General features: G+C 41.9%; 1 protein-coding gene and 2 long non-coding RNA genes across 3 annotated transcripts in view; 2 read left to right on the top strand and 1 right to left on the bottom strand.

The window, feature by feature from the left end:
• Window positions 1-7,874, top strand: part of LOC117511587 — a 21,370-nt gene extending 13,496 nt beyond the window's left edge. The window contains exons 3-4 of the long non-coding RNA XR_004560977.1: window positions 178-181; window positions 7,864-7,874. This is a non-coding gene — a long non-coding RNA (uncharacterized LOC117511587). The remainder of the gene's footprint in view (window positions 1-177; window positions 182-7,863) is intronic.
• An 18,126-nt stretch (window positions 7,875-26,000) lies between these two features.
• On the top strand, window positions 26,001-138,835 carry LOC117511972 (guanine nucleotide-binding protein G(I)/G(S)/G(T) subunit beta-1). Its single transcript, XM_034171906.1, has 11 exons — window positions 26,001-26,361; window positions 59,439-59,542; window positions 77,213-77,251; window positions 77,621-77,727; window positions 99,762-99,825; window positions 101,496-101,658; window positions 110,363-110,429; window positions 117,398-117,599; window positions 122,943-123,159; window positions 131,415-131,530; window positions 136,922-138,835. The coding sequence occupies exons 2-10, from the start codon at window positions 59,486-59,488 to the stop codon at window positions 131,519-131,521; spliced, it is 1,023 nt and encodes a 340-aa protein (XP_034027797.1). The 5' UTR covers window positions 26,001-26,361; window positions 59,439-59,485; the 3' UTR covers window positions 131,522-131,530; window positions 136,922-138,835.
• LOC117511973 lies at window positions 83,774-104,973 on the bottom strand. Its single transcript, XR_004561166.1, has 3 exons — window positions 104,888-104,973; window positions 95,527-95,531; window positions 83,774-83,786 (listed from the first exon to the last, which is right to left on the bottom strand). It is a non-coding gene; the product is annotated as an uncharacterized LOC117511973 (long non-coding RNA).
• Window positions 138,836-144,179: the final 5,344 nt, after the last annotated feature.

The raw sequence follows: 144,179 nt of genomic DNA, 5'->3' as shown, positions 1-144,179 counted from the left end.
GTCCGCACGTCTTTCATTAAAAAAATCTCCTTTAACAGTGGAATATCTGGAAGAAATGCTGAAACCGACTTCTTCTGAAACTTCTCTGTTCTCTCACGACGTCCTGGATCAATAGACCCTGAAATGTGGAGGTTTTCAGCTTGAAACAGGCTGACGACGGCAGCTGAGAGCGCTGAGCGACGTCTCGCACCGTGGGAAGTCCTTAAAGCGACAGAATCACCTCAAAATCTCTCATCAGCCGTTAAAATTTTCACTGAAAACCAGCTTAATTTTTTGAACCGTGTCCACTTCGATGTGTCTCACAGGTTTAGAAAAAATTTTGATCAAACAGTGCACCAGTCTCTCAGCAACTTCTCAGACAAAGGAATTCCGACGAGGGGCTGGACGACTCCTCCCACAAGGAGTGCTCACAGGTGAATGACGTCACCGACAGGCGTGGAAAAACTCACGCATGCGCACGAGGGTTCAAGCATGTCTGACGTAAAAACATATGAATGAAATCCATATAGTTTTTGAAAAAAATAAAAAGGACCGTTACTTTATTGACAGCCCTCGTATATCTCATCTCATCTCATCTCATCTCATGGCGACTGAAGAAACAGCCTCAGTGGTTTCTTTGGCTGAGGAGAGTTTAGGCAGAAAAATAAAATGGAGAAATTTTGGAAACATTATTGACAAATGTTAAAATCACTGATTGACCATGAGACACATGCAAGTTGGTGACAAAATCTAGGGATGGTGATGAACCATGATTGGCTGAAGAAACCAACTGTCTGTTGTCTGGAAGGTTTGCACTGGGAACAAATGGAACATATCGTGATGAATTTTCGGGCATCCTTGGCTAGAATGGGTCACCAAAATCTTTGTTGGACCACATTAATGATGCAGCCAATTTTGAAGAGTGCCCCCAGTAAAGGACCTATGGCCGTATTATGTCGAGTATACACAGCCTGCGACACAGACGGTCCTTGGATATTTTCTAAGGACTTCCTCTCAAGATGCTTGACTTCTCAGGAACCGTGAAAGTGGGAGGCAAATTAGATGAGTCATCTTTCACTGAACTGGTAGATGAAAATTGACAGACAAGGCATCTGATTTATCATTAGGAGATCCAGGCCAATACAACAATGTGAAGTTGCAGCAAGTGAATAAAATATATTGTAGTGGCATCCTGTAATAGTTCAAGTGCAGAGGACAAGAGAGGCAGAGGGTACCAATTAGTACTCAGCCAAGCTGTCGTATAAACAGTACTGAGCATCTGAAAATTTTATTACAGGAAGAGCCAGTTTACATGGAACAGATAGACCTGGTAAAGTTAGTAATGGTATAGCTATAATTTACAGGTGCTATGCTTAAATTTGTTCATTATTAGTATCAGTGTAAAGCAGGTGAGTGGATAAGGAGCTGGCCTCCCAATATGTACAGTGGGGCCAAAAAGTATTTAGTCAGTCCCTGATTGTTCAAGTTCTCCTACTTAGAAAGATGAGAGAGGTCTGTAATTTTCATCATAGGTACACTTCAACTATGAGAGACAAAATGAGAAAAAAAGAATCCAGAAAATCACATTGTAGGATTTTTAAAGAATTTATTTGTAAATTATGGTGGAAAATAAATATTTGGTCACCCACAAACAAGCAAGATTTATGGCTCTCACAGACCTGTAACATCTTCTTTAAGAAGCTATTCTGTCCTCCACCTGTTACTTGAATTCATGGCACCTGTTGGAACTCGTTATCTGTATAAAAGACACCTGTCCACAGCCTCAAACAGTCAGACTCCAAAGTCAACCATGGCCAAGACCAAAGAGCTGTTGAAGGACACCAGGAAGAAAATTGTAGATGTCCACCAGGCTGGGAAGAGTGAATCTACAATAGTCAAGCAGGTTGGTGTGAATAAATCAACTGTGGGAGCAACTGTAAGAAAATGGAACACATACAAGACCATTGATAATCTCCCTCGATCTGGGGCTCCATGCAAGATGTCATCCCGTGGAGTCAAAATGATCATGAGAACAGTGAACAAAAATCACAGAACTACACGGAGGGACCTGATGAATGACCTGCAGAGAGCTGGAACCAAAGTATCAAAGGCTACACACTACGCAGAGAGGAACTCAAATCCAGCAGTGCCAGGCATGGCCCCCCAACTTAAGCCAGTACGTGTCCAGGCCCATCTGAAGTTTGCCAGAGAGCATATGGATGATCCAGAAGAGGACTGGGAGAATATCATGTGGTCAGATGAAACCAAAATAGAACATTTTAGTAAAAACTCAACTCATCGTGTTTGGAGGAAGAAGAAAGCTGAGTTGCATCCCAAGAACACCATATCTACTGTGAAGCATGGGGGTGGTAACATCATGCTTTGGAGCTGTTTTTCTGCAAAGGGGACAGGATGACTGATCTGTGTTAAGGGAAGAATTAACAGGGCCATGTATCGTTACATTTTAAGCCAAAACCTCCTTCCATCAGTGAGAGCATTGAAGATGCAATGTGGCTGGGTCTTCCAGCATGACAATGATCCCAAACACACCGCTCGGGCAACAAAGGAGTGGCTCCGTAAAAATAATTTCAAGGTCCTGGAGTGGCCGAGCCAGTCTCCAGACCTCAACCCCATAGAGAATTTGGTGAGGGAGTTGAAAATCCATGTTGCCCAGCGACAGCCCCAAAACATCACTGCTCTAGAGGAGATCTGCATGGAGGAATGGGCCAAAATACCAGCTACAGTGTGTGCAAACCTGGTGAAGACTTACAGGGTGTTGTGTGGGCCGCTGAAGAGGAGGTACTGCTGGCCCACCACCACCAGAGGGCGCCCTGCCTGGAGTGCGGGCTCCAGGCACCAGAGGGTGCTGCCGCCTCACAGGAGCAGCCAAGGTGACAGCCGTCACCTATCAACTGAGACAGCTGACATCCATCAGCGGAGGGGTATATCAGCTGGATGGCATCTCCACCTCATTGCCGAGATATCGCTCTACCAAGGAGGTAACGAACTCAGCCAGCCATACGGATTAATACCTTGTTGCTTGTGTGTAAAACAACTGAAGACTGAGAAGGACGTATTTGGATAAGTACTCTTATTCCTACATTACAGTGTTGTGTCTGATTAGAGGTGGAGGTGGTGTTTTCCACCCCACGTGTTGTTGGGTGCAGCCGCACCCACATCTGACTGTTTCTGTTCCTCGCCAGCAGCGGAGGCAGTGACCACCTGGGAGTTCGGGACTTGGCGGCTCCAGTATTCCCGGGGTTCGGTGACGGAGGAAATCGGGTGGTTCCGATTCGACTTGGACGGACATCTCCTATCGTCGAGCCTGCCCACACGACACCGTTGGAATTCGACTTGTGACCGAAATTGTAATTTGTTGTGTTTGTTGTGCGTGTTCACAACAGTAAAGCTTTGTTATTTGACTTTCTTCATTGTCCGTTCATTTGCGCCCCCTGTTGTGGGTCCGTGTACTTACACTTTCCCAACAGGATATCTCGGCCCACGTCATGGATCCCGAGGGGCGTCAACCGGCTGTTGAACAGCCAATGGAAGAACAGGGCGCACAGGCGCCCGCAGGAGGAGTGATCGGGGAGTTGCAGCGGATCCTCACTACTTTCACAGCTCGGTTGGATCTTATGACTGAGCAGAACGTCCTCCTTAACCGCAGGGTGGAGGCTCTCGCCGCGCAGGTGGAGGCGTTTTTTGTAACTCCTGCTACCTCCCGAGTGATTTTAGGGTTTCCCTGGATGTTGAAACACAATCCCCGGATCGATTGGCCGTCCGGGGTAGTGGTTCAGTGGAGCGAGACCTGCCATCGGGTGTGTTAAGTTCCTCGGTTCCTCCCGGCTCCCAGGCTAAGGAGGAGGTCAGAGTCCCGCCCAATCTGGGGACGGTGCCGGTGGAGTACCATGACCTTGTCGACGTGTTCAGCAAGGATCTGGCGCTCACCCTACCCCCCCACCGTCCTTATGATTGTGCCATTGATTTGGTTCCGGGCAGTGAGTTCCCGTCCAGCAGGCTGTACAACCTCTCACGGCCTGAGCGCGAATCAATGGAGACCTACATCCGGGACTTGTTAGCCGCCGGGTTGATCCGGAATTCCACCTCCCCGATGGGTGCAGGTTTCTTTTTTGTGGGTAAAAAAGACGGCGGACTTCGTCCATGCATTGATTACAGGGGACTGAACGAAATCACGGTTCGCAATCGATACCCGTTGCCCCTGTTGGATTCTGTGTTCACACCCCTGCATGGAGCCCGAATTTTCACCAAGCTCGATCTTAGAAATGCGTATCACCTGGTTCGGATCCAGAAGGGAGACGAGTGGAAGACGGCATTTAACACCCCCTTAGGTCACTTTGAGTACCTGGTCATGCTGTTCGGTCTCACAAACGCTCCTGCGACTTTCCAAGCGTTGGTTAACGATGTCTTGCGGGATTTCCTGCACCGGTTCGTCTTCGTATACCTAGACGATATACTCATCTTTTCTCCGGACCCTGAGACCCATGTTAAGCATGTATGTCAGGTCCTACAGCGGTTGTTGGAGAACCGGCTGTTTGTGAAGGGTGAGAAGTGTGAGTTCCACCGCACGTCTTTGTCCTTCCTGGGGTTCATCATCTCCTCCAACTCCGTCGCTCCTGATCCGGCCAAGGTTGCGGCGGTGAGAGACTGGCCCCAACCCACAAGCCGCAGGAAGCTGCAACAGTTCCTCGGCTTCGCTAATTTCTATAGGAGGTTCATTAAGGGCTACAGTCAGGTAGTTAGCCCCCTGACAGCCCTGACCTCGCCAAAAGTTCCCTTCACCTGGTCGGATCGTTGCGATGCCGCGTTCAAGGAGTTGAAACGGCGCTTCTCGTCTGCACCCGTTCTGGTGCAGCCCGATCCTAGTCGCCAGTTAGTGGTTGAAGTGGACGCCTCGGACTCAGGGATAGGAGCCGTGCTGTCCCAGAGCGGGAAGACCGATAAGGTCCTTCACCCGTGTGCCTATTTTTCCCGCAGGTTGACCCCGGCCGAACGGAACTATGACGTCGGCAATCGAGAACTCCTTGCGGTGAAAGAGGCTCTTGAGGAGTGGAGACATCTGTTGGAGGGAACGTCCGTGCCATTCACGGTTTTCACTGACCACCGGAACCTGGAGTATATCAGGACCGCCAAGCGGCTGAATCCCAGGCAAGCCCGCTGGTCACTGTTCTTCGGCCGTTTTGACTTCCGGATCACCTACCGTCCCGGGACCAAAAATCAAACATCGGATGCTTTGTCCCGGGTACATGAAGATGAAGTCAGAACGGAGTCGTCGGATCCCCCGGATCCCATCATCCCGGAGTCCACTATCGTGGCCACCCTCACCTGGGACGTGGAGAAGACCATCCGGGAGGCCCTGGCACGAAACCCGGACCCCGGAACCGGGCCGAAGAATAGGCTCTACGTCCCACCAGAGGCAAGGGCTGTGGTCCTGGACTTCTGTCACGGTTCTAAGCTCTCCTGTCATCCTGGGGTGCAAAGAACCGTGGCAGTCGTCCGGCAGCGCTTCTGGTGGGCATCCCTGGAGACCGACATCCGGGATTATATCCAGGCCTGTACCACCTGCGCCAGGGGCAAAGCCGACCACCGCAAGTCCTCGGGATTGCTACAGCCACTGCCCGTACCTCATCGCCCCTGGTCCCACATCGGCCTGGATTTTGTCACGGGCCTCCCGCCGTCCCAGGGAAACACCGTCATCCTCACGATAGTGGACCGATTCTCCAAGGCGGCCCACTTCGTGGCCCTCCCGAAGCTCCCAACGGCCCAGGAGACAGCGGACCTCCTGGTCCACCACGTCGTCCGGCTGCATGGGATACCATCAGACATCGTCTCCGATCGCGGTCCCCAGTTCTCCTCGCAGGTCTGGAGGAGCTTTTGCCGGGAACTGGGGGCCATGGTCAGTCTCTCGTCCGGGTATCACCCCCAAACCAACGGGCAAGCAGAACGGGCCAATCAAGAGATGGAGCAGACACTACGTTGTGTGACAGCCGCGCACCCGGCGGCCTGGAGTACTCATCTGGCCTGGATCGAGTACGCCCACAACAGTCAAGTGTCGTCAGCCACCGGCCTCTCCCCTTTTGAGTTGTGTTTGGGGTATCAGCCCCCATTGTTTCCGGTGGTTGAGGGAGAGGTCGGTGTGCCCTCGGTCCAGGCCCACCTGCGGAAATGCCGTCGGGTGTGGCGTGCCGCCCGTTCTGCTTTGTTGAGGGCCCGGACGAGGGCAAAGACCCATGCAGACCGGCGGCGGACCCCGGCCCCTACGTATCGCCCCGGGCAGGAAGTGTGGTTGTCCACCAAGGACATTCCACTGCAAGTGGCCTCCCCGAAATTGAATTGTTGCTTGTGTGTAAAACAACTGAAGACTGAGAAGGACGTATTTGGATAAGTACTCTTATTCCTACATTACAGTGTTGTGTCTGATTAGAGGTGGAGGTGGTGTTTTCCACCCCACGTGTTGTTGGGTGCAGCCGCACCCACATCTGACTGTTTCTGTTCCTCGCCAGCAGTACCGGATCCGACGAGCGGAGGCAGTGACCACCTGGGAGTTCGGGACTTGGCGGCTCCAGTATTCCCGGGGTTCGGTGGCGGAGGAAATCGGGTGGTTCCGGTTCGACTTGGACGGACGTCTCCTATCGTCGAGCCTGCCCACACGACACCGTTGGAATTCGACTTGTGACCGAAATTGTAATTTGTTGTGTTTGTTGTGCGTGTTCACAACAGTAAAGCTTTGTTATTTGACTTTCTTCATTGTCCGTTCATTTGCGCCCCCTGTTGTGGGTCCGTGTACTTACACTTTCCCAACACAGGGAAGGTTTGACCTCTGTCATTCCCAACAAAGGTTATGTTAAAAAGTATTGAGTTGAATTTTTGTTACTGACCAAATACTTATTTTCCACCATAATTTACAAATAAATTATTTAAAAATCCTACAATGTGATTTCCTGGATTTTTTTTCTCATTTTGTCTCTCACAATTGAAGTGTACCTATGATGAAAATTACAGACCTCTCTCATCTTTCTAAGTAGAAGAACTTGCACAGTCACGGACTGACTAAATACTTTTTGGCCCCACATAGCTCTGGGTTTGAATTCTGTTTGTGCTACTGTCATGGAGAATTTAGGACAAAAAGCCTTTACTCACCAGTCTAAGTATTTTAGCTGCTCAGTCTGCCACAAACAGGTACTTTTATTTTTACACCCAAAAACAGGGACTGTGGAGACATCAAAGACATCAAACACACAACACTATTCACTCATGGTAACACCAATATGACAATTATCTAAACTGACTAAACCAATTGAACTACAAAAACATAATGAATCAATGACACTAACAACACTGTTAAACTATCATGAACCACAATAACAGCATTTAAAATCTGACCTCCCATGGTGTTTTGCAGCACAACTTCCATTGTTCACTGTTGTTAGCTCACACACACACACACACACACGCATGCACACACACACACACACACACACCTTCAACCACTTAGTCCAATTAAGGGTCGTGGGAGGCTGGAGCCTATCCTAGCAGTCATAGAGCGTGAGGCAGGGTACACCCTAGACAGGATGCCAGTCTGTCGCAGGGCCACATATAGACAAAGAAACACATTCACACTCCCACGCACACCTACGGACAATTTAAAATGTCCAATTCACCTAATCTGCATGTCTTTGGATGTGGGAGGAAGCCGGAGCACCCGGAGACAACCCACACTAACACGGGGAGAACACGCAAACTCCACACAGAAAGGCCACAGGTGGGAATCGAATCCATGACCTTCTCACTGTGAGGCAACAGTGCTAACTACTAAACCACTGTGCTGCCCTGTTGTTACCTAATACTGCTAATTTCTCCAAACAGTCATCCTGTGAACGTTCCATTTTCGCAGCGTTCATCCTTGACCCAAAATACATAAACATACCAAATGGCAAATGTCAGTTCTCCCGCGTTTTTCCGTGATCACAGCCAAACACATGTGGACAGAGGCCACTTGGCTATTATAATATAGATGATAATGATAGCATCCTTAGTTTTGAAAAGCATTTCTGCAACAGTGCTGTCTCAGGGGCCACTTCAGCATAACTAGTGCCTGGCAATGTTGTCGTCTCTCCTCGTCTGGTCGTGTCCAGCTCCTCCCAGATGACAACAAAGCTTTCCATGTCTCCAAGTTACACCTTGTCCTGCCGAGTATTAAGCCATCCTCTGAGGTCTGTGTCTCCACTCCTGGTGATAATGATGGAGTCAGCACTGTTCTATGGAGACGCTCCAGTCACAAACAACACAGGAGCAAAATCTCTGCTGAATTCTTTGCTTGAAGTGGGTCCAGCCTTCCTTCAGCAGCTTATATTAACTACACTAACTGATCACAACATTGGCACAGATTGTGTCAAATCATCAGCATAGAAAAACTAATAGTGAAAACTAATAATAATAATAGTAATAGTAAACTAATAGTGAAAACTAATAATAATAATAGTAAACTAATAGTGAAAATTGTCCCAGTTTCTCAGAGGGCAACATGATGTCCTGTAGTCACATTTTTGTGTGAGCAGCAGAGCAAAAACCAAAATATTTTCTATTTTGCTGTCATATTTACAAATCGCAGTTTGACATTTTTCCTTGATAGATGATTCATTATCAACACAGCTGACTTTAATTTAGATTAACTGAATGATGAATCAGCAAAAGCAACATAAAGACATAAATTCGAGGAGGTTATTCTGCCCAGATGGTTGTGGTTTCATTAGCAACTGATGGCTTTTCCAAAAAACATTTTCAGCAGCTTCCTTGAAACTTGTGACAAAGGTGTTGACAACGAGGTGCTCATTAATTTTTGGTGATGACTGGATGAATCTGCTCTCATTACTCGCTGTCTCTGCTCATAGCGCCGTGCAGCAGCGGCTTCACAAACACACTGCACAGCAACAACTACAGCACTAGCAATTTATTTCTGCATCACAGAGCTACTGCTGTACTTTATGAATGAATTTAGACTTCAGTGTTTCTTTCTCTCTGAAACTCAAGACGACACTGACCTGACTTTGAAAGCCCATGTCTTTGCCGTGCCGTTTCAACGTATATCAGCTATTCTACCACAATGAAATTGCCACTTGTCAAAATGACATTGTTGATTTCTGTAATAGTAATTCCAGATAGGCCGACATAGATAATAAATGTTAAACTGGATCACCATGCAGGAGTGAGCAGCTTGTTATTCAAACCATACCACCATGTCAAGGCAGCCAGAGGAGAGAGACTTTGGGGCTGTTGAACAGGTCTTTAGCACGGCGGACCGTGCACGACACGAGTGATCGTTGAGAGATGGTTCATTTTCTGCCAAAGACGACTATTTCACCATCAAGTATAACAATGTGTGTGGAGATTAAACATTGCGAATTTGCTTTAAACTTCTACCTGTCTGGCTGTCTTGGTGGTGTTGTGAAAGTGTCGTGACACGGACCCACAACAGGGGGCGTAAATGAACGAACAATGGATAAGCCAAAAGTAACAATTTAATGTTGTGAATCACACAACGACATACAGACAATAACAATATAGTGACTGTCAATCATACACCAGGTGACGTGTGGGCAGGCTCGATGATAGAAGATGCCTGGCGAGAGAAGAGCCGGATCCACACAGCTTCCACTGCCAACGGAGCTGAAGAACACCGGAGCCGCCAAGCCCTGCGCCCCAGGTGGCCGCTGTCTTCAGCAGTCAGACCCGGTACTGCTGGCAGAGAACAGAGACAGTCCTGATGAGTGTGAGGTCGCACACTCAGTAATCCCACAGTCTGTATTCAGTAAGGAGGGAGCACCTCCACCTCCAATCACACACTCGTGCAGCTCCTGTCTAACCACTTATCTGGTTGGAGTGTGAAGCGACGCCATCGCTGATCACACTTTACGCCAATCCCACAGATAAGGAAACGCCACAGGAAAACGGCTGCAAAGAAGTTCAGATTATTACTCAATGTTTTAAGTCAGCAGAGAAAATTACCTGAATGGTAGCTGATTTCTCGGCGGGGAGGTGGAGTTGCAGTCCGGCCTTTAAGGTGGTGGTGATGATGTGGATGAGTGACAGCTGATGCTGATGACGAGTAACAGCTGTCACTCCCGGTTGCTATGACACCCTCTCGTGCTTGAAGCACGCACTTCAAGCAGGGCGCCATCTGGTGGTGGTGGGCCAGCAGTACCTCCTCTTCAGCGGCCCACACAACAGGACCCCCCCCCTCAACGGGCGCCTCCTGGCGCCCGACCAGGCTTGTCCGGGCGCCGCCGGTAGAAGTCGGCCAGGAGGGCCGGGTCCAGGATGAAGTTCCTCTTCACCCAGGAGCGTTCTTCGGGTCCATACCCCTCCCAGTCCACCAAATACTGGAACCCCCGGCCCTTCCGACGGACGTCCAGGAGCCGGCGCACAGTCCAAGCCGGCTCCCCGTCCATGATCCGGGCAGGAGGCGGCGCCGGTCCAGGGGTACAGAGGGGTGAAACGTGGTGTGGTTTGATGCGTGACACATGGAAAACCGGGTGGATCCGCAGTGAAGCTGGCAGCTTCAGCTTCACTGCGGCTGGACTGAGGATCTTGAGTATGGGGAAAGGTCCAATGTATCTGTCCTTCAACTTCTGGGATTCCACTTGCAGGGGAATGTCCTTTGTGGAAAGCCAAACCTCCTGCCCAGGCTGATACGCAGGGGCCGGGGCACGCCGGCGGTCTGCATGGTTCTTGGCCCTCGTCCGGGCTTTGAGCAGGGCAGAGCGGGCAGTACGCCACACCCGATGGCACCTTCTCAGATGGGCCTGGACCGAGGGCACCCCAACCTCTCCCTCCACTAGCGGGAACAATGGGGGCTGGTACCCCAAACATACTTCAAACGGGGAGAGGCCGGTGGCAGACGAGACTTGGCTGTTATGAGCGTACTCGATCCAGGCCAGATGGTCACTCCAGGCCGTCGGGTGCGCGGAGGTCATGCAGCGGAGGGCCTGCTCCAGTTCCTGGTTAGTCCGCTCTGCCTGCCCATTCGTCTGGGGGTGGTACCCAGACGAGAGACTGACGGTGGCCCCCAGTTCCCTGCAGAAACTCCTCCAGACCTGGGAGGAGAACTGAGGACCACGATCTGAGACAATGTCTGCTGGAATCCCATGCAGACGCACGACGTGGTGGACCAGGAGGTCTGCAGTCTCCTGGGCCGTCGGGAGCTTCGGGAGGGTCACAAAGTGGGCCGCCTTGGAGAACCGGTCCACTATCGTTAAGATGGTGGTGTTGCCCTGGGACGGCGGGAGGCCCGTGACAAAGTCCAGGCCGATATGAGACCAGGGGGCGACGAGGCACAGGCAGAGGCTGGAGGAGGCCTTGGGCCTTGTGATGGTTGGCTTTGCCCCTGGCACAGGTGGTGCAGGCCTGGACATACTCCCGGACGTCGGCTTCCATAGACGCCCACCAGAAGCGCTGCCGGACCACTGCCATGGTCCTTCGCACCCCTGGGTGACAGGAGAGCTTGGAACCATGACAGAAGTCAAGGACCGCAGCCCTGGCCTCTGGTGGGACGTACAATTTGTCCTTCGGACCTGTCCCCGGGTCCGGGCTCCATGTCAGGGCCTCCCGGACGGTCTTCTCCACGTCCCAGGTAAGGGTGGCCACGACAGTGGACTCGGGATGATGGTTTCAGGGGGGTCTGACAGCTCGGTCTTGACATCCTCTTCATGCACCCGGGACAGGGCGTCAGATCGTTGGTTCTTTGTCCCGGGGTGGTAGGTGATCTGGAAGTCAAAACGCCCGAAGAACATCGACCAGCAGGCTTGCCTGGGGTTCAGACGCTTCGCGGTCCGGATGTACTCCAGGTTCCGATGGTCCGTGAAAACCGTAAATGGTACAGATGCTCCCTCCAACAGGTGTCTCCACTCCTCAAGAGCCTCCTTCACCGCAAGAAGTTCCCGATTGCCGACGTCATAGTTCCGTTCAGCTGGGGTCAACCTGCGGGAAAAGTAGGCACATGGATGGAGAACCTTGTTGGACTCCCCGCTCTGGGACAGCACGGCTCCTATCCCTGAGTCAGAGGCATCCACTTCAACAACAAACTGGCGCTTGGGATCGGGCTGCACCAGAACCGGTGCAGTCGAGAACCGGCGTTTCAACTCCCTAAACACGGCTTTGCACCGATCCGACCAGGTGAAGGGGACTTTTGTGGAGGTCAGGGCTGTCAGGGGGCTAACTACCTGACTGTAGCCCTTGATGAACCTCCAGTAGAAATGTGCAAAACCGAGGAACTGTTGTAGTTTCCTACGGTTCGTTGGTTGGGGCCAATCTCTCACCGCCGCAACCTTGGCCGGATCAGGGGCGACGGAGTTGGAGGAGATTATGAACCCCAGGAAAGACAAAGAAGTGCGGTGGAACTCACACTTCTCGCCCTTCACAAACAGCCGGTTCTCCAACAACCGCTGTAGGACCTGACGTACATGCTTGACATGGGTCTCAGGATCCGCAGAAAAGATGAGTATATCGTCTAGATATACAAAGACAAACCGATGCAGGAAGTCCCGCAAGACGTCATTAACCAATGCTTGGAACGTCGCGGGCGCATTGGTGAGGCCGAACGGCATGACCAGGTACTCAAAGTGACCTAACGGGGTGTTAAATGCCGTCTTCCACTCGTCTCCCTCCCGGATCCGAACCAGGTGATAAGCATTCCTAAGATCCAATTTCGTGAAAATTTGGGCTCCATGCAGGGGCGTGAACACTGAATCCAACAGAGGTAACGGGTATCGGTTGCGAACCGTGATCTCGTTCAGCCCTCTGTAATCAATGCATGGACGGAGTCCGCCATCCTTCTTACCCACAAAAAAGAAACCAGCACCCATCGGGGAGGTGGAGTTCCGGATCAACCCGGCAGCTAACGAGTCCCGGATGTAGGTCTCCATTGATTCGCGTTCCGGACGTGAGAGGTTGTACAGCCTGCTGGACGGGTACTCAGCGCCCGGTATCAAATCAATGGCACAATCGTACGGATGGTGCGGGGGCAGCGTGAGTGCCAGATCCTTGCTGAAGACGTCAGCAAGGTTGTGGTACTCGGCTGGCACCGCCGCCAGATTGGGGGGGACTAAAACCTCCTCCTTAGCTGTCACACCGGGTGGAACCGAGGATCCTAAACACTCCCGGTGGCAGGTTTCGCTCCACTGAACCACAACCCCAGACGGCCAATCAATCCGGGGATTGTGTTTTAACACCCATGGAAAACCCAAAATTACTCGGGAGGTAGAAGGTGTTACATAAAACACAATCTCCTCCCTGTGATTCCCAGACACCACCAATGTCACTGGCTGTGTCTGGTGTGTGATTAGTGGAAGAAGGGTGCCATCTAGCGCCCGCACGGACAATGGTGACGGTAAGGCCACTAGAGGGAGCCCAACCTCCTTTGCCCATCTGCTATCCAGCAGATTCCCCTCCGACCCCGTGTCCACCAGTGCTGGGGCATGAAGGGTTAGATCCCCACTCAGGATCGTGACTGGGATTCGTGCAGATCGTCGGGGTTTCCCCACGTGGGTGTTGTGACCCACCCTTAGCCCAGTCTCTAAGGACGAGTGCTGCTGTTTTGACCGTTTGGGGCATTCTCTCTGTGTGTGCTCGGTAGAGCTGCAGAGAAAACACTCTCCATGGATCAGCCTCCTTTGTCTCTGATCTGATCGTTTTTTGGCCCTGCTCGTTTCCATAGCAACGTCAGCAGGGGGAGCTGTTGTCACGTGGAGAGCCCTGGCAGTGGAGCGTGGGGAAGTCGGCTTCCTTTCGGACCCGGGAGGAAGAGTAAGTAAGTAAGTAAGTAAGCTTTATTTATATAGCACTTTTCACAGACCAAGGTCACAAAGTGCTTCACACGATATAAATAGACAATAAAAACAACACATACAAATATAGAACAATAAAATAAATTGACACTAAAATGCCAGTTTAAAAAAATGTGTCTTTAGTTGCTGTCTAAAAACATCCACAGAGTCTAGTGAGCGAAGAGAACAGGGAAGCTCATTCCAGAGGCGAGGTGCCACAGCTTTAAAAGATCTGTCCCCTCGAGTTTTAAAACAAGTTCGGGGAACCATCAGCAGGTTCTGATTGGAAGACCTCAAACTCCTGCTGGAAACATAAGGCTGGATCAAGTCCTTAATGTATTCCGGTGCCTGTCCATGTAGAGCTCTAAAGGTCAGCACGAGGATTTTGTAATTTATCCTGTAAAAAACAGGGAGCCAATGTAAAGACTTGAGGACAGGAGTAATATGCATTCTCCTGTGGGCGCGGGTAAGAAGTCGTGCAGCAGAATTTTGCACTACCTGCAGGCGGGCCAGCTCTTTCTTACTGAGGCATGTAAAGAGACTGTTACAATAATCAAGTCGTGAAGAAACAAATGCATGCACAATCATCTCTAGCTCATTAAAAGCCACCATTTTGCGTAATTTGGAAATGTTTCGAATTTGGAAAAAACAGTTCTTAACGAGCTGCCTGGTGTGATGTTCCAAAGACATCCCTCCATCCAAAATGACACCCAGGTTACGCAGGCTGCCTTTAACAGAGCTGCTCAGATTACCAAGGTGATTCTTAATGACAGACATAGCACTATCTGGAGCTACAATCAATGTCTCAGTCTTATTAGAATTCAACTGCAGGCTGTTTTCAGTAAGCCATTCTGTAATTTTAGTGAGACAACTAATGAGAGAACAAATTTTCTGTGCTTCAGTTGTCTTAAAAGAACAGTACAGCTGCAAGTCATCGGCATACAAATGGTAGGACACATCACAGAACTGCTGGATCAGCTTACCAAGAGGAAGGATATACAGCAGGAACAAAATCGGACCCAGGACTGAGCCCTGCGGGACACCCCACAAAAGATCAGCAGATTCAGAGGGACGGCTTGTGCCTGACCACGCCCCTCGTCTCGCTCCCGTCGATGTTCCGTTAATCGGTTGTCTAACCGTATAACCAGGTCGATAAGCCCATCTAAATCCCGCGGCTCGTCCTTCGCCACCAGGTGCTCCTTAAGGACCAGAGACAGTCCGTTTACAAAGGCGGCGCGGAGCGCAACAGCATTCCAGCCGGCTCGCGCTGCCGCGATGCGGAAGTCGACTGCATACTTCGCTGTGCTCCGACGCCCCTGCCGTATCAACAGCAGCACGCTTGAAGCGGTCTCGCCTCTATGAGGGTGGTCGAACACCTGTCGGAACTCCCTCACAAACTCAGTATAAACCGTTAGGAGCCGTGAATTCTGCTCCCAAAGCGCCGTAGCCCAGGCGCGTGCCTCTCCTCGAAGCAAATTTATAACGTAAGCCACCCGGCTGGCGTCTGCTGCATACATGACGGGACGCTGTGAAAAGACGAGCGAGCACGGCATCAAGAAGTCCGCGCACGTCTCCACACAGCCTCCGTACGGCTCCGGAGGGCTTATGTATGCTTCAGGGGAAGGTGGGGGGGTTCGTTGAACGACCAGCGGAATGTCTGTTTCTGGCACACGGGCAGCAGGAGGAGGTGCTGCAGCAGCGCCCTGAGCACGCGCTTCCACCTGGGCGGTGAGAGCCTCCATCCTACGATTGAGAACACTGCTCTGCTCGGTAACTAAGTCCAACCGAGCGGTAAAGGCGGTTAGGATGTGCTGCAGCTCACCCAACACGCCTCCTGCTGGCGCCTGTGCACCTCGCTCTTCCATTGGCTGTTCAAGTGATGGTTGACGCCCCTCAGGATCCATGACGCTGGCCGAGAAATCCTGTTGTGAAAGTGTCGTGACACGCACCCACAACAGGGGACGTAAATGAACGGACAATGGATAAGCCAAAAGTAACAATTTAATGTTGTGAATCACACAACGACGTACAGAGAATAACAATATAGTGACTGTCAATCATACACCAGGTGACGTGTGGGCAGGCTCGACGATAGAAGACGCCTGGCGAGAGAAGAGCCGGATCCACACAGCTTCCACTGCCAACGGAGCTGAAGAACACCAGAGCCACCAAGCCCTGCACCCCAGGTGGCCGCTGTCTTCAGCAGTCAGACCCGGTACTGCTGGCAGAGAACAGAGACAGTCCTGATGAGTGTGAGGTCGCACACTCAGTAATCCCACAGTCTGTATTCAGTAAGGAGGGAGCACCTCCACCTCCAATCATACACTCGTGCAGCTCCTGTCTAACCACTTATCTGGTTGGAGTGTGAAGCGAAGCCGTCGCTGATCACACTTCACGCCAATCCCACAGATAAGGAAACGCCACAGGAAAACGGCTGCAAAGAAGTTCAGATTATTACTCAATGTTTTAAGTCAGCAGAGAAAATTATCTGAATGGTAGCTGATTTCTCGGTGGGGAGGTGGAGTTGCAGTCCGGCCTTTAAGGTGGTGGTGATGATGTGGATGAGTGACAGCTGATGCTGATGACGAGTAACAGCTGTCACTCCCGGTTGCAATGACATCCTCTCGTGCTTGAAGCCCGCACTTCAAGCAGGGCGCCATCTGGTGGTGGTGGGCCAGCAGTACCTCCTCTTCAGCGGCCCACACAACAGGTGGCTTCCCTCACTCATCTCATTCCAGCATGATCAGAGAACTGCTGACTTGATGCAGATTTACCATATAGTATCATACTGTTTCTTTAATTTTAATTTAATTTATCCTTTATTTAACCAGGTTAGTCCCATTGAGACCGAGATCTCTTTTGCAAGGGAGACCTGGGCAAAAGTTTCCAATTCACCTAACCTGCATGTCTTTTTAAATGTGGGAGGAAACCAGAGCACCCGGAGGGAACCCACATAAACACGGGGAGAACATGCAGACTCCACATAGAAAGTCCACAGGTGGGAATCAAACCCATGACTTTCTTGCTGTGAGCCAACAGTGCTAACTACTAAGCCGCCGTGTTGCCTATGAAAATTCAGTAAGGTATATCTTATATATTATATTCCAGTTCTAAGGTGGAACTATGCTAGTATACTAAGGTATATTTAAATATCTAAAAAGGAAGAGTAAAATAGAAGAGTAGAAAAGAGTGGAGTAGAGCCACTTACACTCAACAAAAATATAAACGCAACACTTTTGGTTTTGCTCCCATTTTGTATGAGATCTAATATGTGGGGGCGCAAGTTAAAAGGGTGATCCAAGGCCCGACTGAACCCAGCCTAAAATAACTAGAAGCAGTTCCAAAGAAACAAGTTTATTAATCACCCTGTCGTGCTGTACATAAACGTCAAAATAAAATACATCTGGTGGTGGCTAAACAGGCGGCGCACTCTCTCTCTGCGCCTGGACTGACCGGAGCCCGAACGCTCAGGACTCAGGATCTCCGCCGACACCCCCCCCCCCAGGTGGCCTTTCCTGGACTATACTCTGTGAGGAGGAAACAAAGGTGATATCCTTCAATATAAATATCAGAAACTATTAGAGGCTTACTTATCAGCAACACGTTCAGTTTGATCTCAGCGTTATTTAAAAGAACAGCTGCGAGTGGAGGATTATCACTCCGCACGCCACCGCCGCGAGGAGCAAACAAGACACTGACTTTTAGTATTTAAATTTAGCTAAGCACAATTGCCCTATTATTTTCATAGATAAACATTCAAAGAAAGTCACCTCTGACGTGTGCTGACAGCATTTGCCTCTCACCCTCGTCCTCCTTCACAGACATACGGTCAGGCTCTGGAGCGACCCTCAGCATCCCCAAACGGTCGACACAACGTTGTTTTGAGCTGTGAAAAGTTGAATTCTCCGGCAGCCAGCACTCATCACCGCTGGCTTAAATGCAGCTCCTCATTTCTCTATTGACACCAGCTGAAAGTCCTTACTCTGCACGTGAATGCCACAGGTGCAGCAAATCCTTGTATCAGAGGTGAGAGACTCTTCTGCAGCACAATTTACCCAGAGAACAGTCCCAAACCACCTGGAAAGTAAAACAAACACACAAACACCAACACAATAGCCAACCCCGCCCCCCAACACACAACAGTACCCCCCCGTCAACGGGAAGCCTCCCGGCGACCACACCAACCAAAGGCCACAACAGAAGACAGGGCAGGAAGACGCGTCTGGAAGGCCAGGCGGCAACAAAACAAAAACAACCCCCCCCCCAGGGGACCGTCCCATCAAACCCCGGGGGGAAACAAAAACAGAAAAACACAAAATCCAACAAAACCCCAAAAAAACACATCAAAACACAAGCTATAGGAAAGAAAAAAATAAATAAATAACACTCCCCCCCAAGACATGCAGAGACCAGCCCCACCCTGCGAAACAACTCCACAGATTCCAGGTAGAACCACTGTGGCCGGGGCCATACAGGAACCCCCAGGTGCATATAGGAGCCCAACGCCCCCCAGAGGACCGTCCCATCAAACCCCGGGGGACACCCCCACCACCCAGAACACTCCCACCCCAGCCAAACACGACCGGCCGGCCCCACAGTCAACCGCCTCCCCCAGAGGACCGTCCCATCAAACCCCAGAGGAGGAAGACAGGAGGAAACACAAACAACACAAGAACACCCAGAGCCCCTGGGGTCCAAAAACCACCCCAGGGGCAAACAAAAACAACAAAAAACCCCGTAGACCTCCCCAGCACCCCCAGAGTCCTACGGCAAAAACGCCGCGGCAATCAGCTCAGGACCCCAGAGCCGGGAAGACAACGGGAAAAAACACAACCCAGGCCCACCCCCCAAGGGCAGGGGAAAACCGGCAACACAGCCGGTGTCGTCCCCCCGACTGCACTCCAGCCAACCGGGAGGGGTGGACAGCGGAAAAAGCATACGGCTCTGATTGGCCCCACCGCTCCGACTGAAGTACATTCCCACAGCCCTACACCTCAGTGACGCCCCTGGCTAATGGTCAGCGGCTCACCGAGGCCGGAACGGAACCGGGAATTAACTAAATCCACATAAAAACCCAACAAACCCCCCCTCCAGATGCAGAGGATCCTCGAGGATACCCTGCATAACCAACCTGCACCCCACCCTCCACCTAAGACAAACAGCCAAAAGCGAATGAGGATGGGGTCAGAGGATTGAACAAAAAAAAAAACTAAAAAGAAAAAACAAAACAACATAACCCAAACCTCTAACAAAAGAATAAACAACTACAAACAATAAAACTCATGCTTACCTGAGTCCAAGAACGTACTCCGATCAGCCAGCCATTCATTCCACCAGACCACTTCAAGTGCTACAATCTAAACCTTTCACAAACAACAACCACCTAAAAAATTCCCACACTGTTCTCCAAAAAACACCTGGACAGTGACCAATCATGTCTCCCGTCGCTTACCTGACTGGGGCACTGTGGCCGCTCTAACTCTGCCTAGTTGCATTGGTTTGTCCGCAGGAGGAGCTAGAGGTCCCGTCGGAGGAGATTCAGTGGAATGAAGAAGAGGCGGCCCGGACCCGCATCTGGAAAAGCCCCGAGACACAAAACCCCGCTCAGACCCACACCCTCTCTCACGTCCACGCTCCCTAATCCGATCATCCAGACGAATAACCAAGGATATTAGATCGTCTAACTCCTTGGGTTCGTCACGGACCGCCAGCTCGTCCTTCAAAGATTCATTTAACCCATCTACGAACACCCCTTTTAAAGCAATCGCATTCCATCCGGACTGTGCTGAAAAGATTCGAAAGTCCACGGAATAATCAGCTGCACTTCGTCGCCCCTGTCGGAGATTCAGCAATCGTTGGATCTTGGTTTTCGTTTCAACCGGATGATCAAAAACCAAATGAAACTCATGAGAAAAATCGTCAAAAGACTCCAGCAGTGGTGATTTATTGCTCCACAGTGCGGTTACCCACACCAGGGCATCACCACGCAAGAAATTTGTAACATATGCGACTCGGCTACTCTCAGACGAGAAAACGCCGGTCGCTGAGCAAACACTAAGGAACACTGCATAAAAAATGGAGCACAAGCCTCTACGTTTCCTGAATAGGGCTCCGGATGGCAAATAACCGATTCGAGAGCCGAATCATTGGACGACAATCTTGTCTGCACAGAACGCAATGGAACCGACGCTGCAGCCGTGGGAAGCAGAGCAGCCTGCGCTATGAGCTCCGTTACACGAGCATCAGTTTGCTTAATTTGGATTGAAAGGTGCTGTACCTGCTCCCAGATCATTTCCAGGTGTTTCTGGACCTTTTCTTGAAACGGAACTGCTTCTGTCGCTGGGTCCATACTGGTATGGCTGGAGAATTCTATTATGTGGGGGCGCAAGTTAAAAGGGTGATCCAAGGCCCGACTGAACCCAGCCTAAAATAACTAGAAGCAGTTCCAAAGAAACAAGTTTATTAATCACCCTGTCGTGCTGTACATAAACGTCAAAATGAAATACATCTGGTGGTGGCTAAACAGGCGGCGCGCTCTCTCTCTGCGCCTGGACTGACCGGAGCCCGAACGTTCAGGACTCAGGATCTCCGCCGACACCCCCCCCCCCAGGTGGCCTTTCCCGCACTCTACTCTGTGAGAAGGAAACAAAGGTGATATCCTTCAATATAAATATCAGAAACTATTAGAGGCTTACTTATCAGCAAGATGTTCAGTTTGATCTCAGCATTATTTAAAAGAACAGCTGCGAGTGGAGGATTATCACTCCGCACGCCACCGCCGCGAGGAGCAAACAAGACACTGACTTTTAGTATTTAAATTTAGCTACGCACAATTGCCCTATTATTTTCATAGATAAACATTCAAAGAAAGTCACCTCTGACGTGTGCTGACAGCATTTGCCTCTCACCCTCGTCCTCCTTCACAGACGTACGGTCAGGCTCTGGAGCGACCCTCAGCGTCCCCAAACGGTCGACACAACATTGTTTTGAGCTGTGAAAAGTTGAATTCTCCGGCAGCCAGCACTCATCACCGCTGGCTTAAATGCAGCTCCTCATTTCTCTATTGACACCAGCTGAAAGTCCTTACTCTGCACGTGAATGCCACAGGTGCAGCAGATTGTCCTGAGTAAGCGCTGCACATGAATGCCACAGGTGCAGCAAATCCTTGTATCAGAGGTGAGAGACTCTTCTGCAGCACAATTTACCCAGAGAACAGTCCCAAACCACCTGGAAAGGAAAACAAACACACAAACACCAACACAATATCCAACCCCGCCCCCCAACACACAACAAGATGAACTCAAAGATCTAAAACTTTTTCCACATACACAATATCACCATTTCCCTCAAATATTGTTCACAAACCAGTCTAAATCTGTGATAGTGAGCACTTCTCCTTTGCTGAGATAATCCATCCCACCTCACAGGTGTGCCATATCAAGATGCTGATTAGACACCATGATTAGTGCACAGGTGTGCCTTAGACTTCCCACAATAAAAGGCCACTCTGAAAGGTGCGGTTTTATCACACAGTACAATGCCACAGATGTCGTAAGATTTGAGGGAGTGTGCAATTGGCATGCTGACAGCAGGAATGTCAACCAGAGCTGTTGCTCGTGTATTGAATGTTCATTTCTCTACCATAAGCCGTCTCCAAAGGCGTTTCAGAGAATTTGGCAGTACATCCAACCAGCCTCACAACCGCAGACCACGTGTAACCACACCAGCCCAGGACCTCCACATCCAGCATGTTCACCTTCAAGATCGTCTGAGACCAGCCACTCGGACAGCTGCTGAAACAATCGGTTTGCATAACCAAAGAATTTCTGCACAAACTGTCAGAAACCATCTCAGGGAAGCTCATCTGCATGCTCGTCGTCCTCATCGGGGTCTTGACCTGACTCTAGTTCATCGTCGTAACTGACTTGAGTGGGCAAATGCTCACATTCGCTGGTGTTTGGCACGTTGGAGAGGTGTTCTCTTCATGGATGAATCCTGGTTCACACTGTCCAGGGCAGATGGCAGACAGCGTGTGTGGCGTTGTGCGGGTGAGCGGTTTTCTGATGTCAATGTTGTGGATCGAGTGGCCCATGGTGGCGGTGGGGTTATGGTATGGGCAGGCGTCTGTTATGGACGAAGAACACAGGTGCATTTTATTGATGGCATTTTGAATGCACAGAGATACCGTGACGAGATCCTGAGGCCCATTGTTGTGCCATACATCCAAGAACATCACCTCATGTTGCAGCAGGATAATGCACGGCCCCATGTTGCAAGGATCTGTACACAATTCTTGGAAGCTGAAAATGTCCCAGTTCTTGCATGGCCGGCATACTCACCGGACATGTCACCCATTGAGCATGTTTGGGATGCTCTGGGCCGGCGTATACGACAGCGTGTACCAGTTCCTGCCAATATCCAGCAACTTCGCACAGCCATTGAAGAGGAGTGGACCAACATTCCACAGGCCACAATTGACAACCTGATCAACTCTATGCGAAGGAGATGTGTTGCAATGCATGAGGCAAATGGTGGTCACACCAGATACTGACTGGTATCCCCCCCAATAAAACAAAACTGCACCTTTCAGAGTGGCCTTTTATTGTGGACAGTCTAAGGCACACCTGTGCACTAATCATGGTGTCTAATCAGCATCTTGATATGGCACACCTGTGAGGTGGGATGGATTATCTCAGCAAAGGAGAAGTGCTCACTGTCACAGATTTAGACTGGTTTGTGAACAATATTTGAGGGAAATGGTGATATTGTGTATGTGGAAAAAGTTTTAGATCTTTGAGTTCATCTCATACAAAATGGGAGCAAAACCAAAAGTGTTGCGTTTATATTTTTGTTGAGTGTAGGTGCCTGGTCTTGAGAACCAGGGATGGTAGGTTGAAAAGCATTTTTATCCATGGGAACTCTCCCTACCCACCTAAGCGGCTCAAGAAAAATAAATAAATAAATAAATAATAAGACATAAGAAAGATAAGACATCATATATATTATATTTAAATATTAAGGGTAATAAACAACATATACAATAAATATGGTACTATATAATATACAGGAGTAGGTATTAAAACCTAAATATTAATACAGGAGAAGATTGTAGTATAGGTAATTTAGTACGTAAACTAGTAGTAAAATTAAATAATAGTTAGTAGGCTAAGCTATAAATCTGGTATTTTATTTCCATGTATTTCTAAATGTTTGATGTAACTGAAGTCCAAGACATATTCAGTGACTTGGAAATGTTCATGTATCCATCCCCTGAAAACCAGCTATAAAAGTGTTGACTTAATCCTTACATTTAGAAGAAATTGCCCCATCCTTACTTTTTTGTGTTTCAGGCCTTAAAGGGATGTATATCAACAAATTACGTTGACCACACAAAACATGAAATATCTTGGGTTCATACTGTGTGCAATGAAACAGAAGTCAGGGTAAATGTAAAGATCACTGCAGGTTTTTTTATTTGCAACTTCTTTAACATCACAGCTTTTTCTGCATTGGGATCGTATGGAGTGCATGGCTGGTGATGAGAAAAGTTTTGGTCAGGACTGTAAATTGGGCAGCGCAGTCCCGTTTGAGGGCGGGCGCTAAAGAGGTAAAATATGATGCATATGATGTAATTTCTCTGCTTCCGGGTACAGAAACATGGCACTTTCTCTGAGATTTTGGGAAAACTGCACGCAAACAAAGTGAAAATACAAAGAAAAGTGATGTAGAAAGTGGACATGTGTTGCGATTTGTTTATAACTTGAAGCTCAAATGTGTTGAGGTGAGAAAATGTAGCTACTCTGGTTAGCTGTGTAGGCTAACACTTACTGACATGACGTCTCCCATCTGCCTTGTCTTCCCTTCTCTATTGGGAACCCCCCCCCCCCCCCCAAAAAAACCCCTGCAGTTTTCACGAGTGCTTCTGTGATTGCAGCTGAAAACAAAACAGTACACCGTTTTCCCGTGTGAAGTTATGCTGTGTATATATTGCACAACGGGAGCAGCTGTCCCCATAAGTGGTCAAATCTCGCGATATCGAAGGCAAACTCAAAACACTTTTGAAATGTTTTGAAATATTTGCACCATCTGTGTTTTGTAACATTGTTCTGAATTTCTATAAAAAGGAAGATATCATGCTGAATGGATCGAGTTACCTCACCAGATGTTTCGAAACCTTACTGTTGTTTTTCCCCTGTGTTGTTGAAACAGTTTTTTAAAGTACCATTATATGTGGAAAGGCTGCAGTCAGCACAGGTTGTGTACGTGCACAAACACATGGAGTGCTTGTTTGGTTTTTACCCTTTAATTTGGTCTGGCTGGTGACACAGTTTCTTGTGGGATTTTAATAAAGGCGAATTTGACTTTGACTGTGTTAACAGACAGCTGTAACATTTCCATAGTTAAATTTTGTGGATCTAGTTTGGTTTGCAAATGAGGCAGGTTTGTAAGTTTGATGCAGTGTTGTTGCACACAAACAATACATGTCGCCTTCAAAACGTTCATATAAAACGCAAAACTTACATTTTCACATTGAGTTTTATGATGAATGAAGTCAATCAGTGAGTAGATCTACAATATTTCCATCAGTAAAAACTACTGCATAATCAGCTCTGACATTTTAGGTTCTGATCGATACAGTCCATGACCAACGAACCAAATATTTTTTTAGCTATGTTGACAACTTGGAAAATAATTTGTTTGTATTCTTGCTTTTGGAATGTTGGCATGTCTGGCTTGTTTACACAGGTGCATGTAAAGTATGTGTTTTGTTTGTGTGCGGGGGGGGTGAAGCCTTATTACCAGAGGTGGGCGATACTGGGAATTTTGGTATTGATCCAATACCAAATAAATACAGGCGCAGTATCACCGATATCAATACTGATACCGATATTTTTTCATATTTAAGCTTCATAGATCCAAAAGATCCAAAAGACCTAGGATAGAATTTCACCAAACATTGTACGTGACAACAAAATACTTTATTATCACAATAAACATTTTTGTTTAAAAAATATCAATCAACACAACTTAAAACAAAATCTGCTGAGGTAGAGGGCTGACAAACCACAATACAAGGGTGTGCTGCTCCGTGTTGTGTGACACAGCGCAGCGCTGCTCTTACAGAGAGTAGACTTTGATGAATCTGCGTGTGCAGCAGTCAGCGCATGCGGGAGAGAAAAAAAAGCTTGAGTATCGATCTTTTTACACGAGGATCGTTCAATATCAATACCAGTATTGGTATCGATATTATCAATATTAGCATCGATCCACCCATCTCTACTTGTTACTGATCACAGCGTCCTGGTAGTTACCAAAACTTCTGTTATTTGTTATTATACTAATTTATTGTCACTCAAATAGCAGTATATCCGGGGGGGTTATTCAAGAAATCGAGTGTAGTCACTTACCTGGGTATGTTAACTCAGAGTAAACAGTAAACCTAAGTTTTTGGTAAAAATAAATAAATAAATAAAACAGGAGAGGTCAATAACGATGGAAACATATGCTCTGACATCAACCTGCTATGGGTAGGTTATATTTAGGTTTAGGTTTAGGTTTAGGTAATGTTCAGTGATGGTCTAGTGGTTAAGGTGTTGGGCTTGACTCCAGAAGATCATGGGTTCAAATCCCTGCCTGAATGGAAAATCAGCAAGGCCTTTAATCCCCTATTGCTCCCGGTGTGTAGTGAGTGAGCGCCTTGTATGGCAGCACCCTGACATCGGGGTAAATGTGAGGCATAATTGTAAAGCGCTTTGAGCGTCTGATGCAGATGGAAAAGTGCTATATAAATGCAGTCCATTTACCATTTACTGGTTTACTGGCGACTACTGTTCCTCTGTCTTCTTGTTACTCCTCCTGCTCCAAGTGGGGAGTTGTACAGTCTGATGACCTGAGGGACAAAGGAGTTTTTTCAGCCTGTTGGTTGTCAGTCACTTGAGAAGCAGTCTGTGGCGGAAGACGCTCCTCTTATCTGGTTGCTGATGACGGTGTGCAGAGGGTGACTGTGAAGCTTCACAATAATCTTAATTTTTTCTGCACTACCAGTAAGATGTGAACCATAAATAAGACACGGTGTGATTTGGAAAGTTTTTGCCGGTTCCAGCAGGTTTAAGGTGCTCCTGCTGGTGGTCACTAATCTGAATGACCCTTCGCCGTGCGTAGTGACGTCAGGCGCAGCGTGGGGTTTCCCGGAGCCGAGAGCAGGGTTACCGCGCCCATCTCCGCTGTTTGATGGCCGCAGGAAGACACGATTGAGGTGCGGGCGTCAAGGCACAAAAACCTGGGACCACGACGGTGACGACGATCCGAGAGGATTTTGTTTTCAGACGGAAGTTACACCGAGTGGGAGGAAGGCAGAAACGGGCTTGTGCCGCGTTTAGCTGGTTGAGCTGAGCCCCGCCTGTGCGCCGGCGCTTCTCCCCCCTCTCGGCCAGTCTAAAACCCGGGGTTCGGGGAGTGGCGCTCCTCGCTAGCTGAGAGAGACGAGCCATCGCTGTTTCCTGTCAATGTGATAGAAACGACGGATACCCTCGACTGAAAGCGGGTAGGAATATTAAAAACGGAATATGTGAGATTATTTTAAAAAACGTAAAAGTGGCTAAATGAGGGGAGGTTAGCTGAGGTTAGCCTGCTGCTAGTTAGCCGCTGCTGGGTCAGTGAACAGAAAGTTCTTGCACTTCAACCAGAGTCTCATTTAACCACAGCAGCGAACTTTTAGTGCGTTTTAAACTGTTTAGGTAGTTGGGGGGCGGGTGTTGATGCTGATTATCAGGTGCTGTATTGTGTTCAACTTAAAGTTGTGGGTTTCGGCTGGAATTAGCTTCTGCTTAGCTTCACAGGGGCGACCAGAGTCTGCAGGTCTGCTTTTACACTAATCACAAACCGGATCTCTGCTGCTGACCCGAGGCCAGCTGTTTAACATAATCACTGCTGCATTTGCACATCTTGTGAACCAAACGTCAACAGAGCCCGCCTATTTGAAATGTTTTCAGCATCCTGGAGTGAGAGAATCTAAAAATGGCTCCGAGAACAGAATCGCCACCCCCACTGTTGCAGACTGATTGAACCAGAACCCGGTATGGAGCCGACTGTGTTGAATTGAAGCTTTTTTTGTTGTTGATCTATCAGCTTTGTTTAAAGTGATTTAGTTACTCTAATTGCATTTATCTCAGTGACTCTTTAAGACAAGCGGGGAGCAGTCAGTCTGCAGCTGGCCGCCTGATAGCGCCGTGACAAACAGCACAGATGTGCATCTGTCAGGTGACGTGAAGCGCCGCTGTGTGCTCTCCATCGTCGTATTAGAATAGAGACGCTCTTAATGATGTGAAGCCAGATGATGTAATTGGATTTGCACGCTCAGTTTATCTCGATCGCGGGCGGACTGCGGGTTAAGCCGCTAGAGTGACCGACCCCGCCGGGCCACGGAGCTCCGTGCACGACCATTGCGCCTCTGATTCAGTGGCGACAATACTGTCCTGTGAAGGGGATGCATCTGTCGCCGATATTTCGGTGCATGTATGTGTGCGCGTGCGTGCGGTCAGTAGGTTCCTGTGTTCAGGGCCCAGGCAGCTGCAGCGAACAAGATGGCGTTCAAAGGCTTTTTCAGCAGCAAACGCACACACAGCAACGTGCAAATGTTAAACGCCTGTTTATAATATTTACAGCGTAGAGTGGTGGGTTCTGTGAGCCTGAATTCCACAAAATGTGAAAACTGATTTTAATTTTTGAGTCACATTTATGCAACTTAATGTCTAATTTGACGTGGATGGTGGTATATTTTAGGGAATATTAAGATTTTTAGTTTTTTTCACGCCACAGTTAAATTTAGCTATTATGAAATTGATTGGGGTGAAAATACCAGCGTGGCACAATGAAATAGTGCATAGTTCAGACCGTTGCCCAGTTCCGGCGGGACTTTTTTAAAGTCCCGCTATACAGAGCCATAATGTAACTGAATGTCCTTTAATTGTGTATTGTTGTATTGGGTATTTGGATGTTATTTAGCTGAAAAAGTCTGGGTGGAGTAGCGCTTCTACTTAAAGTGTGCAGCCGCATTATGTGTGGTGCAAACATTTGCCAGAAATGGATCACTTTTGCACCTCCAAATCCGAGGCCATGGTTCTCGACCGGAAAAAGGTGCTTTGCCCTCTTCAGGTCGGTGGAGTGTCCTTCCCTCAAGTGGAGGAGTTTAAGTATCTCGGGGTCTTGTTCACGAGTGAGGGACGGATGGAGCGTGAGATCGATAGACGGGTCGGTGTAGCATCTGCAGTGATGCGGTCGCTGTATCGGACCGTTGTGGTGAAGAGAGAGCTGAGTAGGGGGGCAAAGCTCTCGATTTACCGATTGATCTACGTTCCGATCCTCACCTATGGTCATGAGATTTGGCTCATGACTGAAAGAACGAGATCGCGAGTACAAGCGGCCGAGATGAGTTTCTTCCGCATGGTGGCTGGGCGCTCCCTTAGAGATAGGGTGAGGAGCTCGGTCACTCGGGAGGAGCTCGGAGTCGAGCCGCTGCTCTTCCTCGTCGAAAGGAGTCAGTTGAGGTGGCTCGGGCATCTTTTCCGGATGCCCCCTGGACGCCTGGAGAGGTGTTCCGGGCACATCCCACTGGGAGGAGGCCCCGGGGAAGACCCAGGACACGCTGGAGGGACTACATCTCTTCGGCTGGCTTGGGAACGCCTTGGGGTTCCCCCGGAGGAACTGGGGGAGGTGAGTGTGGATCGGTAGGTCTGGGCGCTTTGCTTGAGCTGCTGTCCCCGCGACCCGACTCTGGATAAAGCGGAAGAAAATGGATGGATGGATGGATGGATCACTTTTTCCGTTTCCGGATCATGACACTCTGCGTCACTTTGGGGTCATTCCTGGCATCTGGCTGGAGCCCTTCTAATGCAGAATGATACACACTGTACCCAAGAATGTGTTTTGAACGCAAAATGATAGAACTACTTATTTAAATGAGAATTTGCTTAGTTTCAAAAGGCGCCGTAATACGTTTTTACGAGCAAAAAATGAAGTGTGAAGGTGAGATTTCTCCCAAATTAAAAAGTAAAAGCCCCCACATTCATGCCCAATTGTGATGTTAGATGACCCCCAAAGTCCACATGACTCACAAGTACTGACATGAGGCTGCTGCTTCAGTGATCCACAACCGGCAAATTTTCGCGTTGGAGGTAAATGCGCGCAGCAATTAAACAGCAAGACATAACACACTGACATTTTCTACCAAAGTAAGTATTTTCCCACTCTAGAACCAAAACCACTGAATGTCTAACTCACCTTTGCTACGTCGTCGAGATCGTTACTTTAAAAGTTGCAGGAATGAGTGAGTGAGAAAAGGCGCGCACACCACAGACACCGGGATGTTTTGATTCCTCTGCTGATCACAAGGATGGCTGGATCCGGTCGAGCTTGTGCTCATTTGTAGACAAAACATCAATCTTTCCATTGGTACCAAGTATTAGCTTATTTGTGCTGATTATGAGAAACGGCGGCGCAAAAACGACAGCAGTGATCTGGAACTGGCAATGATCTGGAACTGGGCAAGTGACTGTACTCTTATGTTACAGCTAAGAGGCCTATGGTTTGATTCCACCAATGCCCAGTTGTTTATGTGGAGTTTGAATGTTCTCTCATGAGTTTTCTCTCACCATGAAAACATATGCATGTGTAGGCATGTGAATCAATGTGGAATGTATGAGGACCCTGCTGGAAATGCACTCTCTCCGTTCCTTGTGTGTGTGTGCTGTGTTGAGTCAGTCTGACAGTATAAGAATCACTCAGGCTGGGTGATGATGGCAAAATATTTTTTATTCCCCCACATTGTGCTATCACTATAAGACCATTTTGGGTTTAAGCGCAGCAAGGACTGCTGGGTAAGTTCAAAAGTCAACTCACATAGACTGCGCATTCCCAGGATCACAAACACATGATAAATAAAAAATAAACCCCAAACTCATTCATCGCCTTTCTCAAAAGCAGTAAATTGCAGGATTAATAGTCAGAAAACAGAATCAGTCGGCCAGAAAAACTACACTTAAGGTATAATTCGTGAGCATTAAACAACAGGAAAGCAGAAGAAATACTGAGGTGATTGCTGGTCACTAGCCATATGTGGCCGGCGGCAGGTTGCCTTAGTGGTTAGCACCGTTGCCTCACAGTAAGAAGGTCATGGGTTTGATTCCCACCTGTGGCCTTTCTGTGTAGAGCGTGCATGTTCTCACCGTGTTTGCATGGGTTTCCTCCGGGTGCTCCAGTTTCCTCCCACATTTAAAGACATGCAAGTTAGGTGAGTTGGAAACTTCATAATTGTCCAGGTTAAAAAAATCTTTGCCCTCTTAATGCTCTTTTTCAGATGTTTGATTCGGGTCACGATGGAGTGTCCACCTCTCTGTACAGCAGCTTTGCAAACATTGCACATTGCTGTTCTGCTTTCTGGTGTTCAGCGAACATGTCAGTGACAATAAGTGGCTGCTAACTGCGGAAGAGATCTCTCGAATGGAGGCCTCTCACATTACAGTACTCCTTCTCAGTGAGAGACCCCCCTGCCCCCCCCTCCCCACACTTTGCAACGAACAGAGCAGCAGCACTTATGGAGACGGTTCACAGATGTTTCACGGTTTTCCTGGACTGGAAAACTGTACAAGTTGCATCGCAAAATTACGATCTGTCAATTACGCTGGTATCGGAAACTGATACCAATATCGGATTGGATCGGCCCCAACATCGGGTGTAGTGTAAACGGTTATTTAGAATGACATGTAGTTCATGAAATCACTTTAATATATACTTATCAATGTTAAATGATGAATATAGTATCAAAGTTAACATATTTTAGCGGTTTTATTGCCACAATTACAAATCTTCTAAATTGCATTGCATATCCTACACTACGATGTACATGATCGTTAAAATATTTAAAACCTGAGGTTTTTCTGTATTTGATGCTTGGTTAACAACTGTGAAGGTTGTATGGTTACATTTTACTGAGTTTTATATTCAAACAAGCAAATTTGACAGTATTATGGAACTTTTGACAGTATTCATCTTATTCAGCCCCGCCCACCTTTACAACAGAGGCATTTCCGTTTTGTCTTAGGACTTCCAGTGAGCGGTGTTTTCAATATCGAACAATGGAAGATATTACACAGGTAGAAACAAAAACCTTTTTTGAAAAGCTAAAAGGGAACGACTCTGGCTCATCCACGGGTCATAACAGAGTGGGAAGATGACATGAAAAAGTTGCCTAAGTTTGTCTATGAGGAACGAAGAGCTGCGTGCCGCACAGCGCCGCTGAGGCTTGTGTAAAAGCACAATCAAGTTAAAATACTACCCGATAATTAGTACCACCATAATGCCAAGATTACCTAACGTTAATATACGTATGGTGTTATTTCATGCAGTGCTTGGTTGTATCAAATGCCAGAAAATGAGTAAATTAGATAGCAGCTAACGCTACAAACACAGCTTCCCCGTTTCTCTCACTACCATCCACCGTGGCTTCTTCAACGGAGCGTTGTAGTCCAACCATTTCTCTGGGTAAAGATCCAGTGTTGTGGGTTTTTTCTCCATAAAATAAAAAGAAGAAACATAGGGACGTTTGGGTGGATTTTTCAAATTCAACGCTTTTAGCCAGCACCGGAGATCCTCGTCTTTGGATGGCGGGGGAACAAGTTAAATGCTGGTCTACAGCACTCAGATCTCTCCTTTGCATGTTCAAAGCATTGTTCTGAAAGCGATAGTTTCCTCTTCTTCCAGTTTTTGTGGCACTCACGAACTGAACAGTGAATGCTGCTCATGTTTGGACACTTCTAGTGTACTGTGTTTCCACATAGCTAATCATCGACGCAGTGGCAAACTGGAAGTTGTTTGACAAAATGGAGCCGCCCACCCTGACTTCCTGAATAAGGTGAATAGTGGTACATAGATTGTCTGCGGCCACTACAAAATGCCTCCACATTAACATACTTTTAGACTTTCCAAACACATCATCATATCATTACAAAGTAATTATACCAGATTTATCCTGTTTACATTGAGACGGCACAAACCATGACAAAACGCAAGTGTTGTACAAAGGCTAACAACAATGCTGTGCCCATTATGACAGGGAACAGGGAGAAAACGGTAGAACGGAAATCGAAATTCTTCAGGTAACGAGACATACTTTCATTCTTTGAGATTCTGGTGCTGAATAGTGGCATGCATTATTTCCATTGTTCTATGTTTTAAAGGACACGTCACACTAAAATCATAACATTTCCGAGTGTTTCCGACAGCGTTTATATAGGTTTGCCTGTCATTTTTTAGATCAGTATTGTTCATCAGTGAAGCAAAGCTGTTTTATTTCACTTTATCTTTTTTTTTTTTTTACCTTTATTTAACCAGGAAAAAAAGCCTCATTGAGATTAAAAATCTCTCTTACAAGAGTGTCCTGGGCAAGACAGGCAGCAAGTTTACATGCCAATTTCAACATTCAGCCACACATACAAAATAATTACCAACCAGTGAAAAGGTTTCAGTATGAAATGTCAGAAACAACACGTTTTTACAATATAATTAAAAATAATCAGTTGAAACAACTACATGTTAATGTGGCAGCATCGCTATCATGTAAAAGTCCTTTAAAAGATTCTAATGCCGCGCTCACACGCCATCGCCCGGTGTGTCGCTCTGCTTTCACTGTGAAAATTCACCCCAGTGCTTCATCAAATAAGAGGAGCTTCCATTCCGCTTGCCGTCAAGTCAACATGGCAGACCTTGATCACACAGAGCGAGCTGCTGTGCTCTATTTGTTGTGGAAAGCTGATAGACGTCACCAGCGGCGCCGTCCCTGGGTTCACAACATCCTCATGAGATGTTCCCAATTCGGAGAGTTTGAGGACCTCCTGTCCTGTTCTCGTGTGCACCTGTGAGCAATTTAAAAAAAAACAAAAACTGGCTGCCGCTGCAGTTCCTCACTCTCCCCTCAAACACTGTCATAATTGTTATAAACCAGTCACCATTTGTTTTATTATACATCTGTGTAGTTAATAAAATTATCTTCACAGATGATTCGTTTGCATGCGCACAAGTTATTTTTTTTGTTCACGTGAACAACAACAAAAAAAAACTGGCTGCTGCTACAGTGCTGCTCCTTGCTCTCCCCTCAAAACTCCGCTCCCTCAGTTTTAGGTCATTCTGTAAAAGGTTCCATGCACAGGGTGCAGCAAACTGAAAACCCTTCTTACCCATCTCCGACCGGACCTTTGGAACTGACAATAAAAAATGGTTGGCAGAATGAAGATGATAGGAACAGTACATTTCTGAGAAATACACATTTGTAAAAAACAAGGAAGCTGACCAAGTAAACATTTATAAATGAGTAAATACTGATGCCGAAGCCTGCGGAACGCCAAGGAGGACCAACCAACATGAGCATAAAGAACACAGTGATGTGTAAGAGCTCTGAGGCCAGTGATGAACCTCAGAGCTCCAGGATAGACAGTATCGAGAGCTGTCAGACTCTGAGCTGATGAGTGCATGTACAATGCATCGCCATAGTCCAACACTGACATAAAAGTGGTGGCAAAAAGCCTCATCCAGGCCTCAAAGCCCAGACAAGTCCGAATTCAAAAAAACAAACCCAACCTGATTCTAAGTCGATTTACAAGCAGATTAATATTGTGTGCAAATGAAAGTGTATTGTCAATCCAAATTCCAAGATATTTGTATTTTTTTATTTTTTTTTTATAAGAATCAGGCAGTTTACATGGGGCTGTGATAGTGACCAACTCAGATTTAGCTCAGAGTTTGGTAACTGGATGCACCCACCACCAAACAAACATACATCAAAAATTTTGGCCAAAGTCCATACGGTGACCTCACCAGGGGTCATCAAAGTTCACACCCAGAATGGCCTTAAACTGAAATTTGGTGAACAGGAAAGATTTGGACATGAAATGCGTTCAATCCCCCAAAGTACTTTTGTGATTTAAGTATTATAGGAGGACAGTTCTTCAAAATAATCACTAATCTGGGTTGGGGGATTGAACGCGTTGACTGTAGGGGTGCTTCAAGTTGACGAATTTTCAGTAATGCTCATATTTGTGAAGGCTATTACTTAATACACGCTTAATCCCCCAGCAGGATTTTTATTGTATTAGAAAGAACAAGACAAAAATCAGTGGGGGATTGTATGCGTTGGCCACCAGGCAGCGCCAAAGTGGTCAAATTTGTATTTTTCATACAACTTTGCCATCCCCTGGTGGCCAAGGCGTTTAGTGAATTATCAAGTTTGCATTTCTGTTGAGAGTAATCCTTATTTTAGACAAATCAGTTGGAAAATCTTTGGGGGCTTGTCAGTTTAAAAAAAAAAAAAAAAAAACAAAAAAAAAAAACAATTTATTGGCACAGGAATTGGCTGTTTTTCCACATGGTGATGTAAGCATTATTGGCCCTACATGAAGAAGATAAAATGGTGAGTAGCAATCTTGAAAGCTTTCTTTGGTGCCTAGGCCTAGCAATATAGCCCAGGTAGTGGTCATCATTGGTCTATATACTGGAAGAATTGCACCCTGTCAAATGCCTAAAACATGTGCTGATTGGGCATTACTCGTGTGGCTGGCTACAAATAGCTGCTTTGCATTGGACAGAGATTCCTGTCACTCGGCTGTGCTTGCGATGATCATCATGCAACATACATCTCATGTTTTCAACTTTCTAATCTGTATTTGTGGAATACACAAGTAAATACCCACATTAGTAGTGTGGCACAGGCATTGTTTTATCATGCACATGCATTGTTCTGGGTCATCATCATTGTTTCGGAACTTCACATGTAAATTAGTGTGTAATCTGGTGCTTCAAGGTGACCAAACCTCAACATTGTAGATGCACATTGTGAGCTTATTGAGATACTCCCCAAAGGGGCAATTCTGGCGTCACTGACGTTACGAATTTTCGGACATTTAGCCCTATAGCTCCCAAGTTCCTCTACTTACATTCTAGAGTTTTACAGTAAGAGACAATTGACCTTTACTTATTCTCACTGTATTACAAATTGGTCTCTGTTCCCACTGTGCTTAGTGCCAGGGCAGAAAAAGAGTGCGTCACTGACATGATGAAAAAAGGACATCATGAAAAATCAAGCAACTTTAGTCAAAATTTCTCCTCAAACTATTGAGTTCAAACCAAGTATGATATTCATTTATAACCAACATATTGACAAAATCATCCACAGTACTTTCATTCAAAATGAATGATTTCTGAACTTGGTACGAATGGAAAATTGCGTCACTGACGTTACACGTCACTGACATTACGGATTCTTGACCTCTAAACATCTAAAGAGTGCATGAAAACTATCAGGTATTATGTGCCATACTTTATACTGTGGCTTGATTGAAGTATAAAGAACTATATGAAGTTGATTTTAGTCACATTTATGATGAGAATATTATGATAATTAAACAAATATGTTTGACTATAGTGATATATATGTCTATTTGTATGTATCAAACTACTAAATCATCAATCATATAAATTGAAGTAGTCTGAAGTCATGCAGCTACTATTTTGATATGTCTGTAAACACTCAAAATTCAAACAGCAGACAGAACAAGAGTTAAAAAACATTGATAGAGTATTTCAACCATTCATTTCTGTCAGAAATGGTCAGTCTGAACATTGTCTCTGTTCATTGCACAATGTTACTCAGGAAAATCTGGAAAATTGTACAATACCCTGGCATTCAGAAGAATGGGTATTTCCAGTTTTTTCTCCAAACCAGAACACGTTACAGAACACGTCATCTAGGTTGAGACTCTTATTCCTCAGTGATATGTCGGCATCTGACATTTCAAGGACCTGGACCTTTGAATCTGGGGAATTTGAGGCCTCCACAAATGAGGCAGCATCATTCACAATTGCCTTTCTAGTCTTTACAGCCATCCAGACCTGGCGCTTTACTGATCCTCCAAGCCCATCCACCGGCCCCTTTCCATGCAGTGTTGCAAAGAATTTCCACACAATATCAACATTGTGCATTTTCTCGAGAACTGGGATGGAGGCTGCTATGAAGCAGTTCTTGAATTGGGACGATGGTCCATCAGACCAAATTGAGACTGTTTGCACAGATGCTGGCATATCTATGAGCAGTCTGCTCAAGTAAGCAATCAAAGTCTCTTTGGTGAGTCAGATTATCGGAAGCGATAACTTTAGCATGAAATTCGCCCGAGTAGTACAGTGCAGCTGTAAACAGGCTAACTTGCTGTTGTTTCCAATGTGCTGCCATTTTGTGTTGATGAAGATAATTATCCATTGTCTCAACAGTTAAGTCAGTCGCTCCTCTTAACCATCCAGGTTTTAGTGTCACTGACGTTATGAACGTCACTGACGTTACGAACTTTACACCCTCATAACTTCCTACATAAAACTCATAGAGCTTGAAACAAGTACTCAACAGGCTTCTCCCAGTGCCTAGTAGGAGAAATTAATAGGTCACATTAATATCTCCAAAGGCATTTTTGCAGCATAAACATAGAACGTTTTTCGTCACTGACGTTACATATTTTACTTCAGTGCCAGGAAATACAGTATCAGAAAAAACAACAAATATCTGGTATTGAATGTTTGTGAAATCATTAGACAAGGCCTTGAACCTTTCAGTAAGCATAAAACACTTAAATTACTGTTGTCTTTAAGTGTTAGGGTCTGAGTAGATTAACACTTTATTTCAATTTAATTTTTTTACTTTTCAATAGCATGATGATCTGCAGAAAAAACCCCACATTGAAATAAATTCATCTCCATGAATAAATGAGGTATATACCTTAGACTTATCATCCCAACTGATGCCAGTCAAATACTGATGACTTTTACATTTTTTCATTTGTCCACTTCGGAGCGGAATTGCCCAAAGATGTTTCAATGGATATTAACACAGTACATGTTAATCTTCTGAAAAATGCAGTTTATGATTATTCATTAAACGCGTTCGCCACCAGAGGGCGCCAAAGTTGTATAAAAAACAAATTTGACCACTTTGGCACTGCCTGGTGGCCAACGCGTACAACCCCCCACTGATTTTTGTGTTTAAAAAAGGGTAAGTCTTGCCCTTTCTAATACATTAAAAATCTTGTTGAGGGATTAAACGTGTATTGAGTAATAGCCTTCACAAATATGAGCATTTCTGGAAATTTGCCAACTTGAAGCGCCACCTATGGTCAAAGCGTTCAATCCCCTAACCCAAATTAGTAATTATTTTGAAGAACTGTCCTCCTATAATATTTAGATCACAAAAGTACTTTAGGGGATTGAACGCATTTCATGTAAGAGCCTCTAAAACTTCCCTGGTCACCAAATTCCAGTTTTAGGCCATACTGGGTGTGAACTTTGATGACCTCTGGCAAGGTCACCGTAGGTAATTTGGCCAAAATTTTTGGTGTAAGTTCGTTTGGTGGAGGGTGCATCCAGTTACCAAAGTTTGAGCAAAATCTGAGGTGGTCACTATCACAGCCTGCCTGACACTTATAAAAATAGGCTCTTAACAGATTGTATTTGAATTCCCTGTAAGGTGGTGATTTGTGGCAGGATTTGAAAGTTGGATTTGGTCTTAATTTTTTTCCGCTAAAACCCTAAAGCTGGGCTCGACAATAGCACTGGTCCGATGGCCCGGCGGCCTTTTTTACATGTTCCGGGCCACCACGGGCCAGTGAAGTTCATATTTCACTGGTCCGTATGGGCCAGTAAGAATTAAAATCGCTTTGGGCAGATTTATTAGTCTAATGCCGCGTTCACACCGGGCGTGATCAGATGCTACAAATTCGCGGGGGTCGCGTGGCAACGGACGCGCCTCCTTCACCCGGTGTGTCGCTCTGCTTTTGCTGCGAAAATTCGCCCCGGTGCGTCATCAAATAGGAGGAGCTTCCATTCAGCTTGCCGGCTCCGGTTGTCAGTCAAGTTAACATGACGGACCTTGATCACACGGAGCGAGTTGTTGTGGAAAGCTGACAAACGTCATGAGACGTTCCCAATTCAGGCAGTATCATTATTTGCTGCAGGAGCTGCGTCTGGATGATGGCTGCTTTCAGCGGTCCTTCTGCCTCTGCAGGACCCAACTTGAGGACCAACTGTCCCGTTCACGCGCGCACATGTAAACAATTAAAAAAGAAAAAGAAACTCCGCTGCTGTGGGGCTGCTGCTCCTCCAAAAACTCTTGTCATAGTTGTGAAATAAAGGACAAAAGAGACATACGTCCTGCTCACAGGCTGCTACCAGAGACAGGACATGTTGCACCACTTCGCAATGTTGGGAACAGGCGCATCTTCTGATGTGGTGCAAATTTCGCTTCAACATCGACGCGTCATTTTCGCTTAAGCAAGATCGAGCGCAGTGAATATTATGAATTTCTTGAAACCTCCTGCCCCTGGGCAGAAACCAGGAAAGCAAAGGAAAGAACAGCTATCACCCTCAAAACAAGCACAGAAGAGGAAGGCTGCTGATGCTGAATATGAGAAGAAAAGGGTGAGGAAAACTTGGCAAACTTCCTGGAAGAAAAGACGACCATAGCTGGAGCGTGATGAGGAGAGTGAGGTTGTCTTCTGTGGAACTTGTAGGGCCATGCCAGAATATGCTAACAAGTAAGTATAAATATACCATGTCCTGGTAGACAATGTGGTATGATTTCATACGCCAGTTTAAAAGTCTAATCAGTATGCCCTTGTGGAAACCCCACGGTGACAACATTAGCAAGGGAACTTGGTTTATGAAATTTAACATATTAATTTTGTAAATGATCAAGAAATAAATTTATTTTTGTATTAATGTCTGAGTGTTGAAAAAATTCCTATCAGTTACCTACCGACATTTTTTTCAAAGTTTACTCACTTTAAGGTTTTTATCATGTAGTATAAGAATTTTGTTTGTTTTCAAGTTTTTTTACATTAAGGAAACCCAATTCTAATGTCTGAGTGTTGATTTAAAAAATTCTTATCAGTTACCCCCCGGTTCGGCACAGGCGTGAAAGTATGGGCCAGTGATATTTTCATCCGGGCCAGTAACTTTCAGATTCTACTGGCCCTGTGGGCCAGTGCATAAATTGCCTTATTGTCAAGCCCTGTAAAGAGTATATGTCTGTGAGTAATATTTACCTTTTTATCTTTTTATGGTTTTCTGAAACATTTGATAGATGTATTTTATAATTTAAAAACCAGGAGTGATGCGAACACGTTAGCATGTCTATGGCATTTTCAATGTTAAAGTTAGCATTAAGCTGTTCACATCTCAGCATGTTTGTGTGCATTTGTTTTCTGTATGATAATTAATGGCTCAGCGTTTGTTGTCAGAGTCAAATGTATTCCAGATTTTAATATTTTTATTTTTTTTATTTATATATTAATAATGGCAACAACTGTGATAGTAATAATAACTAATAATGTTACAATACAGTTTGAGAGACAAAATGAACCTGATAAAACACAACAGAAAAGATTAAACCAACTAACATTGAACATAAATCCCTTGAAAATACATTCTTTATGTTTAGTTTTAAACTGTTCAATGTTTGGACACTGCTTTACTCCTCACCCACACCGTTCCACAGTCGCACCCCACATGGATTGTATGGATTTTACTAATTTTAAAGCTTTTTCCCTCTTAATTGATATCCCTCCTCCCCATCCCTGAACAATTTCTGTATTTTTTGGTAAAAGGTTATTTTTTGCTTTGTACAAGATCTGTGCTGTTTGGAATTTTATTATGTTTATTTTAATTGTTTTGACTTTAAGATGAGTGAGTGGTCTTGATAGTGACATTATGAATGACCCATATTGCCCTTTTTTGAAGAATGGTTAGTGATTTTATCAAACTCATGTAGTTATTGCCCCAGATCTCTACACAATAATTGAATTCCGGTAAGACAGTGGAACAGTATAGGATGCAAAGTGATTTGTGATCAGAACATGTTTTGCTTTTTTTAAACACTGAAATGCTTCTTGATAATTTGGTTTGTATATATTTGATGTGTGGTTTCCAACTGATTTTCTCATTTATTATTGCCCCAAGAAATTTGCTTTCACTAACCCTTTTAATATGCACCCCATGTATCTGTATTTGTACTTGCAGTTCCCAAATAACATTAGTTTATTTTATTTAGCCTAAGTTTAATGAAACGATTAACCAAGTAATTCGATTACAAAAAATGTTGGAGGCAAAGAATTTGCCTCGAAGCTTCGTTTAAAGCTGTAGTACATATGCCAGGCCTGTAGGTGGCACTGTAATGCTCCCACAAAAACCGAGAAGACCATAGAGCATGCCCATAACTAATGTAAGCGCTAATCAATGTAGCAGGCGATGCTACAAGTTTACAAAGCCACATGCTGAGTAAAATAAAGCCTTTTAAAAGAGGGTCTGTGCTGATCGACTGAAACAGACATTATGCATTTAAAGTGAAGCAGTGTGTTTATTTTTATATATATATATATATATATATATATATATATATATATATTATTATTATTATTTTTTTTTACGTGGTTTGCTCCACTGCAGCTCTCCACCTCCACAGATGAAGCAAAAGGAAGCGCACTTTAAATTAATCATGTTTAACTATTCAGAAAAAATGCCTATATGCAGATTTGATTAGAGTTTTTATCAACAAGCTGTAGAGTTAATTTATCAGTTCAGCTGCTGTGGAAATGTTGCACTCCACAGCCGTTTTTTTCAAAGGTTTTGTTATTCGCCAAGTATCCACAGAAAACAAGGGATCTGACTTCGGTTTGAGCTGCTCTGTACGGCATGTAGAAATATACACTAAACACTGAATAAATCACAGTAATAAAAATGCAAATGAAATGTCAATAAGAAAAAAAAGAATGTCCTGTCTGCAAAGCAATTAAATAATTACCTGGGAAAACAGTGAGAGTGAGTGAGTGAGAACATCCTAAACTTAAAAATCTGCATGATGGCACAGCGACATTGTGCTATTGCATAAGGAGAGCCCTGCCACTACTGATATTGTTTAAAAATACAAAAGTACTTTTTTTTTTATCCGATTAGATCGATAGAATACTCAAGTCCAAAAATATTCAATAGGTGCAGCCCTAGTCAAACCATGTTTTCAAATTGTTCATTTCTTCAGTGATTTCCTCCAGAACTATCTGCAAAGCTAAAACAAACTGCTGCATCCTAGTAAGGGCAGAATATTACTAGAGTGATTATGAATAAGGAAAGTTGTTTTTTCCTCACCAAAATGGATCCTGCACTCGCTGCACTTAATTGTCTGGAATAGCCCAGATTGCATTTCAGAGATTCTAGAATTCAAAAATTTTCACATGGGGAGGGTGGGTGTTATATTGGGTTTCACCAAAAAAAATGTTATTTTTTTTATTTTTCACCACTTTCATCCCTGGATGTTAAAGGTCCATAATTAGCTTTGAACATTTCAAACGGATCCCTTGTCAGAATGGTCCCCAAATATTTAATATTCCTTGATTCCCATTTCCATTTGTATTCGTTGTTTTTATCATAGTAGGAGGGTTATAATGTAATTTTAGTACCTGAGTTTTGTTAATATTAATTTTATAGCCTGAAAAAGAACCATTCACTCAACATATTCATTAATTTGGCTGCGGTCCGGCTCAACATCCACACTGTGAATCACTCCTGGGCCGTTGTTGGAAGTGAGATTCATGTTTATTAATGTTGTCACGGTCTGGCACAACAGTTCCATGTCATATCTCCTACAGCAGGGGTGGCCAAGTTCGGTCCTCGAGAGCCACCTTCCTGACACTCTTAGTTGTCTCCCTGCTCCAACACACCTGAATCCAATGAAAGGCTCATTAAAAGTCTGCTAACGAGTCTTTCATTGGATTCAGGTGTGTTGGAGCAGGGAGACAACTAAGTGTCAAGAAGGTAGCTCTCGAGGGCCGAACTTGGCCACCCCTGTCCTACAGAGTTAGGTGATCTTATATTACAGCGGTGACATCCATTCAGCTCCAAGCCTGACGCGTGCAATGACGTGTTACTGTCCACCATGGAGAGGCGCAGCTGCCGTGGTATATAGAGATACGGAGACAATTGTTGGCATTATTTACGTTGCCCATGGGAAGGAATGGACAAATAGCTGTACTGTAAGGTCTATTGTGGATATAACAGCCTGTTCAGATTTGCGGCGGCCTGCACACAGTAGCGCATGGTACTTTCGGTTTGATAGCCGCTGTTCACATTCACTGTTCATATTCACTGTCATAATTATTATCATGTCCTTTGGCCCTTGCCAAAATTTTTTTTTTTCCCCATGGCCCACGTTCATCACTGTCTATGTTTGCAGATAAGATGGCGGCGCCTTCCCTGATAGGGTGAAGGCCATCTGGCAAGAGCAAGCCATGGTGACCCCAAAAAGAAAGCCAATTATCAGTGAAACTAAAACCTTCTTGTCAACAAAATTGCACCAGTGACCTATTAAATGACGTCAGCTTGCTAAACACCTCATCAATACCCCAGGATGCGCGGAGACCAGAGACTATTAATTGATGCTTTGTCACCTGATGGTTAATGATCACATTATTCCCTTTGTTCGCTTTGGGTGTAGAGAGTCAGTCTCAGACGTGCTGCTGTGGTCTGAAATGATGCATGTGCAGGGAACGCAGGGCCAACCAATTTTTAGGGGGGACCGTTTGGTCGGTGACACGACACATCTTTTCTGGTGAAGTCACAAGTCCTCTCTATGTCCAACTAAGCTTTGTGAATATTTGTATAACACCATAAATTAGGTTCCATTTCACGACTAAATTAGATCCTATTTTGTGACTTTTTGCCAAGCAATATCTGGTTGTAGGCTTATTCCCACAAACTATTTGAGGGTTTAGAACAGGGGTGGGCAGTGAGGGCCAAGACAGTGCTGGTTTTCCTTGTAGCCAATCACACGGGCGGGTGTGTTTGCTGATGAGCTTCTCCCCTACACATAAACACTTGATCATCACTGAAATCACCTGCTGAGGTGATTGGTAGAAAAGGAAACCTGCAGTGTCTTGGCCCTTCATGATTGCTCACACCTGGTTTAGAAGAATCCACTACCCTAAAATTCACTTTGTCATCAATTCATACTTACATTGAGTTTTTGAAATCATGCCTTCGTGTGCCACAATGTCAAATTGGAGCAAAAATGCCACATTTTATACCTTCTTTGACCTCAAATACCTGTAGCTAGGACTACTTTGATTTAATTTTTGATGCTGTATTAGAATTCAGCAGCCCAAAATATCCTCTTTTTTTCTTTACTAGAACGATTGTGGATTCCAAAATTTTTGAAAATCTCAAGAAATTGGCATGCCCTGTTGTCGCAATGGGCACAGGAATGTGATTCTCTACTGCTCTGGGGAACACCCGCCTTCTCCATGCCACGAAGCTGACACACCACATCCAGCATGAAGTCTTTGTGTGTCATGGGCTGCACCTGCTTGGCACTGCTTATCTCGTGGTGCAAGATGTATGCATTTGTGGTTGCAGTGAAGTGCGGCAATATGGTGCTGTACCAGTGAGCAGTTTTGCTGTGGGTGGAGTAGTACTGTATCAGCTGGTCGGACAGGTCAATGCTAGAGTGTCTTAACTGAGAGAGTGGCGACATCACGAGTCGAAAAGATTGGTCACGTGACTCATGGTGCCATTTTGGGTTCAAAATGGCGTTCGCTGTTAATCTGTCTGCATGTAAATCCAGCAATTTTATTGATTTATTCCCTGAAAATGCAGAGTTGCATGCATTTGGAGGCACAAATAGACGCAACAAGGGCTTCAAGATGGACAGATTCCCTTCAGATCCGAACAGAAGAAAAATTTGGGAAAATAGTCAGCCGTATGGGATGGAAGTCGACATCACCGAAGCTTTGAGAGGTAAATTTATTTTTCAGTCCCATGTACAGCAAAACTTGCCTAAACTGTCATCGTATAAACCAGATATTCAGTCACCGGACAGAAAAAAGCCCCAAAGTTTTTGTATTGTTTTCCATGTAATGAAAACTGTATATAAAGGATTTTGTACAATGGACTTTCGCTCACATTGGATAAAATGTCCTGTCCGATTGCAATGTATTTCCATTAAAAACCCAGCGCAGTTTGGACATGCAAAGAAACAGAGGTGTCGAGCGCTCTGACACTCGCCGATTTGAAAAACGTGGGACCAGAGTCATTTCTGCGATTAAAAGCCCGCCTGTTTATTTTTTCACACCATGCTCAGACTCAGACCTGAATCCTGACGTGCACCTGTTAAATCAGACATAAACGGCTGTGATTTCACACTTTTCTGCTTTTACTCCTACATCTGCCATCATATTCTTCTTCACAGACTAAAGTTAATTATGGAGTTCCACAAGGTTCTGTGCTAGGACCAATTTTATTCACTTTATACATGCTTCCCTTAGGCAGTATTATTAGACGGTATTGCTTAAATTTTCATTGTTACGCAGATGATACCCAGCTTTATCTATCCATGAAGCCAGAGGACACACACCAATTAGCTAAACTGCAGGATTGTCTTACAGACATAAAGACATGGATGACCTCTAATTTCCTGCTTTTAAACTCAGATAAAACTGAAGTTATTGTACTTGGCCCCACAAATCTTAGAAACATGGTGTCTAACCAGATCCTTACTCTGGATGGCATTACCCTGACCTCTAGTAATACTGTGAGAAATCTTGGAGTCATTTTTGATCAGGATATGTCATTCAAAGCGCATATTAAACAAATATGTAGGACTGCTTTTTTGCATTTACGCAATATCTCTAAAATCAGAAAGGTCTTGTCTCAGAGTGATGCTGAAAAACTAATTCATGCATTTATTTCCTCTAGGCTGGACTATTGTAATTCATTATTATCAGGTTGTCCTAAAAGTTCCCTAAAAAGCCTTCAGTTAATTCAAAATGCTGCAGCTAGAGTACTGACGAGGACTAGAAGGAGAGAGCATATCTCACCCATATTGGCCTCTCTTCATTGGCTTCCTGTTAATTCTAGAATAGAATTTAAAATTCTTCTTCTTACTTATAAGGTTTTGAATAATCAGGTCCCATCTTATCTTAGGGACCTCGTAGTACCATATCACCCCAATAGAGCGCTTCGCTCTCAGACTGCAGGCTTACTTGTAGTTCCTAGGGTTTGTAAGAGTAGAATGGGAGGCAGAGCCTTCAGCTTTCAGGCTCCTCTCCTGTGGAACCAGCTCCCAATTCAGATCAGGGAGACAGACACCCTCTCTACTTTTAAGATTAGGCTTAAAACTTTCCTTTTTGCTAAAGCTTATAGTTAGGGCTGGATCAGGTGACCCTGAACCATCCCTTAGTTATGCTGCTATAGATGTAGACTGCTGGGGGGTTCCCATGATGCACTGTTTCTTTCTCTTTTTGCTCCGTATGCACCACTCTGCATTTAATCATTAGTGATCGATCTCTGCTCCCCTCCACAGCATGTCTTTTTCCTGGTTCTCTCCCTCAGCCCCAACCAGTCCCAGCAGAAGACTGCCCCTCCCTGAACCTGGTTCTGCTGGAGGTTTCTTCCTGTTAAAAGGGAGTTTTTCCTTCCCACTGTAGCCAAGTGCTTGCTCACAGGGGGTCGTTTTGACCGTTGGGGTTTTACATAATTATTGTATGGCCTTGCCTTACAATATAAAGCGCCTTGGGGCAACTGTTTGTTGTGATTTGGCGCTATATAAAAAAATTGATTGATTGATTAATTGATATTATAACAGTTTTTATAGCGCGCACGCTGATTAAAAAGTTCACAACTTTACAGGACAAAGTCGCAAAAGAGGAAAATGTACAGCTTACCTTTTAATTGGAGGTGATGATTGTAGAAAGAAAAGCTTGTTGAGGGTCAAATTAGTCCCGAAGAAAGCATTATCCAGTGACGGAGCACTTTAAAACTGTCATGCACATCATTGCATGACAGAGTTACAGAGCTGCAGCTGCATAAATCAGGCTTTAATTTAATTAAATAAATCATCATAAATTGTAAATTTGATAGCTTAACTATTTTTATATTTATTCTGATAGTACCTGTACCTGGATGTGTTGCTGTATGTGGTTAAATGATTTTTAAAAATGTTGAAAACATTAAAGGTTCATTCAGTAGTTCAGCGCAGTTGAACCCAAAATGGTGCCATGTTCTGAGTTGACGCCACTCTCTCAATTAAGGCACACTAGTCAGTGCCACCCATGTTTTTTATTATAGACCACTATAGGTGTAGGACACAGAATGTCTTTGACAGACCAGCGTCCATCCTTCACTCTTCTTCACACTGTCTCACCTGAAAATGCAGGATGGATGGTGGTGCACACAGACACCTCTTGTGTGTCCATCCTCTTTAGAAAAACCAGAGGCCCCGCTCTGATTCATCTCACAGATCCACTTGCACAGTTTTTGATGAGAGCATTTGCCCTCCCTCTGGGGCATCCTTTTGTATTGTCCCAGTTGGTACCACATGTTCCAAACATCATCTTGGCCAGGTCCATGAACAGTTGGGACTGGTATAAAAATGATCCATGTAAATATGGTACCCAGTGCCAAGACAGGATGGCTGAATAAGACTCATGTCCACATCATAGGACAGCCCGTGCGCTCTTGTGGTCAGTCTTGCACGTGTAGATAATGAACCTGATTGTGTAGCCACTGCTTGACTCAGCCAATACAAAACATTTCACCCCCATTTAGTTGGCTTGTCCATATACTGTAGAATTCAGTTTTTGCCTTTGTCGCTACCATCCTTTCATCCAGTGCCAGCTCCTTCCTCAGGTATTAACTAGGGATGCACAGAACCACGTTTTTTCACTTCTGATTTCTTACCAATACCTAAAATTTGGGTATCTACCGGTATTTAGGGGAGGTGATGGTCTGGTGGTTAAAGCGTTAGGCTTGAGACCAGAGGATCCTCGGTTCAAATCCCAGCCTGACCGGGAAATGACTTGCCGCTTCTGAAGGGGAGCGAAGCAAAGATCCAACAAAGCAGCGGATTGAGGCACTGCTTCATTGGTTCAAGGTTCAAAGCAGATGACTCGTCGACTACTAAATTAGTTGTCGACAGTTTCAATAGGCGACGTAGTCGCGACTAGTCGTGGCAGCCCTAATTATTATTACCATTATTGTTGATTTTATATTAGGATTTCTGTATCCCCGGCTATACAGCTTCATGATGAAGTGTTTAGAGGATGATTTTCTTAAAAAGATGACCTGAAATTTCAACTACAATTTGCCAGAAGGTACAATCTAAGATGCAAGTCTAGATTTAATGTTTGATGATTTGATAGGGGGCAAGATTGGTAATGATGCATGTTGCTGTCCAGCACCAAAATCGCAAAGAATGAAAGTATGTCTCTGTACTTGAAGAATTTTGATTTCTGTTTTGTCATTTGTTTCATAAAAGTACCCGTTCCCTGTCACAGTGGCTGCAGCATTATTGTTAGCCTCTGATCCGGTCAATCCCGCGGCAGACGACGTCGATCGAGTCTGTGGCTGTGCACCAGCCTCAACCTCCGTGACACTTGGTGCCAGTCCATCTGTTGCGGTACCCCACATGTTGGGACTTTTTTCTGGCTGCTCCTCCTCAGCTACACAGGTTGTGATCAATACCAAGATGAAACAAAAAAATGCAGAGGTCAACTTCTGATCATTGGGTTTTGTGTAACACTTGCGTTTTGTCATGATTTGTGTCGTCTGGATGTGAACAGGATAAAAGAAAGAGCTGAAGTTGTTTGCGGCTGGAAAATGTGAACTCCACCTCCTCTCTAAAAATAGCTGACTGAAAGAAGTCTTCAGGACCACGCTCGTGGGCTTTTTAACACGCCCACGAGCAGCACAATAGTCTTCTGCATCACACCTCTCACTATTGTTGCTGGATCCTATCTCTGTGTTGTGATGTCCCTGCACTACCAGTAATTATGACCTCATTTTAGATTCTCTGAATTTTTTTTCTTTGAGTTGTATTTAACACACCTGACATTAGTCAAAACTAAATGTTCTTCTATTCCAAGTGTTTTTTCAATTTCAATTTATTTTCATTTATATAGCGCCTTATCACAACAAGGTTGCCTCAAGGCGCTTCACACAAGTAAGGTCTAACCTTAACCCCCAGAGCAACCATTAACACAACATAACATTAAATATGTTCAATGTTAATTTTTCACAGTAGAAATTGAGCTGGAACAAGGCAGAATATTGTTGCAGCACTAAACAGTGGGTACACAGTCCAACAGGCATGTTTTGCAGTGCAAGGTAGTGATGTTGCTGAGATGAGGCAGAATGTCATTTTTGTATTGTGGTGTGGTACAGACAAGTGAAATATATCATCCAGTTATGTGTTTATATAGATCCAGAACCTCTGCTCCTCCGAAACGTTTGGTTAAACAGGAGGACATCAACTATTTAACTGTGTTGACTGTATGAACTGTGTAAAATGTATTAGAACAAGGATTTAAAAAAGGAAGGGTGGTTGCACATTATATGTGGCTTTGTGGCTTTTCTTTGGTCTCCATATATGTGTGCGCACATTGATTGAACCAGCGTATGTGTTGATATTGAAACACACCCGAGAAAAAAAGTTCTCCAGAATTATATTTGCCAGTTTACCTGGTAAGTTTTCAACCAATTAAACTACATTTTGTGCATTTTAATGATGTCTCCCCTCTCTTGTGCAGTAGTTCTCAAACCAGTACTCAAGTACCACCTAAACTACATATTTTACATCTCCCCTTGCTCTGCCCAAGCGGATTAGTTCATTGAGGTGTACAGTCAATCAAGCACTTGATTGATGCAAAAAAAATGTGAACGTCAGGTAGTACTTAAGGACCAGGTTGAGAACCACTGTTCCAGTGCTTTGTTCAGATTTGCACCAAAAATCAGTTTTGGTCTGACTGCCCAATTCCCCATTCTGGATGTATTTTGCTCCAGTGCCTCACACCTGAGACATGCTGCAGGTTGTTTCAGACATGCATGTCAGACACACCAGTATTACGTGTTTATGTATTTTCACCAGGGCATAAACTGTTGATCAAAAACAAACTTCTTATTTATTGAACTGAAGCATATGTAAACTTTGCTCCAACAATACATAAATGTACATGTAATTCATACAAATTCACCAGCTTTGATTATTTTTATAATTATTCTGTGAGTCAGTCGCTCTGGGTATAGTTGCAGCATTTGGACCGAGAGACATGAAACCACTCAAGTGGAAGATTTAGAGGTGGTGTTAAGGGGGTTGCAACCCCCTTCTCCCTTTGAGCTGCTGACTTGGGATGCACCGATCCTAATACCTGAAGTTGATATCTGCCGGTACCGATACTGTTTGCTTTAATATTATTATTGTTGATTTTATATGAGGATATTTTGTGTCCCCAGTTATACAGCTTCATGATGAAGTGGTATAGAGGAGGATTTTCTTTAAAAGAAGACCTGAAAGTTCAGCTACAGTTTGCCAGGAGGTACATCTAAAATGCAAGCCTAGATTTGATGTTTTGGTGAAAGAACAGGGCTGTGAAAACTCCGCGGATCCGTGGAATTCCACGGATTTCATCATGGGGAGGGGTGCGGGAGTGTCAGTGTTGTACTCTTTAATTGTGATCGTTACTGAGTTTTTAAAATGCTTATCGCAAAGCATTCTCTTTTTTTACGACATCATGCAAGTTTTATAAGTCCGTGGACACTGATCTGTGTGTTACAGATATAAATCAGTTTCCTCGGATCCGTGGAGTTTTGAGGAAAATAAATGCCACTCTAAGTCTGGCTGTTACGACAGTTGTCGTAAAGCGGGACTGGTTGGTTGCTGCGGTGACGCTGTGTGGCTCCTGTGCGAAGCTAGCTGAACGTAGCATGTGGACATCGCAAACTTTTAGAACTTTCAAGTTTTTAAAAGAAGAATTTTGTAGCATGTCTGTGTCACGGAGCGACATCAGACAGAGCGAAGATGGCAAGAAAGACGTTGTGAAAAAGTGTGATAAGGACAAGAATCCGTGGAGTGGTTGCTGGATTCATCAACACACCTGAAAGATAAACGGGGAAAGCGAACTGGTAAGAATTTTTTTTCTCTCTGGAAAATAAACATTGTGCTGTTCAAACAGGATTTCAGAAAAAATTATGTGCCTCTTTTTTCTTTCATTAATCTAGACTTTCTTTGATTGAAAAAAAGACATTGTGGCTTTGAATAAATTTAGGCTACATGAATTTATACAGTGTAAATTAGTTTTTATTAATGTAGACTTTTTTCATGGGGAAAAAAAGACATTGTGGCTTTGAGTGGATTTACAGGAATTTACACAAGAATGTGGCTTTTTATTATTAGGTATGTTATTGATATTTTACCCTGATTTTTTTTTTTTTTTTTTAAATATTCTACAATCTACCCCCTGCAAATTTTCCTCGGATTTCACAATTTTCATTTCACAGCCCTGAAGAATGACATATTTCTATTAATTTTTGGGGGGGTTTATGCACGCTTTCCTCAAAATTTTTTGAGAGCCCCTGTGGAAAATATCTCGATCAAATCCTGATTGATAAAAAGTCTTGAAAAAAAGCATACCTTTAAAAGAAAAGACCGTGCTCCCCCCCCCCCCCCCCCCCCCCCAAGAAATTAGCTCTTTAGAATGCGCAAATGTAAAAGAATGGAATATATCTGATTAATGGTATACATGTTTATGTACACATGTAAACAGCACCATTGTTAGGTTAGTGACTGAAGTTTCATCTCTTGAACACCAGATGGTACACCCACCCAGAGTACATATATCATTGCTGCACGTCCGCATTTCCAAAATACCACAACAAACACCAAAAATTAAAGTATTTCATTTGCTCAAATTTGGAGTCAGTCTGGGTAAATCATTGCACCCGTCCTCCCAGGTGTGATGAAAAGTTGGTCAATGGCTGGCGTCTTAAATGTTTGCATGCTCACTGCCTGCCAGCTGCGAAAGGGATTTCCTGAAAGGAGGCATGCCTCCGCCATCTCATTGAGACACACCTCCCTTCAGGAACCCCCCCCCCCAAAAAAAACACGAATGTTTCAGCACATACACAGATGACTTCTAGACCAGAAAAGTCAGCTGGTTGTATTGGAAATTTCCGATGTGTGAAATACATTTGCATCGAAACCCGATACAGATATCGGATCGACCCCATCCCTACTGCTGACCAGAGGTATGATAAATATGGGAAAAGTTTTTCATAAACAGCTGTTTGAATGTTATTGCCTGCAGAATTAGATTTCCCATGTTTACAGTGTTTAAAATACAACTAGCGTGTTGCTCGTGGGAATCCACATGCTTACGATTGGGTAGTTTTAAGTAGCTGACATTTTTCAAGGGTGGTAATAAATTATACAAAGTTTCTGTAATGAGTTGGAATGGCATGTGAATCCAGAATGTAATTAACGTCCATTGTTCAGTGTTGTTAGCTAATGTTTTGCGGCGTTCATCCTTCACTCAAAATACATAAACATGCCAAACAGTAAATGTCAGCTCTCCCTAGTTTGTCTGTGATCAAAGTTATACATGCACTCAACGCAGAACTCTGTCTTTTCTGCATTCGACTCCAAGCAGGTGCTTTTACTTTTCAGTGATAGTTTTCCGTAAATCTCCGGAAATCTATTCTTTTAATATGTGGTGAACATTTTTGGGTTATTTTTGATAGCATACAAGTATATCAGAAGCCATTAATGCAGTAATGCACCGTGTTGGTTTGCAAACCGCCAATAAACTTGAAGAAGGATTAAGGGTGTTTTCTGGTTTACAGCAGGCCAGCATTAGGGGTCTCCAACTGGTTCAAAATGCTGCTGCCAGACTTTTGACAGGAAGCGAAGTGGACCACTTTACACCCATTTTGGTGTCTCTTCACTGGTTTCCTCTCCCTGTGAGATCAGATTTTAAGGTTCTCTTACTAACCTACAAAATTATTCACAGACTAGCACCTCCCTACTTAGCTGACCTACTTAAATCTTACATAGCAGCCCAGGCTCTGCGCTCTCAGGGTGCAGGTCTACTTTGTGTCCCTAGGAATAAAAAGTCTATGGGTCACAGACCTTTCTCTTATCGTGCCCCTGTTCTGTGGAATGATCTCCCTGCATCAATAAAAGTCAGATTCTGCAGAGACTTTCAAGTCCAGACTTAAGATGCACTTATTTTCCCTTTGGTATGCCTAGCATCCTGGCATAGTATGTTCCTATGCTTTTTACCCTTTTAAATTCATTTATTAGTAAACAGAGTGGGCCATGGCCTCAACTTTATCTAAAGTCTGGGTCTTTCTAGCTTAGGGCTAGTGGCACCTTAGTATTTCTTCTGTTTTCTTGTTGCTTAATGCTGACAAACTATACTGTATTTGTCATTTTTCTGATCCCTGATTGTTTTTTTTTTTTTGTTTTTTTTCTCAGTTTGAGGTGCGACTCCATCAAGAGATGGGGGTGGTGTCTTCTTCTGCGAGCCTCCCATCCAGTGCACCGGCATGGATGCCCAAATGTTTATGTATTATTGTTTTGGTAGCAGGGCCCAAGCAGAGGGTCACCCCTTTGAGTCTGGTCTGCTTGAGGTTTCTTCCTCAAATCATCAGAGGGAGTTTTTCCTTATCACTGTCGCCTGTGTGTTTGCTTTAGGGGTTGGTAAGGTTAAACCATACTTGTGTGAAGCGCATTGAGGCAACTTTGTTGTGACTTGGCAGGAATAGGAATAAATTCAAATGGGGCTGATTGGAGGAGAAGGACCAAAATGCCCACCCGACTTTTTAAAATTATTTATATGGAAACGTTAACACTCCCGGTAAGTCTATTATTTTATTATGTCATGTTTTTGACACGGTTCGTTTTCAGTTAAAGTTATACAAGTTTGTTCACACAAATCAGATCTGTCTTTGGGATAAATTTACTACAAGCTGTCTTCTTGCCAAATATGTTATGTTAGCCTTCTAAATCTGCAAATTATGGTTTCTTCTGTTACATGGGAGTGAAATATTCATGTGGAGGAAAATATGATGGTTTACATGCTTGTAGAAGTCAAATATTGATGTGAGAAACGTCTGTGTGTCATTTTGCACAACACTAAAGTTGTGAGTAGCCCAGAAATGTTGACGTCGGCACTGGATGAAAAAAAAATCCATGTTATGTTTTCACATTTACAGAAGTGAATAAGAAACAAATGTAAACCCAAATCCCCAAGAACTAAAAGTATTATATTGGTGACTGAATGAACAGTAGATGCAGCTTCACTTGTATAAAATTTTATTTGAATTTAAGACACTTTCAGTTCTTACAAAAGCACAAATTGCTGAATTCAAATGTTTAGATAAATGTGGACAGAGAACAGTAACATTCAATGTAAACATGTGGTTTTTATGGAATAGTAATTCCATTGTATTATAATTCATGTGACAGACTGTGTGTTGTAGTTTTGTCATCTTGCCCATATGGGAAAATAGTCTTTGAAAATTGACCTGACCCAACAAAAAGTTGAATTTTTTGCCGATATTTTTTTTTCTTTTTTGATGGGTAAATAGACCTGAAATTGCACCAGAATGTGCCTGAGGTTTCTTGTCCTTATGGCCCACTTTCATCACTGATTTTTACACACCCACAAACCAGTACGCTTTTCACTCATGGTAACTGCAACGTGGCACTTAACTCGCTCAAGGTAATGTCCACATGACACTTAACTAAACTGACTGAACCACAAAAACACAATAAATCAATAACACTAACAACACTATTAAACTAACTTGAACCATAGTGACAGTTAAAATCCTAAAACTCTGAACTCCTGTGGTGCATTGCAGCACAATGTCCATTGATTACTGTTGTTAGGTAATGTTGCTAATTTCTCCAAAAATATTAGTCCTATCAACTTTCTGTTTGTAGCATTCATCCTTGACCCAAAATACATAAGCATACCAAATGGCAAATGCCAGCTTGCCCCAGTTTCTCTGTGATCGAAGCTATACACACGCATGCACACAGAGGCCACTTGGTTATTATAATATAGAAGTTACAAAAGATGACTAAAAATGTATGGCCTTATTCCTGCATTCTAACACAATCTGGAAAGCAAAATACTTTATAAACTATTTTGGGAGGGCCATGCCCTCACGCTTCTCCCTCTTGCACAGTCACTCAGTTTTTGAGAGCTGTCTACTCCATGCAGATTTGTCGTAGACCGCTTGTTTGTATTTCTTCGCAATTGATGTAAATAGACATATCAGGGGTCGAAATAGTACGTGCATGTGCTAGCTTGTACACGTATTATTCGAGCGGTGCACATAATTTTATACTGCACTGGTGCAAGTAACTTTATCCAAGTTTTATCAACTATAAGCACCAGTAGAATGAACCAATAAAGGAATAAATTAGGGGAAAAAAAAAACAATTTCCAGTGTGTTTTCTTCATCTTCCGTGTTTCACACGGAGCGAGTTGCTGTGCTCTATTTGTTGAAGAAAGCAGATAAACGTCGCCAGCGGCGCCGTCCCTGGGTTCACAACATCCTCATGAGACGTTCCCAATTCGGGGAGTTTCATTATTTGCTGCAACAGCTACAGCAGATAAACTGCAGGAGCTCCAGTTTGAGGACCTCCTGTCCCGTTCGCGTGCGCACATGTAAACTGCGGAGCCCTGCAAGTGTCATTGCAAAATGTTTTGCATGTGGAGAGAGTGTATGCATGTTTTATTATATTGTGTGCACGTTTTATTAGAAATGGATGTGGTCAGGGTATATCATCATGGTTTGGGCACACAAGGACATATAGAGAACTCTGGCTAGCCAGCATGGCATCATCTGGAGTTTAAGTACATTAAAAAGGATGCTGAGGGTGAAGCGTCTCCCCATCGTGAGGATGACAATTTAGGTCATATCATTTTGAATGAAAGGAAAACGTGCACACGCTTTACTAATTTGAGGGCTCAGTTAAAGGAAAACGTGCGCACGAATTAGCATGGCCAGGAAAACGTGCACGTTTTATTAATTTGAGAGCATGTTTTATTAATTCGTGGGCTCAATTAAAGGAAAACGTGTGCACAGATTATCATGGCCAGAAAAAAAATATCACTTTAAGTGAACTCTCCCGGGTTCCGTACGTTCACACACGCACGTAAAAAAAACAAAAAAAACAAAACTGTCTGCCGCTGCTGCTGCTCTCCCCTCAAACTCTCCCCAGAGAGGAAAAGTCTGACACATCAGAGGAGGAGTTTTAAGGTTGTGAAAGTAACCTTTTTTTGGTGCAAGTAATTTTTTTGTTTTTTGTTTTTTTGTTACTAGCACCAGTGCAAGTAGGTTAACAAATGTATTTCGACCTCTGACGTATTCAGTGGCAGCTTTACCGTGAGAGAGCCTTGTCCACAACTACCACAAAAGGCTCCAAGCTGTCATTGATGTTAAAGGGGGCAATGTTTGGTATTAAGAACAGGGGTATGTAGACTTTTGATCAGGGTCATTGGGGTAGTTTCTGTTGTCATTGTGATTTAGAAAGAGTAAACACAGTTGTTTGACAATAAATGGCTGCACCAAACTACTAACCATGAGTGGGGGGGAAAAAGTTTTTATGGTATCATTCATTCTCTGTATAATGGCCAAAAAAAAAAAAAAATTCCCAGGGTATGTAAACTTTTGAGCACAACTGTACATGCTGTATACAGGGCTGCAAAACCTTTGTTTGTATATGGATTTCCATCAAAACCTGTTTCCATGTTCCATTTATTTTGTCATATTAAGCCGCTAACTTAAGTTAATAACATAAGAAAAGTGAGAGGGGTGCACGACGTGATGTGACGTGCAGGATGTCCCACACGTTCTCATGCGCTTGTATTTCAGTTTTTATTTCATGCACAACATTTTCGTCTTGTCTTATTTCGTCAACAGTCATGCATGTTATTTTGTCTTGGTCAGCTTTTTAGAACACTGACGTAGTATCTCATTTTCATCATGAAAACAAAATTTGTCTTGTCTGACAAAATTAACAGTACTTTGATTCTCCTCGATGTCATCCCTTATGGCGTGAGATCAGCACCAAAACCACACTCGCATAAAAAATTTGGGTGCGTTACATTGTTTCATACACGTAGATATTAAATGCGCAAGCGCAAAGTTGTCTCTTTGCGCGCACAGAAACTGTTCCTTGAGTGAGAGAAAAGGCGCGGCGAGAGACGACCAGCCCTCTCGAAGTTGATTTCTGCATGCGCGCAGGGGATTTCTGCTCTTGCTCGAAAATTATGGCACCACGAGAGGAGGGTTTTGGCGCTAAGGGGAACTAGGTTGGCACTGGCTTTGCTGTGATTTGTTTCTGAAGAGCGAGGTTTGATTAACAGCCCTCCTCATTGACATGGAAGTCAGTTGGACACAATGGCGTTAACCGATTAAAACTTAACCTAAAACGTCACTCCAGTCATCATCTGTCTCAGTGACAGATCTCTAAAGATTCTGTACAACAATCATTTCCACATAAATTCAGCATTACTTAATAATAAGTCACAAAGTCCTGAAAATCACCTGAGATTAATGAAACCCGGGGCGTCTGAGTCTGACTCTCTACACCCAAACCAATCAAATGGCTTTGCCCCCCTGGACCCCCACCCCCCTCGTATATGTGCATTTCATGTGTACAGAAAATAAGGAACTTTTTTTCCTGGGGCCCTAGTTGAAAACAAGGTGTCTCTTATCAAATATTTTGAAATATTTAATTGTTGGATTAAACTGCAACATCAAGACTATCTGGCAATAAAAAAAAATTGTCTTTGTCAAAACCATGAAAAGTAAGAAAGCGAAAAAGAGCAAAACTGATCTCATCCATCTTTCTGTACTCTGTAAAAGTGCAGTCCTATTACTGCCAGGGTCTTCAAATTCACAGAGAGCATTCTTGGGACACAGACCTTGGACAAGTTCAAAGATGGCTAACCGTGACCAATTTTAAGAGGTCAAAGGGTCACGTTCGGTTTCCTATTGTTATGCTGATATGCCCAAGGAGATTTTAGCATTGCATTATTATTTTTAACAAGAGATGAGGATGTCCACGTTGTCTGTCTGGTGAGAATGTGACAAAAATAATTTTATTTCAAAACCCTTTCTGGATAAATACGTTCATCCTACCCACTGACAAGCATTTATTTAGGTCTGCAGTCCTGATTAGCACGTGCTCGGAAGCAGTCGAGAGTAACTCATTTTCCGGAGCTGTAGACTTTCCGGGCATCTTGGCAACACGCTCAACTTTGGTGTGACGGTGGGTTCACAGGGCTCACAGCTGCACTGGGAAGACATGACGGATACTTTGTCCTCAACGTTCACGGTTTGTTTGTTGTTGTTTGTGTGTGTATGTTGTGTAGTGGTTCTGAAGTGTTTGAGCTAGGGATGAGACCGAGCCGATCCCGGATCAGTATTGGTTTCCGATTCCGACGTAATTCACGTATCCGAGAATACCGATAAATTTGAGTAGCACTTAAACAGCGAGAGAGACAGAGAGAGAGAAAGCGAGCGAGTGAGTGAGAGAGAGAGGGAGACAAGCAGAGAGAAAGAGGGAGATGAGCAGAGAGAGAGAGAGAGACGAGAAGAGAGACAGGCAGAGAGGGCGAGGGAGACAAGCAGAGAGAAAGAGAGGGAGATGAGCAGAGAGAGAGGAAGAGACGAGAAGAGAGACAGGCAGGGAAAGAGAGTACTGTCTTTTCTCCTTAAGCCTATAAAAATAAGGCTATAAATGTCTATAAAAAATAAAAATACTTCATTCTTTCACCAAAACATCAAATCTAGGTTTTCATCTTAGATGCACCTTCTGGCAAATTGTAGCTCAACTTTCTGGTCTCCTTTTTAAGAAAACAATCATAAAATCAACAATAATAATAATATTAAAGACAGAGCTCTGGTATCGGATCGGAAAAGTATCGGTATCGGCAGATATCCAAATGCAGGGATTGGGATCGGAGCGGAAGTAAAAAATTGTGGATCGGTGCATCCCTAGTTTGAGCCTGTTTGTCTGTGTGGAAGCTTCTTTTGGTAGAAACTCTGGCATTTTGTTTTTCCAAATACAGATGAAGCCATTTCCTGCAACTTCAGCTTTTCATGTTATCTAAAATTGCAAACTATGGTCTCAACCATACCAACTTTTTAAGAGTAATGTGGTTGAGTAGTTCAGCCAATAAAGTCACTGTATTGCCAAAGTGTGACTTGTGTTTGTCTTCTCCCCAAATTTGCAGTTGCTTTGAAGTTTTTTTTTTTTTTTTTGTGAGGTTCTAAGACTGTTTTTCTAAGGTCACCATTAGGTCAGTTCTGCATATTTGCAGATATCTCTGCAGAGAAGATGAGAGTAAGCCAGTGATACTGGCATGAGGTGTTTTTATAGCCATGATTAAGGGGTTAAGGCACCTTGCATGGATGGAGACCCATTTAGCACCACTGACCAATCAGGTGATGGGTAGCTGCAGAGATGTCAGGCGTTTGAAGGATAAGATACTCATTCAAAAGGTGTCGGCCTGCTGCAGGACATAAATCTAAAGCTAGAAAAGCAGTGAGGTAAGTGCTGTAGGAAGTATTCATAGGTAGGTAGTACAAATGTCATAATTAGGTATTTCATTTTTTTGTAATAGGCAAGAGAGAAAATGGAAACGGAGAGCTTTTTTTTTTTTTGTGCCTCCGATAATGCAGTTCATTAATGGAGGTGCTAAATTTTCTAATGTGCTTGTTATAGATGCCTTGAGAACAGGGTTTAAATGGAATACTTAACTTGCTATGACTTAGCAGTGTCCAACATTGATACAGTAATGTCAGACGGTTCAAAGTTGTTAGGTGTGTGTGTCTGTGTGTGCTTGCGTGTGTGTATGTATGTGTGTATCTTCTATGTATAATAAAAGTGAGTATGAGGCGTGTCAACCCAAGGATTGGGGTCAATGTGATAGGCACTGCTTTTAGGATCATCAGCAGGTCTTGTCTTAACTGGATTTGGCTGGAGGAGCTGAATCAACTGTGTCCCTGGATTATGGGGATGACATTGGAGAAGAGTCTAGCACATCGACAGCTTTGTCAAATCCTTTTCATTAATTGGGCCTCTGTGAGATCTAGTAGTGCGAAAACCAAGATGGCCTTTTAGTATGTGCTTGTTTTTTTTCCACTCTACCTGTTACTTCAGTTATGCTTGCCGCTCTCCCTAAATGTTTTTATATGTATTTTTCCCTTGGATGTAGAGAAAAGATTTTCAGTTGTTTCATATAGCAAGATGTTTGCTGCTGTTTGAGAACATCATCCTCAAAATTGTCTTGTCCCTAAAGTAGATGCCAAGTGGCTGTTGCTAGATAACTGTTTCAAGCTGACAAGGACAGGTCTTGAGCTGAAGAGAAGTTGTTGGAGCAGAGGGTCACCCCTCTGAGTCTGGTCTGCTTGAGATTTCTTCCTCAGAGGGAGTTTTTCCTTACCACTGTTGCTCTGGGGGTTAGTAAGGTTAGAACTTACTTGTGTGAAGTGCCTTAAGGGAACTCTGTTGTGATTTGGCACTATATAAATGATAATAAACTGAAATTGAAAAATATTTTTTTTGAGATGGTTAATTGCTGAATTTAGACAGTAAAAGGTCTACATGGATGTGCCACTAGTTCCTTATGTTGATGTTGCAAAGAGACATGTGGCCAGTGCATTAAATCCCTGATTTCTAATCTTTTCCAGATTGGCAAGCATCTAGGCAGCGGAGCAAAGCACACCATTAGAAGAAAATGAGTGAACTGGATCAGCTACGCCAGGAGGCTGAGCAGCTCAAGAACCAGATCAGAGTAAGTCTGTCACAATCCTCAAATTTTTGTCATTTTTAGCTCAGCTAGACCAAAGCTGATGTCATAGGTCACCCGTCCATCGGCATGTGTAAATTTCTTCTCCGCAACCGTTGGACCAATGTCGTTGAAACTTGGTGTGCATGTTCCTACCCATGAGGACAACAAAGTTTGCTCCAGCCATTCCAATCCGATTTCAAATATGGCCGCCTTTGCAGCTGTCTTGAAAATCGCGTATATCGCCATTTGTCAGCCATTTATGCAGCGGTTGAGCTGAAATTTGCTACATGTGTAGCTATCATCAAGCCAAAACATAAACAATTTTTAATATGACCCCTGGACAGTCACTTATCTGGTTGTCAGTTTAAACACCATCATCTCCAAAACTACTGAATCAATGGAGCTGAAATTTGGTGTGCTTGCCCCTACCCATGAAGACAACAAAGTTTATTTGAGGCATTCTGATGTGATTTCAAATATGGCTTCTATGGCAACCATATTGAAAATGCCACCAAGAGCCATTTGTCAGTAGTGGTGAAAGATATATTGAGTGGACATTTGGTACAAGGGTAGCCAGTAGGTACGTAGCTAAAAGAAAAACAAAGAAATCATGTATAAGTATTCACAGCCTTTACCACAAGCTCAAAATTGAGCTTGAGATGTTTCTTTGGATTAATTGGAGTCCACCTGGAGTAAATTCAGTTGATTGGACATGATTTGGAAAGGCACACACCTGTCTACACATAAGGTACCACAGTTGACAGTACATGTCAAAGCGTGACCTTGACTGATGTTTCAAAGGCTCTGGTCAGCCTGCACAGACAAGCCTACAGAGAATACCAGAAGTCCTATGCAAAGTCCCTCAGGGATGCACTGTCACAGTTTTACTCCAACATCATCAACAATAATTCTGGTAATTTTAAGCAGCTTTTTTCTATGATAAACCATCTCCTCAAGCCACAACCTCTCTCAGAAGGCACAGAGGAGCAGTGTAATGACTTTCTCATCTTCTTTTAAAACAAGGTAGACACCATCCGCTCGCTTCTCTCCAGCTCTTCTGCCTTACCGGTCCCAACTGCTGACCCTCAGTCTGGAACTTTTCAACTTCTTTATGTTTTCCTGACATCTCACAACAAGAAGTTGCGGACATCATAAGAAAGATGAAACCCTCCACTTGCACCCTGGATCCTTTTCCTACAGCTCTGTTAAAATGGCAGAAAGGTTGGATTTTGGTGATTTTCGAATCACCAAAATCATAAACCTCTCCCTTCAAGCTGGCCATATTCCACCTGCCTTAAAAGCTGCTGTCATTAGACCACTTCTCAAAAAACCTACTCTAGACGCAGAGGTTCTTGCCAACTAAAGACCCATCTCCAGCCTTACCATATCTTTCCAAGGTTCTGGAAAAAGTAGTTGGTGCTCAGCTTCATGGCCACCTTAAACTTAACAACCTTTTTGAGAAGTTTCAATCTGGTTTCCGCTCTGGCCACAGTACAGAAACTGCCCTGCTCAGGGTTACTAACGACCTGCTGATGACAGCAGACGCTGGCTCACCATCTCTCCTCATTCTTCTGGATCTGACAGTAGCCTTTGACACGATTTTTTTTTTTTTGTTTTGTTTACTTTATTTTTCCATTAGAACATTTCACAAAAAATAAGAACAGGAGAAAAACAGAAAACAGTTTGGGGGATATACAGTAAGTATTACAGGTAAAAAGTAGAGGGAAAAAAAAATACAGATGCCGAGCGTATAAAACAAAATCATAAAAATTGTGTGTTGTCACCTCTTTTAAAAAAGTATGTGTTCCATTTTTCTCAAAAGTCATCTCCCTTTTCCTTTTGAAGTCTTAAGCTAAAAGTCAAGCGCTCCATGCTTTGGATATTAACAATGGCCATCCACTGACTGGTGGTGGGAGGGTCCCTGCTAAGCCATCGCTTAGTTATGGCTTTTTTACCTGCTGTCATCATGATTTTTAAAATGTAACTATCAGCTTTTGGTATATTTTTATCCATATTCCCCAAATAAAACGATAAGCAAGTAAATTCAGTATCATAACCTAAAACATCTTTGACAGTACGGTGATGTCTGCTTTGGGGTTATAAAATACCTAATACTATTCTTCCAAGAGAAATCTCTCCACGTTTGTGAATTTGTAGTAGTAATTTGCATTTCGATTATCGTTTCCCATTGCTCAGACGTGATATTAAATCCAAGTTCCTTCTCCCATTTCTCCTTAACATAAAATGTAGAGTTACCTTTTAGTTTAACTAGATTCCAATATAGTTCACCAATTATTGTCCTAGTCAGTTTTGATTTGTAAGTCTTAATGAACATTTGTATAATGGGTGATACATTCTCTAGAGGAAGATCTTTTTATATGTTTGACATAAAAATGGGCGAAGTTGGAGATATCTATAAAAATCCTGCCGACCTAACCCGTATCGCTCAGACATAGTTTTAAAGTCGATAAATTCTTGGTTGTCCAATAGGAGGCACAATGCAGTAATCCCATGTCTTTCCCATTGTGTGTAACTCCTATCAATTTGGGCTGGTTCTTAGTCAGGGTCATGCACTGGCCACATTAAAACACGGATTTCTTTTTGAAGATTAAACCATTTGACCAGGTCTAACCAAATATTAATTTAAAAGTCTACCCACTGATTCTGAATGTTACATTGTTTAATAGCTGTCACATTACTTAATAAACTCTGTAATGGTTTATTCAACAATGATAACTCCATGGCCTTCCATTTTGCTATATAATCAGTATTGCACCAGAGCATAAGTGGTCTTAGCTGTGCAGCAGTGTAGTAATCTTTAAGGCATGGTAAACCCATCCCACCGCTTGGCCTGGGTAATTGTAGAGTTTTATATCTTATCCGAGGGGCTTTACCATTCCAAACAAAATGGGAAATGGTTTTGTCCCATTCTCTAAACTGGCACTCAGGAATCTGAACAGGTAATGACTGAAACAAGTACAATAATCTCGGCAAGACATTTGTTTTTATTATCATTAGTCTATTACCCAAATCAAGAGGTAAAGAGGCCCATCTATCTAAATCTTCTTTTATACGTGTGTTAATGGACAGATAGTTTTTGTCATAAAGTTCTAATAGGTTTTTAGTAAGTCTTACCCCTAAATATTTAATTAAGTTGGAATCCCAGTCAAATTTGTATTTTGTTTTGAGATCTTGTGTTGGGTTAAAATTAAAAACCAAGGCTTGTCTTCTCAATGTTAAGGGTATAACCTGACAGGTCACCATATATTTGTAACAGGTCCATCAATTTGGGGACACTGGTTTCTGGATCCCTCAAACTGACTAACACATCATCAGCATGGAGACATATCTTATACTCTGAACCCCTTATTGTTATACCCTGTAAGCCTGGGTCCTGCCTTATTGCTTGAGCAAGTGGCTCAATAAATAAGTTGAACAACGCTGGGCTAGCCGGGCACCCTTGACGACACCCACGTTGTAGCCGTATAGTCCCGGAAAGACTCCTGTTAACTTTAATTCTCGCAATAGGACGTGTATAAAGTTCTAATACCATTAATAAAATCAGTATGAAAGCCAAATTTTTCGATCACTTTTAAAGAAACTCCCAGCCCACTGAATCAAAAGCTTTTTCAGCATCCATGCTAAGCAAAATGGCTGTCAGATTTTCCTTTTTAATAAATTCTATTGTATGGAGGGTCCTTCTAATATTATCTTGGGTCTGCCTGCCAGTAATAAACCCAGTTTGATCTTCGTCAGTCAAAAACGGCATAATTTCCTCCATCCTTTTAGCTAATACAGCTGCGAAGATTTTATAATCTTGGTTCAGGACACTGATCGGCCTGTAAGATCCATACTGAGACAAATCCTTCCCCTCCTTAAGAATAATTGAGATGGTGGCTTCCCTCCAAGATGGAGGTAAAGGGCCCCCCTTAAATATAAAGTTAAAAGTTCTAACCATTATTGGTATCAACTGTTCTCTAAACGACTTATACCATTTGGACTTATACCATTATATAGCGCCATGATTTGGCGCTATATAAGAAAAAAGTTGATTGATTGATTGATTCCCCCGGAAATCCATCAGGTCCCGGGGATTTATTAGATTTCAAGGAGGATATAACTTTATCAATTTCCTCGGCTGTAATTGGTTTAATCAGTTTTTCATTATGCAATCTACCTAAGGAGGGCAAATCCAACTGGCTCAAAAAATTATCAGCTGCACAGGCATCAAATGGTTTGGGTTGGTTGTATAGGGTCTGATAAAAGTTTTCGAATGCTTTTTCTATTCCTTCTAAATCAAATGTCATTTTTTTGGTAACGGGGTCTTTTATTTTATGTACGGTAGCATCTGACTGCTGTTTGCGGAGTCTCCAGGCCAGGATCTTGGATGCTTTGGGACCTGCCTCATAATACCTCTGTCTTGTAAATCTGAGTTTTTTCTCTACCTCTTCACTGTAAATTTTATCAATTTCTTGTTTAATTAGCCTCATCCGTAGAAGTAGTTCTGACTCCCAAGTTTCACTATGTTGCTGTTCAAGATCCAAAAGTTGATTTTGCAAATCAAGGAGTCTTAGAGTTTTTGCCTTTTTGACAGAAGCTGTTTCAGATATTATAAAACCCCTCAGAACCGCCTTGGGGCGTCCCACAAAATTGCAGGGTTTACAGCACCATCATCATTATTATTCAAATATGTTTCCAACTCATTCTTTACCTTCTGTTTAAATACAGTGTTATTTAGCATACTCGCATTAAATCTCCATGATGTTATTTTATGGTTACTGTCCAGATGTAATTTTAAATGAACAGTGGAATGATCCGATAAATCTCTGTGAGACAATTTGCATTCACTTATTCTGTGCATCTCAGAGTTGTACATAAAGAGGTAGTCAATCCTGGAATAAACATTCTGTCGGTTAGAATAGAATGTATATTGTCTCTCCTGTTTATGCTCTCCAAATGTCCAAAATACCCATGTCCCTAATTTTCCTCTTGATCCATTTCTCAATACCTGTAAGTCTTCTTTTTTCACTTGTGTCCAATTTGGGGTTCATTATTACATTGAGGTCACCAGCACAAATCATAATCCCCCTAGACTGGGATGTAATTAAATCAAAGATTTTTTTAAAGAAAGCCTTTTTGCTACCTGGGGGTGCATAAACATTAAGCAGAGTTACCTCCTTGCCATTTATTTTACCATTTAGCATAATGAACCTGCCCTCTGTGTCTTTAGTTTCATTCAGTAACTCAAAATGAACAGAGTTTGGCATCATAATAGCCACTCCCCTTTTACGACCAGATTTAGATGATGATTAATATGTGTGTTTGAAGCCCAACTTCTTTAATTTTTCATGTTCTTGGTTACTTAAGTGAGTTTCGTGCCAAAATATAATTTGTGCATTTTCTTTCTTGCCTTTTGATATCATTTTACCTCTTAATTGGACTTGTCAGGCCATTAACATTAAGTGTGACAACTTTGTATTGTTTATAAATTGTAGACATAAATAAATGAAAAGTTCAAATACAGCATCTCAAATCCCCCAAACAATGAACTATAACTACTGCACACAGAACAGTACACTGAACAAAGAGAACATACAGAATAGGCTTCCATCATGGAGGTTAACCCGTAACCTCTTGGGTAGGGAGGTAATCCAACCACTAGGTGGCAGGGCCCCCTCAAAAAGGAGAATATTAGTGGCTGGCCTCTGATAACCGTAGGCTGACTACCTAATACGAAAAGTAAATAAAGGTGGGCCCAGCAAAAGCCTCCAGAAAGCAAGGAAACGTTTTAAGCAATGTCCACTAATTTCAAAATAAAACACAGCATACTCAAACCTGTTTAGATTGGACAGTTGTTTTTAAATGTCGTACTTAACGTACAAATTATTTACGTAGGAGTGGATGGAAGTGGATCTTCCCCTGCGCAGTCCTCGGTGGCCACGGCTGGCCTGTGAAACCCCCGGAGCTTGTCTTTGATCCTCTGCCGGTATCCGCCTCTGTCTTCACGCCTCTTCCCCTGTACGAGTTCCTAGGAGAAAGTTGGTTGCGCTGCTTCACTCAGCTTCGCCGCGGACAGTGGTATTGGAAAGCCCTTTGCACGTAGATCCATGGCAGCTTGATCAGCACTTTCATATGTTACAATCCCTGAATCCAGAAAGACACGCATTCTCATCATGGGTGTATGGAATCTAACTCCCTTTTCTTTCAAAACCTTCTTGATCGGCAGATATTCCCTCCGTTTGTCCATCACATCAGCTGCATAGTCATGGTCGAAAAATATCCTCTTCCCGTCCACGGTGATAGTTTTTTCCACGCCGCTGGGGAGCGTTATCATCAGGTCTAGGACCTGGGGCTCTGTGTGCGCGTTCAGTGCCCAGCTCGGTCAAATCCGCACTCTGGGCCAGTTCGTTTTTAAGGAAATTTTCCACAAAGTTAAGCATGGATGTTCCCTCTGCTCCCTCCTTAATGCCGTAAATCCGGATATTATTTCAGCGCGAATGTCCTTCCAGTTCAGTCACCTTGGATTTCAACTTTAAATGCGTTTTCTGCAGTTGAACTAAAAACTCCTTTGTTTTCGCTCCAAACGTCTCCACCTCCTCAATCCGCTGCTCGGCCTCGTCGAGTCGCTGAGAAGCAGCCTCCATCTTACCCATAGCTTCGTCCGTCCTCTGGTTGAATTCTGTTCGTAACTCGCCAAGTTGCTGCTTAACGTCCGATTGGAAGTGGACTTGAAAATCGAGCAGTTGTTGAGAAATCTTGTTTTCCAGCTCGGACATAGCCTTAGTCATTGTGTCATTTATAACGTCGCGGATGGAGGCTAGCGAAACTGTTTCTGCTCGGGTGGCTTGATGGGCCGCCTCCTCGTGGTGGCTCGTATCTTCCGTGTCCTTCCTTTTGCTCCTCAGTCCCTTGCTGGGGCCCCCTTCTTCGTCCCCTGGCATTTTCATGCACTTATAAACCCACAACAGTAATTTCCTAGAATATTAAAGGGGACTAATACAGCCTTTTATGGTAGTTCAGCCAGGAGCCGAGTTTCAAGCCGCCATCTCGTTCTCTCGTGCCACCGGAAGTCCCGCCTTTGACACTATTGATTACAACATCCTCCTTCGCCGTCTGCATTCCACCAGCCGCCTTTCTGACTGTCCATAATTGGTTCACCTCGGATCTCTCTGGGAGAACAAAGCATGTTTTTCTGGTGAAGGCTAAATCCAGGACACACACCGTTACCTGTGGTGTTCCTCAGGGATCTGTCCTTGGCCCTACCCTTTTCACATTCTACATGCTCCCCCTTGGCTGTGTTATCAGACGGCATGGATTATCATTCCATTGCTATGCTGATGAAACGCAACTCTACCTCAGAACCAATCCTACTTCCTCTGCATCCTTGCCATCATGTGCATTGGCCACCTGCCTCGAAGAGATAAAGGAAGCGTAAGTTCTTGCAGCTTAACAGCTCAAAGACGAAAGCTATCCTTGTCAGTACCCCACACCAGGTTCGGTCAGCTTCCATAACCAGCACTTCCTTCTCTGGCCACGACATTCCCCTCGCAGCTTCAGTCACCAACCTGGGTGTTAGAATGGACCCTCACCTGTCATATGAGGCTCACATCAAACATCTGTGTAAGACCTCCTTCTACCACATCAGGAACATCGCCAAACTCCGACCCATACTTATTTTGGCAGATGCGGAAAGTCTCATCCACGCCTTTGTCTCCTCCAGATTGGGCTATTGCAATGCAATGGGCTATTGCAATGCACTGCTCTCCTCATCTGGATGCAAGAGCATTCAGAAACTCCAGTACATCCAAATTAGTGCTGCTGGGATCCTGATGACAGTGCGTCAATACAATCATATCACTCCACTGGCTTCCTGTCACATTCAGAATTGAATACAAGGTTTCCTTCATCGCTTAATACTGCATCCATGGTAGTTCCCCCCCACCTCAAGGAGCTCGTTTAACCCACAAACTGTCACATGAAACCTCTGCTCTGGAACTGGTAACATCCTAAACCCGCCCAGGACCAAGCTTCGGACCATAGGAGACTGGGCTTTCTGCTCGGCTGCTCCCAGACCATGGAATGCTCTTCCTGAGCATCTGAGAATGCCACAGTCTTAACATTTTTTCAAACAAGGACTGAAAACCCATTTATTTATTAGAGCCTTCTCTTAGACCTTTTATAATTGATCCTATAATTTAACCTTTTGCCATGTTTTGTGTGGTTGTTATTTTATGGTTTTATGTTTTTAATTCTAGCATTTAATGTTTTTAACCTGCAGCACTTTGAGATGATCTAATGTAAAGTGCAATATGAATAAAATGTAGTATTATTATTATCATCTCTGTGAATGTCCTTGAGTGGCCCAGCCAAAGCCCAGACCTGAATCCGATTGAACATCTCTGGAGACATCTGAAAATGGCTGTGCACCGACGCTCCCCATCCAACCTGATGGTGCTTGAGAGGTGCTGCCAAGAGGAATGGGCAAAACTGCCCAAAGATAGGTACCCCAAGCTTGTGGCATCATATTCAAGAAGATGTAAGACTGTAATTGGTGCCAACGGTGCATCAAGAAAGTATTGAGCGAAGGGTGTGAATGCTTATGTACATGTGATTTCTGAGTTTTAACAAATTTGCAAAAAACAAAAAAAAAAAACAAAAACACTTTTTTTCATGTTGGAATTATGAGGTGTTGTAAGTATAATTTTGATGGGAAAGAATAAGTTTGTGCCATTTTGGAATGAGGCTATAACAACAGTGGAAAAAGTGAAGCACTTTGAATACTTTCTGGATGCACTGGATGATTTCCCATTAATAAGAAGTGAATAAGAATCGAATTTAAACCCAAATCAGTGTTTCTGTGAGTTAATAGTGCTGTTTGTGCCATAATAAACAGTAGCCCCCACCCCCAAGGTGTGGTTGCATCACTCACTGTTTGTTGTTAGGCTTCTTATTGGCCAAGGGTAAAGTTGACAGTGTATCGAGATCTACCAAGCCATAACAAATGCCATAGTGTAGCCACAATTTATTGTGCACCAATATAACAATTTTCTGGCACAATGACTTACTGGTGAACACTGTTGCCTCACAGCAAGAAGGTCATGGGCTTGATTCTCACCTCTGGTCTTTCTGTGTGGAGTTGGCATGTTATCCCCGTTTTTGCATGGGTTTCCTCCTGGTGCTCTAGTTTCCTCCTACATTTAAAGACATGCAGGTTAGGTGAATTGGAGAGAGAGGAGGCAGCTAGTCTAGCTAGACAGTAGGAGCTGAGTGCCAGTTGTAAGGTGGTCATCAGTCATGGTGAATTTGTATTTTGACCTGATGATTTTTTTTTATGTGAAAAGGCAGACTTGCACAAAGTGATGTTCCAAAGAGTGCAGTCAAATTCTGTGCAGTTTGTTGCTGCGGTACTTCTGTTTCTGCGTTAGATTCCAGAATTGGACATTCATGTCAGGTGTTGCTCTGCATTTGAGATCAATGTCATTTTTCAGTGTAAGGATCTCATTCTCAATAGCACAGCTATCCAGGTTGAAGATTGATGCCGCTTTGGACATTATACAGTCCACATATTTTCCCCAAATGGAAAACAGAGAAAACTGACAACAGGCTCAATGGATGCAAAGTCAGTAAAGCACCAATGAAATTCTGACAAGATGCTTTCCACTTGATCATCATCATAATGCAGAGTTCTAGCTAGCGCAAACTTGCGTTACGGCCCGTTACGTTATAATTTTGGACTGTTACGCTTATTTTCAATACAGCGTCTGTAATCAACTGTTTCTGTAGCGCGACTCCAGTTTGAAGCGTGAATCGAAGCAATGCTCGTGGCTCTTTGATTCGCCGCTCTTCAGAAGCGGTAAGTCCACTTCTTAACCCCTCTGAAGGCCATTAAAATATCATGAGTCACTTTTGTGTGGATTAAAGTCACTAACTGGGACTCTTGTCTTGTTGCAGTCAACAAACGAGAATAGTCCTCGTTCCATTGTCACAGCTCTAAACGCTGCGCGGCTCTCTGCTGAGACAGTCCGCTTGGAATTATGGAATTATTACAGACATCATGCCTCTTACGTCAGTGGTCTCTGATCACTCACTTATTAGGTTTACAGTTTCGCTGCCATGTTTAGTGGAACAACAATCTTATTTATCACTGCAGCAACGCATCAACTCCTCAACTAAGACTGAACTCGAAGCTAACTTGATGTCTTAGCTTCACGTTTGAAAAATGCCCATTCAATAGACAGTCTTGTGGATAGTTTCACCTTTATTTAGACCCCCCCCCCCCCCCCCCCCCAAAAAAAAACAGTCACCTTGGTTCAGTGATTACTTGCATGACTTCAGGCATAAGGCTAGAGGTCTAGAACGGAAATGGCGTAGTTCAAAATTAAAAGTACTCCACCTTACGTTGCGTGATGCTATCTTAGAATATAAGCATGTACTTACTCTGATTTAATCATTAAAAACAAGCATTACTCGAAGGTCTTGTTCAACACGGTGGAAAAACGTATTTATTGACAACAACCTGTAGTTTGCTCTCCTTTTACCACACAGGATTTCTTAGATTACTTTGAGAAGAAAACAAGACATTAGGTTGAACATATCCCAGCATGCTTTACACCAGCCACTACACCCTGCTGTTGGGGAATTTTCGTGATGTCATCGAGAGATGAGACCCACGAGCAGTGACCACCAGGAATCAGTATATGATGCAGAGAGAAAGGTTTAATTGCAGTTTAAGCACATAAACACATTAACAGATATATCTGATGGAGACCCCGACTCACATGCAAGCAAACATAAAGCACAGAATCTTTTTATCTTAGCAACCCCCAGAGCCACCTTAAGGATTCCTCAATACAGACGTGGCCTTCAGTTAGTGTGGAAAACAATCAGATGTTTTGTCGTGGGCTCTGAGAAACAAAACCCGTTCTATCAACACAGCCAGCAGGCGATGAATAACCTTGGCCCAGTCTGCAGACATTAGGGATCAACAATTTTTCACCAACAGATTGGCTTTTTTTTATATTGAGTCCAGTCTACATAAACAGTTATTCAAATCCGAACACCACAAAATGATGTAAGCAGCCTAAGTCATATAAGTTAGTCAACAATAAAAAGGGGTTCTCTCTGCATCGTTTTTATAAATGCCACACATACCTTCGGCACAATCTCGGCTCCTTCAAGGAACATAAACACTCCTTCACGCACATTGTATGCGTCACCACTTACCAACACCACAGTGTGTATGTACCCTGAAGACCTCGAGTGTTGAAGTACAGAGCAAACACCTCCGCCGTCTCTCAGCCAGTTGAGCAGCAGAGCAAAAGAACTGTACTCCCTCTTTCCCATGTGTGGCAAAAACGTAAGATGTATACAATGAGTGTACATTCACAGTGAAGTGACAAACAGGTGATTAAACAACATTCCATCCTGCAGGATTACACAACCTTAAAATCAAACCAAAATCATTTATTGCACACATTCAAATTAATAACCATTATATGATTTAATATGGTGTTGTGATGAAATACAAAGAAGCTGATGCCGCTAAATTAATATCTTCAACCGTTATTGATTCAAAATCCAGTTTGTATGTGATGAACGTGACTAAATATATCTTTAATAGGATTAAGCTGAATAGCACTGTCCATGTTAAGGTAAGATCAGGTTTGTTTGTGTGCCCTGTACATTAGTGATGGGATCATGATACCTCAAGGAGTGTATTGACACACTACACAAACTGTCGGCACTGTGTTGACACTGTGTTGGTCGCTCAATAGTGACCCCTGCAGTAGTTATAAAATCATTGCAGGTAAATAAGATGGAAAAGTTACCGTGCTGCAAACGCAACATCAGCCTGTGAAATGGTTAATCGCCAGTCCTCTGTTTAAAATATGATCTCATCATTGCAAAATTTTGTGTGCTCAATTTGTGTCGAGTTAAGCTGTTCATGAGAAGAGTTTAAAATTTGCTTAAAACCTTGTTTGTGTGAATGCTAAACTGAGTTGGTTTGTAAAATATAGCAAATTTGTCTTATAAAATTCTGAGTTAAAATTTGTAACTTATGTATGGAAATTTGATAACTTAAGTGTTAAAGCATACAAAATAAGACTGAAAATAGATTCATTTATGCATTTTTATTGAGGAACAAAGGTTTCTGAAGTGTCTTTGCTCAAAGGCGATTTCTCCTCTTACACACCAGTTCCCCTGCCTTAGAAAAAACTCTTTCACAGGGTACAGATGAAGATGGTGAGCATAAACATTTCAGTGCGAGTTGATAAAGGTGTGGATATATGTTGTGGTTATTCTTCCAGTATTGTAAAGGAGTACAAACATATCTAATTGGAAAAATAACAGTAAACAATGCCCAAAGGAGAAAAAGATTTCTTATTTGGCATCAAAAGATCAAAATTATTCCAGAGTGGGGAAACGTCTTTGAACGATCCATGAAGTCAGTGGAGCAAGGTGAGGGCAAGCAAAAATCCACCAGCAAAACTCCATCCAACAAATCCGCAACATGTCGATAGTTTGTTTCCTTATAAACACAATTTGGCACGGCACAGCCGAACAACACAGTTCCTGTATCAGTCACGTGATTTTTTTCTTAAAGCGATACGCACACCGATACGGGGTTTCACTCTTGTGTGCTCGGCACAGTGTTGACACACCAGTGTTGTTCATCCTATCACTACTGTACATGACTATTTGGGAGGGAGTCATGCTGGAGGATGGTCTTAATGTAGTCTGGGTCCTCAATCTCCTTTTCCATGCAGTTTATTGTCCAAATGTCCCCTCCATCTTACTCCTCTCCTCCTCCTCCCCTGATGCTGTGACTACGCCCCTGCCGGTCCTCTTCTCCACAAGTGTATTTCCCTCAATAATACACAAACTACATTGATCAGTACCAAAATCATTTCCGTCAACAATAACACTCACCCTTGTCTGCCTCGTAACAGGTCGAGGAACCCCTCATAAGCAGCAAGTGTGATGTGGTCCACCAAACTGGTTTTAACTGGTAGTTTAGTAATTTTGGTCATCATTAAAATATAAATGATATAAAGAGCAGTTGTTACTGTTGAGTGGAGTGGCAGGTGCAGCGGGTCAACAGGCACCGGAGGCGAGCGGGGGCAGGACGAGGAGTGTGGGGCTGCAGAAGATGGTCGTAAGGCGGAGAAGGGGGTTGAGGACCCAGATGGATGTAGTTCACATCCTCCTCCCATTGCCCTCAGTGTAAAGGAAGGACACTACAAAATTAAGCAGGAATCTAGAGGTACATTGCAATTATATCAATCACAGATACAGACAGCTGAGAAGTGATTGTTTACCATGCGAGTGATTTTTCAGATTTCATTCTTCATGCAATCTCACATGCAAGGAATCTGTTATTGATTTATGATTAAGGATGAATGATTGATGATTATTTCGCAGTCTGTCAATAGGACATTGCGACACACTGCAGCGTCCATTTGTCAGAGTTCTCGTCATCCTCATCCCAACTAGGACGACGCATCGAGTCTTGTCTTTTGTTTTGTAGTGTGTAAACTTATTCCGTTGCTAAACATAGATGTGTTTTGCTCCTATTTTTTTTTCTTTCTGTCATCTGGGAGTACACAATTCAATGAATAGGTTCATCTGAAGGCCTCTTGTTTCCTGGATACCTGTAGAGGAAGATGGACACCTGCTGTTCCTAGATCTCTAACAATAGGTTTGATGTTTTTACAGGTGTTCACCATAACTGTAAATTATGAGTATGCTTAATTAAGGTTTGAGTTAAATTCATTAATTTACCTGACTGCTAATTTGTCTGGTTCTAACTGGTTTAGACTGGAGAACTGTTAGTCACCCAGGAGAACGTTGTCTCAAACAGATATGTGCCGGCATCATCATCTATGGGGTCCAAACAGATTTCTAATCTCGGTGAATTTGGGCCTAAAACTAAACATTTATTTGTTTCCTTAGTTTTCCTTTATATTCTAAGCTGCATTAGCATGTAACATGTCAATATGCTTTACAGCATATCTGTATGAGGTTGTAACCCTTCTCTTTCTTGAGTGTTTATAATCACATTTTGTTCTTACATCAACCCGATATGATTGAATATTTAGATATCAAGCATCCCAAAGCACAGATACAGGTGGTCACACATATTGTCTAATAGCACACACGTAAGCATTTCACAATATTCAGTGATGAATATTTGAATACACACTCAAAGAATGCTTTAGACACACAAAGATAAACTCTCACACAGGTTAACAGTCAGTCTTTTGTCGTGTCTAGTTAATGTCTGCCAACATATCCATACACACGGAACACAAAATACCCACATATAGAATTCGTTTCCATCCAAAATAAATCCAAAACAGACCTAAAAAGGTTTAGTTTGAAAGTTAAACTTTAGCACAAGCACCTACAGGCATGTGAACATCCTCATTTGATTAGTTTGGAAGGGATCATATGCAATCAAAGCATAAATGGAACTATTCAATGCGTTGCTGCATGGTTAACCTTAGGCTACTTTGCAACATTAATTCATTCTCAAGTAATGTGCAGTAACTCTACCGATGTTTAATGTTAATTTGTGCGTGTGCCTGGTTAATTTGTGCATGCACGTAATGATCCATTGTATTATTCTCCAGTGAGTCTCTAGTACAGTTTCGTATTTTTGATACAGCATTGTATACTACTTTGAAGACTGATCTACAGTTACCAACAGGTGTTTATAGCCTAGGCATTCTAGTATATGAACAAGGTCTATTTGCTTCTTTATAAGAAAGACCCGATGGTGGTCTGAACGATCATATTTCGTATTTTGTTAGCCTGTCATACAAGTATCTTTGAAGGCTTTTTACATTTCCTTTGTTTTGCGATATCTGGCGCGAATCATTAAGGTTAAGTACATTGCAAACAAACAAATCTGACCAATAATTTCATTTACGGCCAACACATGGAGGAGAAAGACAAGCCCTGTCCAGGAACATGGGTGGGAAAAAATAAAGTGCTGCCAAGTAGGTAACCGTGGCCGCTAGTGCACTCCCTAAGGAACAGGATCACAAGCTGAAGAAGGAGCAACACTGGTAATAAGTCAAACAATATGCCAGAATACAACCAAAGTAAGATGTCAAACAGGTGTTCCACATAAAGTGAGAACCTCGCATTTCCACTGTTACTGTAAATAAGCCAATCAAGCCAACCAAATTGTCCACTAGAAGTGGAGCAACTAGATGTAAAGGGAAGTGTTCCAGTCAAAATAAAGACAATAGAATGACATCCTCATGTTCAGCTGCTTTAGTTCCGTTATGCACCGAGTGACGGAATTGCTCAATATGTCCTAGACTGTATGTAGTACGTGCACGACACAATCGTGAACCAGCATACTGGTGGATGATGTGCTAAATGTGGTAGCAGCAGTGGCCACTGATCAAACAATTAGGTATTCCAAGGACCCCTGGGGAGAACCACATTTGGCAACACACAACAGGATGGCAGTATGACCCACATTCCTGCTTCCAACAACACTCTCCTGTCACTGGCGTGAAGATGGAATGGCTGACAAAACACGTTGACAGAATCCTGCCGACAACACATTCCAAGGTGATGTGCCTGTTTGAGATCCTGAAGGTAGTCTGGAATGGCTCTGCCCACTTGACATTGTTGGGGGCTGTCAACACAGAGTCCATAGCAGTACACTCTAATGTCCACAGTAGTCAGCTCTGTCCATCAGAGAGCATCCTCTGAGCCCGGGTGACATATTGATCAACTTTACTCCTTCAGGAGTGGTTTCAGCGGTTCAGTGCCACAAAGATGACAGATGTTCAAAATGTACCCAAATATGTCACTCGAGACAAACAAAACTGCAGTTTGGTCAAAGATACTTTACGACCACAGTGAGCCAGTCCTCTCAGGAACATGGTGGAACCAGGCCGGTAAGCTTCCGTAGCGGGAGACGCTAACAGATCACCAGAATACTGAAGAAGGGTGTGTTCCAGGGTCACGTTTTACTGCTGCTGTGCAAACTGCAGAACTCCCCAATAATCCCTGAAGTATCTTAGTCCAAGGGTATGCTTTACCCTTATGTGAATGCAAACAGATACTGGCTGTCTGGTTGCAACGGAATAGAATGAAATTGAACAATATCCACTATTGTGCAATCACCGTTCAAAAGTGATGCAGGTGATTGAGTTTGCATCTGGAACCATCAGTGTCATGGGTACAATACCGTTGTGGGAAACAGCCTGCAGATCTTGAACAAATACTATTCATCTTACTGCCTGGTCTCGGAATTGACAAAAATTGGTGTTAAAGACTTGAAGTCTCAATCAAAAACTCTCCAATTAAAGCTCTAATTACACCTAATAATAATAATAAAGTAGTATGATTACTTCCGTCAGTAGCATTTTGGGATTGCGGAAGGAACTGTCCTGTATCATTATGTATTGTACATTTTGAAATGTTTAATTGATTGCATTGTATGATTTCCTTGAAACTTGAACTGTGTGATGAGGGTAGTCCCCCGAGCAGAAATCGCGCTGGCCCGGGGAGGAGGTGGTGCGGACTCGAGGGCCGGTATATGACTGCTTGCAGTCGTAAGAATGACAACCTCTCACGTGTGATAGGGGCGTTGCCCATGGGCAGGGCAAAATGCCTCTATAACGCCCCTTTGCAACACGTGTGACTTGCATAGACGTACAAGAAGTCTCTTGCACCATTGGTCTACTCCAAACAGGAAGTCAGCCATTTTGAATTTTTGTCATTTTGACATGATTTCCACACGCTGTATTTGAATGAACTCCTAGAGATTTTGTCCAATGCACTTCAAATTTCTTTCAGATCATCCAGAGACTACACTGATCAAAAGTTATCAAAAGCTTTTTTCTGTGTCAGTGGGTGTGGCTGCTATGGCACCGTCATTTTGACCCTTCGCTGTGGAACATCAGGTCATAATTCCTTCATGCTTTGTATCATTTTATTTTATGTCAATAGCACCTTTAGAAATATATTTTGTGAGAAAGATGGTGATGTGTTCAGTTAGGGAATAACTCTGTTGTGTCTAATGATTTGCAGACGTTCATGCTTGTTATACAGTCCCAAATTGAGGTAAAACAGGTATTTGCATCTAATCCAGCATGAACGTCCACAAATCATCAAACACAAGGGAGTTATTCCCATTCTAATCCAATTTCATTGTTTGCACGGTTTATTTTTCTGTAGGTAATTTGGTCAGTGAGGCTTACTTTCGAGCTGAGGTAGCGTCGCTCCAACAGTGGTCAAGGCGCGGTATTATCCATCAAATGTGAAAATCCATCAAATGTGAAACGGTAATTCTGTGTCAGAATCCACATCCGTACTTTCGGATGGTAGCTTAAATTCATCCATTTTGGCATCATCGTCGGTATGCGACTTTCTCTCACTCTCAGCTGACAGCGACATTATTGACATCTGTAGCAGCGCGCGCGGCCGGACAGGGTGCGGAGTAATACACCCAAATGTGAAACGGTTGAATATTTTGTCACCTTTACTCCAGTATTATACAGTCTGAAATGTCACACGATTACAGTCACAGTCCAGAAACTGAGAAGTACTGGATTCATTTTAGGTCATATCGCCCACCAGTATTATATTTGCCAAGTAGCCCAATGTTATGCATTGTTTAATTTATGTATTTTTTCTGTGTTTCAGGATGCCAGGAAGGCGTGTGCAGATGCTACCCTGTCTCAGGTAAGTCTTAAAGTTAATTCTCTAAAATGTGTAGACATCAGTTTTTGGACCAAGGTTAATTACATTGTGGTGGTGTTTTTTGTAAAGGGACCATGTACAATAAAGAACATAAACATTTCCATTCAATGTATTGTACCAAAGTTATCTTAAAGCTAATTTACATCTGCAGTCCCTTTGTCGGAAGTATTTTTAAGTATTCATCGATTTATTGAAATCTTTCGGACTGTCGTGCTTTCAAAATATTATGACAAAGCACTTGCTCATAACATGGCACTTGACACTGCAATGTTTGTGACAGAAGCTGAGTGTGTGAAACAGAAAAATATCCGCTGCTCCAAAGGAAATTTTGTTTATCTTTATTCTGTTTAGATTACAGCTAACATCGACCCTGTTGGCCGAATTCAGATGCGCACTAGACGGACACTGAGGGGGCATCTGGCTAAAATCTATGCCATGCACTGGGGCACTGACTCGAGGTAATCTAATTCAACTCCATTTGTCCATTAGCTGAATAATTCAGTCCCATCAGCCCATCCTCCTTGCTTAAACCCAGGAAATGCTGACAAAAGCTCTCTTGGTTGTTTTTGTACTGGTAACATGTCCTGTGGGTACTCTCAAAACAAGCCATTCAACAGTGGTGCACTTTTTGTACATATAATATGCACTACATAACAAAACTGGTTTAAATGACAAGTTTTTTTGGTCATTTTATTGCTTTACCAAACATCTTTGTGTAATACTTAAGGTACAACATAACATAATGTTCATAACATGCAAATTGTCATAAAAACTGGCAATTGGAAATTTAATTTTTGAAGATATATATATATACACACACACACACACACACACACACACAGAGTGAGGCAAATAGTATTTGATCCACTGTCAATTTTTCAAGTTTCCCCACCTACAAAGAATGGAGAGGTTTGTAATGTTTATTGTAGGTACACTTCAACTGTGAGAGAATCTTAAAAAAAAACAAAATAATTTAAATAATTAGCATTTTATTCCATGAAATAAGCATTTGATCACCTCCCATGCAGCAAGAATTCTGGCTCACAGACCAGTTAGTTTTCTTTAAGAAGCCCTCCTATTTTGCACTCTTTACCTGTATTAACCAGGGAGGAAAAATCTCCACTTTTTGACGGATTTCCGCTTTTTTGCCATTTGCCTGTCATTTTTGAGATCAATAATCAGTAGCGTTGATGCTGAATTAAAGTTAGCTTTAGAGTCAAATGCATTACAAATTGTAATATTCATTTATTTCTATTTATGCATTGTAATGAGGAACATAATAAAATAAAACAGACAATATAAAGTTTGTTCAAAAAGAGTGGGAAGAATCTAAACTTAAAGAATAATAATATAAACTTATTGAATAATATTATTTCAATATTTTTTCTCAACTGTTATTTAAACTTGGGTGTCTGTTTTATGTACTAAAATTTTTATGTACTAATTGTTCAATTAGTATTACTACGATTTTAATTATTATGGATTTTAACTTTTGAATTGTGCGTTTATGTACTATTTGTACAAACTTTTTAATCACACAATAAATGTTATGAATATCACCCCTTCCGTCCTTCCTTAAAAGTACTACTGTTAACAATCATATTAATAATAGCAGCAACAGTAATACTTAGGGGTGTAACGATACACAAAAATCATGGTTCGATATGTACCTCGGTTTTGAGGTCACGGTTCGGTTCATTTTCGGTACAGTATGGGAACAAAATTCAAAACCTAAATTTGCTATGTCAACTGATGCTGTCAGTTGATTTCCTGAAATCTGTGCTCCTCATGCAGTGTGAATTCACACATACACAGTGTAAATATAAGGTCTTACCTGTGTGTTTTAGTGAAGAAAAGTTGCTCTGCGGCACATTGCGCCGTCAGATCAGTTAGCGGAGCGGCAAGACAGTGGAACAGTATAGGATGCGGAGTGATTTGTGATCCACATCATGTTTTGCTTTAACACTGAAATGCTTCTTGATAATTTGGTTTGTATATATTTGATGTATGGTTTCCAGCTGATTTTCTAGTCCTAGGAATGCTACTAAAGGAATTATTTTGAATAAGAAAAGTTGGGTGTTTATTTTTTGTTTTGTGTTTTTTTTTTCCTCACCAAAATGGGTGCTGTTGCACTCACTGCAGTTGATTGTCTGGAATAGCCTCAGATTGCATTTCAGATTTTCTGGAATTCATAAATTCCCCCCAAAAATAATTTTGGGTTTCAGCTTTTTTTGTTTTTCACCACTTTCATCCCTGTTTAATTGCGCCTGTTTGAACTCGTTACCTCTATAAAAGACAACTGTCCACACACTAAAGCAATCATACTCCATCCTGTCCACCATAGCCAAGACCAAAGAGCTGTCTAAGGATACCAGGGACAAAATTGTAGACCTACACAAGGCTGGGATGGGCTACAGGGCAATAAGCAAGCACCTTGGTGAGAAAACAACTGTTTGCGCAATTATTAGAAAATGGAAAAAACACAAGATGACTGTCAATCTTCCTCTGTCTGGGGCTCCATGCAAGACCTCACCTCGTTGGGTAAGGATGATTCTGAGAAACTCCAGAACTACCCAGGAGGACATGGTCAATGACCCAAAGAGAGATGGGATCACAGTCGCAAAGATTACATTAATAACACACTATGCCGACATGGTTTAAAATCCTGCAGGGCAGCAAGGTCCCCCTGCTCAAGCCATCACATGTCCGAGCCCGTTTGAAGTTCACCAGTGACCATCTGGATGATCCAGAGGAGGCACGGGAGGTCATGTGGTCAGATGAGACCAAAATAGAGCTTTTTGGTATCAGCTCCACTCACCGTGTTTGGAAGATGAGATCAACCCGAAGAACATCATCCCAACCGTGACGCATGGGGTGGAAACATCATTTTTGGGGGTGCTTTTCTGCGAAGGGGACAGGACGACTGCACCGTATTGAAGGGAGTATGGATGGGGTCATGTATCGTGAGATTTTGGCAAACAACCTCCTTCCCTCAGTAAGAGCATTGAAGATGTGTTGTGGCTGGGTCTTCCAGCATGACAGTGCTCCTAAACACACAGCCAGAGCAACTAAGGAGAGGCTCCATAAGAAGCATTTCAAGGTCCTGGAGTGGCCAAGCCAGTCTCCAGACCCGAACTCAATAGAAAATCTTTGGAGGGAGCAGAAACTCGAAACCTGACACACTTCCAATGAAGTTGGGACGTTGTGTGAAATGTAAATAAAAACAGAATACAATGATTTGCAAATTCTCTTCAACCTATATTCAATTGAATACACCACAAAGAGAAGATATTTAATGTTCAAATGGATAAACTTTGTTTTTGTGCAAATATTTGCTCATTTTGAAATGGATGCTTGCAACACATTTCAAAAAAGCTGGGACAGTGGTATGTTTACCACTGTGTTACGTCACCTTTCCTTCCAACAACATTCAATTAGCATTTGGGAACTGAGGACACGAATTGTGGGTGTCATGATTGGGTATAAAAGGAGCATCCCCAAAAGGCTCATCTGTTCAGAAGCAAAGATGGGTCGAGGATCACCACTTTGTGAACAACTGCGTGAAAAAATAGTTCAACAATTTATGAACAATGTTTCTCAGTGTTCAATTGCAAGGAATTTAGTGATTCCATCATCTACAGTCCATAATATAATCAGATGATTCATAGAATCTGGAGAACTTTCTCCATATAAGCGGCAAGGCCGAAAACCAACAATGAATGCCTGTGACCTTCAATCCCTCAGGCGGCACTGTATTAAAAACCGACATCATTGTGTAAAAGATCTTACCGTGTGAGCTCAGGAACATTTCAGAAAACCATTGTAAGTTAACACAGTTCGTCGCTACATCTACAAGTGCAAGTTAAAACTCTACCATGCAAAGCGAATCCATGCATCAACAACATCCAGAAACACCGCAGCCTTCTCTGGGTCCGAGCTCATTTGAAATGGACAGACGCAAAGTGGAAAAGTGTGCTGCGGTCTGAGTCCACATTTCAAATTGTTTTTGGAAATCATGGACGTCGTGTCCTCCGGACAAAAGAGGAAAAAGACCATCCAGATTGTTACCAGCGCAAAGTTCAAAAGCCAGCATCTGTGATGGTATGGGGTGTGTTAGTGCCCATGACATGGGCAACTTGCACATCTGTGATGGCACCATCAATGCTGAAAGGTACATCCAGGTTTTGGAGCAACACATGCTGCCATCCAAGCAATGTCTTTTTCAGGGACGTCCTTGCTTATTTCAGCAAGACAATGCCAAGCCACATTCTGCACGTGTTACCACAGCGTGGCTTCGTAGTAAGAGTGCGGGTACTAGACTGGCTTGCCTGCAGTCCAGACATGTCGCCCACTGAAAATGTGTGGTGATGAAGTGCAAAATACGACAACGGAGACCCCGGACTGTTGAACAACTGAAGTCGTACATCAAGCAAGAATGGGAAAGAATTCCACCTGCAAAGCTTCAACAATTAGTGTCCTCAGTTCCCAAACATTTATTGGGTGTTGTTAGAAGGAAAGGTGGTGTAACACAGTGATAAACATACCACTGTCCCAGCTTTTTTGAAATGTGTTGCAGACATCCATTTCAAAATGAGCAAATATTTGCACAAAAACAATAAAGTTTATCAGTTTGAACATTAAATATCTTGTCTTTGTGGTGTATTCAGTTGAATATAGGTTGAAGAGGATTTGCAAATCATTGTATTATGTTTTTATTTACATTTCACACAATGTCCCAACTTCACTGGAATTGGGGTTATAGATCTGGAGGTGGTCTATATGGAGGAGTGGACCAACATCCCTGCTGCAGTGTGCAAACATGGTCAAGAACTACAGGAAACGTCTGACCTCTGTAATTACAAAGGTTTCTGTACAAAATATTAAGGTCTGTTTTTCTATTGTATCAAATACTTATTTCATGCAATAAAAATGCAAATTGATTATTTAAAAATCATACAATGTAATTTTCTGAGCCCCCCCACGCACACACACACAAAGGTTTCTGTACAAAATATTAAGGTCTGTTTTTCCATTGTATCAAATACTTATTTCATGCAATAAAATGCAAATTGATTATTTAAAAATCATACAATGTGATTTTCTGAGGCCCCCCCCCACACACACACACACATACACATACATTCTGTCTCTCACAGTTGAAGTGTACCTGCAATAAAAATTACAGACCTCTCCATTCTTTGTAGGTAGGAAAACTTGCAAAATTGACAGTGGATGAAATACTTATTTGCTTCACTGTGTGTGTGCGTGTGTGTATATATACACACATGCAAAAAATGTATTGTTGGAGCCTGTGTCCATACAGCATTTTTTTCTGAGCTTCCACACACAACACTACATGTGACAGTCTATTCAAAATTTGCTGCACCCAGCACCTTATTTTAGATTACTTTGCCTTTTTTGTGCAGCTGCTTTGAACACTTTAAGTTTATGTGGCTAAACCTGATATGTTGGCAACCAAAAAACTGAAGAAGCTTGTTTTTACCATCGCTCACTTCAGTCACTTGATAAGTCACACAAAATCTATCGAAATACAGACAAAAAAGTTTATTTATGGTCACAAGTTAGACACATTCTGTGTTGCTCCTGGGGGTGAGTGCTTTCTCATTGTATGTGTTATAAGCCTGTCTTGAGTTGTTCATTGTCATCATCAAAATAAACTCCACAATTAGCACTTTTTACAAGGAAGTAGCTCCTTCACCCCCCTCTCCCTCTCTGTGCAAAAATGGCCTCGATTGTGTTGCCTGTATTTATTTATTTATTTATTTGTTCAACTAACTCATAATAATGTTATTTATAGCTCCTTGCACTTTTTGTGTGAAGGGCAGTTTGGAAGGTTCTGTGAATTAAACATATGCTGCAAAAAATTTCAGAGTAGAAGAAGAGTGTGTTATACTAAATTTTGACACTTTTTTGATCATTTTTACTGCAGGCAAATATTGACCTCATATATCGCTATCAGCCTCCAAACCTTGTCGATAATCTTGTCGGGCCTTAAAAATTCATACTGGTCGACCCCTAATGCATTTCTTTGCCTTGAGCGCTAAATGACATGTTGCATATACTATGGACATCGTCGATATGGAAACAAGGCATGAGGAGTACCTGTAATGCATGTGCGTGTTTACAGGGTAACTGTTCACTTTTGGACACATTTTAAGACGCAAGGTTTCCATGGAAATGTGGATTTCTGCTTTTTTGAGGTTTTCCCTCAAAATTTCTGAATTTTGCTGACTTGCAAGCCGTCATGCAGTCCGCAGATTCCACCTCCGTGACTGACACTGTGCTTGATCAACCAGCACATACTTCCCCTGGTGGGATTTCTTCCAGCACATGTGATTGGTCATGTTTCTGAAAAGATTGTCATAGCTCCACCTCTCTAACATAGACGGACAGTTTGTTTTTTTTAAGAAAAAAATATTGCATTTATTTACAAGCAACACCCACCATAAAGAATTCAAGTATTTCCAGATGTCTTGTTCGAAAACAGGGGCGCTTTCTGTGGATAACAGTTTTTCGGCAGATTATGATGAGTCCGACTGAATGCAGGCAACAGGTGAGATTAAAAGACTTTTATATTTTCTGTGTCGCTCTGTAATGTTATACCTTCTGCTACTACATTGATTAGGACAGATTTGGCATGACACCATTTCTGCACATGCTACAGGTCTTCTCCATTTTGTTGTGGAAGTGTTACAGCCCCACATACCACAGCATTTTCAGGTGGTTGGAGTGTTAGAGCTCAAATATTTTTTTTGAAATGGTGCCGTATTTTGTAGGCAGGATGAAGTGGTAGGACACCGGCATTTTGAACAAAAGTGAGATTTTTGGCCTTTTCCACACAGTAAACAAGTTTAAATGGTCATGACCAGAGTTGGGGCAACTAATGAAAGTCATTAATCGACTACTCTGCGAATAAATTTGACATTGAATGAATTCAGCCAATTTTTAATCTTCATTGTGAAACTGAAATGTGAGTTATTTTAACAAATATAAGCACAAAATCACAAATACAAAAAAAACGGCATTAGCATGGAGACAATACTTGCATTAATTTACTAGGTGTAGACTACCTGTTTGAGCTGACAAATTCACCTCCCAAGGTTCACACACTTACTTCACTGAGTGAAGGGAGTGGTGGCAGCTCCAGCCAGTCTATTCTTTTAAGGGTTAAATGAATAAATAATAAATGCTTTTGACTAGTCGACTAATAAAAAATAGTGAACTCGTCGAATGTTAGCTAGTTGTAGCTGATTATTACAACTAGTTGTCCCATCCCTAGTCATGACTGGAGGAAAAGGATGAGCTTGAAGATCGTTTCTTGGATGACGTGAGGAAGCTGAGTGCGTCTGGTGTCACAACCACTTGAAGTATTATTCATATCACATGGAAAACAGTTTCTCCGTCACCACGACAAGACGGTGAAACGCGAAGTTGCCCAAGAGTCCTTGCAATCAATGCAACTTCTAGCGATGTTTCTTTATGCAAAGAAGGCTAACAGTGGTAATTTCTTTACAAAAATTGATTTTCCATGAATTACTTCGGTTCATGAAGTGATGATTTTCCTGTTAATAGTGGTTTTTTTCTGAAAGACGGATCATTTGTTTTCCATATGTTGACAGTGCTTCAAGCCGGTTGCCCGCTCGCTTAATGCAACCAGAATTTACTGTGAGTAACCTGGAAATGACTGAACTACTTAAAATTACAAGACAAGACCTTTCTGATTTTAGAGATATTGCGTAAATGCAAAAAAGCAGTCCTACATATTTGTTTAATATGCGCTTTGAATGACATATCCTGATCAAAAATGACTCCAAGATTTCTCACAGTATTACTAGAGGTCAGGGTAATGCCATCCAGAGTAAGGATCTGGTTAGACACCATGTTTCTAAGATTTGTGGGGCCAAGTGCAATAACTTCAGTTTTATCTGAGTTTAAAAGCAGGAAATTAGAGGTCATCCATGTCTTTATGTCTGTAAGACAATCCTGCAGTTTAGCTAATTGGTGTGTGTCCTCTGGCTTCATGGATAGATAAAGCTGGGTATCATCTGCGTAACAATGAAAATTTAAGCAATACCGTCTAATAATGCTGCCTAAGGGAAGCATGTATAAAGTGAATAAAATTGGTCCTAGCACAGAACCTTGTGGAACTCCATAATTAACTTTAATCTGTGAAGAAGATTCCCCATTTACATGAACAAATTGTAATCTATTAGACAAATATGATTCAAACCACCGCAGCGCAGTGCCTTTAATACCTATGGCATGCTCTAATCTCTGTAATAAAATTTTATGGTCAACAGTATCAAAAGCAGCACTGAGGTCTAACAGAACAAGCACAGAGATGAGTCCACTGTCCGAGGCCATAAGAAGATCATTTGTAACCTTCACTAATGCTGTTTCTGTACTATGATGAATTCTAAAACCTGACTGAAACTCTTCAAATAGACCATTCCTCTGCAGATGATCAGTTAGCTGTTTTACAACTACCCTTTCAAGAATTTTTGAGAGAAAAGGAAGGTTGGAGATTGGCCTATAATTAGCTAAGATAGCTGGGTCAAGTGATGGCTTTTTAAGTAATGGTTTAATTACTGCCACCTTAAAAGCCTGTGGTACATAGCCAACTAACAAAGATAGATTGATCATATTTAAGATCGAAGCATTAAATAATGGTAGGGCTTCCTTGAGCAGCCTGGTAGGAATGGGGTCTAATAAACATGTTGATGGTTTGGATGAAGTAACTAATGAAAATAACTCAGACAGAACAATCGGAGAGAAAGAGTCTAACCAAATACCGGCATCACTGAAAGCAGCCAAAGATAACGATACGTCTTTGGGATGGTTATGAGTAATTTTTTCTCTAATAGTTAAAATTTTGTTAGCAAAGAAAGTCATGAAGTCATTACTAGTTAAAGTTAATGGAATACTCAGCTCAATAGAGCTCTGACTCTTTGTCAGCCTGGCTACAGTGCTGAAAAGAAACCTGGGGTTCTTATTTTCTTCAATTAGTGATGAGTAGAAAGATGTCCTAGCTTTACGGAGGGCTTTTTTATAGAGCAACAGACTCTTTTTCCAGGCTAAGTGAAGATCTTCTAAATTAGTGAGACGCCATTTCCTCTCCAGCTTACGGGTTATCTGCTTTAAGCTACGAGTTTGTGAGTTATACCACGGAGTCAGACACTTCTGATTTAAAGCTCTCTTTTTCAGAGGAGCTACAGCATCCAAAGTTGTCTTCAATGAGGATGTAAAACGATTGACGAGATACTCTGTCTCCCTTACAGAGTTTAGGTAGCTACTCTGCACTGTGTTGGTATATGGCATTAGAGAACATAAAGAAGGAATCATATCCTTAAACCTAGTTACAGCGCTTTCTGAAAGACTTCTAGTGTAATGAAACTTATTCCCCACTGCTGGGTAGTCCATCAGAGTAAATGTAAATGTTATTAACAAATGATCAGACAGAAGGGAGTTTTCAGGGAATACTGTTAAGTCTTCAATTTCCATACCATAAGTCAGAACAAGATCTAAGATATGATTAAAGTGGTGGGTGGACTCATTTACTTTTTGAGCAAAGCCAATAGAGTCTAATAATAGATTAAATGCAGTGTTGAGGCTGTCATTCTCAGCATCTGTGTGGATGTTAAAATCGCCCACTATAATTATAATAAGCACTAAGTCAGACAAAAGGTCTGAAAATTCACAGAGAAACTCACAGTAACGACCAGGTGGACGATAGATAATAACAAATAAAACTGGTTTTTGGGACTTCCAATTTGGATGGACAAGACTAAGAGACAAGGTTTCAAATGAATTAAAGCTCTGTCTGGGTTTTTGATTAATTAATAAGCTGGAATGGAAGATTGCTGCTAATCCTCCGCCCCGGCCCGTGCTACGAGCATTCTGACAGTTAGTGTGACTCGGGGGTGTTGACTCATTTAAACTAACATATTCATCCTGCTGTAACCAGGTTTCTGTTAGGCAGAATAAATCAATATGTTGATCAATTATTATATCATTTACCAACAGGGACTTAGAAGAGAGAGACCTAATGTTTAATAGACCACATTTAACTGTTTTAGTCTGTGGTGCAGTTGAAGGTGCTATGTTATTTATTCTTTTTGAATTTTTATGCTTAAATAGATTTTTGCTGGTTATTGGTAGTCTGGGAGCAGGCACCGTCTCTACGGGGATGGGGTAATGAGGGGATGGCAGGGGGAGAGAAGCTGCAGAGAGGTGTGTAAGACTACAACTCTGCTTCCTGGTCCCAACCCTGGATAGTCACGGTTTGGAGGATTTAAGAAAATTGGCCAGATTTCTAGAAATGAGAGCTGCTCCATCCAAAGTGGGATGGATGCCGTCTCTCCTAACAAGACCAGGTTTTCCCCAGAAGCTTTGCCAATTATCTATGAAGCCCACCTCATTTTTTGGACACCACTCAGACAGCCAGCAATTCAAGGAGAACATGCGGCTAAACATGTCACTCCCGGTCCGATTGGGGAGGGGCCCAGAGAAAACTACAGAGTCCGACATTGTTTTTGCAAAGTTACACACCGATTTAATGTTAATTTTAGTGACCTCCGATTGGCGTAACCGGGTGTCATTACTGCCGACCTGAATTACAATCTTACCAAATTTACGCTTAGCCTTAGCCAGCAGTTTCAAATTTCCTTCAATGTCGCCTGCTCTGGCCCCCGAAAGACAACTGACTATGGTTGCTGGTGTCGCTAACTGCACATTTCTCAAAACAGAGTCACCAATAACCAGAGTTTGATCCTCGGCGGGTGTGTCGTCGAGTGGGGTAAAACGGTTAGAGATGTGAACGGGTTGGCGGTGTGAACGGGGCTTCTGTTTAGGGCTACGCTTCCTCCTCACAGTCACCCAGTCAGCCTGCTTTCCCGGCTGCTCGGGATCTGCCAGGGGGGAACTAACGGCGGCTAAGCTACCTTGGTCTGCACCGACTACAGGGGCCTGGCTAGCTGTAGAATTTTCCATGGTGCGGAGCCGAGTCTCCAATTCGCCCAGCCTGGCCTCCAAAGCTACGAATAAGCTACACTTATTACAAGTACCGTTACTGCTAAAGGAGGCCGAGGAATAACTAAACATTTCACACCCAGAGCAGAAAAGTGCGGGAGAGACAGGAGAAGCCGCCATGCTAAATCGGCTAAGAGCTAGTAGCTATGCTAAGCTAGCGGATTCCTAAAAACACGCAAAGTGAATGTGTAAATAATTTAGAGGTGATTCAGCAGAAGGAGTGCTTTAGTTAAGGCACGTAAAGATTACACTGGGAAACAAATCGTGATCTAGATAACTAGATCAATCTAACTGCGCAGATTAAACAGCTAACAGATACAGAAAAACACCGCTGTGCTCCGGAACAGGAAGTGATACAATACCGCAGTGAGAGCCAACCACCAGTAGAGGCAAGCAAGAGGCCAGAATGATATAGATACATAGGTTGAATATCTTTCTTTATAAGAGTTGGTAAAACATCTCTTACTTGTAAATTGATTTTGAGTGATCTATTTATTGTTTTACACTGGTTTACAGAAATAAAGGTGAGTTTGGTATTCCTTGCATTGCTATTTGCTGACAGCAGTACATGTCTGTGCCTGTTTCTTCACAGCACATGACAAATGTGTGGTTACAAGAAGTATAAAGTATTGCCCAATGCACAGCGACCTAATCCCAGCATGACCTAATGGTTATTTTGATATTCCCAATTTCTAGTGACGCAACCAAGATGTTGCTTAATATTCATGAAGTGACCTGATCCCAACATGTCCAGATCCACCCAAAATAGCTAATGTGTCTATTTATAATCAAAAGAAGGAAGCTCAATAACACCATATTTGCAGCTTATCATCTTGAGATATGCAAGAATATATGGTAAAAATATTAATATCATAGTCAACTGTCCATATTGGCATCTGGGGTGATGAAAATTGGCATATTTTGACACTTTTCAAAATTATAATTTTTTTCAACGACTACAAATTTTGTTAAAACAACCTGGTGTATTATTTGAATGTGTAAATATCTTCCATTGTATCACAAACCAACATACAAAAAGTTCTATTGATTTTAAACTAATCAAATATATGAACGACATGTAAAAGTTTGCGTTTTCTACCATTTTGAGGCCTTTGTGGAAGGTAGATCACACTAGGTACACCAAAACTGCCAACATTTCCAAACTCTACCCCAAAAGTTAGCCTGTCATGAGCAGTTTCAAAGCTGTGAGGCATATAGGGAGCTCATTATTGAAGTTGGTAGAAAACACCATTTTTACGATATGTGAAAAATTCACACCAATGTCAAAAGGCTTCAAATGTTTGCAAGATAGAGACCTAATATGTGGCGTTTCACCATAACCTTGTAATAGGAATAACATATCAAACTGACAGAACAGAACTGAGGTGTGACCTGGGAGCCTCTGAGTGACTTGAGATGGAATGACCCAGCTGACAAATTTATTCTGCTATTGAATCTCAGTTCAAATAAATATAACTGAATATTGTTCAGTCAGTTTACATGCATTGGTGTGCAGTTTCAAATTTTGCAGAATTTTGTCCTTGCTGAGGCTTGACTTGTGTCATGAATGGAAAGTTGTAATGGAAATGAGTTTCTTTTTGCTACGACTTTCACTCTGTGAAAACGTAACATATACATAAATGGACTTTTTGTTCTGTTCATCCTTAAACGTATGCCCAAAATGCTCTGTTTGGTACCTCATTTAATAAAAAAAAAAAAAAAATCCCCAGACCCCACCTGTGACAGACTGTCGAAAGGCCTTCGCAATATCTGATGGCTGGAATATGGCAATCGGGTATTGCGGAGGCCTTGCGTCAGTCTGTGCTCAGCATATGTTCATTCCTGTTACTGTCAGCATCTTCAAAGTCACAGGGAATATTCTTCGTGTCACGCTTGCGTTTTGTCATCTCCATGTAAACAGGATAAAATAAAAAGCTAAAGTTGGTTATGTGAAATTTCCCCACAAAAAATGGGTTTATGTGCTTTTATATTCCCACAAAGTCTTGCGCTAAATCATTGCGAGATGACGCCACAGTATAGCAGCACTGGATAGAAGTATAATTGCATGGCACTGTTATTCCATTGTCTAGGGAGAACCCTGTGTCCTTTAGAACATAGAAGAATGGAAATAATGCATGTTGCTATCCTGCACCAAAATCCCAAAGAATGAAAGTATGTCTCTGTACCTGAAGAATTTCGATTTCTGTTCTGTCGTGTGTTTCATAAAAGCCCCCCTGTTCCATTACAGTGGCTGCAGCATTGTTGTTAGTCTCTGATCCGGTCGGTCCCGCGGCAGACGGCGTTGATCGTCACCCCCATGTTGGGACTTTTTTCTGGCTGCTCTTCCTTGGCTACACGGGTTGTGGTCAATCCCAAGACGAAACAAAAAAATGCGGAGGTTGTCTTCTGATCATTGGGCCTCGTGTAACACTTGCGTTTTGTCATGAACAGTGTTGCCACAGTTACTTTGAAAAAGTAACTTAGTTACTTTACTGATTACTCAATTGTAAAAGTAACTTAGTTACTTTACTGATTACTCAATTGTAAAAGTAACTTAGTTAGATTACTAGTTACTTTTTTAGTTACTTTTCCCAGCTGCCGACAACAACCCTCTGCCACCTCAACATGACAATGATACCTGTTTTGCCAAAACTCACTTTATAGTCACCCTTTCTTGACTTCAATGAAAATAAATACTTGTTTTATAAAAAGTAAAATAAAGACGTCTTTCTTGACCTCATATTTAACTGTTGACAGCACTGTAACAGTAAAACTTGCAATTTCGAGCCTACATTGTTTATAAAGGTAACTATTAAATTCTAACATTTTTCTAACATTTAAATTCTCTTTAAACATTTTACTTGTCGAAATTATTATTTTAAGCAATATTAGTTGTAGTAAAAAACGGCTTCAAAATTGCACCTTTAATCTAGGGGTGTTGTGGGGGAGGGGGCACATCCTTGCCCCATGCCCCCATTCCATCTAGATTCGCCCCTGCTTTGGCGTTTGAGCACAAAGAATGGATAACATTTATTTATGCAGAAAACAGGACAAGATTTACAGGTAAGAAAGTTTTATTGCGTTTTCACATCATGTGGTCCTCAGAAAGAGAGTTTAGGTGCATTTGAGTGGAAAGCGTCGCGGAGGATCAGCTGTTTTTAACGAGACGATACGGAGCAGCTCAGCTCAGAATTCTAAATAAAGGAGGAAAAAAAGTATAAAAATGTCTTTGTAAAGCTCAGTGCAGGTGTGCTGATCACCGCGCTTTAAGAGGTGAGGACGAGTCGAGCAGCTGCAAAAAACAGCGGATTAAAAGCTCACAGCTCGCTTAAAGTGGGCAGTTCAGTCGAACCCCGACCTCCTGCCCACGGACCAAGTTTAATGCTGTTATCGACCCACAATGAAAAATAATAGTAACGCACGGTGACATGGAGAAGTAACTTTAATCTGATTACTGATTTGGAAAGATTAACGCGTTAGATTACTCGTTACTAAAAAAAGTGGTCAGATTAGAGTAACGCGTTACTAAGTAACGCGTTACCGGCATCACTGGTCATGAACTGTGTTTTCTGGAGGTAAACAGGATAAAATAGAGTTGAAGTTGTTTGTGTGAAATTTCCCACCAAAAATGGGTTTGTGCGCGTTCAGTTTTCCACCAAGTCTCGCGCTAAAACATCACAAGATGATGCCACAGTATAGCAGCTCTGCAGTGGCAATATAATGGCACGGCACCATTATTCCATTGTCTGTGGAGAACCCTCATACTACTACTGTGAGTCAAACCTTACACTCTAATATTTTTTTTCTTTGGGGTTAGCATTTTGTAGTTACTAGTTGGATATATAATGATCACTGTTGGTCAACTGTTGACTGATAATGTGAAATTTTAATGTTCATATCCATTATTGTATAAAACACAATCATTTAGCTGGCTTCGATATATTGCTTTTTACATGTTTGTTTTCTTAAGTCACCAACATTTAAGCGAGTCACTCTGCTTCTGTCCCTCAGACTGCTGCGCTCTGCGGGAGACGGGGTCAGACTGCTTATTCATCAGAGAGCCAGCCAGTTGAAGTGACGTGACAGCACTATTCCATTCAGAAACTTTAGAAGATTAAATGAAATTTGTTAACTTGCCTTTTTTCTACCAGAATATGAACCTAAAAGCCAAAGGTTTCCGATCCACATTTATATTGAGTCACTGTTCTGGTATGATATCAGACTCCTGCATGCAAGCTTAGGCAGACAACGTGACCAACTAATTAAAAAAAATTTACATTATGTATAAGGCTATATATATATATATATATATATATATATATATATATATATATATATATATATATATATATATATATATATATATATATATATATATATATATATATATATATATATATATATATATATATATATATATATATATATATATACATATATATATATATACATACATACATACATACATACATACATACATACATACATACATACATACATACATACATACATACATACACACACACACACACACACACACAACCCCTGGCAAAAATTATGGAATCACCGGCCTCGGAGGATGTTCATTCAATTGTTTAATTTTGTAGAAAAAAAGCAGATCACAGACATGACACAAAACTAAAGTCATTTCAAATGGCAACTTTCTGGCTTTAAGAAACCCTATAAGAAATCAGGAAAAAAAATTATGGCAGTCAGTAACGGTTACTTTTTTAGACCAAGCATAGGGAAAAAAATATGGAATCGCTCAATTCTGAGGAATAAATTATGGAATCACCCTGTAAATTTTCATCCCCAAAACTAACACCTGCATCAAATCAGATCTGCTTGTTAATCTGCATCTAAAAAGGAGTGATCACACCTTGGAGAGCTGTTGCACCAAGTGGACTGACATGAATCATGGCTTCAACATGAGAGATGTCAATTGAAACAAAGGAGAGGATTATCAAACTCTTAAGAGGGTAAATCATCATGCAATGTTGCAAAAGATGTTGGTTGTTCACAGTCAGTGTCTAAACTCTGGACCAAATACAAACATGGGAAGGTTGTTAAAGGCAGACATACTGGTAGACCAAGGAAGACATCAAAGCGTCAAGACAGAAAACTTAAAGCAATATGTCTCAAAAATCGAAAATGCACAACAAAACAAATGAACGAATGGGAGGAAACTGGAGTCAACGTCTGTGACAGAACTGTAAGAAACCGCCTAAAGGAAATGGGATTTACATACAGAAAAGCTAAATGAAAGCCATTATTAACACCTAAACAGAAAAAAACAAGGTTACAATGGCCTAAGGAAAAGCTATCGTGGACTGGATGAAAGTCATATTCAGTGATGAATCTCGAATCTGCATTGGGCAAGGTGATGATGCTGGAACTTTTGTTTGGTGCCGTTCCAATGAGATTTATAAAGATGACTGTCTGAAGAGAACATGTAAATTTCCACAGTCATTGATGATATGGGGCTGCATGTCAGGTAAAGGCACTGAGGAGATGGCTGTCATTACATCATCAATACATGCACAAGTTTACATTGATATTTTGGACACTTTTCTTATCCCATCAATTGAAAGGATGTTTGGGGATCATTCATTGAAATCATTTTTCAAGATGATAATGCATCTTGCCATAGAGCAAAAACTGTGAAAACATTCCTTGCAAAATGACACATAGGGTCAATGTCATGGCCTGCAAATAGTCCGGATCTTAATCCAATTGAAAATCTTTGGTGGAAGTTGAAGAAAATGGTCCATGACAAGGCTCCAACCTGCAAAGCTGATCTGGCAACAGCAATTAGAGAAAGTTGGAGCCAGATTGATGAAGAGTACTGTTTGTCGCTCATTAAGTCCATGCCTCAGAGACTGCAAGCTGTTATAAAAGCCAGAGGTGGTGCAACAAAATACTAGTGATGTGTTGGAGTGTTCTTTTGTTTTTCATGATTCCATAATTTTTTTTCCTCAGAATTGAGTGATTCCATATTTTTTTCCCTCTGTTTGGTCTAAAAAAGTAACCGTTACTGACTGCCACAATTTTGTTTCCTGATTTCTTATAGTGTTTCTTAAAGCCAGAAACTTGCCATTTGAAATTACTTTAGTTTTGTGTCATGTCTATGATCTGCTTTTTTTCTACAAAATTAAACAACTGAATGAACATCCTCCGAGGCCGGTGATTCCATAATTTTGCCAGGGGTTGTGTGTGTGTATGTGTGTGTATATGTATGTATGTATGTATGTATATATATATATATATATATATATATATATATATATATATATATATAATGTATATATAATGTATATATATATAATGTATATATATATACACACTAATAGAGTGCCTCTATTAAGATGAAGCTTTGGCATTCCTGTGTGCACCAAGTTCAAAGAAAGCTGTTTCTGTTTAAGTTGGTGGTGTGAAGGTGCGCTGGGTCAACGCAGCAAGCATAGCCTAACGAAATTTGAATTGGTCTTCATTTTGAGGTTTTTCTCTTGGTTGATCATCACAGCTGATCTGGCTGAAATGATTGGTTGGTCTTGATCTGCTCAGCTTTCACAACACGAGATGTCTTTCTAACTCTGTTCATGTTGGTTGGTTGTTCTTGTTGTGCATAAGCAAAGCATTGTATCATCACGTTCCAGCTGACTGACTGAATCGAGTCTCACACCAGACACTTTTGTGCTTCTGACATCACTGTACTTTTTGATGATTTCTCAAACTGTGTGATTCTGGCACATTAGCTTTGTGCTGTGTGCATGTTGCTGCCAGGCTGGTAGATACAATTTGCATGCTCCCAGTGGAGCATAATGTGTTCACTCTGCTCAGTCTGTCTGTGCTTTGGGACGTCGCTGTGGTTACTCTTGCCGAATTCACCCAGATAAAATTACCTGCCAGCTGAGTGCAGAATACAAAAAACAGGGTTTGTAACTACAGATCTTCCATCACAAGGACTGAAGAAATTAGTTGTCATTATCAACAGCCATGATAATTAATGATATTTTTGTTAATAAACACTGAGGCTGTCAATCAATGGAGCCCTGTAACATAACAGTCTGACGCATGAAATATAGATGGTCTGCCGAATGAAATTGTCACAAGTGAAATGTTTTACAAAGGCACAAACTACAACTGAGGATCTACGCATCTATCAGCACCCAGGAAGGAGAGAAACTGGCGTCCTGTCCAGGGTGAACTCCGCCTCATGCCCTATGGCTCTATTGGGGTGATATGGGATTCAAGATGGCGCCTGTGACTGGCGTGGCTGTCGCTCGGCTCCTGTTGTGTTGGTTACAAATGGCCACTTTTACGACATTTGTTGTTTTAGCAGCCCGAATAGCAGATGGAGGTGTCTTGGCTTTACGGACTTACGATCGGGACTCTTTGTTTCATATCAAGGAGACAATGGAGAGCCTATTTGCTTCACGAGACAGGTTCAACCAGGCGTTTCCTCCGCCCCTAACTATCGGCTCCGACTCACCTGATTATCCGCTGCTGTTGAGGGTGCCGTGTAAGATCCGCAGGAGACTGAGGAAAAAAGGCTTTTTGGATAAGAGGAGAAGAGGCTCGCGGGCTGGTGTCCAGGTGAAGAGAAGGCGTGCAGCAGCGCGTTTGGGCGCCAGCACCGGTGGCCGAGGACGGGCTCGCTTCCTCTACCACATTCCTCTCTTTGATGTGTGCGATGGCACATCTGCATCGACACCTGTTCGGTTAGGTACGGGTGTTCTAGACTTTTCTCAGCGCTGGTATCCTGGTGGCGTAGTTCCATCGCTATTGTGCACTTCCGTGTTTACGCCTCCGCCTGCACGGATCAGCTGGAGTCCACGTGACCACCGTCTTCGTCCTATCCCATTGCGAGCCTCAGACGGCGCCTACGTGACGTCGTCCACCTTGCGCCTTGGTTTATTGAACGTGCGTTCAATCGCCAATAAATCATTTTCCCTGAATGATCTTCTATCAACGGAAATGTTGGACTTAATGTGCCTTTTGGAGACTTGGCAGAGAGAAGAGGAATTTCTTCATTTAAATGAGCTCTGCCCTGCTGGGTTCTGTGTCCTTGGGAAGCCCCGCCCCTGTCGCCGTGGTGGGGGCCTTGCCATCGTTTATAAAGAGGATTGTCTGTGTAAAGGGGTACAGTCACAGGATTTTCCCTCCTTTGAATCACAGTTGGTCAAGGTGGGTTTCTCAAACCTATTTTTCTGTGTGTTGGTTTACCGCCCCCCAGGCCCTGCTACTGCCTTTCTTAAGCATTTTAGTGACTTTTTATCCTCTATAACGTTGGAATCTGTTTTAATACTTGGGGATTTTAACCTTCATGTTGATGACAAGTTATCTTGCTCTGCTATGGAGCTTTTATCGTTGACTGAAGCTTTTAATTTTGTGCAACATGTTTGAGCCCACTCACCAAAAGGGTCACATTTTAGATTTAGTTTTTACACTTGGCCTAGACATTTTAAATGTCTATAAAAGATGTCCACTTGCGCGACCATAGTCTCGTTTCGTTTGACCTACATTACAGCTCTGATCAGTAGCCCTTAGAAGTTAAGTCTCGGAGGCGTATCATCACTGCTGAAAGTGCAGAAAGATTTTCTTCTATGTTTAATCCTTGTTTGTTGACTGATTTTCTTGATATGGACAATTTTATCCAGTGTTTTAACCAACACTGTGATACTATTCTTGATCAATTGGCTCCTGTCAAATACAATGTGTCTTTACAGAAAAATGAGTGCCCTTGGATTAATGAAGAACTCTTAAGTCTTAAGAGACTGTGTCGAAGGACTGAACGCCTGTGGAAATCCTCTAAACTTGAGGTTCGCAGGCTTCATCTCAGGGAGCTGGTTCTATCATATAACAAAATGGCTGAGAGTGCCCGTTCTGTCTACATACGTCAGCTGGTGTCTGTGAATAAGAAGAATCCCAGAGTGTTGTTTGATACAATCAACTCTCTTGTATGTCTTGCTGCTTCAGTTACTCCTGTGTTTTCTGAGGCTGACAGCAATGCTTTTTTGAGTTTGTTCACTGACAAAATCAAGTTGATTAAGGATAAAATTCCACCCTCCCTGTGTGGTACTTCTATTGTTATTGAGCCTGCTTCCAGCATTTGGTCTTCATTTAGGGCTGTGACACTTGCTGATATTTCGGCATTGGTGAGCAAGATGAAACCTTCCTCTTGCTCATTGGACATCCTTCCCTACAGGCTCTTTTTTAAAGTATTTGAGGTAATTGGTCCGTGCATTACTAGAATGGTAAATCTTTCTTTGTCCACCGGTGTGTTTCCCAGTGCTTTTAAGCATAGACCTATTTCTAAGCTCCCATTCCTGTCTAAGATCCTCGAGAGGGTGGTTTCAGACCGACTAACACTCTTCCTGGATCAGAATAACATTCATGACAGGTTTCAGTCCGGTTTTTGTAGACAACACTCTATGGAAACGGCTCTTTTGAAAGTGTCCAGCGACATTATGATGTCTGCTGATGCTGGGAAATCCACCGTGTTGGTTCTTTTGGATTTGTCCTCTGCCTTTGATACTGTTTACCACCAGGTCCTGCTGAATAGACTGAGGGATCATGTCGGACTGTCGGGGTCAGTTCTTCTGTGGTTTTTTTTTCATATCTGTCTGGGCGCAGCTTTAGCGTTTTTGCTAACCAGATAAGGTCAGAGTCTGAGGACCTGTTATGTGGAGTCCCTCATGGTTCTGTATTGGGCCCCATTTTGTTTTTATTGTACTTGATCCCTTTAGGTAGGATCATTCAAAGATTTACTGATGTCTCTTACCAGTTATTTGCGGATGACATCCAGCTTTACTGCTCCTTTAAGCCATCTGAGATTAAGAGGCTTGATTCCCTCCTCCATTGTTTGGCGGAAGTTAAACAATGGCTAACGAATAACTTTCTTCAGCTTAACGCAGACAAAACACAGACATTGGTTATTGCCCCTGATGCCCATATTCCAGGTATTCAGCAGTACTTGGGAGACCTGGGCCAGTCTGCTAAATCATGTCTTCGAAACCTGGGTGTCATTTTTGACAAAGACATGTCGTTGGTACAGCATTGTAAACAGCTGACGAGGAATTGCTTCTTTCAATTAAGAAATATCTCTAAGCTCAGGAAAATGGTGTCTCGAAATGATTTAGAGCTTATTATTCATGCTTTTGTGTCAACACGTTTAGACTATTGTAACAGTTTGTTTTCATGTCTAAACAAGGAGTTGCGTCGACTGCAGTTGGTACAGAACTCTGCAGCAAGAATTCTGACACAAGCTAACAGAAGGACTCATATTTCCCCAATTTTAAAGGAACTTCATTGGCTGCCAGTGTCCTTCAGGATCAATTTTAAAATTTTGGTTTTAACTTCTAGAGCTCTACATGGCCAGGCGCCTCCCTGTATCTGTTACCTCATCCAACCTTATGCCCCTGGCAGGGCTTTGAGGTCTGTGGACCAAAATCTGTTGATGGTTCCTCGCACCCATTTTGCAACCAGAGGAGAGCGATCCTTCCAGGCTGTTGCTCCCAGGCTTTGGAATGGTCTCCCGCTCTCTCTGCGCTCACTGGACTCTGTCGATACTTTTAAAAGCCAACTTAAGACTTTCTTTTTTACTCAAGCGTTTGCTTAGCTTTTAGGCTGCTCTGTGATCCTATGTTATGTTTTATGTTTTTATGTCTCTTCCATTGTCTGATGTTTTGTGTGGTGTACTCTGCTTTTACGTTGTGAAGCACCTTGTGGCTCTTGTCTGTGAAAGGTGCTATATAAATAAAATTTACTTAAACTGAAAGCAGGAAAAATTATGGTTCAGACAGCGCTAAAGTTAAACTGATTGTTTAGGAAGGATCATTTTTTAAAAAAATGCAAGGTGTATCAGTGTTTTACATACCAAATTTGTGTCTGTGTCTTCCAGTTTGGGTGTGATTATAAGCAAAAATGTGTGGAATCACACTGTCCATGAATCTTGCAAACACATTTCCTCCTAAAACAATTAGTGGGTTTCAATTAAGCTTCATAATGTGGTAGCACACCACATGAAGATGTGCAAGAAGGACAATAATAATTGGAGATAACTGTTTTTTTGAAATGAACTTTAACATCATTTCAAAACCCTGTCCAGAGAGAGAGACACATTCATTCACCCAAATATCATCTTTGGTTAATTAGTTTCCCGGTGACGTCATAGTTGTGTAAAGTGTGTCTGTTTATTCTGGTGGAGGAGGCCAGCCCAACAACACACACTAGTGTGGGTGAAGACACTGATTCTACTCCTTGGTCCATCTCATTGTGGTATCATTCTCCAGACTTCTGTGTTTTCTCAAGTCCTTCCTTCTTTCAAGACAGGAGAAGTATATAATCCCTTTTTGTAATGTTAGAAAAAAAGTTTGGGACCTAGTTTTTCTTGTAAGTTATTCAGAACTCATCAGTAGTTTTTTGTTGTTTTTTCTTCAAGGCTTTTGGTCAGTGCATCCCAGGACGGCAAACTCATTATTTGGGACAGCTATACCACAAACAAGGTAAACTCAACATATTTCAAGTAAAAGTAAAAAAAAAAAAAAAAAAAAAAAAAAATCCTGTCACACTTATTTGAAACCTCTACAAAAAGGGGAAAAAAAATTCAATGTTTTGATTATATCTTCAAGAATATTTTTTAAACATGTAAGTTGATAGTATTTTTAATGAAACGCTGAAATATAAGAACACTAAATGGTTTCAAAATTGGGAGCTAAGCGAAAGATGACAATGCTGTGAATAAACTTACATACTTGATTACTTTAACATGTATATTTACACAATCTTTTAATATTGCAGTATTCTTTCTTTTGTAGGTAAAGACATCACAATAAACCAACTTAGACCAACATTTGAGTCAGTCATATAACAATTTTAAAACAAGAAAATTGTCACAGTGTAAGCTATTTTTTAAAACTTTGCAAATAGATTGACATTAGTAACATCATTTATGACTGATACAAAGATTCAGATTACTGTAAAGACCTTTCAACTTAACAAAAACTGAAATTGGCAAACATTATTTTATTTAATTTTAATTGATGTCCATGTGAAGCGCAATTGCTGCTCGCTAGTTCAGAGCGCCCGCGCACCCCCCCCCCCCCCCCCCCCAAAAAAAAACCAAACTGATGGAGCATGTTTCTTTGTATTACGCTTAGAAATACTGGATGTTCAGCACGATGAGAGAAACCTGGTGATTCAACCCAATTTGTATCCCAATAGTAAGTCGTTGAATGGCACCTCCGTGCTCCAGCAGCACACTGTGGAGAATTTTCCACCTGGGAATAATGTGTACAAGGCTGCCCCGGTGTCCCCACTGAGTTCCACCCAGATGGTTGTTGTTTGAGGGGCGTTCCAGATAAAGCAGAACAAGATTCTCATCTTGTGAGACATAACGAGATGTAAATATGAGAAGTAAGATGGCACTGGTCTGGGCAAACTCAGAAATTTGTAATGGTGTGAAAAAAAATAATTTGACCATTTAGAAATGGGCAAAATTTGGACTTGTTCAATTCAAGCAACGTTATAAGGAATCTGTGTTATCCAGTCACATGTATTATTACAATATAGTTTTAAACTGAGCATCTGCTGATTGCTGTGAACGACATCTGTGCTTGTACAGTGACAGTGAAGGCATCTGTGCTCCAAATTGAAGATTGGATGCCATTTTGCACTTCTGCCACTAAATTTATTTTATTTATAACTGTTTTCAGAAATGTTTTTTATATCTAACATGCATACATTCCATCATTTAAATAAGCCAGGCTATAAACAAAACACCAAGGCAGGGGTTTAGAACCTGTTAATACACTGGTTTATTGGGAAGTAAATAGATAATGTTTGGCATAGTTTGCCACCTTGGCTATTAAAAGGTCTGTGTTGTTTAGTGATGATCACTTAATAAAATAATCCAGTACCATGCAGATTTATTAAGCAAATGTAAATTTTTGTTTGGATCAAATGCAAGCTGTTTGAAAAATCTGCTTTTGTCATTGGTCCCAGATTACTGCCAGTTGATTTTGTCAGTTGCCAAAGCCCTCCGTTAGCAATGAAGTAATCCGCAAGTGTTTGAAAGTGCCAATTCTCTATATAGTGGGAAATGTATTTGAAAGGTTACATTGCAAACAGAAAGTATTGTCACTGTTTAGTTTTGGCTCATCCTCGACTCTTTCAGGTCCATGCTATCCCGTTGCGTTCCTCCTGGGTGATGACATGTGCCTATGCACCTTCTGGTAACTATGTTGCCTGTGGAGGCCTCGACAACATCTGCTCTATCTACAATCTGAAGACACGTGAGGGGAATGTGCGTGTAAGCCGTGAGCTGGCTGGACACACAGGTAGGCTGGATGGATGCTCATAACATGTCAGGCCCTAAATGTTCAAAAGATTTTCACTGTATACCTCAGTGGTGCCCAAAGACACTCCAGAAAGTGAAGAGAGTGTACAGGTTTTATTTGCAACCATTGACTCCACCAGGTGACTCATCCCAACTGCTCAAACTGATAACTCGGAGAAATCACCTGTTGGATGTAGAAGCAACCAAATGCAGGGAGCTGTGAGGCCAGCAAATTACAATTTTGATCCAAAACCCAGGTTACACTAAATGTTTACATTTCTGGCCTATATAATCAGAATGGAATGGTATGATGTAGAATTTACCACTCTGCCCTCACCCTTCAGGGTCGTCCCAGTTTTTAAAACATGCTTTCAAATAGTGGCATGACTGTGCACCTATGAGCACAGGTTCCCATTCAAGCCAATGTACAAATGTCCAACTTCAGAACAGTAATAACAGTGATGAAAGTCTTCCGGAAATTACCTGAAATCTGGATTTTTACTCACGCGGTGAACGTTTCCGGATTATTTTTGGTAGCATACGCAGAATCCATCCATTCATTCAGTTCTACGCCCAAACAGATGGTGGCAGTAATGCGCAGTGTTGGTTTGCAACCCATCAATAATCTCCAAAGAAAAAAAGGTTATTTAGTTTTGGAAGTTTAAGTCATATTTTTAGGGACTGCGCGGTGGTTCTCCTAAAGTTTTACTTTGTTGTGGACATCAAAAGTTATGAGCTGCGTATTTCTTCCAGTAATGATACATTAAGTGGAGTTAACAGGTCATTCTTCCAGCTGCTACAAAATACTAATGCCGTTAGCATTTAGACGACTTTAAATCTTACTCTGTCTGAGAGTCAAAACCACAAGATTGAGTTTGCGCAACGGTCAAAAATTTGTCTGAGGTGAGTAATTGAAAATGATACGTGACGTTGATGCTCTGCTGAAGTTTAACAGCTAACGTTAGCATTTTAGCTGCAGGAAGTTAAATCAATCACTGTAGAGCTGAGTGAGCGTTTTATATTTAGAAATTGTTTGACCTATTTTTATTTTTAACAAATAAAGCTACAGTTCTTTATTATTACTGCCAATTTTTCTAACTATAACCACAATACAATAAGCATATGTACAGTACAAGTTGTGTGAAAAGACTGGGGTGGAAAACTTGACCTGACCCTGACCCTTGTTTTTTGGGGGGGAGGTAAATAGACATGAAAATGCACCAGAGTGGATCTTGCCAAAAAATTTCAGGGTTCCCCCCATGGCCCACTTTCATCACTGTAATAAACATGCTTACAATCTGGTATCAAAAATGTTTGATCTTTATAAATACTTTCCTCCTCCTTGACAACTGTATGCAGATGTCGCAGACCGAACAGTCCCCCCTAAAAATCGGTCTGCCCTGCCTTCACTGCGCATGCGTTATTAGCCACATTTCCTGGATTCATACCTCGTTTGTGCTTCAAACTGCACTCCAGTCATCATCTGTCTCAGCAACAGATATCTGAAGCTTTTGTACAGCAATCATTTCCACATAAATTCAGCATTATTTTATCATGAAAAATTCAGCATTATTCCATCATAAAAGACAGATTAAGCAATCAGAGCGCCGCAGTTAAATGAGCTGCTAGCTGATGCGTTCACTGCACACCGGTCATTTCAAAGTGTCACGGAATTTCGCCGAGTTTCTGCTTAAACTGCCTCGTTTCTGCTTAAAACTGACTAGAATGATTTAAGAGGTTTTGCCTTGTCATTTGGTAGTTAATAATCCCATTAATCCATTTGATTGGTTTGGGTGAAGAGACTCGGTCTCAGATGAGCTGGTGTTGTCTGAAATAACGCATGCACAGTGAAGCAAGGCGGACCGATTTTTAGTGGGGGGGACCGTTCGGTCTGCGACATCGGGTGCATTTTTTGTAACTTCTGTAAGACATTTTAAGCCATGATGTTATGTATAATTCGGGATGCAGGTGCTTTGAGAGTCAGCTGCTGAGCCGACCCAGAGTCGCTGTGTTTGTAGATCTGTATCCGCTCAGTGTGGCTGCTAGCTGTTGTTTAGGTTGTCATTTATTACAAACACCTGGTTTAATATGGCTTGTTGTGAGGTGAAATGTCCTAACTGATCATCTAAGATGTCCCTGCTGCAATACCTGCGTTGAGTGAAATTCTCATATTTAATGTTGCAATCTAAAGGTGCAAAGAGCAGCATTGGTAGCCTAATCCAATAGGTGCTTTTAATTACACGGTTACTGAGAAAATAAGCAGCTCATAACTTTTGAAGTCCACACCAAACCATTGTGTTAAGACAACCACTGCGCAGTCCCCAAAAATCTTATTTAATAATCACCTGAACCGTGGTTTGCCTCGCTAATGAATTAATTTGTTTTACCAGAATAAGCTACTGTCATAAGGTAGTTTACAGAGCACAGGATCTGATGGGTCACAGAATGCTGTCTGTTAACTGTTAATGTATAGTTTTTTGGGGACAGATACGTTAGTCATGTTCACAAGTAGTTGGACAGTGACATAATTTTGCATCACACAGTCAAATAAGGCAATCAAGATGTACTTGTAGTGTAGACTTTAAGATAGGGCTGCAGCTATCGATTATTTTAGTAATCAAGTATTCTATCAATTATTCTGGCGATTTTTTTGAGTAATCAGATAAAAGAATGAATTTAATTTCATTAAGCTTAATTTAAGTTATTCCTGACAGAGAAAATAAGTCAGTTTAATGAACAACCATTTCAACTCCTCTTAAAGTAAACATTTTAATTGGCAGACTTTGGTGGCATTATTTAACTGGTAGCTGCTTCTTTAAAGAAAGAAAAGGGGTCCATTTAAGTGGCATTGGCATATTCTGGATTAATTTTAAAGATGACAAAAAGATGACCAAAAATTTAAAACATATTGCCATATTTGGCCTGAATAGGACTGAAAAACGTTTGTAAGTATTTTAAGCATAGGATTAACAGCTTAGGTGAATTGGAAACTTTATCATTGTCCAGGTCTCCTTTGTAAAAGAGATCTTGATCTCAATGTAACGAACCTGGTTAAATAAAGATTAAATTAAAGTGGGAGGGGGAAGTGTTGGCTTTTTAAATACTTAAGACACTGGACTTGAAAGGATTTAATACTGCTATAATGGACTGATGCAGAAGGTGGCAGCAATGCAACAGTAAGGATACCAGCTGCCATTAAATGTGACAGAAGAAGAGCGGGTACATACTACATTCACAAAATGCTTCAAGAAACCACAAAAGAAATGCATAAAAGTACTTACTTTACTCATATTTGTTGTCAGTCTGGGTAAATTGTCGGACTAATCTCGTTTCCTCAGCCGAGCCTTCGCAAGACAAAAACAAACTTGTTTTCGTCATGGCAGGCGGTCAGAGCTATCTCTGACCACCAGCTAGCTCCAGCACAATGTGAAGTGAATAATGAATAATTTATAGATCCTTAACAGTACCCATTCCTACTAGCAATCACTGATCTAAATTAAAGGACATGTCACACCAAAATCATAACAATTTAGATTTAGGCTGTTAGTGACCATCTGATGATCCACCGGGATTAATTTGTGCACTTCCGTGACCGGTTTCAAGGTATACGGCATTCACAACAAACGGCTACGGAGACGTCCAAAAACAAAGTACTTGTGAGTACTCTGGTGTTTCCAACAAGTGACGTCACAACTAGAAGTGTCCCAGCGTGTGCTTCAATGGAATGTATCTGCTAGCTTTAAGAACTGAGGCACAGATTAATTTCAGAGTTGACTTAAGTGTGATGTTGTTATGATGACTTGTTTTTAAGTGGTAACTGTTCATTTCGATGGAGTCACGGTAAAAGCTGCAGCTCCAAGAAAGTTTATGTGCACCTGCACTGCCACGAGTCATAAACACAGCCTATCACTAACAATCTCTGCTCCAGGATCAGTTTTGTGCACGATTAATTGAGTGTTGTCAATAAAAAAAAAACATCTGCTGCTGTGGGAAAGGGAGTGTCTCGTACACTTGCTAACGCTTTGGACAGTTTCTGACATTTCTCCGTGGGTTATTTTGTGCTCTCTGCAGCTCACTGTTTTCGTCTGTCTGTCTCCATTTTGCATTCCGCGCTTAGCATGCGCTTTACTTCATCAAAAGCGGAAGTAAGCACGCTGTTGAAGTACCGCGCACATAGTAGTGAATTAAACGAAGCCTTGAGGCAGAGAATTTTGCCTCAAATTATTTTAGTAATCGAATTACTCAGATTATTCAAGGAATCGTTTCAGCCCTACTTTAAGATATAATTACAACCTTTTTTCACACAGTCCTGCAATTTTCAGAGGCTGTAAGTCATGGGACAAACTAAGTACAATAATTGTTTAATGCAAATCACTTTTACATCCACTTTATTTATGTATTTATTTATTTAGTTTTTCAGATAAGTCTGGCATGGTTTTTTGAACATTTCCAAGTCACTGAATATGTCTTGGACTTCATCAGTCTTTAATAAATACTATTGTGCTATATGATAAATATAACTGAAGCAGGCAGCTCTCAAAATCTTAGGTATCGGGCAAGAAGGAGACTAGTGAGGGGAGCCACCAAGAAACCCAGGCAATTCTAGAATAGAGCCTTTATTGTCATTGTATGTACATACAATGAAATTTGTCCTCTGCATTTAACTTATCCTAATTACAGTTAGACACAATCCAACCATTAGGAGCAGTGTGCAGTCGCAGTCTGGCACTTGGGGACCAACTCCAGATGTAGAAACTCTGCCTTGGTCAGGGACAGAGAAAGGAGTGGACCCTACATAAGCATGTTTTTGATTGTGGGAGGAAACCGGAGGAAACTCGGGCAGACATGGGGAGGACATGCAAACTCCACACAGAAAGGGCAGGAAGCGATCGCACAACCTTCTTGCTGTGAGGCACCAGTGCTAACCACTAAGCCACTGTGCTGCCCTAGAAGACTTCGGTGGCTGTGTTTGGGGAAACGACAACTACAACTTTTGTCTGTTGCACCACCATTAGGGATGTATCTGGTTCCAATACCGACATAATTCATGTATCAGAAAATACCGATCCAACCCGCGACATTTTCCGATACTAGAGAAGAGCCACTGTGAATCCTCTCAACTGCTGCTGTTTGCTCTTTGCTTGTTTACTGCTGAGCGGGAGGAGGGGAGGGGGAGGTTTCTGAAGCTGGGCTGTTTGAGAGAGCTCTCTTCCGCAAAGTTCTAGCTGCAGTTAGCGGCATATTTCTGCCCAGCTCTCGGGTTCAAATTGTCTGTTCGATGAGCATGGATTTACCAGAAAATTAACTGAATTCTTGCTGAAAATGTGTGCTTAAAAAGTTAGCTGTTTCACTGTCCCGAGGCTTTACAACGCCAGCTCACCGTGCAGCCGAGGAGAAGCCGAACAGAGATTCTGTCCGCTGAAAGGAAAAACTTCTCCATTAAAATCCTGCTTGAGCGTCGGTAATGATACGTTTATTTTACAGTTGAAAGGCTTCATGTTTCCCAAATGTTCAAAGAACAGCAAGAGAGAAAAAGAGAGAGAGACGGAGGGAGAGAGAAAGCAAGCGAGAGAGAGTGAGCCAGAGAGAGAAAAGGAGAGATTCAAAGGTTTTATTGTCAAATGCACAGTAAGGATACATGTTTCCCTGTGCAATGAAATTCTTACTTTGCTGCCCACACTGGATGCCCAAATATATATATATATATATATATATATATATATATATATATATATATATATATATATATATATATATATATATATATATATATATATATATATATATATATATATATAATATTGGGTGTCCCAAAAAATATGCAACATTTTATCAGCATAGAAAATTGTCAAAGCATATGTCTAGGAAATTTATGGCTGGGTAGAAAGCTGACTTGTAATGACACCAAATTCGTCGTTCAACTCCAAGCAATGAGGTTGTGATCAGTGGTGCAGCAGGCACAAATTGCCACCAAAATACCCATGACAACTCTGAACTTAATCTCTGGTGTTACAGGTGTCTGTCGCTGTGGTTATTGTTATTATTGTTGTGCAACTTTTTTTGTATGTAAATGAAAACCAAGACATATTCCGTAACTTGAAATGTTCATGTATTCATCCCCTGACTTGTTTAACCCCCTACCACCCATCTCATTTTGGCCTGTCAGTATCTCACAAATAAGTGAAATTTCCCATCGATGGACAGGCTTAGAAGGGGTTAAAGAAAACTGGCTGTAAAAGTGATGATTTATTTTAAAAGTAATCCATATATTTACTTTCTACAAAGGTTGGTGTCTGAAAATGGAGGGATTATGTATACAAAATTTTAATTATTGGGTAATGTGATAATTTTGTTAAACACCCTTAAGTAAAACACTGTCTCGACTACATTTTTATTGTTTATATTTTCGGTGGGTATTCAGAGGCACAGCAACAAACGTTGTTGCCTTCCCACACACATGGTTTACTATAGCTTTGTTAATGAGTGCAGCTGTGATGGGCTTGTTTCCAAAGATTAAATGCCACACTTATAGATTATTAAAACACATTTTGGTGTTAATGTTATCAGTGATGGCTGGAAATTTAAATAGTCATTTAAATTGTCTGAGGTACAGTGACTGCAGGTACAAATGCTTGTGAAAAGGTGATCACTGGAAACATGGACAGCACATGAAAAAAATACACCCATTAGTATGTACAAAAACAAAATGTATATTATACGTACGTGTGTGTGTGTGTGTGTATATATACGAGGGCTGTCCGTAAAGTATAGGTCCTTTTTATTTTTTTCAAAAACTATATGGATTTCATTCATATGTTTTTACGTCAGACATGCTTGCACCCTCGTGCGCATGCGTGAGTTTTTCCATGCCTGTCGGTGACGTCATTCGCCTGTGAGCACTCCTTGTGGGAGGAGTCGTCCAGCCCCTCGTCGGAATTCCTTTGTCTGAGAAGTTGCTGAGAGACTGGCGCTTTGTTTGATCAAAATTTTTTCTAAACCTGAGACACATCGAAGTGGACATGGTTCGAAAAATTAAGCTGGTTTTCAGTGAAAATTTTAACAGCTGATGAGAGATTTTGAGGTGATTCTGTCGCTTTAAGGACTTTTCACGGTGCGAGACGTCGCTCAGCGCTCTCAGGCGGCGTCATCAGCCTGTTTCAAGCTTAAAACCTCCACATTTCAGGCTCTATTAATCCAGGACGTCGTGAGAGAACGGAGAAGTTTCAGAAGAAGTCGGTTTCAGCATTTTATCCGGATATTCCACTGTTAAAGGAGATTTTTTTAATGAAAGGCGTGCGGACGGGTCTGCGCGTCAGGACGCAGCCGACGCGGTGCGGCGGCACAAGAAAAACACCTCCGTGTTGATAACCATTTGTTAAAATCCAGTTGGCTTTTGATGGCTTTCAGTGGAGTGAGTATATGAGAAATTGTTTATCAGCTGGAGATGTTCCAACTTGTCCTCAAGGCTTCCAACAGAGGTGTTTTTCCTGTGGCGGAGCGTCACGGCGGCTGCGAGCCGACGCTGCAATCCGCCCGCACGTCTTTCATTAAAAAAATCTCCTTTAACAGTGGAATATCAGGATAAAATGCTGAAACCGACTTCTTCTGAAACTTCTCTGTTCTCTCACAACGTCCTGGATCAACAGAGCCTGAAATGTGGAGGTTTTAAGCTTGAAACAGGCTGATGACGCCGCCTGAGAGCGCTGCGCGACGTCTCGCACCGTGAAAAGTCCTTAAAGCGCCAGAATCACCTCAATCTCAAAATTTTGATCAAACAAAGCGCCAGTCTCTCAGCAACTTCTCAGACAAAGGAATTCCGACGAGGGGCTGGACGACTCCTCCCACAAGGAGTGCTCACAGGCGAATGACATCACCGACAGGCGTGGAAAAACTCACGCATGCGCACGAGGGTTCAAGCATGTCTGACGTAAAAACATATGAATGAAATCCATATAGTTTTTGAAAAAAATAAAAAGGACCTATACTTTACGGACAGACCTCGTATATACATACACATACATACGCACTCACTGTACCTCAGACAATTTAAATGACTTTTTATTTAAATTTCCAGCCATCAGTGATAACATTAACACCACAATGTGTTTTAATAATCTATAAGTGTGGGATTTAATCTTTGGAAACAAGCCCATCACAGCTGTACTCATTAACAAAGCTATAGTAAACCATGTGTGTGGGAAGGCAACAACAATTTTTGTTGCTGTGCCTCTGAATACCCACCGAAAATAAAGGAAACAATCAAAATGTAGTTGAGACAGTGTGTGTGTGAAACAAAAAGGTCAGCTGTTTATTTCTGTAAACGGTGTTGGTGTGACACCCAGTTGGTCTTATAGATAGCATGGTGTCATTAACCCAGCTCAAACTCTACCCTGATCAAAGTGTTGACCTCATAGGAAAGGAGTATTCATCTGAACCATATCACATGATGCTGGAAGTGTGTCAGCGTTTTAGCTTTAGTTCCTTTCTTCTGCAGAGGAATATGTCAACTCTGCTAGTACAGGGCGGGTTATGGAATCAAGTGAGGGAACGCTTCAGCTGTGTAATTGGGGCAGAAATTCATGCACCATCTAAGTATATACTTTGTGTGGAATTGTAAATAAAATAAGAAAAGTGTTTCTTTATCTTTACACATAGGTATTCTTCCATCAGAGAAATGTCATTCTTATTTCTTTGATTCCTGTCAGGTTACCTGTCTTGCTGTCGCTTCCTGGATGACAACCAGATTGTCACTAGTTCTGGAGACACCACCTGGTGAGTAGCAGTACTACATCTTGGAATATTGTCTTTTCAGTGTTGCTGGCTAACACAGCAGTCTGCTTTTTGCCAGCTTTTGATTGTTTCAATGGACCGGAGTGTGCTACTTAGCTGTGGCCAGACCATGGAGAAACAATTGGAACAGTCTCTGGGAACCCCAGAACCACTGGTCCCTGTCAATCGCAGAAGTCATTGAACTCAACACAGTCATTTTTGCTTCTCTGCTGAGTTTTACTACTGTGTGAGATTAAATTTGTAGGTAATGAGCACATGCAATGAGGCAAATGAATCCCATAACTTTCACAATGAAGAGACATTAACTTTTGCCAACAAGGAGTTACTTACTTTGAGAATCTGCAAGTAAGCACAACAAACATTTAGTCAGAGTTTATTAATTAAAAATCTGATTTTATATTATATAGGTATTGAAACATGGTTAAAATCTAAGATGCTTCATTCCCTGGTAAATATTCCAGGGTATTACCATTTTAGAGATACTTTATTGATTTGTTAAAAGAAATTGATTATACTCAACTTAAAGTAGACCTGCATTGAAATAAACGCAGTCAGATCTTTGGACCAAAAAATGACTTATATTTACACATAACATCCTTCTGAATGTAGTAAAGTCAATCTGCAAGTCCAGATCTGTCGTTCAACTGAGAAATCTTTGTTTAAAAATGACAAATTTACAGCTAAAATTTAGCCCTCCGCAAAACCGTCAGCACATCCGGGACGTTGCCGAGACGTCAAAGAGAAGACCCTATCCCAGCATGCAGTGCGCGCGCCAACTGTAATTTGTGGATTTACGTCAATTTGCATCTCTTACACAAGCACCTTTTTATTGTCTTATATGGAAGGATCGACTTTTTTAAAACTTCATATTGTCTTGCGGTACGTTTGGTGAGTATACGTTTTTTATTTTTGCTTGAAAATTATTTTGGGGACTTTTTCATACGCCCATTTGATTGAGTGGTGTTGCATTGAAAATCTACCATCTTTAGCCTCCGGTGTTACCGTTGCAGGGTACGGATGCAGGACCCGCAAAGAATCCAAGTCATTAAAAAGATACAAACCTCTCTCAGTGGCCACGGAGCTCTGTGGCTGCGATTACCGAGACCGTGCGGTGCTGCAGATTTTTCTGCAAGAAGTCTGTCCTTGCGGGCGGCCGGCTGCTCCGCATCAAAACAGCGAGCGTAGTCTCTGGAATTGTTGCCAAGTTGGCCGCACCTCCATTCGGTAGTCAGGGAGGTGGTGCCGGAGTTGGCTGCAGCTCTGCACAGCAGACACGGGGGCGGTGTGAGCCTGCAGACTCGGTAAGCGCATCGGAGGCAGTGAGAGCAAGGCGACGGGGAAGAACACCACCCGCTGTCGATGTCGCCGCTGATCTGAGCAAGCAGAGCTGTATCTTGCATTGGTTGCAGCTTACTTTTGGATGTTGAAACCAGGATGTGTATAACAGTAACATTACTAACAGATAAAATCAATTTCAATGCAGTATCGGACTGATGGCGCTAGCGCTCCATCTTCTGCCGCACCCGGATGTACAAACAGTTTTCGCGGAGGGCCAAATTTTAGCTGCAAATTTGTCATTTTAAACAAAGATTTCTCCGCTGAATTACAAATTTAGGCTTGCAGATTTACTTTCCTGCATTCATAAGGGTCTTATAAATACATATCAGCTACGAGGTCTGTCCGTAAAGTATAGGTCCTTTGTATTTTTTTCAAAAACTATATGGATTTCATTCATATGTTTTTACGTCAGACATGCTTGAACCCTCGTGCGCATGCGTGAGTTTTTCCACGCCTGTCGGTGACGTCATTCGCCTGTGTGCACTCCTTGTGGGAGGAGTCGTCCAGCCCCTCGTCGGAATTCCTTTGTCTGAGAAGTTGCTGAGAGACTGGCGCTTTGTTTGATCAAAATTTTTTCTAAACCTGTGAGACACATCGAAGTGGACATGGTTTGAAAAATTAAGCTGGTCTTCAGTGAAAATTTTAACAGCTGATGAGAGATTTTGAGGTGATTCTGTCGCTTTAAGGACTTTTCACGGTGCGAGACGTCGCGCAGCGCTCTCAGGCGGCGTCATCAGCCTGTTTCAAGCTTAAAACCTCCACATTTCAGGCTCTGTTGATCCAGGACGTCGTGAGAGAACAGAGAAGTTTCAGAAGAAGTCGGTTTCAGCATTTTATCCGGATATTCCACTGTTAAAGGAGATTTTTTTAATGAAAGACGTGCGGGCGGATTGCAGCGTCGGCTCGCAGCCGCCGCGATGCTCCGCCACAGGAAAAACACCTCTGTTGGAAGCCTTGAGGACAAGTTGGAACATCTCCAGCTGATAAACAATTTCTCATATACTCACTCCACTGAAAGCCATCAAAAGCCGCCTGGATTTTACAAATGGTTATCAACACGGAGGTGTTTTTCCTGCGCCGCCGCGCAACTGGCTCCTCAGGTTTGGCAGGTGCTGGCTGTGCTTGTTTGCATTGGGTGTCTGTGGCACGGACAACAAAGGTGGCGAGCCCCCAGGAGTTTCCCAAACGGTCACGAACTGTGCCACAGTGTTTCTGCTCATCTGCTGTCAGCCGTGTTCACTTCATCTCTGATTTCCATTTATAAATATTTTGCTTAAGCAGTAGCAGTTCCGTCTTAATTTAACTGTTCTGCATCAAATGGCAGCTTTTTCCAAGTCATCTGCTTTTTTGGGGAACATTTTAGAACTTCAGCCATCTTATTTATGGATATTTTGTGGAATTTTTCTTCTTTGCATCATGTGTTCATGTGAAAGATCAAATTCTGTCAGCTGAATTGCAGAAATGAATGAACACTGCGTGTGTACATGTTAACGCTTACTTTCTGACCACAGAGAGGGTTATAATAAAACTGAATGCCGACGTATGCCTGACTGCAAATCTTGGCAAAATAAGGCAAGAATATTAGTACACCCTCTACATTGGTGTGTAGGTGACTTATATGTGATATGAGTAATTGTTGCAATCATAACACAACATCTACACTTTCTCATGATCACAAATTAGTCACTGGAGACTGCTTTTCTTTACCAACATCATGTTTTCCACATTGGAGCATGTCGTCCGAGGGATTGTCTCACTGCTACTCAGAAACCAGGACAACTTTCCACAATGCATTGTGTGATTAAAGACTGAGATATCCATGTAAAAGCTAATAGTTTTAAATATGTGAGCCCCCCCCCCCAAAAAAGTATCCCAAATCTTCCAAAAACTGAATTGGAATGTTTTTGTACATAAATCTTGAATTATTTTATCATGTAATATTGTATTATTCTCCCCTAATACAAAAATTTGAAGTGGGTATGTATACTGAACAAAGATATAAAGGCAACATTTCTGCTTTTGCTCCCATTTTTCATGAGCTGAGCTCAAAGATCTAAAACATTTTCTATATACACAAAAGACCAATTTCTCTCTGTTGTTCAGAAATCTGTCTCAATCTGTTAGTGAGCACTTCTGCTTTGCTGAGATAATCCCTCCCACCTCACAAGTGAAGCATATCAGTATGCTAATTAGACAGCATGATTATTGCACAGGTGTGCCTTAGGCTGGTCGCAATAAAAGGCCACTCTGAAATGTGCGGTTTTGCTTTATTTGGGGGGACAGAAAACCAGTCAGTATCTGGTATGAGCACCGATTACCTCACGCAGTGAAACACATCTCCTTCGCATAGAGTTAATCAGGTTGTTGACTGGCCTGTGAAATGTTGGTCCACTCCTCTTCAATGGCTGTGTGAAGTTGCTGGATATTGGCAGCAACTGGAACATGCTGTCATATACGCCAATCCAGAGCATCCCAAACATGCTTAGTGGATGACCTGTCCAGTGAGTATGCTTTCCATGCAAGAACTGGGATGCTTCTAGCGGTCCAGGAATTGTGTACAGATCCTTGCAATGTTGGAGCCGTGCATTATCATCCTATAACGTGAGGTGGTGGTTGTGAATGAATGCCACAAGAATGGGCATCAAGATCCCCATCACAGTATCTTGGTGCATTCAAAATGCCATCAATAAAATGCACCTGTGTTCATTGTGGCCCTTACCATAGCCCCACCACCACCATGGACCACTCAATCCACCGCGTTGTCATCAGCAAACCACTCACCCACGCAATGCCTCACACGCTGTCTGCCATCTGCCCTGAACAGTGAAAACCAGGATTCATCCGTGAAGCGAACACCTCTTCAACATGCCAGATGCAATCAAATGTATTTGCTCACTCAAGTTTGTTACAACAACAAACTGCAGTCAGTATGAGACCTCGATGAGGACGGCGAGCATACAGATGAGCTTCCCTGAGATGTCTTCTGCCAGTTTGTGCAGAAATTCTTTGGTTCTGAAAACTGATTGTTGCAGCAGCTGTCCGGGTGGCTGGTCTCAGACGATCTTGGAGGTGAACATGCTGGATGTGGAGGGTTTGAGCCGCTGTGGTTACATGTGGTCTGCGATTGTGAGGCCGGTTGGATGTACTGCAAAATTCTCTGAATCGCCTTTGGAGACGGCTTATGGTGGAGAAATCAGTTCACGAACAACAGCTCTGGAGGACATTCCTGCAGTCAGCATACCAATTGCACACTTCCTCAAAACCTGCGACATCTGTGGCTGTGTGATAAAACTGAACATTTCAGAGAGGCCTTTTTGTTGTGCCCAGCCTAAGGCACACCTGTGCAATAATCATGCTGTCTAATCAGCATCTTGATATGTCACACCTGTGAGGTGGGATGGATTATCTCAGTAAAGGAGAAGTGCTCACTAACACAGATTTAGACAGAATTGTGAACAATATTTGAGTGAAAATGTCTTGTGTAGAAAAGATCCCCGACTTCAGCTCATGAAAAATGGCAGCAAAAACAACTCTAGCCCATGGCCTCGGTTCGTCCTAATTAAATAAATACATCAGTGCTGTCTCAACAAAAACCTGAGTTTTGAACTGAAGACAGACTGTGTTTCACTCTCAGTTGAGAAATTCTTAAGTCAATTGGTCCGTCTGGAGATAAGATGGAGACATCCCCCCATGGGCCAACACTGTGCTTCACAGCAAAACAGAACTGTAACTCAAAGTTCTTCAAAGGAGAGCCCTTGCCTTTTTATCAGTGAATTTTCGGTTACTATGAATTACATGACATTATAATTGCTTCACGTCAGAATCTGAGCTTCTCCAGGCCAGGAGATCCCAAATTTTATGACTCCGCACTGCCAGAGGACCTTCCCCGATGACGAGACCTGGTCTTAAACTCTGAGTCTTGACAATCAGCTTTTATCTTTAGGTCTAAGTAAAAGAAAAGACCTTTGCTTAAAATAAAATTTAAAAAAAATCCATCAGTATTATCTTATTCATATATATAAAACTTCTAATGTTTGTATTGATTAATCAAGCCAGGTGCTTTGCATATAATCATTCCATTTTATTGACATGTTCCTTGTAACTGATGTGTGTTTAAGTGTGATCTTTCTGCATTATCAATATGTTGATGGTGAAATATTCTGTTTTGGAGTGTTTAAGTGATAATTAATATTGTGTATCCATTTGAGTGTCTTAGAACAATAGTATACCAAAATAGTTAGTGTTTAAATAGTTGAATCATATGTGTCTGCCCTTTGGACATGAAGTTTTCTGTGAAGTTACACACCCTAAATGGGTGGAGTTTGGTGACGTCAGTCCCCCTTTAAAAGTTAGAACAGAGTTTCTGCTCGGGTTTTGCATTTTTCCTATCTCTCTCTTGGAGTGCTTTGCAACTCTTCCTTGCTTTAAAACGCTTAATTATTTTTAGGTCAACAAGGCCCCATGCTAAGCTAACCTAGCTGAAGCTACCACGTGGCATTCATTTTGTTTTGTTCTTGTCTCAATTTCGGCCGAACCATCTCCTCGACGGACCAGCTAAGTGACCCAGTTAAAGGTTACAGAAAAAAGGGTTTGTCAATGGATACAAAGTGGCTTCTCCTTATTCTTCTTCTTCTTTTTTTAAATGTATTCATATGTTTCTTTAATATTTTTTGTAAGAATAATTGGCTTCAAATTTCATCACTAAATTGTAATTGGATTTATTTACTTAGTCTTTAAACTTCATCTCTTTCTTTCACGTCTCATGAGTTAAGCAAATTGTGTCCATAAATGAACTTATTTAATCACGGTCCACAAAAATGCCAGTAAGCTGTTCATTTCTTGTATAATTGTAAATAAATTGCAAATATTTCTGCTATGGTTCATTTTGTGTTCAGAAGGAAACCTTTGGTCAATTGTCTTGTACAATTCAGACTTTCAGACCTGAGGCTGATTAATTAAATTGAGACTGATTGATTAAATTGAGACATATAAATTAATGAATGTTTAAAAAAAAAACCTATGCTTCAAATAGGTGGTGCCCCGAGTAAATTAAATATTAAATAATTATTAAACCCTAAAATTATTAATTATTTTGGTGACCCATTAAATGAGGTCTAGGCCAATCTAATTCAATTTGGGAGTTTAACAATACCTAATTATATTTTATTTTGGTGCTCCCATGTGAGCCGATCTAGAATTGACCAATTTGTTACATCTTTATGGTCCCCCATTGCGAGACCTGTAAATTTGCTGCATCTTTATTGTGCCTCCGTGTGAGACCTGAATATTCGCAACACAAGTGTTGAGTTATAGTTTTGTTCAGTATATGAATCGCCACCTCTCCACGGGTCCTGTTAGTGCTGTGGTGACTCTTACCGTTGGACATCAGTGTAACCTGACACAGTGGTAGCACACCATACGAAAATGTGCATGAAGATAATTCTGCTCTGATAACTGGACTTCTGCATTTAATTTTGTCATCTTGTATGAATTTGACAATTGCGAACACAATTCATCAAAGCCACTTTGACTTCAACAAATCTTTACAGAATGGAAGCACAATTGTTTATTTTCTAACAGTATTCCTTTGGCTTTTCCCCCCTCTTTCTCAGTGCTCTCTGGGACATTGAGACTGGTCAGCAAACGACTACATTTGCTGGTCATACTGGGGATGTTATGAGCCTCTCTCTGGCACCTGACACCAGGCTGTTTGTCTCTGGAGCCTGCGATGCCTCAGCCAAACTGTGGGACATTAGAGAAGGAATGTGTCGACAGACCTTCACTGGCCATGAATCAGACATCAACGCCATTTGCGTAAGGCTACAGACACACTCACATTTTGCAAATTATTAATCCAGTACACTTTAGCTTGAGTGAATTTTTCACAAAGTTGAGTTTTTCAATATCGACGTTATTTTCTCATGTTACTTCCATGTTTGTTTTAACCTTCCTTACTTGGTCGTCATCAAATGTATCTTTGAGTAAAAATAGATTGTGTGTTGAATAATTAGGCGTAGGTTAGTCTTTTTAAAAACTTCAAAGTTGGTTTTGAACTTTACGAACAGACCAAGTCACAGTCCTTTCAGGTGGGTGATCTAACAATAAACACTAGAATGCACCAGATGCACATCTGAAGTGAAGCAGTTCCATTGGGACTGTGGAACACACAGACTCAATGTGGTCATGTGGAACTCATTATATGGAATGGTTTAGTGTACGTACACCACTTTAGAGAGTCTCATGAATTACATCAGACTCCACAACCCTTTCCTCAGCTTGCTATTTTTGAGGTTGCCCTATTTATTCAGGACAATTTCTGAAATGCCAGCTGCATATTTGGTGGTAGGTAGATGCTTTTGTTCATCCGGGACAGGCTTCAGTGAGTATAAGGGTCAGATTCTGTATTGTCATTGTAACAAGTACAGTGAAAGGTAAGATAGAAGCCTTTCAGTGCAAATATAAACCTGAGTAAATCGCACGCAGACTTAAAAGGTCTGGAGAAGAAAAGAAATGTAAAATTTAACAGAATGAAAAAAGTGTTTTCAAAGCGCAAATTAAAAATTTTTTAAGTACATAATAGCCAAAAGAGACTGTATATTTAAAAAAAAAAAAAGAGAGTAGCTATACAAAGTGTAGATATTTCAGTGGTAAGTGGATATTGCACATAAAAAAATTGCACTCATTTCAAGTGTGGTATGTGACCTAGCTATTTGGTTCCAGTGGCATTCAAAGCTCTAACAGTAGTTCGGTAGAAACTGTTTTTTTTTAATCTGCTTGAAAAACTTGCTTTAATGGCCCTGTACCATCTGCCTGATGGCAGCAGCTCAAACAGAGAATGACCAGGGTGGGATTAGTCCTTTAGGATGATGTTGGCTCTCTTGAGACAGTAAGAGCCATGAAGGTCCTCCAGTGTGACTAGAGGGCACCCACTAATCTGATCTGCCATTTTGGTAACCCTTTGGAGTTCTTTCCTGTTTTCCACCATGCAGCTGGTAAACCACATACAAAGGCAGTATGTGAGGATGGAAGAGTGGTAAAAAGACGTGAGAAATCTCTGGTTTGTTATTTTGCCTGAGGATTCTCAGAAAGTGGAGTCTTTAAATAGTATCAGCGGGATTTTAATGGATGTACATTGCATGTGGTCATATTTAGTCTGTGGTGAGAACACACACCACAAAAAGCATTCAGGTAGAAATACCTCAGTTCTGGCAAGTAATAATCCTATATTGAAAATGTTACTTATATAAAACAAAATGTTTTCATCAAAAACATTTAACCCTCATGTGGTGTTCATATTGTTGTTACCCATCCAGTGTTTGTGGGTCTGGTGGACCCGTTGCATTTGTGGTTTTTAATGCCTCACAATCAAACACTTTTATGTTAAAATACTCAACAGATGTTTACTTCACCCAAATACAAGCAGTATAAACCGTATATATGGTTAATATTTGCCTTTTAACTTTGTTAGATCACATTTATAAGTTATTATTTAAAACATAATAAAGAAAATCAATTAAATCAAGATGAGTGGAAACAAATTTACAAGTGAAGCAAGGTTTTCAAAATTACTGACTTTTATTTCTTTGAACTCAGAAATTTAACCCATTCAGGTGCACAGCACCAAGCACAACACATGAACACATAACATGTAAACATATTAGTCAAGACAACACATCAGCTCCATTGGACACATGGCCTTTAGCCACACTAGCCTATACAACACATGATGGGCAGAGTTTTACTGTGTGTGTTGCAGATATACTTTTTGCACTTGATGCATGTATATTGTGCTTTTCTGTCCATCTTGGGTCCACACTTCGCACTGCTTCTTGTTGCTGGTGTTCACAACCTAGAATAATGAAAAGATCAGGAATTTAACAAACACCTCTCTCCCTCTCACAAGACATGAGTGCCAGACATGTACTGCAACAGCATCACACACTTACTTCAAGCTCTGCAGATTGTGGTTTGTAGGATGGGTGGATAGGGCACCAGCATTCTCCTCCTGAATCCTCCTCACGATGGCTGCAGAGGCTGGGGTTCTGGGGACATGTTGTCTTTCCTCCTCTGTGTGAGTAACTGCCATCCATGTTGGCCCTGGTTGCATCCTAATTATATTGGCAGCTTTGCGGGGTGGTTCTTTTCTTGGGCAAGAAGACCATTCAGTTTCAAAATTTTTCGACATCCATATTTCCTCACTTGCTCCATGCTGACTGTCTTGTTCTGGTCTTGTGGCTGGCTGCTGACGGCCTGGGGATGTGGCTCGTATTCATTTCGGAACTTGATGCTCGATCTCATCATCTTCTTCAGAGTCACTGTCAGACTCTGAATTTTCAGAAATGTGATCTTCAAATTCGGAAACCTCTTCTTCTAAATCCTCTCCCTCTACATCATCATCAAAAATCAATTCCAGGGCCCTCTGCACAGAGTACCCTTTGGCCATGTTGATCAGTTGTGATAAGAAACCACACTGGCAAAGCTATATTTATAGTGTACCGTCCCCTTATAGCAGATAGAGTGTGAGAAAATAAACATTCCCGCAAGACAGGGGGTCAAGTCAAAGGGTCAAATGTATGGGAAAATGAGAGCAGACAGCGTTGATGCTTGAATGTTGCAGCAGTGTGTGGGAACTGCAGGTGCAGAAACACAAAACTCATTTACAGTCTCTCTCGCTCTCGCTCTCTCTCTCTCTCTCACAGCAGGCCCAGACAGGAGGAGGACAGAGTATAGGTACACAGAACATCGATGTCCACACTACTGTTAGCTCTGGGTCCAGTGGACCTGAACATCTTACATGTAATAGAAATGTGTAGGGTGGGTGTACGGTGTGTGCTCATTAAAATTGTATTCTGACATATGCTCTTCACAGAAAATGAGACAAGGCCAGTGAGTCTGAGTTTGAAAAAATAATTAATTGTATTATTTTTCTTTTAATAAAAAATGAAAACGGGTCCCACAGACCCGAACACCACACAAGGGTTAAAGTAGGATTGCATGATTAACCCATCTCTGACTGGGATCGTGATCAAATTTGTCAATTTTACTCTATGGATAGATAGGACAGTATTATGCTCCATGTCCATATAGGCTCGTAGCATGGGAACACTTACAGATTCTAGCCACCACAGGGTAGAAAATTAAGTACCTTAAAATATGTAATGTACTATACCATTTTAAAGAGTACTGTTTAGAGTATTAACCTGTGAAGTTTCAGAGCTTAATACCTGCTCAGTGTGGAGACATATTCAAAATTCAGGGCACCTTGTTGCAGGCAAAAAAAAAAAAAATGCATTTTTGAAGATTCTTGGACCATACTCTTACTAGTCTACTTCCTTAAAACTAATACTCTTCCTACAGCATGTCCGTATTTATGGTCCAATACATGATACACAAAAATGTGACGTATACAAAAACGTGACGTACAACAACAGAGATTTGTTGGAACTGTTAGCTACTGCTTGAAGTGTTCAAACTACGATGTATTGTGAGTACCAAACAACAGTACACTCCAACTCATGGCATAGTTCCAAGCTGTTTCTGTAACAACTGGAATGCTATAGAGCGTGACGTACAAAAATCACAACCTACCATGTCTGTGCATCATTAATGGACCTGGTATCAGATACATTCAAAGAAACAGATGACTAAATAGTAACTACATCTTAACTATACCTTAACTAGTGACATTCCATAAACAGCTGACCTGTGTCATTGGTATGTCATCTCTAGGGTGTATGTTTTTGTGATGTACAAAAATGTGATGTACTCTGTAACAGGAAACAATAAGTCAGTGGACATGTTCCCATGCAACAAGCCTATAGCATCCCCTCACCAAAGCGCAACCATCTTTTTTTTCATCATCTTCTTTAGTTGCTCTAAATGAGGACGGTGCATGTGGCCACTGCGAGTAATGATGCTACACCCAGCGTTTGTTTTGCAGAGTGCATCATCTTATTTGTGTAGCTTCTCCAAGCTCTTTAAATTGAATCTCATAACTTTCAAGAAATGCGCTATGGTGTCATTGCCGTGCCTCTTCCGGTAACCAATCAGAAAAATTTGTCATCTTTACGGAAAACAAACCTTGTCTTTGTGGTCTCTGTCTACAGTCGACTGAACTGTCACGAAATCCATCACAAGACAGATACTTTACATGAGAGGGGGAACATCATAAAGGGCACATTTACCTTCAGCATGTAAAACCAGTGTTCTTGCACCCAGCACTCCTTTGGTCTGGTCTGAATTATTAGTTGTAGGTTGCTGTAGATGACTGTTTTCACTGCACTCACCTTTTTCTTGTACCACTGCCATTCACTTTTGGTGATGTTTGTACAACCATACAAACATTTTTTTAAGGCAAACTGAGAGGGTCTGTGTTGAGAAAGTGAGGAGCTGATGAATGAAGAAAATGAGAGAGAGAAAAGTCTGGATGATGTGGAGAGAGTAAATCAGGAAGTACAAGGGATAAGTAAGAATGAAGTGAGGGCAGCTATCAAAAGGCAATTGGTCCACATGACACTTCAGTGGAGGTATGAAAATGTCTTGGAGAGATGGCAGTGGAGTTTCTAACCAGACTAATAATTAATAAAATCTTGGAAAGTGAGATGATGCCTGAGGAGTGGAGATGAAGTGTGCTGGTTCCTATTTTTAAGAACAATGATGATGTGCAGCATTGCAATAACTACAGGGGCATAAAGTTGATCAGCCACAGCATGAAGTTATGGGAAAGCTTTGAAAATAGGTGAAGATCTGTGAGCAGCAATATGGTTTCATGCTGAGAAAGAGCGCTACAGTTGCAATGTTTGCTTTAAGAATACTTATGGAGAAGTTTAGTGAAGGCCAGAAGGAGTTACATTGTGTGTTTGCGAATTTAGAGAAAGCTTATGACAGGGTGCCAAGAGACGACTTGTGGTATTGTAAGAGGAAGTCTGGAGAAGGCCAGAAGGAGTTAGGTGGTTGTTGTGACAGAGGAAGTTGCAGAGGACAGGGTGAGATGAAACCGGTTCAGCTGCTGTGATGACCCCTAACGGGAGCAGCCGAAAGAGGACGAGACGGTCTGTGACAAAATGAGCCTTATGTTTTGCACCAAGACTGTCATGAGAAGAGCATAGTTAAAATAAATAAAAGTAAGAACATAATTTCCCATTTGGCTTGTTGCAGTTCTTCCCCAATGGCAATGCTTTTGCTACGGGGTCAGACGATGCTACCTGCCGGCTGTTTGACCTCCGTGCTGACCAGGAGCTGATGGTTTATTCACATGACAACATCATCTGTGGAATCACCTCAGTGGCGTTCTCAAAGAGTGGTCGCTTACTATTGGCTGGCTATGATGACTTCAACTGCAATGTCTGGGACACCCTGAAAGCTGACCGAGCAGGTAAAATAATTATACAAACAAACACACGGGTTTTTAACACCCGGTGTTGCATCATGGCATCACAGTGACATTACAAAGTCAATGAATGTGTTTGTGGGTGTTCTTTCTGCACTGATGCGAGTCTTCCTGGCATTTCTTTTGTCGCGGCAAAATTTTCCATGGGGTTTTGTTTTCCCCTCATTTTCCAGATCCATCCGGGTAGGATTTCAGGTACGCATTTGCTGGAAAACTGATTGGAAACTTCAGCGAGACTTCATAGTGGATATGAAGTCTCACATTGTCACATCATCATCCCAAACACCCAATTGAAAAATAAATGTAACACGCAGTCACATTTTTAGAACAGAATAGAAGCTTTATTTGTCATTGTACACATGCAATGAGTGTGAGAATAACAAAAGATAAAAAGGTGTTGGTGTTGTAGCCTAATCGTGATTGTTAGTTTTTAAATTGCCTATTGCAAAGCATTCTTTTATTTCTGACATCGTGCAAGTTTTATAAGTCTGCGGGCACCGTTCTGTATAACAGATACAAATCAGTGTCAGCGGAACTCCCCGGAGAAAAATGGCTCACTCAAAGCATGGTTGTTACGACAGCGGGACTGGTTGGTTGCTACAGTGATGCTTGTGTGCCTGCTCCAAGAAGCTGAACCTAAAAGTAGCATGTGGCCATCGCATACTTTTAGAGCCATCAAGTTTTTAAAAGAAGAATTTTGCAGCATGTCTGTGTCACGGAGCGACAAGGACATGTCGCTGGCTTGAATTTAACACATCTGGAAGCTAAAAGAAACGGGCAAAGCAAACTGCATCTTGTGCCATCAAGAAACATGGTAACAATTTTTTTTTTTTTTTTTTTTGTCTCTGGAAAATAAATATTGTACTGTTCAACAAACAGGATTTTAGACAAGATGATGACTTTTTTAAATTAATCTTGACTTTCTTTCATTGGGGAAAAAAGACATGGCTTCAGTGGATTCTCAGGAATTTACGCAAGAATGTTTTTTTGTTTTTTTGTTTTTTTAAGGTAGACTTTCTTTCATTGAAAAAAAAGACATTGTGGCTTTGAATTAATTTACACAAGAATAGGGTTGGGTATCGGGAACCGGTTCTTTTCGAGAATCGTTAAAGTAGACCTGCATTGAAATAAATGTGGTCAGATTTCAGAAAGAAATAGCTGATATGTATTTATAAGACCCTTGTGAATGCAGTAAAGTAAATCTGTAAGCCCAAATTTATAATTCAGCGGAGAAATCTTCGTTTAAAAATGACAAATTTGCAGCTAAAATTTAGCCCTCTGTGAAAACAGTTGGTACAGCCGTATCATTTCCATGACGTCAGGGACAAGATGACGCGCTCCCGCCTTCAGTCTGATCCCGCATTGAAATTGATTTTATCTGTTAGTAATGTTAGTTATACACGTCCTGGTTTCAACATCCAAAAGTAAACTGCAATGAATGTGAGATACAGATCTGTGTGATCAGATTAGCAACGACATCGACAGCGGGCGCCATTCTTCCTCACCCGCTCTCTGCCTCCGCTGCGCTTATTAAGTCTGCAGGCTCGTTAATGAGCTCGTTAACCGCCGACGCGGGCCACTCACACCGCCCGTGTCTGCTTTGCAGCCGGTGTTGTGCCAGATTCAGCGCACAACCTCTCTGTCTACTGAATGGAGCAGCAGCACACTTGGCACAAGTCCTGAGATTATGCTCGCTGTTTTAATGCGAAGCGGCCGGTACACCTGTTGCTGCAAGGACAGACTTCTTGCGGCAAAATCCACAGCACCGCACGTCTCGGCAATCGGAGCCCCAGAGCTCCATGGACGCTGAGAGAGGTTTATATATTTTTAATGACTGGGATTCTTTGCAGGTCTCGCCTCCATATCCCGCGATGGTACCAGAGGCGAAAGACAGTAGTTTCATTGCGACACCACTCAATCAAAGGGGCGTATGAAAAAGTCCCCAAAATAATTTTCAGGCAAAAATAAAAATAAATGTATACTCACCAAACGTACCCGCAAGACAATATAAAGTTTAAAAAAAAAACGTTGATCCTTCTGTATAAGACAAAAAGGTAAGCGATGCAAACTGACGTAAATCCACTAATTACAATTGGCGCAATGCATGCTGGGAGAGGGTCTTGTCTGTGACGTCTTGGTAGCGTCCATGATGAGAGGGACAATTTGCGGAGGGCTAAATGTTAGCTGTAAATTTGTCATTTTCAAATGAAGATTTCTCCGTTGAATGACAGATCTGGGCTTGCAGATTTACTTTACTACATTCAGAAGGATCTCATGTGTAAATGTAAGTCATTTTTTGTTCAAAAAATCTGACTGCATTTTTTTCAGTGCAGGTCTCCTTTAAGAAATGATTCGATCCACCGACATCAATAGCCTTTTTGCTGACTGTTCCCTTATTGGTCCTTCAGAGCGTTCGTTGTTTTTGAGTGTATTTGTCGGGAAAATTGTCATTGCTCTATGTTGATTGCACTCTGACCCGCTGCTTTGTTGGTTCTTTGCTTTGCTGCTTTTCAGAAACAGCAAAGCCATTAAAATATGTCAGTTGTGAGTCACTTTTGTGCAGATTAAAGTCACTAACAGGGACTCCTGTCTTGTTGCGAGAAAGAAAGGATACTCATCCTCCGTTCCGTTCGCACAGATCCAAAAGCTGCGCAAAATCAAGTTAGAAAGTTCAGTCGGAATTAATAAATTCACAGCAAATTGCTGTTTAAATCGAATGACAACTCTTTCCAAACGTAATACAAACAGTAAACTGCAATTGATCAAAACATTTTTTTTTCCTCCCAAAATGAGACGTCCTGCGCTGACATGCAGCAGCCGGCTGAGCTCAGCTCAGATGTATGGAGTGACATTCATGCCAAAATGTCTGAAAGGAAATGCTTTTGACAAAAACTACAGATTTTGTTTATTCCTATTTGTCCAGAGATCAGGAATCCACCATGTAGATTTTCTTAAAGTCCAGAGATCAAGTTCCATATTTATTTACTTTAAGACTCAATAAAATGTTGTTGACATAGAAAACATGTAGACCCACCTACAAAGAATGGAGAGGTCTGTAATTTTTATCGTAGGTAGTACACTTCAACTGTGAGAGACAGAATCTAAAAAAAAAAAATCCAGAAAATCACATTGTATAATTTTTTTTAAATAAGTAATTTGCATTTTATTGCATGAAATAAGTATTTGACCCCCTACCAACCAGCAAGAATTCTGGCTCTCACAGATCTGTTAATTTTTCTTTAAGAAGCTCTCCTATTCTGCACTCTTTACCTGTATTAATTCTTTGTTTGAACTTGTTACCTGTATAAAAGACACCTGTTCACACACTCAATCAGTCACACTCCAACCTATCCACCATAGCCAAGACCAAAGAGCTGTCTAAGGACACCAGGGACAAACCTGTAGACCTGCACAAGGCTCACAAGCTCAATGGACTCTTCATCCTTCAGCAGAGGGTGGCACAGCGTACACCCGCAAATCTGAATGATCTCAGCAAGATCAGTGCGTACAGTTCGTCCTCATTTTCCTGATAGTTTGGAGTCATTCTTGCTGTGTGTGGACTCTACGTGTTGAGCTTCACACAGGCTGTCATGAAGCTCGGGGTGGGTGGCAGAGGCTGTGCTTTTAATTCATGTTAACTTGCAGCTTTTTTCTCCGCTCACACATTGATTTCACTGACCTCTGCATCGAGAATTACATAGTTATTACTTTAAAAATGTCAGACAATAAATCTATAATAATAATAATTTATTGTTATTGTACATTCGTACCGTGAAATTTGTCCTCTACAGTTAACCAGTGGTGGGCACAGTTCCGATAACCGATAATCATTGAAGATAATGTTTTCATTATCGGATTATCTTTTTAGATAACTTTAAAAACCATTATCGGACTAATTATCTTACGATAAATTTTTGTCTGATACTTTTTAGACCGATAGCGTGGTAAACAATGCTGAACAGCTACAAACATTTATAAATTTAAAATCAGGTGAGCACCTACCTGTTAAATGACTCGTAGCAGATGTGTAGTTCTACCCTCTGCAAACAGACGAGAACTGCTTCTAGAAGAAATGGCTCTATCCTCCGTAATCAAAGGAGAACTGGTCACACACAAAAAAAAAACTCATTTCTTTTAACCCCATACTGAAACGTGGCCAAGATCATCCAAGTCATCCAGAGACATACATTTTTAATTTAGGTTCAAATTTTAACCAAACTCGGTCAAGTTATTTAAATTAACGTCACGTCTGAAGTTTTATAAAGTGAAAATATCATATGTTTTAGCTTTAAAGTAATGCGCTAATTTTTAAGGTTTTATTGTGGACATGCTGTGCCAGTGCATTATGGGTATGATAAGGTAATCTCAGTACGTTCACGACATGAGAAATGCATTTCAGACACTCCCATCAGGCTCCACGGACAACAGCATTAAACTCTATTGCCTAAAACTCTCGTGAATATATTCTCTGGGTTTATAAACATTGTTATTGTGTTTGCGTTTATTAAATTTCACGCATCTTAAATGTAGCAGACACAGATTATCTGGAATTTTGTTTTGGCAAGTTTTTACGGTCTCTACTGCCATCTACTGGCCAGGAGTGTTCATGGCAGTATTGGCCCTGAAGCTGGGCTGATATTTTCAATCAGTGTACTCGGTTCCAGCTCAAACTGTACCACAGACCCCCATGGTGTAAAAGTTCAGAGCGCACGATTTATGTTCTCACACACATTTTACGTTCAAAAACCACACGTCGGACTCGTGTTTCCAGAAGCAAAACGTAAACAGAAGCTTTTTTTTTCCAAATTTAATTTACATTTCTTATTTTTTACAAAAACTATCGATAGACATCAAAGTTTAAAAAAAAAAAAAAAATTACAAGACAGGTCTGTGGTGTTTGCACAGGCAGAGTGCGAGAGTTTGGATGCTTGTAGCGCTTCAGCAGCGGGATACCCTCACGACGGCCGACCAGAATATCAAACGGGTTTGATTTTCATCTGACAATATGATCGGCAATCAGGAGGTGGTCGTGAGATGTTAAATGCAGCTCGTTTCTCTATGTATACTAAACGATGCAGGATGCGCGATTAACCTGAAACTCAGTGCGATCCAAAAAATTCTCGCATGAATGAAAAATCTGCTGAAAAAGGGCCAAAACTCGTACAGTGTAAACCCAGCTTAAGTACTGAACGTCTGGCACCAGTAGATCATGGCAGTGTTCTATTTATTTTTGACAGCGGTTATATCAGACGGTTATCTAATTACAAGTTTTTTTTGTTGTTGTTGTTTTTTGAAAATGCCTGTTTTTACAAATAAACAAATGGGATATTTTACAAAAGCACATTTATCTGTAAACACCAACACATGACACACCTCACATTAACGTGTTGGTTTACATAATGAATGACTCAACCAGTGATGGCGGAGGCACATTTTACCCAGAATCCTTTGCGATCTGTCTGTTTGTTACAAAACTTCAGAATTAGTGCATTATTCAACATTAAAAGATATGTTATATTTTAACTTTGTACAAATGACAGAATTGACATTAATGGAGTTATTCTATCAGTATTCATTTTATTTATACACCAAACCATAACTCAGCATTGCTTTATTTTCCAAGACCTCCGCCTGACAGCAGCGTTGTGATTGAGTCGAGAGTTGAGCTTTGTGGCTCCTCTCAGCTTGCTTCTGTGCTGGAAGCCATGTAATAAACAGGAGTTTCCAGCAGGGGGCAAGATGTTCAAAGACAGAAGTGCTGACTCATTGTTTGGGTCTGTTGTTGCTTTTGATGCTACCAGAAGCAAATCAGCTTGTTAGTAGTTGCAAGTGTACCAGAGATAATACTGGAATTTATCGGTTATCTGTAACTTCTGATACATTTTTGGATGGTTTATCGTTTTATCTTTATCAAAGATAACTTTTCAGTCATCTGATTATCTGTTATCGAAGTTAATTTTTTGGTTATCTGTGCCCACCACTGCATTTAACCCATCCTAATTACAGTTGGACACAATCCAACCACTAGGAGCATTTTTTTTTCCAAATCATGTCCAGTCAACTGAATTCACCCCAGGTGGACTCCAGTTAAGCTGTAGAAACATCTCAAGAATGATTAGTGGAAACAGGAGGCAACCTAAGTTCAGTTTTGAGCTTCATGGTAAAGGCTGTGAATAAGTATGTGCATGTGATTTCTTTCTTCAGTTTTTATTTTTACTCAGCTACATGGGGTGTGCAGCCAGTACATTTTGAGTGCTGGTCCCAAGCCCGGGTAAATGAATGTTGCATTAGGAAGGGCATCTGGTCTAAAAAGCAACAAAATTAAAGATGCAGATAACAAATTGAATTTCCATACCGGAGGGGTCGAGGCATGGGTTAACGACTGCCACCGGTGCTGTTGCCCAACAGGGTGCCAGCAGAAATTGGGTTACTACAGGACAAAGAAAAACAAGAGGAGGAAAATGTGTCCAGAGACAGCGGGAGAAGAGGAAAATTGGAAGAGTGGATGTCAGAGTCGGGACTTTGAATGTTGGCAGTATGACTGGTAAAGGGAGAGAGCTGGCTGATATGATGGAGAGGAGAAAGGTAGACGTGTGTGCAAGAGACCACGTGGAAGGGATGCAAGACGAGCAGAGCAAGAGGCAGTGGGTTCAAGTTGTCCTGGTGTGGATAGAAAGGGAAATGGTGTTAGGATAATTTTTAAGGAAGAGTATGTTAAAGGGATAAGTAAGGATGAAATGAGGGCAGCTATGAAAAAGATGATGAGTGGGAGTTGGTCCAAATGATATTCCAGTGTAGACAGGGAAATGTCTTGGAGAGATAGTACTGGATTTTCTAACCAGATTGTTTAATAAAATGTTGGAAAGTGAGGGGGAGTGAGCCTGAAGAGTGGAGATGAAGTGTCCTGGTTCCTATTTTTAAGAACAAGGGTGATGTGCAAAGCTGCAATAACTACAGAGGCATAAAGTTGATCAGCCACAGCATGAAGTTATGTGAAAGAGTAGTAGAAGCTAGGCTTTGAAAACAGGTGAAGATCTGTGAGCAGCAATATGGTTCCATGCCAAGAAAGAGCACTACAGATGCAATGTTTGCTTTGAGAATACTGATGAAGTATAGTGAAGGCCAGAAGGAGTTACATTGTGTGTTTGTGAATTTAGAGAAAGCTTATGACAGGTTGCCAAGAGACAACTTGTGGTATTGTAAGAGGAAGTCTGGAGTGGCAGAGACGTTTGTGAGGGTATTGCAGGACATGTACAAGCATAGTGTGACAGCGGTGAGATGCGCAGTAGGAATGACATTCATTCAAGGTCGAGGTGGTTACATCAAGGATTAGCTCCGAGTCCTTTCTTGTTTGCAATGGTGATGGACAAGTTGACTGTTGAGATCAGACAGGAGTCTCCATGGACTATGATGTTTGCAGATGGCATTGTGATCTGTCGGGAGAATAGAGAGCAAGTTGAATCTTGCCTGAAAAGGTGGAGATATGCTCTGGATAGCAGGGGTAGAAGTGATGAAAGTAGAGGAGTTTAAATACTTGGGGTCAACTGTTCAAATTAATGGAGAGTGTAGTAAAGAGTTCAGGTATGGTTCAGTGGGTGGAGAAAGGTGGCAGGAGTGATATCTGATGGAAGAATATCTGCAAGAGTGAAGGGGAAAGTTTACAAAATGGTAGTGAGTCCAGCTATGTTATATGGCTTAGAGACGGGGGCACTAACAAAAAGACAGGAAGCAGAGCTGTTGCGATTCTCTTTGGGAGTGACAAGAATGGACAGAATTTTGCGTCCACTGGCATTTCCACCACCACCCCCCTCCCCTGGGCCACTCACATCACTGGGTCCAGCCAGTTGTCAGCACATAAAATGAATCAGGAGGCTGCTGTCCAAATGTTATGGACCGGTCTACATTATATGGGGTGCACATCAGCCCAACGAGACAACACCCTGTATGCCAGAATACAATCCAGTTGTGTTATATCTTAAATAGTTCATTTTAAATATTTCATGCGTCAGTGTGATTGTGTCATTGCCAGATACTGTAGTGTTAAGACATATTTGGGTTTTTGGAGTTGGTTACAGTCTTTCCAGAGGCAACAGGGTTATCATTTATTTATAAATAACACTTTATAAATATGTCAAATGTTTTTCGAGTTGTTTTCCAGTAATTCTGGTTTTTATATTCAAGGTTATTGAAGAAGAGATCTGGCATCCTAACCCCACTCACTCAATCATTTGTGTCTGCAGGTGTCCTGGCTGGTCATGATAACCGGGTGAGCTGCTTGGGTGTCACAGATGATGGCATGGCAGTGGCAACAGGGTCCTGGGACAGCTTCCTCAAGATCTGGAACTAGAATCTGAAGGTAAAAACTCGATAGACAATAGTTTTATTAAGTAGTGTATTAAAGAAGGTGTTGTACAGAATTTTCAGTCTTATTTAATGTGCTTGTTTAATGCATCAATAGATTTGAAATATGACTATTACATATGTAATATTTCTGAGTGAATATGCATATACATAAGTAAACTGTGTGACTGCTGATGTATTGTGCTCCTATTTTGGTAACATACCTTTTCGGTGTGTGTGTGTGTGTGTGTGTGTGTGTGTGTGTGTGTGTGTGTGTGTGTGTGTGTGTGTGTGTGTGTGTGTGTGTGTGTGTGTGTGTGTGTGTGTGTGTGTGTGTGTGTGTGTGTGTGTGTGTGTGTGTGTGTGTGTGTGTGAGACCGAGGCCTGAACACGCCCCACTGTTACGAACCTGAACCAGCTAACAGACTAGTGTCAGTTTGGGTGTTTGTGTGCATTAAGTCTACCTAACGGGTGAAGATAATTGGCATTCCACATTAAATGTGAAGAGATTTGCCCTCTGCATAAATATTGCAGCAGAGACATCTTACAACTTATTATTCCATGTGTTTGTAATAAAATCCTTCAAAACAACAGACAGCCTCCACAACAGCAAGTGGTCATTGCCAGGAAACTCTGAGTTATGGTCGGAAACGCTGGGCTCAGCTGCTGTCACTCAAAGCTACCCCGCCCACAATTATTCATAACTTTTATGGCTTAAAACATCTTAAACTAAGAAGTTAGAAAAAAATTCACACACACACACACGTGTAACATTATTTTGATTTGTAAAAGTTACCAAGGTTTACTGATTTAAATTAAATGCCTCCAGTTTGAAAAGCTGTTTAAGCATAATCCAGTAGTAAAATAAATTTTACATTTAATGGGGTCATAAATGTAAATGGAAGGAAACAGACAGTAAAACTGATTGTTCAAAATATCTGAATAAATTACTTAATAAAATTACTTAATACTTAAAGTTATTCAGCAGAATTATACACTACAATACAAGTTTGTTTGAAATTGTTACATCTCATTAAACCCCAACCCTCGTATAGCCAGAACAAAACATCAATGACAAAGTGTTTTTTACTGTTGACTCAGCCTGCGGTGACAGAAAATTATGATACAATCACGTAAGTCAGTGTTTACTGCAACTAAAAGATGAGCAAATACAAAAAAAAAAAATTTGTGCAACACAGTAAACTGTACAAAAGTGCCACGTGTCTATAGTCCTGGCGGGGGGGGGCACGTCACGCACCCCGGTCAGGCATCGCTTGGACACGTTTGCCAAGGAATGCCTGATTAATTGCACTTCTTTTGCTTCCTTGAGGATCAGTCGGGTGCGTGAATCACACTGGGCCCAGTTCAGCTTCAGCCTCACTCACTCAGGATGGACAGATTCTCCTGCTAGAACAGGCTCCTTTTTTCTTGCCTGGACAATAATGAAGGTAGAAATGGGAAGTGATTAACAAAAGCAAGTTTAAAAAAAATGATAAAAACATACATACAGAATGCCCACCCCTAAAAAAAAAAAAACAAAAAAAAAAACATAAGAATTGTAATAAATCCTACAAAAAAATGCAGTCTCTGTATTCCCCAAAGCTTCAGTTATCTTTGTCTCTTTGGTGCTGTAATCACAAAGCTTTCTCAGATTTCTCTCTCTCTCTCTCTCTCTCTCTCTCACCAAACAGAAATGTCTGCAACTCATCCATGGACCACGGTGTGGTTTTGTGCGAGTAAAAAAACTCTGCGTAAAATGAAAGAAAAGCATGGGCACTGTAACACCGCTGCGAGTATTTACAAATGGTGGTTTTGATTCTTGTGTCAGACATCACGCTCCAGTGATGAGATTCTCTGACCAATCAGTGCCCGGCAGCCTGTTGATGTCACAATTTAGTATCGGCTTGGCTCACTTGGAACCGCTGCTGTGCAGATACCAAAAATAGCACCAGGTACTATCCCTAATGGAAAAGCAAAAAAAAAAAAAGTCGAGCTGAGTAGTGCTAGTTCTGTGTAGTGAAAAAGGGCCTTATCTGAAAAACCAAAACCATGCTTTGTACCAGGCTGTAAACATGTTTATTTCTGCTCTAAAGTTCAACATTTTATCAGTCTTATGGTAGTTTTTGGAGCCAGACTCAAGCAGCCAATCAAGGAACTGCAGTATTTTGGACTTCCTGCTTGGGTGTGGTCCGTTGCACAGAACTGTATGCAAAATACACGGTACAGCTCTTCAGTGTGATTATACACACTTGCGTATTTGTTTCTGTAAGTCACTGACCTTTCACCGAGTTGCGCTGTTGACATCCACAGAATGTGACCCTCTAGTTTTATAATCTGTGCAGGAGGAGGCATGGCCAGCCTGATCTGTGTGTGAGATGATCAGAGAATACAATGAACCAGTCAGTTGAAGCAAGCAACTACATTATTCCAGCCGGAAACTTCAGAAACACAAATAAATTGGTGAAGCTATCTTTTCCCCCGAAATATGAACCTAAAAGTAAAAGCATACTGATCTGCATTTGGATTGAGTCACTGTCCCTGTATGAGGTCAATTACACAGATGGTTGCTTAAAGATTTTAAATCTGTACAGAGTGAAGTTTTATGAGATACTGTTGTTTTAGTGGTGCAGCCTATCTAAAATGTCCATAACATAAGAGCATTTTCTAATAAAAGCCAAATTCCAAATAAAACTGGATATTGAGCCATCATGAATTTTCAATACTAGTACTTTTATGGGGGTACCGTTTGGTGTTAGCATATCAAATTGAAATGATGTTGAACAAAGAAAGATCTTATCAGTTATCAAGTTGTTCACCAATGAATATGGTTTTATACACCCTGAAGAAAACCATGCACTCGAGGCCGAAACCATAAGTAGTGGTTTCTGATATTTTTGTTTTTATTGTGGATTTGAAAATCTTTGGGTTGTATAATCAGTATTAAGTTTGTAGACTCTCAAATGTCATAAAACTGTCAGTCTCTATAAGGAACTTTTTAAAAGAGAATTAATGTTGAATAATCCCTTAATTAAAAAAAACTGACATGCGGGTTAAAACGGCTGTTACACTGTTTTAACCCGCATATCAGCTGTTTATTGCCGTTTAATAGATGTGGAAAAAAAAAAATATATATATATATATATATATATATATATATATAGTAGATTTTTCACAGTTATATACAACACAGCATTTTTAACAGGCTACATTTATGACTAATTGCCACAGGTGCACAAACCTTCTCACAGCTGCTGCTTTTACAGTGACTGCATCAAAATGAACAGTTATTACTTAAAAATGAGTCGTCATAACACAACATCACACTTGTGTCAACTTTGGAATGAATCTGTGCCTCAGCTCATTGAAGCGCACGCTGCGACGCTGCTACTAACTGTCACCTGTCGGAAACACCCGAGGACTCACGAGTACTTTGTTTTTGAAAGTCTCCATAGCTGTTTGCTGCGAATGCCGTATACTTTGAAATCGCTCACGGAAGTCCACAAAGTAATCCCGGTGGATCATCAGATGGCCACTAACAGCCTAAATCAAAATTATGATTTCAGTGCGACATGTCCTTTAAGTGTTGAAGCTTGAAGAATAGTACAAGGATTGTGTGTGTGTGTGTGTGTGTGTCCTTCTCTGCGCGCAGGTGCAGAGAACGACTTTGCTGTCTGTTCTCATCGAATGACACAGATGACCTTAAGTAGACTTGTTGCGTTTTTAAAGTAAAGCAGTGTGTTTGTGTGTTTTTGTTAAACACACTGTGCTGTGTCGACCTCCTGGAGCGAAAGAATGCACTTTTGTTATTTAGTGAATTAACTGATCAAAAACACCTGTTTATCAGACGGATTCTGATCGATTTGATCAGAGCTTTCATCTATTCATCAGCAAGGTGGACTTATCAATGCAGCTTTTGTGTAAAAGCTTCACACACGCAAGGCTGTTTTTCACAGGCTGTGGTCACAATGTGCACATGTGCTGTCTGGAAAGCTCCCAAACTTGTAATGACGCCAAAAAATAAATGGTTTGAGCACTTTAAAAGGAACAATTGGACTTCTCCAGTTCGGGCAAGGTTAGAAAGGATCTGTGCCGTCCGACCACATTTTTACTTGTCCGGGACAATCAGACGAGCGTTAATGTGAGGGCTGTAATGTTTTTATTTTTTTCATATAATTTTATTCATTTATTTATTGAGGGCTTGTAGCAGCGCCCCTCCAACAGGTGGCGCTCTGAGCAACTGCCTATATGGCCTATGCCAAGAGCCGGCTCTGCATGCATTGTTCAGGTGTAATTTTGGCCAATTCTTCCACACAGATAATCCATAGAAGCAAGCAATATCTTTTTTAATGTAATGTGTAAAATAGACATTACTGGGTCTGTTTGGGGTTCTAGCTTTAAAATTAGGTCAGTTAGGATGAGGGAAACCAAAAACATAAAAATGATTACAGCTCTTGTGGTTAGTAATATTTATCAAACAAACATGTAGATTGTGATATCAGTTTTGGTTAAATGCAAAGAAAAGGTGAAAATGTGTAAAAGAAAATACTTATACAACACACATTAAGCAGTACAACTAAACTGAGGGGGATCAGAGTGAGAAAATAGTTATTGAAGAACCCTCCAGGATGCATCCCTGGACATCAAAACCCCAAAAGTTGTCCCCTTAAAATGTGTTTATCCTGAATTATTTAAATAGTGTGGAGATTAAAGTCTTTCTATAATGTGATGCTGCATAAGAAAAGAGCAGCAATGTTAATGAGTGAAATATGATCTTGTTCAGCAGCAGAACAATTTTTTCTCAGCTGTCTCCATGTTTTACCTTAAACTGTAGGATGTTTTTTTTTTTTTTTTTGCTTTGCTTTAATCCCTCTGTGTGTATGAGAGAGAGAGTGAAATTTATTTGCCAATCTCACCATCTGTGGGTATTTTTTTATTTTTATTTATTTTATTATTATTTTGAGTCACAGAGCCCATGTGGGTTTAGTTGAGCAGAAAGTGACTTTTTGTAACTGGACAACAGTCATGTGACTTTTTGCACTCAGTTTTTTTTTTTTTTTTTGTATTGATATTTTTCGTGTCTTACCACTTTCCCAGTTTTATAAATTCCAGTAAAAAAAAACAAAAAAAAAACGAAAAAAGAAAAATAGAAACTTAATTTATTTATTGTTGCCACTTTGTAGACAATATTTCATTTAGCTTTCACAATTTTGGATCACATTTCCTGTAATCTGAAGTTTGTTGGATAACAGAAAATTTTATACATGAAACTCAAGTGAAATATGTGTGGTGTTTTTTTGTTGTTGTTGTTTTGTTTTTTAAGTTTGTATGTAGCTTTACATGCTGATAGCCTACGTGTTTTTCGGGCTCAGTGAGTGGTGTTGACTTTGTCTTGTTCCTCCCTCCACAGCTGGCATCCGGACTCCAAAGTTGAGTGGAAGACCATTCCAACATCACAATTTTGAATTTTTTGCATATCCAACCTTTTAAAACAGCATAATACTGACTCCAAACACCCCAAGAAAACTAAGGGCAAGAATTCTCTCCTTTTCATTTTAAAGAGCACAATTATTTGTCACTCATCCAGCTACAAGACACAAAGGAATGAAGGGTTTGAAATGGAACGGAGGGAAAAACGTCATTCCTCATGCCCGTGATCTGTATTGTAGGAAGGGGGGGAAAAAAAAGCTAAGCCACCACCTCAGACACACAAACATGTCTGCGTCTCCAGTGTACACAGGTTTGAGTGAAGGTTTTTACACAAACTCTCAAAGGCTTTTTGGCCATTTTTGTTTTATTGTTAAAGTAGATCAGTGATCTGTCAGCTAATGTTTTAAAATGGGGATTAAAGCTTTGTTTTATTTTCTTACTTCTACATCTTTTACAAGATTGTTTTTAGGTTGGGAAAAATAAAGCTCCTTCAGATTGTTTTTTTTTTTTTGTTTGGTTTTTTTTTTTAAATCCACCTTTTGTCCCACAGCAGAATAAAATGAGAGAATTCAACAGGGAGTCCTTAAGCCACTTCTGACCCTTCTGTACATTTAGTCCCTCATGCTTTCTTGTTTGTTTGTTTTTTTTTTTCCAGTGTAGTTCACAAATCTTTGTTTGCACAAAAATTAAACTTTGCATATAGAGAATAACATCTAAAGAAAAAGTTAACTAACCAAGCACATGCTATTTATGAGGATGAATGCTCGTTTTTAAAACGGAACAAACCAAACACCATTTTCACGGTTCTTCTGCTTTCTGTCTGGTCACCATGCAATTAAATGAAGATGATGATGATGATCCACCCCAGCCCCATGTTTTTCAGATTGTTCCTCCCCTGTGGCTTAGTTTTTGTTAGCCGTGGTCGGGACTGGTGCTGTGATTTATAGTCGGGTCAGAGATCCACTTCAGTCTGGTTACAATCTAGACTTTATCTTTTAACAGAGGTGCCCATTCCGTGCTTGGAAATGCAGTTACTACTCTGTGAATGATATGTTGTATAAATCAATGTTTGAAAATAATGATAATGAAACTTTTTAAGTTAAAAACAAAAGAAAAAAAAATAATTGGTTGTCTGCTCTGGGTTGGTTATCTCTTAGACTCGCATGCTGTAGAATTGCTTAAAAGGTGCATATGGATTTTAGTCCTTCGATGTTTTTCTTTAAGAAAATAACCTGTTGAATATATCATCAATACAATGGTATTTATATTTTGTTTTCCTGTCCCCTTCCCTGGTTTTGTTCTTGGCTACTCTGTGCACATATGATTGAACTGAAATGTCAAATCTATGCACTCGAGAAGCAGATTTCAACATTAACGGTCACTTGGTCCACACTTGGGAAGGATTCCGCGAAGCAAACCTTTTTAATTGTACACACATGCATGTGTTCTTTCACATAAACGGACACAGTCTTTTATGGAACAAATTTTCATTACTTATGTAGCAAAATGTTTTTCCTGTCCTTCAATGAAACTTAAAAAAAAAAAAATACTTTCAACATCCGAATGGCAAAATTTCTCTTTTTTTGTAAACAATTTCCTTAGCAGTAGTGACATTTTTTTCCCCATTCTTTTTCTCTGCAATATTCTGTACAAAAAGTGCTGTAATTGTGCGTTAGGCCTGGAGTTGGCAAAAGTAAAATAAAATATTAAAAATTAATTAAATTCCCTTTTCTCTTTTCTCCATCAAATAACTAGAGCTCTGCACCCCCACTGTTTCCTTTTCACCTTTTGTATTTAATTTTAAAGTCAGTGTACAACAGAAAGCTGGATGCAAGATAGAAACTATATAAAAATGTACTGTTATTTAAGATGTAATAAAAGCAGTTTGAGATGACCTGCTGTCTCGAGTGGTTCACTTACAGGTTGCCATGTCAAAGTCCCACTTTTGCATTGCATTCAAGTTGAAACGGTGTCCTTTTTTGCTGCGGCTCAGTCCGTCTTCTCCACACTCGTGTGATGCACATGACATTCTCGAGCCACAGTTAACATTTAAACAGAGACTTTATCTCCAATGTGACTTTATTGTGCTGTGTTCAGTTCTCATTACCACCTGTGTTAGTTTGTTGTCATTTGCGAGTTCTCTTACTAGCCTGTGTTGCCCTCCACTGGGCATAAATATGAATACCAGGCTTTTCAGTGCATTTTTCTCGTGAGCTCATAATGTTCTCTCCTTTTTTCTTTTTTTTTGCCCAGACTCCTTCTTTGGACAATATAACTCGCGTAATGAACATATTTCAGGAAAAGCTGGTGCACAGACGAGCCTCAGGTCCAAAAAAACAAGTTGAGAATTTGAGCCAAATTTAAAATCAGGGCAATTTTAAATCGGTCCCACTCTCTTCAGTTTTTGTTTGACTTCTGTTTTTGTGAATTGAGTTTCTTCAGGCACACCTCAGAATTTGACCAATCTGTGCCACTCGGGGTTACCAGTATTAACAGATGCCATATTTTTTTGGGGTACAGCTGAAGTCGCACCTGTCAAAAGCTGCCTCTTGAAGAGGTGGAAGTTGTACCGCAGTACAAGTCGCACCTTTTTTTCTGGTTTATCAGCTCTTTGAAATTTTTGTGCATTGTGTACCTTTACTAGGGTCGTTTATTGTTTACTTTGTTTAGTGCTTTGATTCTTGAGAAAGTCTGACATGAACGGTTATTAGGTCCGCCAAGGACGTAATAAAATCACCTGCGTTTTGGCTGTCTGTTAGGATTATGTCAAAACTACTGCACAGATTTTGATTAAATTTTCACCACAGATAGATAATAGGCCAAGGAAGAACCCATTAAATTTTGGAGTTGATCCAGATTTGAGATCAAGTTTCACTTTATATACACGTTGAAGGATTACTGTTAGCAGGATTACATCAAAACTACTGATAGGGCATCGAAGACTCCACTGAATTTTGGAGGTGAACTGGATCTGGATTCTGGATCAAGATTCACTTTATATAGGCTTTGAAGGATTGTGTCAAAACTACTTCATGGCTTTTAAACACATTTTCACCATGGACACATACTAGGCCATGTAAGACTCTCATTAAATTTTGGAGGTGATCTGGATCCGAATCCGGATTCTTGATCAAGATTTCACTTTATATACGCTTTTAAGGATTACGTCAAAACTACTTTACGGATTTTGACAATTTTTAACACAGATACATATTAGGCCATGGAAGACCCCTTTAAATTTTGAGGTGATCCGGATTCTGGATCAAGATTCACTTTATATAGTCTTTGAAGAATTACATCAAAACTATTTCATGGATTCTCATCAAATTTTCACCATGGATACATATTGGGCCATGAAAGACTCCATTACATTTTGGAGGAGATCTGGATCCAGATCCGTATTGTGGATCAAGATTTCACTTTATATAGGCTTTGCAGGATTTCTTAAAAACTACTTCACAGATTCTCACCACATTTGCACCACAGATAGACATTAGGACATGGAAGACTCCATAAAATTTTAGAGGTGATCCAGATGCAGATTGGAATCTTGATCCACAATCTGGATCACCTCCAAAATGTAATGGAGTCTTCCATGGAATAATATATATAGATATATATCTATATATATATATAATATGGTCAAAAGCCGTAAAGTAGTTTTGATGTAATTCTTCAAATATAAAGTGAAATCTTGATTCAGAGTCAGGATTCGGATCACCTCCAAAATTGAATGGAGTCTTCCATGGCCTAATTTGTATCCATGGTGAAAATTTGTTGAGAATCCTTGAAGTAGTTTTGAGGTAATCCTTCAAAGCCTATGTAAAGTGAATCTTGATCCAGAATCTGGATTTGGATCACCTCCAAAATCCAGTGGCATTTTCCATGCCCCAATATCTATCTGTGGTGCAAATTTGGCTCTCAAGGACGGCCGCCAGAGCCTCCCAACAACGACCCGTTTCACATATGGGGATGAGGGACAAAAAAACTGGCCGGTGTAACTCCAACACTGAGCGCACTTTCCTCCATAGCCTTTGTTCTTTTCATTGTGGCAAATTTGGGGGGAGATGTGTAGCGATCATGTTCCTCCTTTTGGACACAATTCACCGTAAGTAGCCTCAGCCGACTCTCTTCTCTCCGACAAAGTGTCCTGTGCTGACATTTAGTGATCACTCTAAGCAAACAATTGGTGTGCTTACCATGCATATTGATGTCTGAACTCCTGCTTTATACATGTCCTAGTGCTCTTTCATGTCCCATATCTGGCCGCAGGTGTTAACATGCCGAGGTGCAATGCATGTTAGATGGTAAATGGACTTCATTTATATAACACTTTTTAGATCTGCACCAGATGCTCAAAGCACTTTACAATTATGCCTCACATTCACACAAACGCACTCACAGACTGATGTCAGGGTGCTGCCATGCAAGGTGCTCACTACACACCGGGAGCAACTAGAGCAGGGGTGGGCATCGAGGGCCGAGACACTGCAGGTTTTCCATGCAACCATTCACCTCAGCAGGTGGGTTGCTGATGAGCTTCTCTGAACATAAACACCTGGTTGTCAATGAAATCACCTGCTGAGACACCTGATCATTAATGAAATCACCTGCTGAGGTGACTGGTTGCACGGAAAGCCTGCAGTGTCTCGGCTCTTTATGGCACATGATTGCCCACCCCTGAACTAGAGGATTAAGAACTTTACCCAAGGACCCTTAGTAAGTTTCCAGTCAGGCTGGGGTTTGAACCAAAGATCCTCTGGTCTCAAGCCCAATGCTTAACCACTGGACCGTCACCTCCCCTAGCCTAACTTGAGGGGATCATGCAGAGAAGAATTGTGTGTGCTTGGCTGGCATACATGATTAAGAACCTGGTGCTACCAACATGAGGTGCGAGGAAGAAGGGTCACTACATGTCCAGCTGTGCCCCAGTCCAGTCACGAACGGCTTTTGGGCCAACCAAAAATCCACGGCGCTTCGGTATCACTTCGTCTAGGCAGGATTCTGACTTAGAGGCGTTCAGTCATCATCCCACAGAAGGTAGCTTCACACCATTGGCTCCTCAGCCAAGCACATACAACCCCTGGCAAAAATTATGGAATCACCGGCCTCGGAGGATGTTCATTCAGTTGTTTAATTTTGTAGAAAAAACGCAGATCACAGACATGACACAAAACTACAGTCATTTCAAATGGCAACTTTCTGGCTTTAAGAAACACTATAAGAAATCAAGAAAAAAGATTGTGGCAGTCACTAACTGTTACTTTTTTTAGACCAAGCAGAGGAAAAAAAAATATGGAATCACTCAATTCTGAGGAAAAAATTATGGAATCACCCTGTAAATTTTCATCCCCAAAACTAACACCTGCATCATATCAGATCTGCTCGTTGACATTGACCCTGTGCCATGACATTGACCCTACGTGTCTTTTTGCAAGGAATGTTTTCGCAGTTTTTGCTCTATGGCAAGATGCATTATCATCTTGAAAAATGATTTCATCATCCCCAAACATCCTTTCAATTGTCCAAAATCTCAACATAAACTTGTGCATTTATTGATGATGTAATGACAGCCATCTCCCCAGTGCCTTTACCTGACATGCAGCCCCATATCATCAATGACTGTGGAAATTTACATGTCTTCAGGCAATCATCTTTATAAATCCCATTGGAACGGCACCAAACAAAAGTTCCAGCATCATCACCTTGCCCAATGCAGATTTGAGATTCATCACTGAATATGACTTTCATCCAGTCATCCACAGTCCACGATTGCTTTTACTTAGTCCATTGTAACCTTGTTTTTTCTGTTTAGGTGTTAATGATGGCTTTCGTTTAGCTTTTCTGTATGTAAATCCCATTTCCTTTAGGCGGTTTCTTACAGTTCGGTGACAGACGTTGACTCCAGTTTCCTCCCATTCATTCCTCATTTGTTTTGTTGTGCATTTTTCGATTTTTGAGACATATTGCTTTAAGTTTTCTGTCTTGACGCTTTGATGTCTTCCTTGGTCTACCAGTATGTTTGCCTTTAACAACCTTCCCATGTTGTTTGTATTTGGTCCAGAGTTTAGACACAGCTGACCTGACAACCAACATCTTTTGCAACATTGCGTGATGATTTACCCTCTTTTAAGAGTTTGATAATCCTCTCCTTTGTTTCAATTGACATCTCTCGTGTTGGAGCCATGATTCATGTCAGTCCACTTGGTGCAACAGCTCTCCAAGGTGTGATCACTCCTTTTTAGATGCAGACTAACGAGCAGATCTGATTTGATGCCGGTGTTAGTTTTGGGGATGAAAATTTACAGGGTGATTCCATAATTTATTCCTCAGAATTGAGTGATTCCATATTTTTTTTTCCTCTGCTTGGTCTAAAAAAGTAACCGTTACTGACTGCCACAATCTTTTTTTTCTTGATTTCTTATAGTGTTTCTTAAAGCCAGAAAGTTGCCATTTGAAATTACTTTAGTTTTGTGTCATGTCTGTGATCTGCTTTTTTTTTTTTTTACAAAATTAAACAACTGAATGAACATCCTCTGAGGCCGGTGATTCCATAATTTTTGCCAGGGGTTGTACACCAAATGTCTGAATCTGAATCTGCGGTTCCTCTCGTACTGAGCAGGATGACTATTGAAAGAACACATCAGTAGGGTAAAACTAACATGTCTCACGGTGGTCTGTTCAAAAAAATAGTACATAGTGTCTGTATTTTTCTTAACATTTACTGTATAAACTGATGCTTGAAGATCTTTCCTGTGAATCACTGAACTAATATTTAGTTGTATAACCACTGTTCCCGAGAACTGCTTCACATCTGTGTTGCATGGAGCCAACCAACTTTTGGCACCTGTGATCAGGTATTCTAGCCCAGGATGATGGGACTACATTGCACAATTTTTTGGCATTTCTTGGTTTTGCCTTAGGAACAGCATTTTTAATGCCACCTCACAGGTTTTCTATTGGATTAACGTCCGGGGATTGGGCTGGCCACTCCATAACGTTAACCTTGTTGGTCTGGAACCAAGATGCTGCTTGTTTGCTGGTGTGTTTTTGGGTCGTTGTCTTGTTCAAACACCAATTTCAAGGGCATTTCCTCTGGCAACAGGCAACATGATCTCTCAAGCGTCTTGATGTATTCAAACTGATCCATGATTCCTGGTATGAGATAAATAGGCCCGATATCACAGTATGAGAAACATCCTCATATTATGATGCTTGCTTCACTGTCTTCACAGTGT

This window comes from Thalassophryne amazonica, chromosome 6 (genome assembly GCF_902500255.1).
Source record: "Thalassophryne amazonica chromosome 6, fThaAma1.1, whole genome shotgun sequence".
NCBI classification, from domain to species: Eukaryota; Metazoa; Chordata; class Actinopteri; order Batrachoidiformes; family Batrachoididae; genus Thalassophryne; species Thalassophryne amazonica.
Note: the sequence above shows the minus strand (reverse complement) of the source record. Positions and strands in the feature narration are given on the sequence as shown.

What these genes read in the sequence shown, in the direction of transcription:
- LOC117511972 (XM_034171906.1), top strand. Translation starts at nt 59,486, where the DNA reads ATGAGTGAACTGGATCAGCTACGCCAGGAGGCTGAGCAGCTCAAGAAC. An exon ending in CAGATGCTACCCTGTCTCAG is followed by an intron (nt 77,252 to 77,620) that starts GTAAGTCTTAAA and finishes TATTCTGTTTAG; the next exon opens with ATTACAGCTAACATCGACCC. An exon ending in ACAGCTATACCACAAACAAG is followed by an intron (nt 99,826 to 101,495) that starts GTAAACTCAACA and finishes CGACTCTTTCAG; the next exon opens with GTCCATGCTATCCCGTTGCG.